Source organism: Impatiens glandulifera, chromosome 7 (assembly GCF_907164915.1).
Source record: "Impatiens glandulifera chromosome 7, dImpGla2.1, whole genome shotgun sequence".
Lineage (NCBI taxonomy): Eukaryota > Viridiplantae > Streptophyta > Magnoliopsida > Ericales > Balsaminaceae > Impatiens > Impatiens glandulifera.
Window position 1 is genome coordinate 50,017,024 of NC_061868.1, and position 121,896 is coordinate 50,138,919.

General features: G+C 30.2%; 19 protein-coding genes and 1 non-coding gene across 25 annotated transcripts; 14 read left to right on the top strand and 6 right to left on the bottom strand.

Moving 5' to 3' along the window:
• The first annotated feature begins 7,534 nt into the window (after nucleotides 1-7,534).
• Nucleotides 7,535-8,848, top strand: LOC124910158 (probable L-cysteine desulfhydrase, chloroplastic). Its single transcript, XM_047450774.1, has one exon. It carries the CDS (start codon nucleotides 7,535-7,537, stop codon nucleotides 8,840-8,842), a length of 1,308 nt encoding a protein of 435 aa, XP_047306730.1. The 3' UTR covers nucleotides 8,843-8,848.
• A 24,333-nt stretch (nucleotides 8,849-33,181) lies between these two features.
• Nucleotides 33,182-35,809, top strand: LOC124910203 (sesquiterpene synthase 2-like). Its single transcript, XM_047450814.1, has 8 exons — nucleotides 33,182-33,331; nucleotides 33,442-33,606; nucleotides 33,760-34,045; nucleotides 34,149-34,548; nucleotides 34,628-34,848; nucleotides 34,940-35,078; nucleotides 35,166-35,417; nucleotides 35,495-35,809. The coding sequence occupies exons 5-8, from the start codon at nucleotides 34,628-34,630 to the stop codon at nucleotides 35,780-35,782; spliced, it is 900 nt and encodes a 299-aa protein (XP_047306770.1). The 5' UTR covers nucleotides 33,182-33,331; nucleotides 33,442-33,606; nucleotides 33,760-34,045; nucleotides 34,149-34,548; the 3' UTR covers nucleotides 35,783-35,809.
• LOC124910159 ((-)-germacrene D synthase-like) lies at nucleotides 33,215-34,555 on the top strand. Its single transcript, XM_047450775.1, has 4 exons — nucleotides 33,215-33,331; nucleotides 33,442-33,606; nucleotides 33,760-34,045; nucleotides 34,149-34,555. Exons 1-4 carry the CDS (start codon nucleotides 33,215-33,217, stop codon nucleotides 34,553-34,555), a joined length of 975 nt encoding a protein of 324 aa, XP_047306731.1.
• Nucleotides 35,810-43,691: 7,882 nt separating the features above from the next.
• LOC124910160 (probable L-cysteine desulfhydrase, chloroplastic) lies at nucleotides 43,692-45,096 on the top strand. The gene has a single exon (XM_047450776.1). The coding sequence runs from the start codon at nucleotides 43,692-43,694 to the stop codon at nucleotides 45,030-45,032; it is 1,341 nt and encodes a 446-aa protein (XP_047306732.1). The 3' UTR covers nucleotides 45,033-45,096.
• LOC124945802 (putative RNA polymerase II subunit B1 CTD phosphatase RPAP2 homolog) lies at nucleotides 45,000-48,282 on the bottom strand. Its single transcript, XM_047486300.1, has 7 exons — nucleotides 48,181-48,282; nucleotides 47,443-48,038; nucleotides 46,632-47,351; nucleotides 46,377-46,534; nucleotides 46,014-46,277; nucleotides 45,464-45,622; nucleotides 45,000-45,297 (listed from the first exon to the last, which is right to left on the bottom strand). The coding sequence occupies exons 2-7, from the start codon at nucleotides 48,032-48,034 to the stop codon at nucleotides 45,193-45,195; spliced, it is 1,998 nt and encodes a 665-aa protein (XP_047342256.1). The 5' UTR covers nucleotides 48,035-48,038; nucleotides 48,181-48,282; the 3' UTR covers nucleotides 45,000-45,192.
• Nucleotides 48,283-61,036: 12,754 nt separating this feature from the next.
• LOC124946021 (WAT1-related protein At1g09380-like) lies at nucleotides 61,037-63,460 on the top strand. Its single transcript, XM_047486567.1, has 7 exons — nucleotides 61,037-61,323; nucleotides 61,678-61,740; nucleotides 61,842-61,958; nucleotides 62,033-62,324; nucleotides 62,418-62,576; nucleotides 62,803-62,954; nucleotides 63,025-63,460. Exons 1-7 carry the CDS (start codon nucleotides 61,145-61,147, stop codon nucleotides 63,215-63,217), a joined length of 1,155 nt encoding a protein of 384 aa, XP_047342523.1. The 5' UTR covers nucleotides 61,037-61,144; the 3' UTR covers nucleotides 63,218-63,460.
• Nucleotides 63,461-64,620: 1,160 nt separating this feature from the next.
• LOC124946024 (ADP-ribosylation factor-like) lies at nucleotides 64,621-67,200 on the top strand. 2 transcript variants are annotated; one of them, XM_047486572.1, is made up of 7 exons: nucleotides 64,621-64,755; nucleotides 65,338-65,492; nucleotides 65,851-65,921; nucleotides 66,380-66,499; nucleotides 66,612-66,730; nucleotides 66,817-66,898; nucleotides 66,983-67,200. In XM_047486572.1, the coding sequence occupies exons 2-7, from the start codon at nucleotides 65,345-65,347 to the stop codon at nucleotides 66,986-66,988; spliced, it is 546 nt and encodes a 181-aa protein (XP_047342528.1). In that variant the 5' UTR covers nucleotides 64,621-64,755; nucleotides 65,338-65,344; the 3' UTR covers nucleotides 66,989-67,200. The 2 variants fall into 2 exon arrangements, with proteins under 2 accessions (XP_047342528.1, XP_047342527.1); XM_047486571.1 differs by having other exon boundaries at nucleotides 64,669-64,820.
• Nucleotides 67,201-67,251: 51 nt separating this feature from the next.
• LOC124946022 (ABC transporter I family member 20) lies at nucleotides 67,252-68,945 on the bottom strand. Its single transcript, XM_047486568.1, has 7 exons — nucleotides 68,664-68,945; nucleotides 68,452-68,585; nucleotides 68,223-68,342; nucleotides 68,058-68,153; nucleotides 67,826-67,978; nucleotides 67,669-67,746; nucleotides 67,252-67,596 (listed from the first exon to the last, which is right to left on the bottom strand). Exons 1-7 carry the CDS (start codon nucleotides 68,830-68,832, stop codon nucleotides 67,360-67,362), a joined length of 987 nt encoding a protein of 328 aa, XP_047342524.1. The 5' UTR covers nucleotides 68,833-68,945; the 3' UTR covers nucleotides 67,252-67,359.
• Nucleotides 68,946-69,181: 236 nt separating this feature from the next.
• LOC124946025 (trafficking protein particle complex subunit 4) lies at nucleotides 69,182-73,757 on the top strand. Of its 3 annotated transcripts, none has more exons than XM_047486574.1 (4): nucleotides 69,182-69,254; nucleotides 69,325-69,493; nucleotides 69,616-69,816; nucleotides 73,541-73,757. In XM_047486574.1, exons 1-3 carry the CDS (start codon nucleotides 69,195-69,197, stop codon nucleotides 69,810-69,812), a joined length of 426 nt encoding a protein of 141 aa, XP_047342530.1. In that variant the 5' UTR covers nucleotides 69,182-69,194; the 3' UTR covers nucleotides 69,813-69,816; nucleotides 73,541-73,757. The 3 variants fall into 3 exon arrangements, with proteins under 3 accessions (XP_047342530.1, XP_047342531.1, XP_047342529.1); XM_047486575.1 differs by having other exon boundaries at nucleotides 73,526-73,548; XM_047486573.1 differs by lacking the exon at nucleotides 73,541-73,757 and having other exon boundaries at nucleotides 69,616-70,014.
• On the bottom strand, nucleotides 70,124-71,332 carry LOC124910162 (galactinol synthase 2-like). Its single transcript, XM_047450777.1, has 3 exons — nucleotides 70,994-71,332; nucleotides 70,482-70,904; nucleotides 70,124-70,369 (listed from the first exon to the last, which is right to left on the bottom strand). The coding sequence occupies exons 1-3, from the start codon at nucleotides 71,315-71,317 to the stop codon at nucleotides 70,124-70,126; spliced, it is 993 nt and encodes a 330-aa protein (XP_047306733.1). The 5' UTR covers nucleotides 71,318-71,332.
• Nucleotides 73,758-77,431: 3,674 nt separating the features above from the next.
• Nucleotides 77,432-78,787, top strand: LOC124946023 (protein AGENET DOMAIN (AGD)-CONTAINING P1). Its single transcript, XM_047486569.1, has 3 exons — nucleotides 77,432-77,897; nucleotides 78,037-78,462; nucleotides 78,554-78,787. Exons 1-3 carry the CDS (start codon nucleotides 77,442-77,444, stop codon nucleotides 78,572-78,574), a joined length of 903 nt encoding a protein of 300 aa, XP_047342525.1. The 5' UTR covers nucleotides 77,432-77,441; the 3' UTR covers nucleotides 78,575-78,787.
• A 217-nt stretch (nucleotides 78,788-79,004) lies between these two features.
• On the bottom strand, nucleotides 79,005-82,750 carry LOC124944513 (importin subunit alpha-4-like). Its single transcript, XM_047484780.1, has 10 exons — nucleotides 82,294-82,750; nucleotides 81,718-81,814; nucleotides 81,525-81,616; nucleotides 81,179-81,310; nucleotides 80,766-80,951; nucleotides 80,525-80,688; nucleotides 80,350-80,428; nucleotides 80,130-80,258; nucleotides 79,786-79,913; nucleotides 79,005-79,699 (listed from the first exon to the last, which is right to left on the bottom strand). Exons 1-10 carry the CDS (start codon nucleotides 82,510-82,512, stop codon nucleotides 79,297-79,299), a joined length of 1,629 nt encoding a protein of 542 aa, XP_047340736.1. The 5' UTR covers nucleotides 82,513-82,750; the 3' UTR covers nucleotides 79,005-79,296.
• Nucleotides 82,751-82,926: 176 nt separating this feature from the next.
• Nucleotides 82,927-83,984, top strand: LOC124944514. Its single transcript, XM_047484781.1, has 3 exons — nucleotides 82,927-83,164; nucleotides 83,237-83,385; nucleotides 83,733-83,984. The coding sequence occupies exons 1-3, from the start codon at nucleotides 83,053-83,055 to the stop codon at nucleotides 83,811-83,813; spliced, it is 342 nt and encodes a 113-aa protein (XP_047340737.1). The 5' UTR covers nucleotides 82,927-83,052; the 3' UTR covers nucleotides 83,814-83,984.
• A 2,329-nt stretch (nucleotides 83,985-86,313) lies between these two features.
• Nucleotides 86,314-87,237, bottom strand: LOC124910491 (transcription factor bHLH149-like). The gene is made up of 2 exons (XM_047451136.1): nucleotides 87,187-87,237; nucleotides 86,314-87,124 (listed from the first exon to the last, which is right to left on the bottom strand). The coding sequence occupies exon 2, from the start codon at nucleotides 87,085-87,087 to the stop codon at nucleotides 86,443-86,445; it is 645 nt and encodes a 214-aa protein (XP_047307092.1). The 5' UTR covers nucleotides 87,088-87,124; nucleotides 87,187-87,237; the 3' UTR covers nucleotides 86,314-86,442.
• A 3,108-nt stretch (nucleotides 87,238-90,345) lies between these two features.
• Nucleotides 90,346-91,141, top strand: LOC124910504 (40S ribosomal protein S17-like). 2 transcript variants are annotated; one of them, XM_047451148.1, is made up of 2 exons: nucleotides 90,346-90,445; nucleotides 90,526-91,141. In XM_047451148.1, the coding sequence occupies exon 2, from the start codon at nucleotides 90,546-90,548 to the stop codon at nucleotides 90,996-90,998; it is 453 nt and encodes a 150-aa protein (XP_047307104.1). In that variant the 5' UTR covers nucleotides 90,346-90,445; nucleotides 90,526-90,545; the 3' UTR covers nucleotides 90,999-91,141. The 2 variants fall into 2 exon arrangements, with proteins under 2 accessions (XP_047307104.1, XP_047307105.1); XM_047451149.1 differs by having other exon boundaries at nucleotides 90,353-90,445; nucleotides 90,531-91,141.
• A 1,142-nt stretch (nucleotides 91,142-92,283) lies between these two features.
• On the top strand, nucleotides 92,284-94,971 carry LOC124945763. The gene is made up of 8 exons (XM_047486256.1): nucleotides 92,284-92,555; nucleotides 92,689-92,790; nucleotides 92,891-93,038; nucleotides 93,311-93,490; nucleotides 93,642-93,776; nucleotides 93,941-94,023; nucleotides 94,589-94,685; nucleotides 94,774-94,971. The coding sequence occupies exons 1-8, from the start codon at nucleotides 92,284-92,286 to the stop codon at nucleotides 94,885-94,887; spliced, it is 1,131 nt and encodes a 376-aa protein (XP_047342212.1). The 3' UTR covers nucleotides 94,888-94,971.
• Nucleotides 94,972-97,570: 2,599 nt separating this feature from the next.
• Nucleotides 97,571-112,090, bottom strand: LOC124910535 (protein SUPPRESSOR OF QUENCHING 1, chloroplastic). The gene is made up of 28 exons (XM_047451195.1): nucleotides 111,655-112,090; nucleotides 111,462-111,562; nucleotides 111,325-111,381; nucleotides 111,143-111,237; nucleotides 109,794-109,893; nucleotides 109,114-109,172; nucleotides 108,862-108,986; nucleotides 108,384-108,513; nucleotides 107,574-107,661; nucleotides 107,371-107,449; nucleotides 106,765-106,825; nucleotides 106,555-106,630; nucleotides 106,189-106,299; nucleotides 103,982-104,077; nucleotides 102,974-103,096; nucleotides 101,934-102,131; nucleotides 101,715-101,819; nucleotides 101,510-101,574; nucleotides 101,143-101,236; nucleotides 100,818-100,975; nucleotides 99,978-100,027; nucleotides 99,753-99,874; nucleotides 99,451-99,558; nucleotides 99,082-99,174; nucleotides 98,594-98,630; nucleotides 98,253-98,506; nucleotides 98,017-98,166; nucleotides 97,571-97,934 (listed from the first exon to the last, which is right to left on the bottom strand). The coding sequence occupies exons 1-28, from the start codon at nucleotides 112,010-112,012 to the stop codon at nucleotides 97,764-97,766; spliced, it is 3,264 nt and encodes a 1,087-aa protein (XP_047307151.1). The 5' UTR covers nucleotides 112,013-112,090; the 3' UTR covers nucleotides 97,571-97,763.
• TRNAR-ACG lies at nucleotides 97,578-97,650 on the top strand. Its single transcript has one exon. It is a non-coding gene; the product is annotated as a tRNA-Arg (tRNA).
• A 2,534-nt stretch (nucleotides 112,091-114,624) lies between the features above and the next one.
• Nucleotides 114,625-117,046, top strand: LOC124944903 (flagellar radial spoke protein 5). The gene is given in 10 exon segments (XM_047485253.1): nucleotides 114,625-114,809; nucleotides 114,811-114,889; nucleotides 115,225-115,309; nucleotides 115,488-115,604; nucleotides 115,687-115,751; nucleotides 115,829-115,917; nucleotides 116,007-116,086; nucleotides 116,201-116,312; nucleotides 116,427-116,546; nucleotides 116,647-117,046. Coding segments are annotated over 10 exon segments (981 nt in total). The 5' UTR covers nucleotides 114,625-114,761; the 3' UTR covers nucleotides 116,833-117,046.
• A 488-nt stretch (nucleotides 117,047-117,534) lies between these two features.
• On the top strand, nucleotides 117,535-121,384 carry LOC124945407 (solute carrier family 40 member 3, chloroplastic). 2 transcript variants are annotated; one of them, XM_047485837.1, is made up of 15 exons: nucleotides 117,535-117,936; nucleotides 118,005-118,203; nucleotides 118,278-118,341; nucleotides 118,433-118,557; nucleotides 118,627-118,716; nucleotides 118,794-118,973; nucleotides 119,061-119,135; nucleotides 119,226-119,327; nucleotides 119,589-119,697; nucleotides 119,792-119,938; nucleotides 120,051-120,157; nucleotides 120,225-120,338; nucleotides 120,416-120,754; nucleotides 120,839-120,949; nucleotides 121,061-121,384. In XM_047485837.1, the coding sequence occupies exons 1-13, from the start codon at nucleotides 117,815-117,817 to the stop codon at nucleotides 120,728-120,730; spliced, it is 1,749 nt and encodes a 582-aa protein (XP_047341793.1). In that variant the 5' UTR covers nucleotides 117,535-117,814; the 3' UTR covers nucleotides 120,731-120,754; nucleotides 120,839-120,949; nucleotides 121,061-121,384. The 2 variants fall into 2 exon arrangements, with proteins under 2 accessions (XP_047341793.1, XP_047341792.1); XM_047485836.1 differs by having other exon boundaries at nucleotides 120,416-120,722.
• Nucleotides 121,385-121,896: the final 512 nt, after the last annotated feature.

Below are 121,896 nucleotides of genomic sequence, written 5' to 3' on the forward strand. Positions count from 1 at the left end.
AATTTAAAATATATTTAATGTTTTTGTTATTTTTTTTTTTGAAAAACACATAATAGTTAATAAAGATAGATCCATTAGTCAACTTTTGGACATTCACATCTACATTCTTCATTATTAATGTTGTGGATTCACCCTCAGTTTTTTTTTATTCATTGATCTGTTGTGCAACGAATTAACTATGATTATTTTTTTTAACTATTAATATATATGATTGGGTTATAAATATTTATTTGTTAAAATTGTTCATTATCAATTGACTTTTAATAAGGAAACAAAAAACTTTGTGATGTAATTCAAGTAAAATATCAACTAACTTCTTCATTTATAAAGAAAGAAAAGAGAGACCACATGATATTATATATTTTGACTTAATTATAAATAAATAAAAATTGCCTAATAAAATTATGCTCGTGCATAAACGTTTATATTCTATTCGGACAAGTCGTGTTAAACTTCCAATCGTGTCGTGTTGTGTCGTGTGTCGTATCGTGTCTTGACTTACTCAAATTATTATGATTCACAGACTCTTTCGTGTCCACGAGTTTATTCATGTCGTGTTATCTCGTATTTCAATTCGTGTTTCGTGTTATTCTGACTCGATTTTGTTATCGTGTCTTGACACACTCATATTAATTATTTATTATTTACATATATTAAATTATATTGTTAGTAAAATTATAAAATTGAATGATTAATTTATTTTAGTTTAGAAAATTTAAATTAATTTAATAAGTTAAATGTATTAAATTTATTTAAAAAGTTATTTAATGTGTAAAATGTGTAAATATAAATTTTAACATATAATTTTATAAATAATAATTTGAATGTCAATTATTTAAAATGGGTTAAAACATGTAAATAATTAATCAAATAAAATTAGTTAAATTTGTTGTTATAAAGTTATTAATTTTTTTAAAATAATATATTAAGTTAGTTAAATATTATAAATGTAAAATTTTATAATTTTTAAAATATTAGATAAGAATTTATGTCGAATTATTTTATTATCTATATATGATATTTATTATTATATATAATGAAAAGTAAAGAATATTTTTATTATAAAATATAATTTTTTTTAAATGTTTTATTAACTTTTAAAATTTTAGAGTGTTTTAATATATTTTAAATGATTTATTGATACACAAATATTATTTGTAATCAATGTTACTGACAATAGATATTTTTTATAGAAAAAATTATTAAAATTGATATATTATTAAAATTTTATTTAATATAATTAAAAATAGTTTGAGATTTTTTAGGTTATAATGTATTTCTATAATTATTCACGATATTTTTTTAATTAATATTATTTTTATAAATTAGATTTTTATTTAATTAATAAAATTAATTTAATCCTTTTATTTTATAAATTATAGTTTTTTGTTTTATAAAGTTTCTAATTAATTTGTTGAATTTTGGAGTGATTTAATATTTTTTAAAATGATATGATGATAACAATTAAATATGTGATTAATTACTAAGAGACCGAGAGAGACGTGATAATTTGATATTATTAATGTAAATGTAAGTAGTTTAAATTAATGTAAAGAAAATGAGAAATGTTGATAGAAATTATAAATATATATTATTATATTATTAAAATTAAAATTATTATTTTATATTTATTATTTAATGTATTAATAATAATTTAAATTATAAATAATTTAAATTTTAATTAAAAATATCGAAAAGAATTATTAATAAACTCAAATTTCTATTAATATAATTTATTTTTTTATTTTTTTATATATATTATTTTAATTTATATTATTTAAGTTTATATTTTATTTTAATATTATATTTAGTATATTTAATTTTAATTATAAATATTATATTTATGAAATTAAATAATTTATTAATTGAATAAAAATGTAATAAGTGTAAAGAATGTTAATGTGAGTAGCTTAAGTTATATAACTAATTGTGTTTACGTCGTTTCGTATGTATACTCAGTGTTGTGTCTAGGGTGCTAAATAAATCAAATACTTTTGATTCGATTCGGTATTCGTATTCGAATTTTGATATTCGTATTTGTAATTTTGTGATTCGAATTCGAATAAAAATATTCGATTCGATTCGACTAATAAACGAATACGAATACAAAATCAAGATATTCGATTTGGTATTCGCTAATATTCGATAATATAATATAATATAATATAATATAATATAATATAATATAATATAATATAATATAATATAATATAATATAATATAATATAATATAATATAATATAATATAATATATATATACCATTTTATTAATTTTAATTTTATAAATACTATTTATTCTAAAACCCTATTATATATATATATTTTCTTCGGTTGAAAACTTGAAACCCACATTTAGTCATTCTGCTGTTAATCATTTAAAACCTACCACCGCCTCCATCTCATCTGTTCTCTTCTCCAGTCGACGTTACTTCGGTCGCCGCCGCCACCTCCATGTAGTTCTCTTCTCTGCTCGTCGTCTTCTCTACTCGACACTACTCTAGTGATTTCTCCGGTGAGTCCTTTTCTTCTCCGGCCATGTATTTCTTGACCAGCTGTAACCAATATCTAATATGACTATTAAATATTGCATATCATTTAGAATAAAGATATATTTTTTTAACATTTTAAGCTCTAATTACATATTTGTTATGAAAGGGGGAGAAAACTATGATCGAGATAAATGATGATGAATGTGATGGTGCCTTGCGAATTGAGAATGTGAATGTTGATGGAGAGAAAGATAAGAAAGAAGGTAAAGATGATGAAGTTGAGGAAGAAGGTAAAATTGTGGAAGATGGTAAAGTTGATGAAGTTGAGGAAGATAAGGGGTATTTTGAAAGGAAAAGGAGAAAGAAAGTTTCCAAAACTCATACCGAATTCATTGAAGTGATCCGAAATGATGGAAATTTTAAGTACCGATGTATATATTGCAAAAGTCTTCTTTCTAGGTCAACTACCGGTATAACAAGTCATCTTTGGAATCACTTGAAGAGGTGCGTGTAAAAGAAAATGCACACTGAAAAACAAAAAAAGACATTGCAATTTCAGTTTATCAAATCCAAGTTTGAGATGAATCCTTTGTCAGATGGTAAATATGATCATGTGAAGCAAAGAGAGGTCATTGCCTTCTGGTTTGTCTTTAGACGTGGAGTTCGCACACGTATGAAATTCATGGACACACTTTAGACGTGGAGTTCGCACACGTAGAAGAACATTCTCAATTCGCAAGGCACCATCACATTTATCATCTGACAAAGGATTCATCTCAAACTTGGATTTGATAGGCTGAAATTGCAATGTCTTTTGCTTTTCAGTGTGCATTTTCTTTTGCACGCACCTCTTCAAGTGATTCCAAAGATGACTTGTTGTACCGGTAGTTGGCCTAGAAAGAAGACTTTTGCAATATATATACATTGGTACTTAAAATTTTCATCATTTTCGATCACTTCAATGAATTCGGTATGAGCTTTGGAAACCGTCTGTCTCTTTTTCCTTTCAAAATGCCCCTTATCTTCATCATCTTTACCATCTTCCACAATTTTACCTTATTCCTCAACTTCATCATCTTTACATATTTTTTTATCTTTCTCCCCATCAACATTCACATTCTCAATTCGAAAGGCACCATCACATTCATTATCATTTATCTCGATCATAGTTTTCTCCCCCTTTCATAACAAATATGTAATTAGAGCTTAAAATGTTAAAAAATATATTTATATTCTAAATGATATACAATATTTAATAGTCATATTAGATATGAGTTACAGCTGGTCAAGAAATACATGGCCGGAGAAGAAAAGGACTCACCGGAGAAATCACTGGAGTAGTGTCGAGTAGAGAAGACGACGAGCGGAGAAGAGAACTACATGGAGGTGGCGGCGGCGACCGAAGTAATGTCGACTGGAGAAGAGAAGAGATGAGATGGAGGCGGTGGTAGGTTTTGAGTGATTAACAGCAGAATGACTAGATGTGGGTTTCAAGTTTTCAACCGAAAAAATATATATATGTACTAGGGTTTTAGAATAAATAATGTTTATAAAATTAAAATTAATAAAATGGTAATATATATATATAATCGAATATTAGCGAATACCGAATCGAATATTTTGATTCTTGATTTTGTATTCGTATTCGTTTATTAGTCGAATCGAATTGAATATTTTTATTCGAATTCGAATGACAAAATTACGAATACTAATATCAAAATTCGAATACGAATACCGAATCGAATTGATTCATTTACGACCCTAATTATATATATATATATATATATATATATAATATTTATTTTTAAATTAATATAATACTTTAACCTGTCAAATTTAAAATATATTAGATTCTAATAAAAAGAGAAAAAAAAAAGAAACTATAATATGGAAGGGCTGTAGATTATTTTCATGATTAAATATAAAAATATAATCAGGGGATTCCTCTATTTTAACATCAAAGAGATCATGAATTTGAAATTGATTTTTCCTTGTTTTTGCAATGCGGTACTATACAAGACTCAGTTGTATGTTAATTGAAAGTGTAAGGGCGGATTTTAAAATCCTCCCATACTTTAATTAATAATCCTAACTGTCTTCAATATCAATAGATCGAACACATCCTCCCTCATTCATCACTGTCCTTCTTGGCAATACTCACCAAATTTCTGTTCAGGAAATAAATTTCGGATTTATATTTAGTCGTCAATAGTACTTAAAATCTGGTTGGGAATTGCGTAAAAAGACAATACTTATTTACATGCTTTTGATGTGTATCGATGAATACCCAGTATTCGAGATGTGTTTGGTATGTATCGATTAATATTCACATAACTATGTTTGGTGTTTATTATTTAATAAACAAAATGTGTTTAGTATTTATTGATTAATATTCACCAAAATATGTTTGGTGTGTACGGATCATATTGACTAATATTCAAAGACATCAAATCAGTGAGTATTTCCTACTTTGTAAGAATAAAATTAATATTTTAGTTTAAAATTACAATCAAACTTGTTACTAAACAAGTTTTTAAATTAACTAATATCAACATTTCATTTACAAAATAATAATTGATAAATAACATAATTCAAAATTTTAAATATTTTAACATTTCAAAGAGGTTTCAAATTTTACAAAAATATATTTACGACCCATTCTATCTTTCTATTTCATTTTTAACTTACCCTTAAGTTGAATCATTGTAGGAAATGAATGGATAAATTTTTTTTTTATTATTATAAAACAAGTAATAAATATATAATAGGTGACTTTCCCAAAGTTTTTTATTTTAATGATTTAAACCATGGCTTTTTTTTCTTTTTTTTTTTACTCTCTCCAACATTATTAAATATATAACATTAATAATATATTTATTTTATAATAATATGAATTATTAATATATTATATAACATATATATTAAACATCCTGTTATATAATTTTATCAATTTATTTTTATTTTTTAAAAGAATATAATATAAACGGTACTATCAGAAATTCACTTAACCCGATCTAGACGTGAATCATTATAAAAATACTATAAAAATTTTATTTTTATAGTATTTTATAGGAGATGATGAATTTGTTTGTTTGGTAACTTTATTACTCCAATTTATTTTAAATTTATTTATATAATTAAAGAAATTATTATACAAAATCAGCAAAACAATTTAAGGGAATTACAAATTTACCATCCTTAAAAAGAAATCTAAATATGTTTTTTCCAACTCTATGATCTTTTTTATAAATAAATAAATAAATAAATAACAAATTTATCATCACAGTCAAGTCACGATATACATTTAATATTTATATTACAAATTAATATCATCAATGAACAAATTAATTACAAGCAATTTGTATAGAGAGTAATGATAGTAAATTAACCTTTTAATTCGCATTTCTTATTGATAAGATAATAACAAAATTTACTAACTATTTTAGCAACACTTTCTACAGTGTATGAATTTATTTTTCCAACATCACTTGGTTGAAAAATTTATTGTAATGTTTCCACTGTTTATAATTTTAAGTTGTAATTTAAAATTGCAATTCTTCAAATTTTTCATTAGTTATTTTTCAGTTGCTTAATTGACCTTATTTTATGAAATATTAAACAATTCACAGTTACTGTACAAGATCTTATTTTATGAAATGTTGAACAAAGGTATTTTTTTTAAACTGCTTCTTCAATATTAGACATGTTCTGAATATTATTTTAAATATAATTTATATTTATTAATTAAGGTTTTTAATTTTCAACTGATATGTTTATTTTAATATAAATATATAAATTATTTAAATCAAATATAGTTAGTATGTTCCTGAGTGTGAAGAAAGATTTTAGTGTGTTGAGATTCTCTTTTTGACTGTATTATTATTATTATTATTATTATTATTATTATTATTATTATTATTACATAGAGCTCCCAAGTGTCTTAGCTGCTTGAGTTTTTTTTGCTTGAGCTGATTAGATTTAATGTCTTGAATTAATCTCATAATTAAATCTTGAAAGTATTCAATTGAAAAAAAAAAAACTAGATTGATTTGAATTCTAATATAATGAGATATATCTTATTGTTGATAACATTTAAATATTTGTTAGTTATCCAGTCGGCAGCCCCACTATATACAATTAATTTATTGATATTTGAGTTGATGTATATAAATCTTTTCATTTCATATTTCCCATTTTTGTTTATATAATACACATAATTTATGTAATTTAAGATAACACTCAATATATAATTTATCAGGGATAAAGTTTCGTTTTTAAATTACCAAATTTAGTTTTTCGTTGCTTCCATCAATGATTATTTTAGTCATTAAATAAAATGTATTATTTATTATTATATTTTTCTTTCAAATAATTCTGTTAATGTTCTTATATTTCTCGGTTATCATATTCTTTGAGTTTTGTTTTCAGTTGTTTTATCCTAATAGTCATGTTTATCTTTTTTATTGGTCTTAATTCAATTATATGTATTTTATTTATTTATTATTTAGTTAATCTAATTTAAAGCTTGAGAAAGGATATTAAAATATAAGATAATATATATATATAAGATATTATTATACTATTATAAATTTTAAATTATGATATTTAATATAATGTATATATAATAGACTTAAAATGTAACTCAAATAACTTTTGATACAATTTTCTTTGTGATTTTAGAACCAACAATGGGCTCTCATCACCTTGTCAATGAGTTTTTATCGTTTTGTTGGTTTATTAGTTAACACTGTCATTATTTAGCTGAACGAAGCTTACGAGTTTCTGAAGCCGAAAGAATACATCATCAATATTTCAATATCTCGTTTCCAACCTCAAATGGTTCAAATCCTTTTAATAATCTTGAATTTGTAAAAAATGTTAAAATATAAAATAATATATTGGAAAGATATTATTAGATTATTATTATAAATTATGATAATATTAATATATTAATTTTCTTATCAATTTAATTAATGTCTATATATATATATATAATGGAGCTAATATATTTAGCTCATTATAATATTCTATACAATTCTAACAACATGGGCTCTCCTCACCAAAACAAGTTTGACCTCATAACCGATGCCGAAATACGCTCCGAGTTCTCGCACCATCGCCAGGACGTTGCCCGCATCAACAATGGAAGCTTCGGTTCCTGCCCCGCCTCCGTGATCGCCGCTCAGAAGAAATGGCAGCATCAATTCCTCCAATATCCCGACAATTTCTACTTCAAGCAGCTCAAACCCTCGATTCTCCGTAGCCGTCAGGCGATCAAGGAACTGATCAACGCCGAAGATGTCGACGAGGTGTCCATCGTCGATAACGCCACCACCGCTGCTGCTATTGTCCTTCAACAGACAAGTCGGGCTTTCATCAAAGGTATGTACAACAAAGGTGATGCAGTAATCATGCTTCATTACGCCTATGGCGCCATCAAGAAATCCGTTCAGGCATACGTTACTGATGTCGGCGGCAGAGTCATCGAGGTTCACCTTCCTTTCCCTATAAGCTCCAACGACGAAATTATTAACGAATTTAGGAAAGCCCTTGAAGAGGGTAGGTCAAATGGTCAAAACAAAGTTAGGTTAGCTATGATCGATCACATAACATCCATGCCTTGCTTTGTTATTCCCGTCAAAGAACTTGTTCAGATTTGCAGAGAGGAGGGCGTTGATCAAATCTTCGTAGATGCAGCCCAGGCGGTTGGTTGCGTGAAAGTTGACATGAAAGAAATCGGAGCTGATTTCTACACAAGTAGTCTTTACAAATGGTTTTTTTGCCCGCCTGCGTCTGCTCTACTGTACTGTCGACGTGGAAAGTCGGATTGGGACTTGCACCATCCAGTTGTTTCACACGAATACGGGAATGGGTTAGCGAATGAGAGTGCATGGATTGGGACGAGGGACTACAGTCCACAGCTCGTGGTCCCAGATGTGATTGAATTTGTGAATAGATTTGAAGGCGGGATTGAAGGTATAAGGAAGAGGAATCATACCAAGGTTTTTGAGATGGCTGAGATACTGACTAATGCATGGGGTACTAATCTCGGCGCCCCACCTGAAATGTGTGCAAGTATGGCCATGGTTGGGCTTCCGGCTTGTTTGGAAATTGAGAGTGATTCTGATTGTTTCAAGTTAAGGGCACATTTGATGACTCACTTTGGTGTTGATGTGCTTATATATTACCAGGTGCCTCCTCCAACTAAGGATGATGGTAATTCTGTCATAACAGGGTATGCTCGGATATCTTATCAAATCTACAACATTGTTGAAGATTACTATAAATTTCGAGATGCAATTAACAAACTGGTCAAAGATGGAATCACATGTGAGCAGCTCTCAAAAGAATAAAGACAATCATCATTTGTGATGTTTATGAATAAAATTGACATGTATAAATAATCTTACTATAATAATAAGAAAATTAAATAATTTAAATAAATATACATTACATAAACTTAAAATAAAATTAAATTACAGATAAAATATACATTTTATTTTAATGTTTATTGTAATTTATTTTATTTTAATTTATAATATTTATTTAAATTATTTAATTTAGAGTATATCTATCGTTCTTAATTGATTAGTTGAAAATTTTATAATTATATTTTTAATTTTAATTATGTGTATTATATTTATAAAATTAAATATATATTATATAAATATTAAAATAAAACGTATAAATAAATTATATTATATAATAAAATTAAATTATATCCTATCTAGCTAACAAAATTCATGTCTTATAATAAAATTAAATATAATAATATTAATTTATAAATTTAATTAATAAAATTACTTTAATTTTGTTAGTTTATAAATAAGACATTTGTATAATTTATAAAATTCATATTTAATTTTGTATTTTATTCAGAATATTTATAAATAGAATTGAATTTTATTTTATAAGAATAATATTATTTATTTATTAAGTTTAAATAGGTTAAAGTTAGTTAATATATTAAACAAGAATAAAATGTAATTGTTTATTTGATTAAATTAATTTATGAGAAAAAAAATAACATAAAATAAAAAATAATATACACAATTTTTACATGGAAAACCTCTTTAAATAAAAGAGTAAAAATCACAAAACTTTTTGTCCAATTAACTTCACTATGAGTAAAAATAATTTAATATTTTAAAAATAAATATGTATATTAATAAAAGTAACATGTGAGAAAATTATGATGACACTCAGACTTCTATTCATATAATTTATTTAATATTTATATTTTATTTTAATATTTTAGTATATTTAATTTTAATTATATATATTACATTTATAAAATTAAATAATTTATAAATTTAATAAAAATGTATTTATACATATGACTAATATTTATATATTTTGAGCAACTTTACTAAAGAAAAATGATCTTAGACCCTTTCTATAACTTAGTGATAAAACTTAGGACCCTGAAAAATTCATTTTCAAACTTATTTTGGTGTAAATGTCATATCAAACAGTAATTTTTTTTAACCGAAAAACTCATTCTCAAATCCAAAAAATTATTCTTATAATATTCTTTTTTACATCAACTTTTATAACTTTTTAATATTACCCCATATATTTTACAAATTTATAAATTACACCATAATATTATATTATCATCCAATTATTTTAAAATAACACCACAGTATTTAGTAATTTTTATAATTATATTTATTTTAATATATATATATATATATATATTAAAGTAAATTGTTTTCTAATATTATTATAAAAAAAAATTTAAACATTATTATAAAAAATATTATATAAACGAATTAAATTATATAAATTAATTAAATTAATAATTATATAAATAAGCTCAACGTAAAATATAGAATAAAAATAAAAATATAAACAAATTAAACATATAAACAAATTAAAATATAAATAACTTATATAAATTAATTATATAAGTAAGTTTAATATATAAAATTAATTAAGTAAAAGTTAAAGGGCTAAAATGTAAAAATATAAAAATATATGCGATTGTGTAAAGTAGCAACGCATATTTGCATTTTTTAAGAGGGAAAATGAGAAATCTCATTTTGGGTTTCCATTTGCAGTACCATTGGAGTTGCTCTAAGAAGAGAAAAAAAAAATCAAATGCTCTTAATTAATTTAATAAAACGATTTATAAAAACTTGAGAGAATCATTAATATTAAAAAATTTGATTGCAAATCAAATTTTTTTTGGTTATAGCAATCTTTATATTCAAAACTGAAAGTCATATACAAAATGGCTAAATCAGTTGTAAGTGTTTAATAATGAAACATAAAATATATTTATGAGAAGAATTTCTTAATAATGAAATCTGTACTTTTTTTTATTCAGGTAAAAGAGTAAGAAAAAAAAGACAAAATGTCATTACAAATTTAATAATAATAATAGTTTCACCATTGTTTACTTTATACAACAATCTACTACTATACCACTTTATGATTCAAAGTACATAATTTTTCATTCTAAAAATGTACATATGTAATGATACAATTATTTGCAAAAAACAAATCTAATAAAATCTGTAAGGGGATAGTGAGAAAGTATATTTAAAAGATTATTTACTGATGTAGAATAATAAAAAAAATATTATATTGATTAACTTAATGATAAGCAAGTATAAATGAATTAAATAAACTATGCAATTGCATAGAACCTCCAATCTAAGTATCCCAATTTTTTTAAAATTTTTAAAACTATAATTTTATTATTTATTTATTTAATAAATAAATAAATATACATTATAAATCAATTAATATATATTTTTATATAGTAAATATTATAATTATATATTTTTTATTTTTATTTTCTAAGCCACAAATTCGTTTTTGAATGGCCCATAATTCTTGGACCGGTCATAAGATGGAACCCAATAAAACCGGTCATAAGATGGAACCCAATAAAAAAAAGTTTTAATATAGCCATTATTCTTTTATTTTCACAGTATAAATTATATCCCGAATTTGGAGTAGTATTTTAAAATGATATTGTTGAACTTTCCAAACTAATTACTTTATTTATTAATCGTTTACAATTCAAATTTAGCATTTCTTATTTTTTTTATTTCCATTAAAACACATCATTATATATTTATATATAAATTATTATTATTATTATTTATATTAAAATATTAAAATTAATATTTTTATAAATTTGTTTATTTATATTTTGATACATATATTTAAATTATTTTGTATAAATTTAATTATTTATATTTTAATATACATATATTTATACATTTTAATTATTATTTTATATAATTATTTTTAAAATGTTAATACAATATTATATAAATGAAAATATTTAAACTTAACCGACAAAAATATTACAAAAATACAAATTATCACAGTATCACCAAATAAATAAAATGAGATTTAAAATTTGAGAAACAATTAATAAATAATAAAAAATAAGCAAAAAGTTGTCCACTAAGCAATAATCATAACATAAAATATAACGTTAGCAATTTCAGAGATGCTAAACAAAATTAACGAGTTTACCGATTATTTTCACCGATTTTTCTGAAGAGACCTCATTTTTTCGTCACAATAATAACGTGTGGAGTAAATAAAATATATATTAGATTGTATAAATATTTATATATTAAAATATAAATAATTAATTTCATATAAAATAATTTAAAATACAAATAATATAAATAATTAATTTATAAAATTAATAATTTAAATATATATCAAAATATAAACAATCAAATTTATAAAAATAATAATTAAATATATATATATATATATATATATATTTATGAGTTTATATTAAGAAGTTGAATTCAAATATTAGAAACACTCCAATTCAAATGTTGAACCTTAAAACACTAGGGATTTGTTTATTAACTAATAATTGGTTGTTTCAGTCCAAACAGTTTATAAAAATTAACCTTAATAGTTTTAAACAATTATTACAAATATTACTTCTGAACTCTCAATTTTCATCCTAAAAAAATATCCATCTTGAAAAATTTAGATCAAATAAAATTTTATTTTTACTTAATTAAGACTCATTTATTTTGTTGTCAGTGTAAGAATTATTTTTGTAATCTCACGAACATGTATTTTATTTTTATTAATTAAATTTTATTAATTTATTAATCAATATAAGAATATGGTTTACAAATATAATCTATATTGGGCCCGTTAAATAGAGTTTGGCGGTGGGCATGCATATGCCTTAGTTAGGCCCATACTTCAATTTAATGTGTATGGTCCAAACTCCAACCACACACAGAAGAACAATATACTTTATATATTTGAAAAAATGGAATTAAATTAAATTAATGTGTAGTTATTCACCCCTAAAGGAAAGTTATAAGCTGAAATTTTATTTAATAAAATCACAGCTTTTCTTGATTGTGTCATCTATTGAATGATTTTTACCTTTCCAAAAATATAAATTATTCTAAAAAATTTAAACAACAAACAACCCTTATATTTTAAATTCTAAATCAAAATTAGTAATGAAACAATTAATTTATAGTGTAAAAAAAAAGTAAAGAAAGTAAAAAAAAGCAATATGGTAGTATAAAAACTATAAACTAGCCAGAGGTTAGGCTATGACATCTAGAAAGATTCTGAAGACAAAAGAGTACTTATATAATATATATTACATAGTTTTTTTTGGATGACCAACATTAATAAGATTATAAGATAATTAATACAACAGCTATCCATGGATAAAGCGATCGAACAAAAAATGCTAGCTCTTGGATTTAGCCAAGAATAGTTAGTTACTTCTATAATCCACCATCAATATTGTACACTACTGTTTAAAGAAGTCTTAAGTCTGAACTAATATTCGCTTTTTTAGAAAAAGTAAACAATCATGACAATCCACAAAGTTTTCTTCATCTTTTAGCATTTCTTATCATACAATTTTGTCCACCCTAACTAGGGTTTCTTCATAAGTTTTGGTTGCTCACAGCTGGCCTAGCTAGCTAACAGTATATTTTTGAAAAACCTACTTAACCATAATATATATAATGCAATCTCATCTCATCAATTTTTTTTTTTATTAAAACAAGACAATTTTATTTTAAACTGTGAGGACTCAAAGTTCGGTGATAGAGTGTAAGAACTAATGAGCAGGGAAGGATTATGGTGAGCCTTAAAAACAAATTGGCATGGTCTTAAGAAAATAAACAAAAATTATGAATAAAACAAGTGAAAAACGAAAATTTTGTCAATTTTTTTTTAAAAAAAAAACAAATAATAAATTAAATTGAAAAAAAACAAGGGATCATATCACCTCTATACCTTTTCGGGGTGAATTGAATCTTACATAAACATAACATAGATCCATCCATGCTCATGAGTTCTAGCCTTTACTAAATCGTGATAAAAAGAGTATATATTCAAATGATTTTATTTACTTATGTATGATAGATCATGCAACGAACCACAAACAATTACAAAATCTCCATTTTTATACTACTTTATTACAAGTTTCTACGCTTTTTTGGAAAAAAACGACTTAGCATCATTTCATTAAAAATTTTCCAAAACGGGAAAAAAAACTCATGAGTTTAAGAGATCATTCTAGACAGGCCTAAAATAATTTTGAAGTCGTAACATTCTGAATAAAAGTTAAAAAGCTAAAAACGTAAATGAATTATCTGATTACAACTTTCAATTTTAGTGAGTTTAAAAAACGATAAATTACAAGTTTTTACGTTTATCATGATAGAGGAATGATTTAGCCAACTAAAGACTTAATCGATGGGTTTCTTGGATTAATTTAAGTTGATGTACATGTAATATACCCCAAAAAAAACTTTTGAGGCTGGTCATTATTTTAAGAAATGATAAAAATCTTTTACTAGAATAATGTTTGCTTTATTTTATTTTATTTATTTAAGTAACTAATTAAGTATTTCTATACTTGTCTTTCTTTTGACCAGCAATGTATTTCTTCAATAAACAAAAAAAGGTTAAAGAATGGAGGCCACTTTAATTTGTTGAGCACTCATAGCCTAAAAGCAAAAGGTTGAAAGGGTACAATATGGATGTACAATAATGTCCAATAAACTAGGTTTTTCTAAGAAACACCCACTTTTAATTCTTTCATGGGGGAATATTTTCAGCATTCTCAATTCAAACTATATGCTTTATTTATTTAATAGAAGAAGTATATTATATCTTCTTCATATACCTTCATCCCCAATGACAATGAGAATCTGGTGCAAGGTAAAAGTCACTTAATTCATCCCTTGTCTAAAAACTTTAGTTTAATACTTCATCAACAAACAATATCCATTAATTGTGCTTAAAAACACCCTCAAATTTCACTCTTCAAATGTGAAATTTAATTTCAAAGAACATAAACAAACATTATTCCATGTACATGCATGGAGAAAAGATATAAAGCTAATCAAACATTAATTCTACTAGCTAAGTAAATAGCTCAATATTATTTCCTTAATTAAGATTCACATTATTCTTCACCCTCTACTAGATCAAGAAACCATGAAATAAATTTACATAACACACACATATATATTAGTCCAAGCATTATAATTAATCAATTAGTGATGATATGTAAGTTCTCCAACTCAACCTGTCTTGGTGTGTGATCAAACCCTTATTATGACCGATCAATTTATATTACTTAATCTTCATTTTGCTGATTATGGTGGAAACTTAGAAACCTATCAATGTAGGCCGAGGCTCTCCCGTCAATCCCTGGCTCAGCAATATAGCATCCTCTATCTTCATCACTTGTCCTATTTGTCCTAGAGATCTTCATCGGCTTGTCCTCCCACTTGTCTTTTTGATCTTCTACTTTCGACTGATTTTTGAACTTGAAGATCTTAAAGAAATTGAGAGCACTTGAACATATTTTCTTCCAAGAGACGTTGTTGTGTTTACCTCCCATGCGCAGATTGATATAACTAATTAATCAAAGAGCTAGGATGAATGGGGTTATTTTCTTTATTGTTTTTCAAATAAGGATGGAAAGATAGTTTGGGATGATATATTTTCTTCGATGATATAGTGCTCTTGGATGAAAGGTGAACACAGTTCTATTTATAGTGAATAGTAAGGATTGTTTGGATGGTCTTAATTATGGAGGAGAATCAATTGGGTAAGTAATTAAAGGGGTACTTTTAATTGGATGTTTTATTAATTATTATATATTATTAGTTTGTTCTTTTCATGACCCTCTTAATTTTTAGGTGTTTAGCTATTATTAATAAGAGATGAAAATTTGAAACTGCACCGCGGTAACCGAACTGAATTGCTCCGTTTAGGGTAAATTTTTTCCGAAATCGAACGGAGATGGAACAAGAATGGTATTTGTGTCCCCGTCCCAATCTCATCCCGAACACTATAAACTTAATTAAATATATAAAATCACTCATATATTTATTTATGATAATATAAACTCTTATTATATTTAATAAGAGTTTTAAATTGATTATGATAATAAAATTTTAATATATTATATTAAAAAATTCATTTATATAATATTATCTTATAAAATTTTAATTTTGTAAAAATTATTTTATAAACGGTGTCCCGCGGAAATTATTTGAAACTGGACGGTATGGTGATGGTATTAAAAATATTTTCAAAATAAAAACAGAACATGATGATAAATACATTCTCTGCACCTCGAACCTTCCATTACCATTCCTAACTATTACTATATATAACCTCTCATTCCTAACTATTACTATATATAACCTCTCATTGATAAAAACGGTTAATTAATCATAATCACATTCACATGTTTATTAACTCATGTAATTAATTAATAATTCAATATATGCTTTTTTATTTTGAATTTGGATATTTGTATCCATTAACTTTCCACCAAATAATCTACATAAATAATAATCATTACCACCAATTTAATTTATATATTGTAAGACAATATTGAAAATAATTAATGAACAATGCATGCAAGCTGTCTCTCTTTTGGGATTCTCTATAATAAATTAAGCACACCTAATGATGAGATGAGATCAGGCCATATCTTTTTTGTTGCATGACTAGCATTAAATTAATTGTCCACTTTCTAGCTAGTAATAAGCTAGGACCATGCATATAATTATTCCAACTCTTGCTCTTAATCTTGTTAATTAAGTTACTAATTAAATATCATTTTCTTGTTGTGTATTCACACTGATTTAATCTTTATCCCCTAGCTAATTATTAGATAATACAATTGAATCAAGGCATCTCTTGATGACTTGATGTTGAAAGAATATATAATAGGAGATGTATGGGTATGGTTTAAGCCACAAAGTAGGAATTATATCTAAATTAAATAGAGTTTTGATTTGTTTGTTTAAATCTTATAACATGAAGATAAACAATATAATTTGAGATATTTATCTTCTATTAATAAAATAGTTTTTCCACGTCTGACTTTGACAACTCCAAAAAAACATGCATGAATTTAGATATTGATTTTGGTTGTAAGGCGATTTGATTTCTACTCCATTTCACACAACGGGGTTTTCATGTAAAAGTTGATGTGATTCTCATTTCACACCAGCCTCGATGAAACTAAAAATAAATATTTAAGTTTAGTTGTGCTCTACTAGTCTCGGCTTACCCAGAACTGGCTAACTGACTCTTATTTATCTAGTAATGGAACCAAAAAAACATTACATGTTTTCACATCACAACTATTATATAATTATTTTGGAAGAATAATTTTAAGACTTTTGATTTATGATGTACCATTTGATATAGTGGATTACTAAAATTTTCATACAAGTTATGTGAGCAATTCCCACATTTTATTTTACTTTAAAGAAATAGGCAATTAAGGTTATTCTATTTCATTTTTAGATTCCATATGAAACTATTCATAGTTTTTAGACATTGATCTAGATTTCAGAATAATTAATGAAGTGTTTACATGCCCTTAATATCTTTAACCTTTGATACTAAAGTAACGCTACATTTTTCTTCATAAAGCTACTTAATATTTGCGGTGCTTTGCTTTGATGGGGACATGATTCAATCTTTTTTTAGCCATATTTTAATTCCATTCATGCATATGATTGGTTTAATTTCATTTGATTTAATAAAGGAAAAAGAAGGAATATTAACCTCTTTTTTCTAACATATATAGAATTTATGTTATTATTAAAATGATTTAATGGGGACCTCCCATCACTCGAACCATAAAATGATAATATTAGGCATCAATGTTAGGCATAAAAGTGCATAAACCACTCTTAATTTTGGTAATAATTACTAATTAAATTGTGTGTATGCGAAATTTAGCATGATTTGCTTGGATGGTTTTAACTTAATCCTCACATTAAGAACAACAAAACCATAACAAATATCAGATAATATGTTCATTGTTCAGTTGATGAAAATAATAAATTATTGTAATAACTTTTAAATCAGAATTTAATATAAAAATTTGTTTCAGATTTATAATTATTTTGTATATAGATGGATATTGATCATAATATTTACATAAATCTATTTATAATAAAAAAATGGTAAATATCGTTTATTCACAATTATACAAGTATGTAATGAGAGAAAATAAAATATAATAAAACACAACAAAAACATAGACAAGTAACTAAAATATTATTGAATTCATAGATCATCAATAATGGTGATTAACTCTTCCATCGAGTCTAATGGTTTTCCGAACGAATATTAGAATTGTCATAATAATAACATTTTTTTTCATATTTGACGACTACGTTAACTAAAATTTGAACGATTTCTTTCGAGTGAGATTAAAAAAAAAGTTTGAGTGATTACCCAAAAATCTTATAATTATTAATTGTAATAGTTAAACAAACTATTTATCACAATTATAAAATAAATAATTGTGTTAATTATCTTATTTCTTATAATTTTTGTGCATGGGCATTTGTGAATGGCAATAATTTAATTGAGTATGAATTGAATAGCATGCAAATGAGGAATCAAACAATAATGCTTGTCTAATATCTAAGGAGGAGTAATCATATGCTCACCATTATGAGTAAATAGGAGCGAATAGTTAATTTTGGGTTTTCAAAAAAAATAGCCTAAGGGTGTGTTTGATGAGGGGAATTGGAATTGGAATTGGAATTAGAATTCTAATTCCAATTACATGAGAATTGGCATTGAATTACAATTTAATTCCTATGTTTGAAAAAATGATAGAATTGTAATTCAATTCCAATTCCTATGTTTGGGAAAATGATAGAATTGTAATTCAATTCTAATTTCAATGTTTGTAAAATAAAATATCGGTTCAAAATGTTAACTTTTAAAATATGTTTTCACGTTTTGGCACGTTTAATACGTTTTGGACATTTTTTCACATTTTCACACGTTTTTCACATTTTCACACGTTTTTCACGTTTTTCACACGTTTTCACGTTTTCACACGTTTTTCACGTTTTCACGTTTTTCACACGTTTTAACACGTTTTTTACACGTTTTAACACGTTTTCACACGTTTTTCACGTTTTCACATGTTTTTCACACATTTTTCACGTTTTTCACACATTTTTCACGTTTTTCACATGTTTTTCACACGTTTTCACACGTTTTTCACGTTTTCATGTTTTTTCACACGTTTTTCACGTTTTCATGTTTTTCACACGTTTTAACACGTTTTTCACGTTTTCACACGTTTTAACACGTTTTTCACGTTTTCAAACGTTTTCACGTTTTAACACGTTTTTCACGTTTTTCACACGTTTTAACAAGTTTTTCACGTTTTCACACGTTTTTCACGTTTTCACACGTTTTTCACGTTTTTTACACGTTTTAACACGTTTTTCACGTTTTCACATGTTTTCACGTTTTTCACACGTTTTTCACATTTTTGGCACATTTAACATGTTTTTGACATTTTTAATATGTTTAACATGTTTTTCACATGTTTTGATAGGTTTAAAACGTGTTAAACATATCAAAAACGTAAATATGTGTTAAACGTATCAAAAATGTATTAAATGTGTCAAATAAGTGAAAAACTTGTTAAATGTGCCAAAACGTGAAAAACGTGTTAAACGTGTTAAACATGTTAAATGTGTTAAAAATGTGTCAAACGTGTCAAAAACGTAAAAAACATGTGAAACGTGTCAACAACGTGTTAAACGTGTAAAAAACATTTTAAACGTATTAAAAACATGAAAACGTGTCAAAAACGTGTTAAACGTTCTAAACATGTGAAAAACTTGTTAAACATGCCAAAACGTGAAAAACATATTAAACGTGTCAAAAATGTGGTAAACGTGTCAAAAACGTAAAAAAAGTGTTAAATGTGTTAAAAACATGAAAACATGTTAAACGTGTCAAAAACGTAAAAAATGTGTTAAATGTGTCAAAAACGTGTTAAATATGTGAAAAACTTGTTAAACGTGCCAAAACGTGTTAAACGTGTCAAAAATGTGGTAAACGTGTCAAAAACGTAAAAAATATGTTAAATGTGTCAAAAACGTGAAAACGCGTTAAACAGGTCAAAAACGTAAAAAAACGTGTTAAATGTGTCAAAAATGTGTTAAACGCGTCAAAAACGTGTTAAATATGTGAAAAACTTGTTAAACGTGCCAAAATATAAAAAAAAACGTGTCAAAAACGTGTTAAACGTGTTAAAAACGTGAAAATCATGTTAAACGTGTCAAAAACGTGTTAAACGTGTCAAAGACGTGAAAAACGTGTTAAATGTGTCAAAAACGTGTTAAATATGTCAAGGACGTGAAAACGTGTTAAATGTGTCAAAACGTGTTAAACGTGTCAAAAACGTGTTAAACGTGACAAAAACGTGTTAAACGTGCCAAAAACGTGTTAAACGTGTTAAAAACGTGAAAATCATGTGAAACGTGTCAAAAACGTGTTAGACGTGTCAAGGACGTGAAAAACGTGTTAGACGTGTCAAGGACGTGAAAAACGTGTTAAATGTGTCAAAACGTGTTAAACGTGCCAAAAACGTGTTAAACGTGCTAAAAACGTGTTAAACGTGCCAAAAACGTGTTAAACGTGCCAAAATATGAAAATATGTTAAACGTGTAAAAAACGTGTTAAAAACGTGTTAAAAACGTGTAAAACGTGTTTAATGTGTGAAAAACGTGTTAAACATGTCAAAAACATGAAAAACGTGTTAATTTGGAATTACAATTCCGACCTAAAAAGATAGGAATTGAGAACTATCAAATTACACTATATTGAATTCCATTGGAATTCTAATTCCAATTCCAATTCTTAATATTAAAGTGTCTAACAAACATAAGAATTAGAATTGGACCCTCCAATTTCAATTCCAATGCCAATTACAGGGTTATCAAACACACCCTAATTGTTATTTGGACCCATTTGATAAAAATAACTCAAATTCGATCCTCAAATAACAATTGAGCGAAAGAGAAAAAAAACCCAAAATCAAACCAGCTTAAGTCATAATGATTTTACAATCCGCGTGACTTTCTCTTCTCATCTAGATGGCTAGGATCTTTTGTCAAAGCTTCTATCCATTTGTTAATTTTAATATGAATAATTACTATTCATTAACTTCCTTAATAAAAAAATAAAATATATCATATATTAAAATATATATTTTATAATTATATATTAATAATCCTTATGTTTTTTACCAAAAATAAATTCTTACACTAACTCAAGTTATTGAATAACCTGCATCCCAACAAGACCTTACATTCTAATAGCTAGTGAAACTTCAAGTTCTTACAATATGAACACTTACAAAATAAAAAATAAAACTATTCATTATTTCAAAAAGAAACTCACTTATATTATAATGTTATCATTTATTATATAATGCTTAAACATTTTTTTTATTTTAGTGTACTTATTTATTGATCAATACCGAATTTTAAAAGAAACAAATCAACATAGTTAACAAATTATATCTTACTCAATTTATTTTTCTTTTTTTTATCATTAAACACTTTGGGATTCTTATGGAACTACGGAAGTGAGTTATGTTGAAAATCACCTCACTAGTTAATAAAGTTGCTCTGATATCTCAATTAGACTTCTTCTTGATCTTAACAAAATAACATTTTTTCATAATTTTTCCATATTGTCTTACTCTAGGACTTAATGATGATCTCTATTTTTATAACACTAATACATTTTGGAATCAAATTCAAGAACATTGTGTATGTTGTCATGGGAGATAGCAGTGTTTTTTTTTCATGTATCCCACTAAAAAAAGTCTACATTAACATCACCACTCCATTTTGAGCCCACATAAACTAGGCCTAATTAATTAACAAATCCTAGTGCACAATGGGCCAGGCCTTTATCTACCCATAATGGACTCTCTATCCTTCTCTGTTTGCGGAGCTGAGAATATGTTTCTTTTAACACTTATTTTTAGTGATTTATGTAAAGAAATCAATACAATATTCGGTTATAATATGAGAATTAAACTTTATTTTATAATAATAAAAAACTTAAACACATTAAATCCTCAAAATAAGAATGATGATACACTAGGGTAATGATTTGTGTGTGTAAGAAACATGTCATTTTATAGTATTGAACTTTTAAATTTTATTATTCACATGGTGACCATTATCAATTAACATGTTTTTAATGAAAATACAATTTAGAATAATAATGATAAATTAACCTCTTAATTCAATTTTTTTTCTAAATGTATAAGATAATAACATAGTGGTATATTTTATATAGGTCTCTGGTCACTTGAGTTAAATATAAGTAATCTTGTATTATATGCCCCAAAGTTGGATATCAATGAAGAGCTCTAAGCAATTTTTATTTTTAAATTTATTTTAATACTGTTTTTAAAATAATATAAAGATATATAACAATTTAATGTTAAAATTAATAAAAAAAATATATTTAAATTTAATTGGCACGCTCCGTAATTTTTAATAACAATGGGGACTTAAATGTCTCAAAACTCATTCTACCCAAATAAACTTATTCATATTTCATACAATTTTTTTTTGTTACTTTAGCCAAAATAAACCAAAACACATAATTTAGGTGAGATAAAGACTATAAACTAACTAGGTTAGACTGTTATATCTAAAAAGATTCTAAATACAAAAAGTACTTATATAATATATAATACATGTTTTTTTTTAATGACCAACATTAATAAGATAATCAATACAGCTACTATCCATGGAAAAATCGAACAAAAAATGCTATTAGCCAAGAATAGTTAGTTACTTCGATCCTCCACCATCAATATATATTGTACACTACTGTTTAAAGAAGTCTTAAGTCTGAACTAATATTGACTTTTTTAGGAAAAAGTAAGTAGTCATGACAATCCACAAAGTTTTCTTCATCTTTTAGCATTTCTTATCATACAATTTTGTCCACCCTAACTAGGGTTTGTTTGAAAGTTTGGTTGCTCACAGCTGGCCTAGCTAGCTAACAGTATATTTTTGAAACCCTACTTAACCACAATAATAATGCAATCTCATTTCATCAATTTTTTAATTTTTTTTTTATAAAAGTAGGACAATTTTATTTTAATATGTGAGGACTCAAAGTGCGGTGGTAGAGCGTAAAACTAATGAGTAGGGAAGGATTATGGTGAGCCTTAAAAACAAATTGGCATGGTCTTATAAAAATGAACAAAAATTATGAATAAAACGAGGGAAAAATGAAAAATTTTGTCATTTTTATAAAATTAGAAAAACAAATAATAAATTATTTTAGGAAATGATAAATCTTTTATTAAAATAATGTTTGCTTTATTTTATTTATTTATTTAAGTTACTAATTAAGCATTTCTATACTTGTCTTTTTTTTTGACAAGCAATGTATTTCTTCAATAAAAAAAAGGTTAAAGAAATGGAGGCCACTTTAATATGTTGAGCACTCATAGCCTAAAAGCAAAAGGTTGAAAGGGTACAATATGGATGTACAATAATGTCCAATAAGCTAGGTTTTTCTAAGAAACACCCACTTTTAATTCTTTCATGGGGAATATTTTCAGCATTCTCAATTCAAACTATATGCTTTATTTATTTAATAGAAGAAGTATATTATGTCTTCTTCATATGCCTCCATCCCCAATGACAATGAGAATCTGGTGCAAGGTAAAAGTCACTTAATTTTCATCCCTTCTAAAAACTTTAGTTTAATACTTCATCAACACACAATATCCATTAAAAATTTAAATATGATTATTACTTTATCTTAAAAATTATATGTTTATTTTAATACAAATATATAAACTATAAAGTTGTTTAAATCAAATATAAGAGGTATGTAAGAAGAAAGATCACAAAACAATCATGCTACTTGAAAGTTCCAACAATGAACTTGAATTAATTGGATAAATATAGGTGGGGTTTAAATAAAAATATATATGTAAAAACTATTTTAAAATATAAAAAAAAAATATTATGTATCAACACACCCTGTTTTAACCTATTGATTCTACTAATGTAGAGGAACACTTTGTTAAATTATTGAAGGATGAAAGAGTAAAATATGTAACAATTTTATTTTATGGGAAGGCTCAAGTACAAATATACATACAAGATTTATTTAATAAACAATTTTCTTACCAGCTCTTTTAGTTGTCTAATTATAGCTAGTCAACGTCATTTATATATTACTAATGTAAAATATAACTAGTAACTAGCTAGTACCCAAAAGTTAGTAAAAATATACAAGAACAATAATAAAAGACTTGATAATTTTGAAAATTAAAGTCTCATACATTCTTGGTTTTATATCAAGAAAAAATGCTTTCTTTTTATATCATATTAAATGTTCATATTTAGGTGTAAGAATTATTTATATAATTTTAGCTAACAAAAATTGCAACACTCTATTATTATTATTTTTAATTTATTATAGTTATATATTTTTTTATATAAAATATTATGTTATTATTTTAAATAAAAATAATAATTAATATTATTTTTATTAAGAAAATAATTATATTACTTTAATAATTTTAAAGTTGAAAAACAAAATAATAATAAATATTTAAATTTATTTAACTAATTAATTGAGTTAACCTCTTTTTTAATTAGTGTGCAATGTTGTTCCTATATTTTGTTTTTTATATAAAAAATAAATAAAGTTTAAAACTTAAAATTGTAAATTTGATATATATCGTTTACCATATTCATTGTCTCTCCTAAATCTATTATTAATTATTATTATTTTTAATTTTAATTTTCTCTCTTATCATATCGTATAAGTAGTAGGCGCGAAGAAACAACTGTTTGGGTCAACTTGTTAATAACGGTTCCTGTCGAAACTAAATCGTTTGAATTTCAAACATTGGAGGTGTGCTTTGGAGTTGTGTCTATTTCGGAAATTAAGAACGGAAAAAGAGAGCAATTGTGGTTGATTTGTTTCAATTAAAGTTGTTACGTCGGACTCTTCATACGTCGACTTAGAACCAAAGGCGTTTGGGGCTCGAACCTAATGATGGTGTCTTTTGATATGGATTCAATTCTCATGGAATATATGTTGCTTTATGAAAAGATTTTAAAACAATATTTATCATGCCAATTGATAAACGTATTAGTCCTTTAGTCGATAAAGGAATATGATGACTTGTTGATGGTCGATAAGCTAATATTGTAAACCAACATGTCAGTGTTCCCACACGTAACATAAAACCGCCCTTAGATCAAGAGGGTACATAGATTCTTTTGTTTGGAATGACAACGGATATGTGGAATCATGATATTCTTAGTCAGGTCGGTAATAATTTTGAGGGATTTATTGAACTCGGTGAGGGAACTCAAAGAGCACAAGAGAATGATTATGTTATAATTAGGGTGTGTAAATTTGATCCACATAGACGTTACCCTGAATTTCTTTGTGTTGATAATGGAGTACAAGTATATAAAGTGATGGTATGACATGAATGTCCTATTGTCGTATCTCCTTCACCGAGATCAAATTTGCATGTATCGGAAGCATTGACTTCGTCTGGGCTAACGAGAGAGTCAGTGTTAACCCCATTTTATGTCAATCGGATTCGTATGACTAGCCTTGCAGATGTTGAAAGACCTATTGTTAAGATGACCAATTCATTGGTTTGATATGGTCGGGAGTGTGGTTAAGTATGATGAGGCTGGTTTAAATGAGTCAATAGACTCTCGTGAGACTGAGATAGAGTATCCGTCTCCACACCTCTCGAGTTCTCTCGAGTTCTGATGTTTCTCAGTATGGCTAAAAAAAGGAGAGTAAGCAAATGGTGTATAAAAAAAAGTAAGTATATATGTAGAATGTTAAATCATGTCAATTCTGTAAAACTTTAATAAATAATGATCAACATAAATTTAAAGTTAAAAAAGAAATATCTGGACACAATTCTTTATGTCATTTTTATGATTAGATTATCTTGTAATTTTAAATAATTGAAAATTACCTACTTATTTTAACAAATAAGCTAAAATATATGAATATATATTGGTGATTCCGTAAATAAACTAAAACGATTAAACTATTGAATACATCTAACATTAATTAACAATTTTTAATATTTACCAAGTATATCATTTAATTTAATTCAACAAATTTGTAATGGATCTTGAGCTCGCTTTCTTATAATTTGAAAATGATCCATGCTGTTTTTATCTTATCATTATTATTTTGAAAAAAAAGTTCATTCATCTTATCATTATTATTTTGAAAAAAAGTTCATTCATCTTATCATCATTATTATTAAATTAATTAATTATTAATTAAAATATCAAAATATGATATGTATAAAATTGTGAATTATTTAAATAACTCTTATGAACAAAGTTTTGATTGATGAATGGAATTAGTAACAATAGATTTTTTAAAATCCAAATAAACATGCCCAGATTATTTTATCTCTTCTGCATGTGCTTTCACATTTCACAAGATGGTAAGATTTGTCTTCTTTGTAAAGAACAGTGACAATTTTGGAATATTTTGAGTTTTCATAAGAAACAAGGGGCTAATGGGAATGGACCCAAAGGTCTCACATGTTGAAGTTTGAGATTTCACTTTATCTTACATTTTAAACAAGGGCTCGGGCTCCGGCTCCGGGACACGTTGTTTAAACCGAGTTTGGGATAGCGCATGGAGCTGCTAAACGTATAAAAATATTTTTGAATATTTTTGAATATTACAATGAGAAATAAAGAAAATATATTAATATAAATTAGAATATAAGATAATATATATGTAAGATATTATCATAATATTATAAATTGTGATAATATATTATTATATTAGTTTCTTTATAAATTTAATATAATCTATATATATATATATATTACATAATTTATAATTTATGTAACCAAATATAACATCCAATCTCTTTTTTCTAACACTGTATATGTTGATTTGAGATATGAACAAATCTTTATTATTAATGACTGACATATTGCTCTAAAATAAAAGAAAATATATATATGATAACGACGGATCATTTATATATAACGACAAGAAAAAGAAAGAAAGATTTAACCTCATCCACTCCATTCACTTACACTTAAAAAAGTGGGGGTAGAACTCAGATCTATCCTAAACATAGAAGGGCATGTTTGGATCGAAGTTTTTTTAATTAAATAACAAGAAAGAAAGTAATGATTTTAAAGAATGGAGATTGTTTTGAGAAAATTGTAAATGGTATTAATATATAATAATAAATTGAAAAATAAAGTATTTTAATATTTTGAATAATAAAATAATAGAAAGAGAATTAAATAATATTAAATATTTTAAATAACTTTAATAGTACCAGACAAATTCATTTATCGTGGTCCTATTTTTGCATTATTAAAAAATATGAGTAATGATATATTAGTCAATGTTGTCAGAATGAACAGCTCAGTGTAAGAGTTTTTTATTTTTATTTTGTTTTTTTAAAGATTTAGTTATTTAAAAGTTATTATTGTAGATAATTTTGAGAAGTGATATATTTTTTTTAAAAATTATTTAAATTTTTTTTTAATATATAATAATAAAATAATAAATAATAATTTAAAATATAAGGTATCTAATATTTTTAATTAATAAATTGAATAATTAGATAAATAAGAAGGAATAAAATAAAGTATTTTTTATTTTATTATTTAAATAACTCAAATAAACCCAACCTAACCTAGACTATAATTTCTCCGTCTTTAAGAAAAATAGTTGTATAATTTTGTACTACAATTATTTAATGTGCTTCTAATTGTAACACATTTTAATCTAATTAAATATTTTGTTTTAGCAATTAATTCTTTAATAATTTTTTGATGATTACAAATATATGTTGATAAATTAATTGTATAAGCTTTTTAATCCCAAGAAGATGTTAAGTTCTATAATACATCATCTTGCTTTCATTATTCATAGTAACCTATTTCAATTAAAATATTTTCAACAAAGCTTTATTTTTTTAAAAATTAAAATAAATCAACATAATCAAATATTTGTTTACCCGTCACTCTTATCAATCACATTAATTAGATTATTAATAAGATAGTACTCTACAATTTAATATATATATATATATATATATATATATATATATATCACTGTATATTTATACGTTTTTATGTTTTTTCACCAAAAAAAAAAAATATAACTTTTTCAAAATGACCGTCAATCAAGATTTTTAAACAATGCTTAATATTTGAATTTATAAATTTTAACTTTCAAATTAAAAGTACATGAGATTGACTTAAAATTAATGTTGAGTGTGTAACAACAACTAACTTTTATCCTTGGAGTAGTAAAGGCTTGTTTGGATTCGGGTTTAACAGGTGTTAAAAAGTAATGTGTAGGGATGATTTTGAGAAGATATTTTAATATTTTAATAAGAACGGGAGCGAGATTATTAGTATATTGTATATATCTTGTTACCTTGTTTAGATTCCTCGATTAGTGGGTTACCTTGTTTAGATTCCTAGATTAGTGGTTTACCTTATTAAGAGTCTTTTGACTAGTATATATTGTAACATTATTTATCAATAATGACCACGGGATTAATCTCTATCATGGTATCAGAGTAAAGATCCTCTCAAGATCATCAATCGAATTTTTTTTTTTTTTTCTCTTCCTCCCACCTTGCTGCCTCACGCACAAACTTCTAATGTCTGTCCCACCTACTAATTCAGACTCCTCCTCCAATCAAAGTCAGACGCCCACCACCATGTCTGTTTCTCAATACCACTCTGCTTTCTCTGTTAACAATCTCCGCTCCATAATTCCTATCACCCTAGAGATGGGTAGCGAGGAATATCTCTCTTGGGCAGACCTTCTCGAAAACCACTGCTTGATTCACAATGTTTACGAACATCTCAAACCAAAAACTCCCAACGCCTCCGAAACACCTTCAACATCTTCCGAGACCGACTCTCTTCTGTGGAAACGCCTTGACGCCCTTGTCAAGCAATGGATATTTGGAACAATATCCAAGGATCTACTAAACACGATCCAAAAACCTGGTATGACGGCTGCTCAGGCTTGGGAACGTTTAGCGAATATATTTCAAGATAACACAGGTTCTCGCGCTATGTATCTTGAAAATAGGTTTTCTCAAATTCGTCTCAATGATTTCCCAAACATGAGTGCTTATTGCACTGAATTGAAGATGATTGCGGATCAACTTGCTAATGTTGATTGCCCCGTTTCTGAAAATCGACTGGTGTTGCGTCTACTTGGGGGTTTGAATGAAAACTACGAAACAATCGCCACCATAATAGGTCAAAAGAAGCCTCTCCCATCTTTCTACGATGCTAGATCTGATTTGCTCCTTGTTGAAACAAGGAAGGATGAATTCGTCCACACAAACACCTCTTTTATTGCCTCGGACGATCGTAGCCAAGGCCGCGGAAACAACTCTAGCCAATCAGCCCGTGCTACCGGCCAGCAGCAGCAGCAGGGCACCTCTAGCGCGCAGGAACAGGCCGGCCAGGGCCGAGGACGCAGCCAGCGCGGCAGAGGACGCGGTCGCAACACCAGCCGCACATACCACCAGCAGCAGCAATTCTGGGCACCTCCTGGCCAACAGCAATGGGCACAGTGGGCGCCTGCGGGCTGGACAGCACCCCCTTGTCCCTACCCGACACAACAGATCTGGCCGCAGCAGCAAAGCGCCCCCTGGCACGCATCTGGTCAACAGCAACAAGGCGCCTCCTGGCGCGGTTCTGGCTATCAGCAGCAACACACTCGGACAGCAGGAGCAGGCGTACTCGGTTCTCGGCCACAGCAGGCCTACATGGCTGAGACGAGCCAGCAGCAGCCCCAAAGTTACGTTGCAACCGATATCAATCAGGCGATGCACACTTTATCCCTTACTCCGCCTGACGATACTTGGTACATGGATTCGGGAGCAACTTCACACATGACACCCAACTCAGGTAGTCTCTCGCCTTATTCTAATTTAAATTGTGTTAAAAATATCATTGTTGGGAGTGGACAGGAAATCCCGATTCGCGGTATTGGTAAAACTAACTTAAAACCACCCTTACCACCCTTACTTCTGAACAATGTTCTACATGCTCCCAAACTCATTAAAAATCTTATATCTATTCGTCGGTTTACTCGTGATAACAACGTCTCTGTAGAATTTGACTCACTTGGTTTTTCTGTAAAGGATTTCCAGACGGGGAAGGTTATCATGAGGAACAATAGCTCGGGGGATCTCTACCCACTCTCTCTGTCGAGCCAAAGCCAAAAACCCCCAACTAATTCTTCGTTTACTGCAATTTCGTCAAATTTATGGCATAATAGATTAGGACACCCCGGTGTCGATATTTTGCATTCTCTCAATAAATCAAATTCTATTTCTTGTAAGCCCGTTTTAGGGTCTAAACTCTGTGAGTCTTGCATCTTTGGTAAACAAGTTAAGTTACCATTTACCAATTCTGTCTCTTATACTACTTCCCCATTCGATATTATTCATAGTGATTTGTGGACGTCGCCTGTGCTAAGTACAAATGGACATAAATACTATATTCTGTTTCTTGATGATTACACAAATTTCCTTTGGACTTTTCCAATTGGAAACAAATCCCAAGTATTCTCCGTCTTCTCTACACTTCAAAATCAAATTCAAACACAATTTCAAAAGCCCATTAAAACAATCCAATGTGACAACGGAACTGAATATAACAACAGTCAATTTCGTACATTTTGTGACAAAAATGGTCTACAATTTCGCCTCTCTTGCCCCTATACTTCTCCTCAAAATGGTAAAGCAGAAAGAAAAATACGCACCATAAATAACATGATTCGAACATTGCTTACTCATGCTTCTCTCCCGTTAAATTTTTGGCATCACGCCCTCGAAATGACCACTTATCTCCTAAATATTCTTCCAAATAAACAAATTCGAAATTTCTCACCCACTCAACTTCTATATAACCGAACTCCTTCTTACTCTCACCTAAAAATTTTCGGTTGTCTTTGCTATCCTCTTCTTCCTCCAACCACTATTCACAAACTTCATAAACGCTCTACCCCTTGTGTCTTTTTAGGATACCCCTCTAATCATCGCGGCTACAAATGCTACGACCCAGCCTCAAAAAGATTTATCATCTCTCGTCACGTCATTTTTGACGAAACAAAATTTCCCTTTTCTCTTGTCCAAAACCCAAACTCAACTCACCCATCTCAATCCGAACCAATAACCATCCCAATACACATCCAAACCCCGCCCATCAACGAGTCCATTTCCCCACCAAACAACACTCCATTACCGAGCCCATTATCAACTCAACACACTCCACCAAACCCACCATCACCCATCACCACTTCACCAGGCCCAAACCCAAACACGACCAGCCCGTCCACAAGACCAAACCGTCCAAATCATTCACCAACCATCATCAATCCAACACGGACAATACGAACCCGCGCAATGGATGGGATTGTCTGTCCAAAACGCATTTTCAATCTAAACACACTCACATCTCCATCGCCTATTCCCAAAAACCCAAAGTTAGCTTTATCAGACCCGAATTGGAAAGCCGCCATGGACGATGAGTTTAACGCTTTAATTAGTAATAAGACTTGGGACTTGGTTCCGCGTCCTCAGGGTGTTGATATTATACGATGCATGTGGATTTTTAAGCATAAAACTAACTCTGACGGCTCTTTTGAGAGGCATAAAGCCCGTCTTGTTGGTGATGGCAGGTCTCAGCAGATTGGAATCAATTGTGAAGAAACCTTTAGTCCTGTTGTCAAACCAGCCACCATACGAACTGTTCTGAGCATTGCTTTATCGAAGTCTTGGTCCATTCACCAAATGGACGTCAAGAATGCATTTTTACATGGTAATCTCAACGAAACAGTTTACATGCATCAGCCTTTCGGTTTTAGAGACAAAATCTTTCCCGACCATGTTTGTTTATTGCGCAAATCTTTATACGGCTTAAAACAAGCTCCTCGTGCTTGGTATCAAAGGTTTGCAGATTTTGTCTCTACAATCGGTTTTACACACAGCACGACTGATCATTCGCTTTTTATCTATCAACATGGGTCCGAAATTGCCTATCTACTCTTGTATGTTGATGACATTATCATTACGGCTTCGTCTGATCAGTTACGTCAGACTCTCATGAAAAGCTTAGGCGCAGAATTTGCTATGAAGGATTTAGGTAAATTAAGCTATTTCTTGGGAGTTGCTGTATCGTATACTAAGGATGGACTTTGTCTTAGTCAGAAGAAATATGCTGAAGAAATTATTGATCGTGCTGGAATGTCTACTTGCAAATCAACACAAACGCCGGTCGATACAAATGGCAAACTTGGAAAATCAACTAGTCCACCAGTCTCTGACCCCACTCATTACAGAAGTTTAGCCGGAGCACTACAGTATCTTACTTTCACACGTCCTGATATTTCATATGCAGTCCAGCAAATTTGCCTCCACATGCATGATCCGAAAGAGGCTCACTTGGCTGCCTTACACAGAATCATTCGATACTTACAGGGTACAAAGCACTATGGCCTTCATCTTTACAAATCCTCACTGTCTACACTCGTTTCATATACTGATGCAGACTGGGGAGGATGTCCAGATACCCGTCGCTCTACATCTGGCTATTGCGTCTTCCTAGGCGATAATCTTCTGTCTTGGTCGTCAAAACGGCAATCCACACTTTCTCGTTCTAGTGCTGAAGCTGAATATAGAGGAGTTGCCAATGTTGTCTCCGAATCCTGTTGGCTTCGCAATTTATTGTTAGAACTTCGTATCTCATTGGACAAAGCCACACTGGTCTACTGCGACAACATAAGTGCGATTTATCTCTCCCAAAATCCGGTCCAACATCAACGTACCAAACACATCGAAATGGACATACACTTTGTAAGGGAAAAAGTAGATAGAGGTAAAGTTCGCATTCTTCATATGCCTTCTCGTTTTCAAATCGCTGACATATTCACCAAAGGACTTCCGCGCATACTATTTGAAGATTTCAGAGACAGTCTCAGCGTCCGAGAATCTCCCGTTTCGACTGCGGGGGTGTATTAGTATATTGTATATATCTTGTTACCTTGTTTAGATTCCTCGATTAGTGGGTTACCTTGTTTAGATTCCTAGATTAGTGGTTTACCTTATTAAGAGTCTTTTGACTAGTATATATTGTAACATTATTTATCAATAATGACCACGGGATTAATCTCTATCAGAGATAATGTTTGATTACGTACATGGAGAGTTATTTAAATAATTCAACCAAACAAACAGCCTAGCTATATAAAACACACATGTTTCAACCTAGCTAGCTATATAAGAACAAACAATGTGACAAGACCTTGCATGCATTTTAGTGTGAGAGAGAGAAATGTCGACTAATATAGTGAATGTGATGAACGGGGTTGTTCGTCCCACAGCCAAATTTCAGGCGTCTATTTGGGGAGATCATTTTCTTAAATATGCTTCTTCTACTCATGATTCATCTGTAAGTACCTAATTAGCCAATGCATAGATTATATTAGTTAACTAACTATTGTTAATTCTTTGGAACTCTTCTTCTCATTTTCTTAAGTTTTATATATTATTATATAATAGGACAATCATACAAGACACCAAGTTTACATTGAATTGAAAGAAAGAACAAGGAAAAAACTCACGTCCAATAAGATGAACGGGGTTGTTCGTCCCACAGCCAAATTTAAGGCGTCTATTTGGGGAGATCATTTTCTTAAATATGCTTCTTCTACTCATGATTTATCTGTAAGTACCTAATTAGCCAATACATAGATTAATAATTAATTGATTGATTTATGTAATTAGTTAATGAATTATACATCATCTCAAATTCCAAAATATAATAGATTTGAACCATTATCCTCATTATTTTAGTTTTTATATATTATTGTATAATAGGATAATAAGATACAAAACCAAGTGTACAATGAATTGAAAGAAAGAATAAGGGAAAAACTCACCTCTCCACATTTGAGCATGATGACCTCCAAAGAAAAGTTAAACTTTATTGATGTGATTCAACAACTCGGTGTAAATTACCTTTTTGAAACTGAGATCGAACAATTACTTCGATGCATTTACATTGATGGTCAACACATTAACCATGACTACAACGACGATGATCTTCACAGTTGCGCTCTTCGTTTTCGATTACTAAGACAACAAGGATATAATGTTTCTTCAGGTTCTTCTTTATTTATTATTTTTCTTTATCTTTGTAATGAAAAGTGCCCAATGGACTAAAACTTTGTTCAAACTTCAAACTAACAGTTTGCTAAATTTTATAGTGGATATGTTCAAGAAATTCTTGGACAATGAAAGCGGTGAATTCAAAACATGTATAAGAAATGACATAATAGGGATGTTAAGCTTACAAGAGGCTTCCCATTTGAGGTTCCGAGGAGAAGATGTAATGGAGAAAGCCTTCAATTTCACGACAAAGCAATTTGAGACAATGTTATTGCATGATCATGATCTCCTAGATCACATTAATCCCCACCTTGCACAACAAGTAACTAATGCTCTCAACCAATCCTTGTTTAAGGGTTTTATAAGGATGGATGCAAGAAGTTATTTCTCCTTCTACGAGAATTGCAATACTCACGATGAGAAATTATTAAAGTTCGCAAAACTTGATTTCAACATCTTGCAGAGGATGCACCAAAAGGAACTCGCAGAACTCACTAGGTTCTAAGAACTATATGTAATACATATATATGTAAGTGAAAACATTAAAATATACCTAACATCACACATTTTGTTGCAGATGGTGGAAGAATTTAGACTTTACAAACAAATGTCCCTTTGCAAGAGATATAGACTAGTGGAGTGTTACTTTTGTGCTTTGACAGTCTACTTTGAACCTAAATATGCATACGGTAGGGAAGTGTTTACTAAGGTGTTATCATTTATATCGGTGTTGGATGATATATACGATGCTTATGGTACTTGGGAAGAACTTGTCATCTTGACTGATGCGATTAACAGGTATATTGAATATATTCATTAATAATATTATTAATGAGATAGAAGATGAACAATTAAATGAATCATCCTATTTCTTTTGCATTATTGTCAGGTGGGAGAGAACCGACTCACAAGAATTATCAGAATATATAAGATATTTTAATGATGCATTTCATGATTATATTGAAATTATAAAGAATGAATGTATTGAACGAGAAACTGTGGATGGTTTTCAATATTTCAAACAAATGGTAAATTTTTCCAGAATTATTGAAAATAAACATATAAAAATAAAAGAGAGAGAATGAATTAATATATGTGGTACTCATAATATATAGGTGAAGGCTATGGCAAATGCATATATGGAAGAGGCAAGATGGCTTCATAACAAATATATTCCCACATTAGAAGAATACATGAGCGTGGCATTGATTACAATTTCTAATCGATTCTTGGCTATCACTTCATTTATTGGAATGGATCCTATTTTAGCAACTAAAGAGGTTTTTAATTGGGCATTCGAAGATCCTCCCCTCTTGAAAGCTGCTGCTTTCACTGCAAGACTCCTTAATGACATTGTTGGTTTCAAGGTAAGTAAGTCAAATAATAACTAGATGTTAGAATTTCAAAAATATTAATGGTAGAGTAAACTCATAATGTACAACAGTTTGAACAAGAAAGAGATCATGTGGTGTCGTCGATACAATGTTACATGAATCAACACGGCATGCCAGAAGATACAACGACATTTGAGCTTAAAAGGCAAATAATTGATGGATGGAAAGATATTAACTATGAGTTGCTTCAATCATCTAAAGTTCCAAGATCGCTACTTAGTCGGGTGGTTGGTCTTGCCGCATTTGTTGCGATTTATAGAGAAGAAGATGGATATACAAATCCTCATTCTAAGGCAAAATATCTTGCCGATTTGTTTGTGAATCCTATTGATGTGTAATAATATCTTTACGTTCATTGTATTGTTGAATCGGTTGGACTATCTTTTTATGTACTAGAATATGCAAAATTCTCAATTTTCTTTTTAATATTTCTATAAATAATGTTTTAAAAAAAATTGTGTATTAATTTTAGAACCGTCAATTTAGGTTAGGTCTTTGAGTTCGCCCACCAAACAATTTGCACGGGTTTGGTTTTAAATATTATAGCTTACATCAACTTATCTCTATTTTGAGCCGAACTTTGTCAAAGAAAATTAATTTAATTATTTATTTATCTTATTTCCAACTAAAATTAAAGGTCCAATATTCACTTAAAATTAAAGGTGTGGTAGACAATATCTCACCCCAAATCACAACCTTTATTATGATTGACAAACGTCTTGGAAGAGAGACTGATCATTTATTTATTTATTTATTTATTTATTTATTTATTTATTTATTGTGGGAAGGAAATCACAAATATAAATATAAACTTATCCATATATTATGTGAATTTTGAATTATCACTAAAATATAAATCTCTCTCTTGAAATATAATAATAAGATATTTTCAAATGAACACTTTTATAAATGATAACACAGTTAAAAAAACAGAAAATTGTAAAATTAATTGTAAATTTTGTTCTACAACTATTCTAATGTGTTTCTAATTGTAGTTGTAAATTTGCAAAAAAAAAGAAAAAAATCTAATTAAATATTTGGTTTTATCAATTAATTCTTTAATATATTTTTGATACTTGCAAATATATGTTAATAAATTAATTGTAGTTATTGAATTTGTTAAGATAAAAAAAGTAGGTTATATTAGGTTACTTAAATTTTTAGTAGTTGTAATATATGTTATATTTAAATTTTAAATAATATAAAAATAAAATAAAGATATTTTGACTAATCAATTAAATAATTGAACACTTGAAAATATTAATAAAATGTGATAAATGAATTTATAAAAAAAAAACAAGCATATTTATAGAAAGTTAGATAGACAATTAGATTAATTTGTCTCTCTAATCATAGATAGACAATTAGGATTAACAAGTTATATATAAACAAGTAAGTATATTTAGAATGTTAAATCATGTCAATTCTTTAAATCGGTAATAAATAAGGATCAACATGTTTGTGCCTTTTTAGTAAGTATATTTATAGAAAGTTAAATTATGTCAAACTCTGTAAAACTTTAATAAATAAGTATTAACATGTTTTTAAACTGGACAAAATTTGTTGGGTCAATTTTATGATTAAATTTATCTTATAATTTTAAATACTTGACAGCTGCCTACTTATATTAATAAATAAGTTAAAATATAATCAAATATATATTGGTGTTTTCTAAATAAATTAAAAACGTTTAAACTTATCAAAGACATGCAAGTCAGGCCTACTTATATTAATAAATAAGTTAAAATATAATCAAATATATACTGGTGTTTTCTAAATAAATTAAAAACGTTTAAACTTATCAAAGACATGCAAGTCAGGCCTACTTATATTAATAAATAAGTTAAAATATAATTAAATATATACTGGTGTTTTCTAAATAAATTAAAAACGTTTAAACTTATCAAAGACATGCAAGTCAGGGGTGGAGCACACTCGGGCTAGGGTCCAGTACCGCCTAAATTAAAAAAAAAATGCTTAGGTTGTAGCCAAGGTAAAGTTTTAAATATATGTATATTAAGTTTAAACAAGTAATCTTTGTTCTGATGACTTTGAATTTAACCTGATTAAGGGAAGGTTAGGTGATCAAACTCTGCCCTCCCACTTAATTTTATTAATATTAATATTTTATAATCATCATCATTTTATTAATATTAATTTTTTTTAAATTCTTACCAAATATGCGAAAATCCATTAAATTAGATTTTCTTTATTTATATATTTAGTTTTCACTTATTTAAAATCTAATTAATTTAATTTTTCACACTTTTTTAATTTAATTTTTCTTTAACATGTATAATTTTGTTTTTTAAATCGAGTATTCTAATCACTTTTAAAATTCCGTTTATTTATTTTATTTTAGGAAGGATTGGCCGAAGATCTATTTAGTAAGAGTATTTGTAGAAAAATTCGATTAATATGTTCACGTATTACACGTAATAGTATAATACTAAAAATCTTACAGTGCTAGTGAAAAAAAATCTTAAATTCGCTCTATGGTTAGAGTGTTGGTTCCAGCCCCACCTAAATTTAAAAAAAAAATGGGGCAAATTAAGTGAATAAACCGGGCAAATGAGTCAGCCCCATGTAATTTTTCATCTTTGCTCCGCCCTAATGCAAGTAATATTAAAACTTTTACCCTTAAAATATGATGTATTTTAATTCAACAATTTATTTAATGGACCTAAGCTTGTTTGATATTGAGTTTTAATTTATTTTAAAAATTGATTTTATCTCATTATTATTATTATTATTATTATTATTATAACTATTAAATCAATCAATTATTATTTAAAATATCAAAATATGATATGGGTAGGGATGGTTGATTATTTAAATAACTCTGATGTAACCAAGTTTAGATTGATGAATTGAATTAGTAACAAATAAATATTTGTAAATCCAAATTAACATGCCCTTATTATGTTATCTCTTCCGCATATGCTTTCACATGTTCATTCTCCACCCTTAATAAGAAGGGTAAGATTGCTTAAGTTTTCGTTTTCAGTTTTTCCATTTTTTTTGTCTTCCTTTAAAGACAGTGACAGTAAGGGAGCATTTGGAGTTTACATAAGAAACAAGGGCTAATTAATAGGCATGGACTCAAAGGTCTCACGTGTCTCACTTTGAGAGGGCCTCAAATCTGGTACTTACGAAAGACTCGGGACAGGTTTCAAATTTCGACTTGCCCACGTTGGCTTGGACCGAGCCTGGGATCGATAACACATGGATTTGCTAAACGTATACAAATATTATTACAAAGAGAAATACAGATATTACATTTTAAGGAAAATATATCTTCATAAAATGTCAACAAATTAATCCATATTTTTATGAGATGTGATACAATGAAGATGGGTCGGTTGCTGAATGAACAAATTGTATGCAAAATTTTAGATCTTCTGGACTTGTCTAATTTCTGTTTTGAATTGAGCCTGACTCTTGGCTAGAGTGGCATTTGTTTGAACCACAAAAGAGAGAGTTTCGCCGTGTCAGAGTAAAATTCACAGTGAGTTTCGATTTTAGTATGAATAATATCTTCTTTTTTTCTATATTAAGACAAGTTGTTATTATTTAAAGATGAATTTTCGATGTTTTCGATTCAAATTGTCTCGTTTGGTCAGTTTTTTCCTTATATTTTCTGATGGAATGAAACTTGTGCTCTCTTCCCTAAATATTATTAAACATAATTAAATAGATAACAACACTAATATATATTATATATATATTTATATTTTATATAGTTTATTTTTAATATATTGTATTATAGATATCATATAAAAATATCATTATATATAACTTTATCATAATTTATGTAGAAAAAATATAATATAAATGGTGCTTCTCAATAATTCTCTAATACGAACAAGATGGAGATTTTATAAAGATATGATATATTTGACTTAAAATATTGGTAGATTTTAAAGTTTTGAATTTTTAACATTTATGGTTAGTTTGATTTAGTGCAGCGTATTTGTTTCAACTTATTTAGTTTGTTTTTATTAATTTTATAGTATTCAAATTATTTTAAACTCTAAGTATGTTTAATTAAGTTTAAATGTTTTATATATTTAAAATTTAAATTATATACAAGTAAAATAAAGATATTTTAATTAATAAATTAAATAATTGATTTTTTTTTAATAAAATGTGAAATTAGTTTATAAGAAAAAAAACATTAGAGTATAAAAGATAAAGAATAGATTTGTCTCTCTAATCTTAGATAGACAATTAGGATTGTCCACTGTATATAAAAATAAATAAATATATTTATAGAATGTTAAAGCTTGTCAATTCTGTAAAACTTTAATAAATAAGGATCAACATTCAACATGTTTGTATAAACTTTAGTTAAAAAAATTATATCTGGACAAAATTCTTTGTGTCATTTTTATGATTAGATTATCTTGTAATTTTAAATAATTGGCAATTGCATATTTATTTCTAAAGTATATAAATATAATCAAATATATATTGGTAAATTAGTGAATAAATTGAAATGATAAAACATATCAAACACATTCAAGATTAATTAACAATTTTTAATATTTACCCTTTAAAGTATATAATGTATTTTTATTCAACCATTTTTAATGGATCTAAAGTAATTGGTTTGATATTGAGTTTTAACTTATTTAAAAAATAGTTTTTATATCATCGTTATTATTATATTTATTAAATCACTCAGATATAAAGTAATTGGTTCTCTTTATATTTTTAAAAATTAAATTAAAATCAATTTTTTAATTAATAATCTCTCAACAATTACCTCACTCATTTCATTTAATTAAAATACTAAAATAATCTCTATTTTAAATTATTAATTTTTATTTTATTCAAATATATTAATACATTTAAGTCTTTTTACCCAAAATAATCATCACCTATTCAAAATCATCACCAATCATTATTTTTTTCCCTCTCTAGGTTTTTTCAAAAACCCAAATCGAAGCCTTGATTTTTTTTAAAATTTAACAAAAATTAATTTTTCAATCAATCACTCATCAACAATCACATCATTTATTTTATAAATCAAAATACTAAAATACAATTTATTTTAAATTATTATTTTTATTATATTCATATATATCTATATATATTTTAAGAAGAGTGATAGAGAGAATTTGGTGAGGGAATGACTTGGCATCACCTTCATTGGTTGGAAAATGTAAAAGTCGGAGGAAAGAGAAAAAAGAAAAAGAAATACAAGTCATTCTCTCACCAAATTTCTTCACCTAATCATTTCTCATATTTTAAGTCTTTCTATTAAAAAATAATAATTATTAACTCTTCAAAATCATCAATAATTATTAATATTTATTATTATTTTTTCTCTCTAGGTTTTAAAAAAATTCGAACAAAACTTTAATTATTAATTAAAATATCAAAATTGTAAAGATCGTCAATTATTTAAATAACTATTATACAATCAAGTTTTGATTGATAAATTGAATTATGAACAAATAAATTGTTGTGAATCCAAACAAACACGCCATTATTTTATCTCTTCCACATGTGGTTTCACATGTTCATTCTCTACGTTGTCGTCATCTGCCCATTAATAAGAACGATAAGACTCCTAAGATTTCGTTTTACCTTTTCCAAATTTAATATTTTGAGATTTCATTAAAAACAAAAACAGGGGCTAATAGCATGAACAGAAAGGTAACACGTGTCGCAGTTTAAGAGGGCCTTGCATTTGACACTTATCAAAGGCTCGAGACACGTTTCGAATTTTGAGTACAGTTTCTTGAAAATTATAAGGATGAATGAAAGAAGTGAAATTATGCAGAAAAAAAAAAATTTCTTTTTGAGTTTTCACATATCCAATATTTTGATTTTTTTTGTTAGGAGTGTTCACATATTCATTTTCATTTTTATTAAATATGATTAGAGGAGATTTTTCAGGTTAATCAAATCACAATTAATAAATTAATCATTCTTGAAATTTTAGAATATTTAGCTTTTATGCCAAAATCTGAGATTAGTTGAAGAACTGAGTAATGAAATAACTAAGGCCTTGTTTTTGTTAGATTTTTATTTTACTCTCCACTGAAACATTTTTCAAATTAATCACTTTTTATCTATTCTATTATTAAAAATAATTTTTAATTGACTAAAATACCCTTTTAATTAAAAAAAAAAGAAAAACTGTATAATTAATAAATGTAAGGAAGATATAAAAGAAAGAGAAAGGATAATATTGAAAAAAAAAGAATTTATTATTTTAATATTAAATTTTCAAAAAAAAAAATGTTACCCTAAGTTTCTTCTTCTATTATAAATAGAACTGAATTGATATTTATATTTTAATAAGATTTAAAGATACTTGTAAAGCTTTACCCAAAAAATCAATTTTTGCAAATTGAAATTTTTGGGGAAATAATATTATTTTCGAAAAATGTAAAATTTGAGTTGCCAATCTAATATGTTTTTGGTTCAAGTTAAGAATTTAATATTTTGAGAGAAATTAAGGCAACTAATTTGAATTAAATAAATTAACTTTTATGAATGTTATTTGACCTGTAGGTGTTGATAAATTCGAATTTGATTCTCTGAAATATTTTATAATGAAATTGAGGTATATATAGTAACTAATTTTTTTTTTTAATTTGTTAGGAAATCTGAGAGAAGATAACCTAATTTATTTGTATTCCATTATGTGGAATTTAGAGAGAGAAGAGTTATGAAAGTTAGAATTTTTTAGTAAATTGAAATGAATTGGGAACATATGAATTTTGGTTTAGGATCACTTGAGTTTATTTTTATATAACCTGTTTGTTTTATTTAAAATCAATTAAGTATATTTATTTTTAATTTTGGAATAAGATTGACGTTTACATTTTTAATATTATTCAAATTATAATATTAAATATTTTAATTATTTTAAAACAAAAATATTGTATTATAATTAGCATTACATAAAAGTAAATATTTATCATCACAATATATTTATATATATATATAATATATATATATATATTGATTTAGATTGTTAATACAACCCACAATTATCTTATTTCAAATTATGAGGTTATATTGAAATTGAATTCAAAATGTTTTGTTCTTTTTTTCTTTTTTTTAAATGGTTCATCAAATGATATTCATTTAAGCTCAACGACAAAAATATTACAAAATTGAAATAAAAACATTTTAAAAAAGCACAACACAAAATAGTTCATAATTATCAAACAAAAAGAACAAATTTTAACGAACACCTCCATCTTTAAGAAAATAAATGAGTTCTCCAATTTCCTGAACTGGTTTACCTAATGAAACCTCCTCGATTGTCATAATAATAGAATTATGAATTAAACGCATTGGTCGATAACGATTAGTGAACGTTCTACGGTTTCTTTCAAACCAAATGGTCCATCAGAAGATAAACGAGATAGGGGCCCAACGACTCAGACCAACTGAACTCACCGTCTCTTTCCACACTTTTCAACAACTAACGATGGATTCTAGTACAACCCACTAAATATCATTCATGTTTCATAATAAGCTTCAAATCACAATCACTTCATCACGGTGTAAGAGCAAGTGAAGCGTCGACTCCACCTCTTTATGACACATTCTACACCAACTTGCCATAATACACCATTTTTTCATACATTTATCATCTGTCAAAATCCCTCCATGCATGACACTCCATCCAAAGAACGAGATCTTCGATGGGAACTTAGAGTCCCACAACTTTTCTCATATGAGATCGTAAAGAGCATTCTCCGTAATTAAAGTCATCAGTATCTTGCCAACGCAAAATATCACATAAAGAAGTATTCACCTCTTTACGCCCTACCAAGTTCAACACTCGATCATGTGAAGTTAACTCTTCAACATTTAGTCTTCTCATATATCTGATTTTTCTTGCAAACCATTAAAACTCGCGTCACATATCTTTGATTGTAGCATTTCTACATATAACAATCGAGGCAAGGGCCGGGTACGATAAGGAAAAACTTATGACACTACACATGGGTGGATCCATGTACAAGGCTGCCCGGGCTATAGCCCGGGTAGTCCAAAATATTTTTTTATGTATTTTGACAATAACGACGGGAAAATGTCGTCTTTATTGATAATTTTCCGTCGCTAAAGATTAATAGCGACATTAAACTTGGTTTATTTTGTTTGTTTATTTGATATTACAATAATAATAATATAAGTCAATAAACTCTCCTTTTCAATTGTGAGAATTGCAAATAAATCTTCTCATTTCATTTCAGATTATTGTCTTTACCAACAATGGGCTCTCATCACCAAAACAAGTTTGACCTCAACGGCAGCGATGAATCTGCCAACAAAAAGCTCATAACCGATGCAGAAATTTGTTTTGAATTCTCCCACCATCGCCAGGACGTTGCCCGCATCAACAATGGAAGCTTCGGTTCCTGCCCCGCCTCCGTGATTGCCGCTCAGAAGAAATGGCAGCGTCAATACCTCCAACATCCCGACAATTTCTACTTCAAGCAGCTCAAACCCTCGATTCTCCGTAGCCGTCAAGCGATCAAGGAACTGATCAACGCCGAATATGTCGACGAGGTGTCAATCGTCGATAACGCCACCACCGCTGCTGCTATTGTCCTTCAACAGACAAGCCGGGCTTTCATCAAAGGCATGTACAGCAAAGGTGATGCAGTAGTCATGCTTCATTACGCCTACGGCTCCGTCAAGAAATCCGTTCAGGCATACGTTACTGATGTCGGCGGAAGAGTCATCGAGGTTCACCTTCCTTTCCCTGTAAGCTCCAACGACGAAATTATTAATGAATTTAGGAAAGCCCTTGAAGAGGGTAGGTCAAATGGTCTAAACAAAGTTAGGTTAGCTGTGATCGATCACATAACATCCATGCCTTGCGTTGTTATTCCCGTCAAAGAACTGGTTCAGATTTGCAGAGAGGAGGGCGTTGATCAAATCTTCGTAGATGCAGCCCACGCGATTGGTTGCGTGAATGTTGATATGAAAGAAATCGGAGCTGATTTCTACACAAGTAATCTTTACAAATGGTTTTTCTGCCCACCAGCAGCTGCTCTACTGTACAGTCGACGGAAGTCAGATTGGGACTTGCACCATCCGGTTGTTTCACACGAATACGGGAATGGGTTAGCGAATGAGAGTGCATGGATTGGGACGAGGGACTACAGTCCACAGCTTGTGATCCCAGATGTGATTGAATTTGTGAATAGATTTGAAGGCGGGATTGAAGGTATTAGGAAGAGGAATCATACCAAGGTTTTTGAGATGGCTGAGATATTGACTAATGCATGGGGTACTAATCTCGGCGCCCCACCTGAAATGTGTGCAAGCATGGCCATGGTTGGGCTTCCGGCTTGCTTGGAAATTAAGAGTGATTCTGATTGTTTCAAGTTAAGGGCGCATTTGCGGACTCACTTTGGTGTTGAGGTGCCTATATATTACCAGGTGCCTCCTCTTACTAAGGATGATAATGAAGAGGATAATTCTATCATAACAGGGTATGCGAGAATATCTTACCAAGTCTACAACATTGTTGAAGATTACTATAAATTTCGAGATGTAATTAACAAACTGGTCAAAGATGGAATCACATGTGAGCAGCTCTTATAATAATAAAGACAATCATCATTTGTGTAACATCGATGTTTATGAATAAAATTGACATGTAACAAATAATACATCTTAATATAGTAATAATAATAATAATGTATTAAAGCTCTCTCCATATACAAACAATCAAGATGAAACATGATCTAACCGTTCTTTTTCATCAACCACCACTCTGCATAGAAAACTCGGGCACTCGGCCAAGTGGAATCATGAGCTCTTTCATGGTCTCGTATTCTTCCACACTAATTTGTGCACCCTCCAAAACCTATTCAGTAGGCCATACAGGTAAGGGTGAATAAGATTTTGAAACACATGAACAGGTTTAAAAGTATATGGTGAATGTTACTCTAAATCAGCATAAGATAATATTTTCTTTACTCCATTCATTATTAACTCAAGATAAATCACAGCTTATATTAAGAATATCAAACCTTGTTAAGAAAAATTCTCCGGTTTGTCATGTGGGCTGTGAGTGCAGGAATTCTGGAAACTGAGAGAACTTCAATGAACAAAAAGACAATCACTCGCCATTGCTTCATTCGGAATCCCGGAAGTGGGTCAACAAACGACATGGTTTCCAGTAATAGGCCCTGTCACATAGAAAAAACACTTTTGAGAGATTTCCCAAAACGAACATTAAAAGAAACACATGGAAGGACAAAATAGTACACCACAATGTCATACTTTCACTTATGGAAAGCATTAAAGCAATAACAAATCACATGTTGGGACAATAGTGTAAATGCTTAATAACTAGAGATAGCAAATCCATACAAAACCAGCTCTAAGAACTTTTAGATGCTGAATGTGGATCAAATCAATCATGACAGATTTCAATTAGAAGCCATCCTGGAAAACTAGATCTAACAGGCTAAAATAAGTTGATCTTGGAAGGGATATTTAGGCAAAATACCAAAAATTAAAAATCTTACAAGGCAGAAGAAAAAACAATAATTAAATTTGCTAGTCCAGAACAAGTACCAGTTCCTTCTCAAGAGTGGATACAGGTGTGGAAAGTCTAAGATCTGTGATAACTCCTGGCAGTGCACGAGCAAGACATCCAGAAAAAGTCTGTTTAATTTCAGAAGAACGGCCCTCAGACAATACAATTTTCTGGGGATACTCTCTTCCGTTGACAGTTACAAAATCTTCATGATCATCTTCATTCCGGCCATAAATGAAGGCCAAAGAGGATGATGATGTCCATGCAAAAAGTGCCATCCACATAGTTGCAAACGACGATAACTGAAGCCAAAAAGAAAGAGCAAAAACAGATGCATCAGAAGAAGATAAACAAACAACCCACCAAAAAGTGGAAAGGCAATTTGACAAGAGCACGCTTACAGTCAAGCTAAACCCTTCAGGTGTACTGTCGTACCAGGAATCCTCAGATTCAAATAAATTATAATTGGGAACCCCAGGTTTTTTAAGCAACTTTGTAGGTTCTTGTTCAGGTTCAATCGTGTCAGGATACGGAAGCACAATAATCCCAGCTTCGGATACTATAGACAAAACGAAATACAGAAGTTATGGATAATCAAATGAAATTCAAATAAAAGTTGTGTAAAAACAATCACAGTGCAAAAGAGGCTGACTCACGGGCATCAGAGACATCAATCTCCCCCGAAGAAATGGCTGTTGCTGCTTCAGTCAATGCTCTCGCACATGCTTCTGCTGATGCACGTCGGAGTTCGTCATCATTGACTTCTCCACTAGAGGACATGACATTTTCAGAAGATTCTTTCACATTTTGGAATTCTTGGACCTTGGGTTGGTTACTGTTCCCTATGCTCTCGTCCCATCTAACAGATTGACTCGCCTTATTAACTCCAGCAGATTTTAAACAAGATTTCAGTGCAGCAACACTTGAACTAGTAGCTTTTACATCGTCATATTCTTCCTTCACCCCAGAAATATTAGCACTAACAATTTCTAATTGAGGGTCGCTAGTGAAATGTTTCTCTTGCTTAGGCTCTTTCGAAAAGGTCTCCCTACCATCCAACATAGACCCAGATTGATTATCCAGTAAAGTGAATTCGTTTTCCATTTCCTTTTTAGCTGTTTTCCCTTTTCTTCCCCCCTTCAACTTTGCTTTTTGCTCAATCATCTGAGAGCTTGATGATGGGGAAAGTTTTGAAATGGTATACTCATCCGAACTAATAGGGGCAGTGACAAAGTCTAATTCATTGAACAGTTGACTTGATGTTCGGGTTGGCTTCGACATGGTGGATTCTTCAGAAGTGATTATAGTACTCCTGAATTCCGTTTCATTGAAAGTCACTCTCTTTTGCTTATTATTCGCCTTAGTCTTTTTAGACACTGCATCGTGCATAGACGGTTCAGCTATATTCAGTAAACAATACCATATGCCTAGAGAACAAAGTGTTGAAATCAATATAATTCATTTTACCTCCTTTTTGCTGATCATGTTGTGAAGATTTCAACATTTGATCACTCTGAGGAACGTATCCCTCAATTGCATTAGATGGACCAATCCATTCTTCCAAAGAAACCAGTCCAGCAACACTTGAAACATCATTTTCCTGTATTTTCAGCTTTGACATTCCAAAATCTCCCTCTGTCTCTAACCCTTTCTCAGTCTCCAAGCTCTTTCTTTCAAACAATTTCAAAACATTATTTAGCTTTTTGGAGTTCAAAACATTACACCTCTCATTAGGAAAATTTGTAGCGAATGCTCTGCTATTAATGGCGCAACCCGTTGAACAATACAAGTAGGTTTCATGAAGATCATAAACTTTATGTTCCTTCACCGAAATCATGTACCGTCCCTTACGAGAACGCTCAGCTGGTAACGATTGATCGCATAATGGATATCCACAGGCTTTCGCGATTGTTCTCTCAGTCACAACATCCAGATAATCACTTCTGGACATTATAGAGCTAGCAGCAAACAACTTGTCTTCGTTGTCAATGCCTTCTAGTAGTATTAGCTGGATTCTATGAATGGCATCATTAATAGTGATTCGTCTGTTTTCCTCCATCGAACTGCCGAAAATAAACGGTACGGCTAGGGTTAAAGTCAGACTAGTACAAAACTTAAACCTAGAACTGATGATTGAAAATGAAAGAAGATAATAGCGAGATTTGTAAATAAATTGAATAGAGGAAGGGAAAGCATGGGAGATACTTTTACTTATGGAAGTTCGCCTTCGCCTTCGTCTTCGTCGTTGTTAGCTGCTCGAAGAAGGATTGAAGAGAACGGGAATGAAATGGAGGAGGAATTAGAAAGTGGACATGGGCTTCACATAATTGTCCTAGGCCTAACTGAAATAGTGGTCGATGGGCCTATTTTACATAAATCCTAGTATGGTCCGAATATTAAGCAGACTAATTACCTGGGCCTAGCCACAAATAATCTGAATATAATGAAATAAAATAATTTATTAAAAAAAATAGTTTTTATATAATAAATAATGATGGCAATGAAGCGGACAGGGACAGGGAATGCATTTATCATTTTCGTCCCATTTTTATTTCGGGAACTTTTTTAATACCATCTCTGTCCCGTTCAGTTTCGATCGGTTTTGGAGAATCCCGCGGGCACCATTAATAAAATATTTTAAAAAATTATACAATAAAACAGATTTTTTTAAATAATATATATTATAATATATTAAAATTTTATATTATTATAAAGAAATAAACTTATTACTCTTATAAAATATAATGAATAAATAAATATATTAGTAAATTAATATATTTAATTATATTTATAGTATTCGGGTAAGAATCGGGGTGAGATCGGGGCAGGTCGAGGCGGGACACAAATACCATCTCCGCCTCATCCTCATTCGGTTTCTAAGAAAAACTGTCACAAACGGGATAATTCGGTTTGATTTTATTGGGACGGTTTCAAATTACAATCCTTAAGTGACAGGGTAGGGAATGATCATACATCATTGATTGAAAAATAAAATAAAAAGTTCCTAAAAAAAATGAGATAAAAATTAATATATTTTTTAACCAATCGAAATACGTTAAGTCATTTACTTCCTCAATCTCTTACTCAAATTGTCTTCTCAATCATTAATCGAATAAATAATATAAGACTGAAGAATGAAGATAAGCTCCCATATTTAATCCACACTAATTGTTAAACTTTTTTTAAAAATAAAAGAATATGTTGTTAATAATATAAGATGGAATCAGAAACATTTTAAGCACTAAAAAACAAAATTTGTGTTTGTTAAATGATTGAACTTTTTAGGTGTTATTTTATTTACTTTTTAAATTTAAAAATAAAATTTATAACAGAATCATTATTATAAATTTTAATCATTAAATCACTTAATTCATTAATTAAAATATTTTAATAATTAATTATACACAAACCCATATTAACCTACTTTTAATTAAAAAAGATGAGAAGAACCTAAATAAACTCAAAATCAATTCAACTCAAACTCAATAGTATAATATATATACATATATATATATACATATATATATATACATATATATATATATACATATATATATATATACATATATATATACATATATATATATACATATATATATATACATATATATATATACATATATATATATACATATATATATATATATATATAATTAGTATGATTTAGTATTCCATTTTATGTGAACTAGTCAAAAATAACTATTTTTTTAATAAAACTTTTATATCACATCAATATCATTACGAAAGTATTCATTTTATCATTTAAAATACATTTACTTTATTCTTATAAATTTAATATAAAATATATTTATATTAATTTAATAAATTCAAATAACCTATTTTTTCATTAGAAAATATTTTTTTTTACAAAATTCTAATAACTCTCAAATAAGAACTAGCCTTGGACTCGGCCCAATTTGGTTGGCTATATTGACTAAGAAATGTATATGGTCTTTTTTAATTAAGTAAGCAAAAGTCAAAAGTCCTCTCAATAATTGAGCAAATAACTACTACCCTTCTTAACTAGTGGTCTTAAATCAATTCCCTATTCCTATCAATGATATATTTTTCATTTTGTGCCTATAAAAGTTATAGATTCACTCAATTTGAAGGATGCAGTTTATGTCTCTCTACTTTAGATTAATATTATTCAATTTAGGGGGAGGTTGATGTACTAAAGCAACGAAGAATTAAGGTTATTTCAATCTTAATAAGGCCAATCCGGTTTCTCTATAAATTTTCTTCTCCAATATCCTTGCTTCTTCTCTTTATAATAGTTTTTTTCAATCTACGTTAATTGACAAGAATTAGACTAAAGAAGAAGCAAATGATGGAAGAAATCGGGTTGGCTTTATTTAGATTAAGTTAAACCTTAGAGATTGTGATGACATGAGAGATTATGATTATATCAAGGGAATCCACTTTAGTTATAGCGAAAGAGTTTGATATTTTGCATATTGTTAGTGAGATTAAAGTTAAACAAATGCAAATTATATATTATAGTTATTAGGGTAGATCATATATGTCACAAAGATGTGAAATTGACGACTCATTTACTTTGCATTGTCGAAGGGTGGGTAATATTTGAAATCTTTTGTGGAGCAAGACTATAATTCACTAGGTGATGCTCGAGTTCCTGAATAGTTGTTGGAAAATTTAGATTGAGTTGAATTTGGGTTATCATATCAATTATTTTATGATGGAACTATCTAGTTGGAGAGAAATTATTGAATCTTCAATGATCGTAGTTGACTGATTATATTATTAATAAAATTTATTATTATGACGTTTTTTAGATTCGTTCTAAAAAATCGTTAGAGACGGTCAGAGAGAGTTAATCGTTCTTCTAAAGGACTTAGAATCTCAATAATTTATTGGGCAGCGTGTTTGCATTTTTTTCTTCTTATTATTTTCATGTTTTTTGATTTTTTTTCTAATGTCAGTCTTTGTATTTAAAATCATTTTAGTTTTTTTATAGTATAATGGACAGTTTTCAAAAAGATATTACGGTCTATTTGGAAAATCGGTACTAAAATTTTAATTTCAATTTTACAATAATTGACATTGAATTACAAATTCAATTGATATGTTTGAAAAAATTATATAATTATAATTTAATTCAAATTTTTATATTTAAATAAAATATAATAAAAATATTTTAAATATATATTATTTATATGATTAAAATATTAGTCTGACACATCTTATTAAGATAGTTAATTAAGTGCCAATGTTTTGTTTAGAGTTAAGAACAAAATATTTGTTAGTTTTCTAAATTTAAAAAAAAAAATAGTTTTGTTTGACATGTTAATTCTTAAATTCAAAAAAATAAAATATTGATTTAAAATATTAAATTCATAAATTAAAAAAATCAATTTAAAATGATAACTTAATAAATTAAAAAAGAATATAGGTTCGATATTTTAACTTCCTAAATTAAAAAAAAAAAAAATTATCCTTTTAACGTTATTCGTGTTGTAAATGATAAAATAATAGAATATTTTATTTTAAAAATATAGAAAAAAATAAATATTAAAATTACAATTTTGAATTAAAAAAAAGTAGAATTATTGATAATTATAAAATCACATTAATTTAAATTTATAATTCTAATTTTAATTCTTAATCTTAAATGGTTCCATGATTACCAAACACACATGGTTATTTGCATTTTATAATTTTGGTGTAATTTATAGGAACAAAATTGCTTTTTAATAAGCATTGCCCCATATGTGCCACTTTTTAAAATAGAAAAAAACTTCACATTAATTGTTAACGTGAGATCTACATTAATTATAAAATTAACCATGAAAGAGTAGATCTGCTCCAAATTTATAGAAAGGTAATTAGAAATAATTCGATCTATTACATTTCTATTTAAAGGTCACTTTCATTAGTCCTAATCTATTTGGCTATGTCGATGTCATTGAACCTATATACTGTGCCATGGTCCAACCGTCCAATCGACCAGTGCATGTGGATTGTGAGTGTTAGTCATTGATCAAATTGGTTTTTCAAAAAGAAAAGGAAAAAAATTGGTTTAGCTCTATATACTTTCCATTACTCAAAATGAGTGGATGACACTTTCTTATCACTTGCTTTTTGACCATAGTCTCTAGCTCTTACAAATATTATACTCATTTTTTTTATCAAATAATTGATTGTAATCATTACTCAAAGATTATGATTTTGTTTTATTTATTTTTAATTGTTCATTTTTTAATATATTTTTAGTAATGATATGTTAAACTAAGTTAGATTAAATTACATTATGTCTATATTATGTTATTTAAAAAAAAATAACATAATTGTGTCTCACCTACATAGATGGTAGAAAATGTATAAAATATTTATAGCATAAACCAACTGAAAACTCGTTATTTGATTTTTTATTTTTAAAAGTTAATACAATATGATATAAACGAGAATCATTTAAGTCTAACGACAAAAACAATATAAAAATCTGTGTTTAAAATATCACAAAAATACTCGAAACAAAACACTATTACTAATTTTGGAAAGGGTTTTCATTATTTTGTTAAACAAAAGGGTTTATATATGATCTTAGTGATAAGTTAAAACATACTTAAAAAAGAAAAGGGGGACAAAAATGGGTTGGTGACTTGGTGTATGTCTCACCCTGAAATCTGTGACTAGCTACGTTGGGACGCACTAAAATCCATGATCAGATCAGATCTATTATATATATATATATAAAAATAAAAGTTCAACCCTAGTTAGTGCCATTCTATGTCAATTTCACTATAAGGCTTTTGACCCAAATTCAATTTTAGACCTGACATCTTTAAGTGGACATTGCTATATATATAGAGAGAGTTTAACCATTTTTACAACATTAATCTTTTTCAAAAAGATAAATGGCCGGGCACCATCACAACATACCATATTATATTCATTATAAACATGTAAAGTTGTTAGTCTAGATGAAAACTTTTGCATTGTTTATCATAGTTTTAGTGAATTTATATTTCTAAATAATGAAAATAATAATTTACAACTTATTAACGAATAAAATAGTGACAAACGCTTACAAGTTATTTTGTTACTTTGATAAAAGTTTACAATGATAAAAAAAATATATATATGGTCATGATCAAGAAAACAATATTCAAAATTATAATCTAAATCATAATTTAAAAAATAATTTGTATATTAATAGAATAAAATCTTACTGTAATTTGAATGATGAAGTAAGAAACTAATATCCAAAACTATTTTATATCAAACCAAAAGCTTCACTTACTTTAATTTTGACTATAATAATTTAAACAGGCTTTTCTATTCTTACACTTGCAACAATATTCAAATTAATTAGTATTGGTGTGTTTCTTGCACCTTTCAACTTGGATTTCCTTTTTGTCAATTTCTTGGAAGTTTTTTTCAGTAAATACTTGCCATTATTTTATTTTTAATGAAAAATATTAAACTGTCACAAGTAAAATAAACTAGTAATAAGGAGCATATGAATGACCATATATACTTGAAGAAAAAAATGAAATTTTATACTTATAATTTAATAACTTTTCTTTTTCTAAAATGAATGACAAAGATAATGAATGACAACAACAGAAAATAAAATAAAAAAGAATTCAAAATAAAAGTATAAAAAGATCACAAACACATTTTTCTTTAAATCTTTTTTAAAAACATCTCATTCTACACATCCAAACAAATTTATAAAGTTTACGAGGTCTTTAAAAACGTTTTAAATTAAAATGAGGTCGTATTAACTTTTTAAATTAAAAACTGAAATTTATTTTTATCTTTAAATGGACACATCTTGCAAGTTGAGATCCATTTTTATATGAATGTAAATAGAATGACTAATTTTAATCTCACAAAATTAAAAGACGACAAAATATGTACTATAAAATAAAATACATAAAGAGAATAATAAGCTCTCTTCCCAAATTAATATGGAAAATTTGATTCACAAATAAAAATAGCATCCAAGATAGCTTTATCAACTATAGAAAAACAAAATTATCAATTTTTTATTTCTTAGTTTAGAAGAACCCTTATTTTACTCATGCATACCATTCATAGCCATCCCAATTCTCCAACCCAAAAAGCTTAGAATATTCCATTTTAAATTTGTTGACAGTGATGTATATTGATGGAGTTAATGTGATTTTAGAAAGAAAAAAACAAGTTGTCAATCAATAACAAATATAGAAAATTAAATGCTATTGTTATATATGAAATAGGTTGATACAAAAAAACAACAATTTTATCATTTTGTATGTATCAAAATTCAAAATTATGTTATGTAATAAGATATCCAAATGAGTTTTTCATCTTATTTATTTAAAGAATAGTTATTAAAGTCCAATTATTGACCAGCAAAAGCAGTAAAAAAATGAGAATGAAACCTACTTTTGAGATTAATCTAATTTTTTGGATTATGCATAAATCTATTGAACACCGATGCAAGACATGTACTTCGGATCGTAAAAGGGTTGACTTAAGAGTATTTGAGAAACTCTTTTGTTATTTAGTTGGAAAAAAATCGTTTAAATTTTTAAGGAGTATCAAATTGAATTTAATGTATTAGCCGATAATCTAATCACTATTTTAGAAGATTTAAGAGTCTTAAAATGTAATTGTTTGAATTTTATTGGTTCATACCTGTTTTACAAACTAAATTAACCAAGAGAATGCAATTTAAAAAATTATAAATATTTCACATCTGAAATGTGCATTAATTAAATTAAGTGACCATCTTTTATTTCTCTTTTAGATATATACACACATATAATCAAATAACAAAATCTTCCATAAATGTTAATTTGTTTGTTTGTTATTGATTAACATGATCAATCTTTGTCTTCTTCTATGATTAATTTTTGTCTCAACCTTAAGCTAAAATAGGTTTGATTTTTGTCTCATTCTAACATCATTATCACAATGTCAAATTGCCACCATTCACTTAGAATGTGATCATCTCCCCAACCTCATCTTCGCACCATTATTTTTCTTCAAATTTCTTTCTTTTTTTCTTAGAAACAAGCTCTTCATTGGACTCAGAAATTATATGTTTCTTAAATTGAGACTAAGATGTGATCAATTACATTGCTTGAATTGATGGTTTATGTGTTGGTGAGATTTAAAAAAATAGTTTCAGTTTGCCCTCTACTTTAAATTGAATGCCATGAATGTTGAAATGAAAGAAAAAAAAAAGTAAAAATGGAAAATAGTTGAATGCCATTAAGGCTGATCAGGCAATTTAAGGCTGGTTCATTTATTCATTTGTTCCGTTGGCAAAGAATTGGAAAAGAGAATTAAATGACATTAAGATCATTGATTCCCTTTCATAGATTGGAGAGAAGAAAAATTATAGTTGAATGTCATTTAATTTTTTCTTCCTTTAGTTTAAAATTTGTCTACTACTTTCTTTTTATTTAAAAAATCCATTTATTAAAATGGACAAAATATAGTCTCTTAAACACAACAATCAAAACATGCAACAAAAATGAGGGAAAATAAATGATTAACAAACATGAACAATTTTAAAACTCATCAAAGATATGATTAAGTTCATTAACCGTCTCTATATCTGATTGAAGAATATCGCTTTAACATCATAAAAAATTCATTGTGAATTATAACGTAATGAGCGACCAAATGTTTTACAGTTAGTCCACTATTAAATTATCATAATAGAGATGCAGTGATTTATATTAATTGTGCTAGTTTTCTCAATCAAAACATCATAGTAACTATCAATGGACTTGACATCATTTACTATATCTCAATCACGCTCCAAAGAGGCTTGAAATACCAACTACCAATTTACAAGGTAAAACATGTAAGATGTCGATTTTGCCTCCAAAAGACACAAAGGATGACGGCCGACCATAATTTTACAATACAAGGTTTGTATATACAATTTTATGCAATTTTGAGTCAAAATGTTAGACTATCCCTTTCCATTGATGAGGCCTGAAATGATTATTCAATTAGAATGCAATTCTTGGATTAATCTGGCACAAAATCACACTTTTTATAAGAATGTTTCTTTTTTTTTTTTGGAAAAACGGTTTATAAGAATGCATTATCATGGTGGTAGATGTATGTTACATGGGAATGTGCATGAAGGAATATGGAATAGCAGAATAATGTCCATTATAAAAAAAAAAAAAAAATAGAAATCCCCGTAATAAGCGCCGATCCTAGTAAAATAACTTATGCAGTTGCATTGCCCCCACTTTTATAGGACGTATTTTTTTAATATTTAATAGTATTATTAATTATATATTATATTATTAGTCCTATTTTTTCTCCTTTCTCATATTAAATATATATATATATATAACTTTTTTATCATTTTTTAATCTCTTTTTTCTATATTATATTAAATTAAATATTTATATCTTATTTTATATTATTAAAATTAAAAAAAATTGCATTGAGTCTTCACGCAATAAGAATGCTACCCTTCATACAAAAATAATCGATGATGATTGTGTTTATGTTTTGATTTTCTTTACAATCACAAATATTTATGATTTCTTTCTTTCTTTTTGATGTCTTATATATTAAGTTATATCCGTGACAAATTAATCTTGGATTGTTTTTGTGTTCTGCTACACGTTGCAAGCTATATTTGTGGTAACATAACCAATAAAATTAAAATATTTCACTTTTTCATAAGATTTATTCCTACTTATTTGTAAAATATAAAGCCATTTTGATCATTTTACCAAATACCTAATTCTTAGTCTAAACCATTAAAAAAAAACACTTCATTATTCAAATAATCCTTTGTCAATCAAAAACAAGCCTATCATCCAGTTTTGATGGGAATAGAGAGATTGTGCTTATTTTGATTGATACAATTTTTCTTATTTTATAAATTAGTTACCTTTATTTAAATTTGAATATAAATCATAATTAATAAGTGTTTTAAATATGTCATATGTCATGTATTTAGAGAGAAAAGTGTTGAAAAAATGAGATATGTAATTAATTAATACTCTTTTGAGAGATTATAAAGAAAAAGAAATATAAAGAGAGAAACCTTAAATTTATTATTATGAGCTTGTTTTCTTATTGGGTTATTTATATTATTGTCAAATAACTGATTATCTTATTTATTAATTTTGTGCTCCAACCAACTCAAAATAGATAAACAATCTATCCCAAACAATCTCATTAATAATTCATTTTTATGGAATAAGATCTTGAATTAATAACTTTTTCTTTTCTTAATTAATTTTAAATTAAACAAACTTTACCCTTAAAATGCAATAAGTGTCACATTAAACATAAATATTCAAACTCAAAATAATATTTTTGAGATATTCATTTTTACACTAATTTTTTAATTTTTTCAATACTACTTATATATTTATTAATTTTACAAATTTAACTTCAATATTTTTTCAAACTCACAGCATTAGAAAAAATATGATTAAATTAATTATAAATGTTTATGTTTCATTTTATATATTTTTTTATGATAAATCCACACCAATTATTTATATTTTTTCACCTTTGTGTGTTATTTTAATAATTTTTTTTTTTTATCAATTTTGTTCATTATTATAAATTTATGTTAAGTAAAAAATATAGGATAAAAAATAAACATATAAAAAACTAAATATATAAATTTCACTTGCACTAAAAGTTAAAAAGGACTTAATTAAAAAAAATTAAAAATAAGTTTTTGAATGGTATAAATGCATATATGCATTTGTTGGAAAGAGAATATATGGTGAAATACGCACTACGTATTTGAGGATGAGTGTATGTTTCACTTCAAAAACCCATTTTGAGTTCTTGAGAATTAAAAAAAAAAATTGGTTTTGAACATCCTATTAAAAAACTTCCTTCATAGCAATTTTTTTTATATTTTTTTTCATTTGGTTCATATTCAAGATTTTAGATTATGATATTACAATATTATTGTTTAAATGTCAAGGACAAAATGGGTCTTACAAAATGAGTCTCTCGTCGCAACCGATTTTAGAAAGATACCCCTAGAATAGACAAGCCCTACCTAGTAGCTAGCATTGATCAATTTTTTATTTTTATTTTCATAAGAATTCAATGAAATATTGCATTAGTAATTAGGTGACTTCACAACATGTTTATATATAATATTCATTGTAATATAAAAATTGAACTCATTCATTTCCTTAATTTATTTTCTTTAAAAAAATGGTATAAACCAAATGAATATCAATGTAATTTTTTATATGTTTTCAGATACCATACAAAAATTGCAAGTATATAAGTATTTCATTTCGATACAATTAACATCTTTTTTTTAATTCGATACAACTAATTATCTCAAAACCAAAATACACAAATTAGTTCATTATGATACATTTTTGTAAAAAATTATTCGTAAATAACTCCAAAAAATAATCACTAACATTTCTAATTTTCAAAAAAAGAAATTAAACTCATAAACATAATAAATCATTACTCGTCACATGATGAGCTCAGAAAACCAGTAAACCAAAAATGACGAGCTCAGAAAATCAGTAAACCAAAAAAGTCAATTATTTCTTACCTGTTACGTTCTCGTTGTTTGTCGGGCATTTTCAAATGAATATCAATGTAATTTTTTATGTATTTCCAGATACATACAAAAATTGCAAGTATATAAGTACTTCATTTCGATACAATTAACATCTTTTTTTTAATTCGATACAACTAATATCTCAAAATCAATATTTTTTAAAACATAAAACATATTATTTTATTAATCAAAATCCACAAATTAGTTCATTATGATACATTTTTGTCAAAAATTATTTGTAAATAACTCCAAAAAATAATCACTAACATTTCTAATTTTCAAAAAAAGAAATTAAACTCATAAACATAATAAATCATTACTCGTCACATGATGAGCTCAGAAAACCAGTAAACCAAAAAAGTCAATTATGTCTTACCTGTTACGTTATCGTTGTTTGTCGGGCATTTTCAAATGAATATCAATGTAATTTTTTATGTGTTTCCAGATACATACAAAAATTGCAAGTATATAAGTACTTCATTTCGATACAACTAACATCTTTTTTTTAATTCGATACAACTAATATCTCAAAACCAATATTTTTTAAAGCATAAAACATATTATTTTATTAATCAAAATACACAAATTAGTTCATGATACATTTTTGTCAAAAATTATTCGTAAATAACTCCAAAAAATAATCACTAACATTTCTAATTTAAAAAAAAAAGAAATTAAACTCATAAACATAATAAATCATTACTCGTCACATGATGAGCTCAGAAAACCAGTAAACCAAAGAAGTCAATTATGTCTTACCTGTTACTGTTACGTTCTGGTTGTTTGTCGGGCATTTTCAAATGAATATCAATGTAATTTTTTTATGTGTTTCCAGATACATACAAAAATTGCAAGTATATAAGTACTTCATTTCGATACAACTAACATCTTTTTTTTAATTCGATACAACTAATATCTTAAAACCAATATTTTTTAAAGCACAAAACACATTATTTTATTAATCAAAATACACAAATTAATTCATTATGATACATTTTTGTCAAAAGTTATTCTTAAATAACTCAAAAAAAAATCACTAACATTTCTAATTTTTAAAAATAGAAATTAAACTCATAAACATAATAAATCATTACTCGTCACATGATGAGCTCAGAAAACCAGTAAATCAGAAGAAGTCAATTATGTCTTACCTGTTACATTCTCGTTGTTTGTCGGACATTTTCAAATTGTAGTTAATATTTGTGCAAAGTTTATCATTTTCTCAATCTGTTCAAGATTTACTTGTCTTATATTTTATTTCTTTTTATATTTCAGTATACTTTAACGGTTTTACATCTTTATTTTTACTTTTTTAGCCCCAAAATGTGGCATTTTACTTATTTTTTAATATACTTTTACAACTTTCGAATTTAATACCAAGATTACATTTTTTATTATAATATTTTCTCAACTTTACTAATCTCTGTTTTTTTTTTAAATAATCCGGGTTATTCGTTTATAATACATATCTATCTGATGTCGCATTTTTTTTTCTATTATTTTTGTATCATACATAGCTAGCTAGTTAATTGAGAACCTCATATTGCTCTTTTCTTTTTCAAATTTTGTATCTTTGGTATGAAGATTGTAAGTGCTGTTATTTTCATTAACTAATAATTATTACTTAATTAGCTGATGATATAGACATGTTTTCCTTAATTTCTTCATTTAATAATAATAAAAAATATTGAAAATACAATTAGTCAAAGCAGACCATGCATTAAATATTTGAATTAGGATTCTCTTTTCTCTATGCTTCTTCTCGCTGTTAATGGTGTTCATCATTCTGATCAGGCTACATTATATACACAATCATAAATATTTGTATTAGCTGGATCACCAGTTTTAGATTTAATTGAGCCCCTGAACACAGCATTGAATAATTAATTAGAAATGGAGATGAGTGACTAGTGTAAATTGGCCGCAAAAATAACATATCATTGAACGCAATTAATTTGGCAAACAGGTCAATTAAATGATCAAAAAAAGCTAGCTAGCCTTCTGCTGGCAACCAACCATTTCAAATTTATTACCTATATTTATATATATAGCTATTACTAGCTATATACATACTTTAATTTTTATTAACTTTCTTTTAATAATAATATTATGTCATTGTTTCTCTAAATATTGATACTAATTATAATATTTGCATTAATTAAAGCTTGCCCGAGAACACCATTAACTAGGTAAGTAAATAAAAGTTTAATCTTTATGTGGTAAAATTAGTAAATTGAAAACTAATAAAGTGAAAACTAACTAGTTAATAATAACGTGATGGTAAAAAAGCTTTAACCGAAAGCAAACATTTAAATTATGATGATGGTTCTTTACCCTTTTAATTTTGTCCCATCCCCAATACCATGAAACAGTATTTATTTATTAATTGTTTTTCTAAAATATAATATAATATATGTATGTAACATGATATAAACACCACCATCCATCCGTTACTACTCTTTTCCTATATATACATACATAACCCACCTAACTTTGATATCAATTCAATCTTCTAGCTATTCTCTCTCCCTCTCTCTGCATTTTCAAGTTCTTGGTCGATTCATCAGCTTATTTTGCTAGAGAGAGAGAGAAAGAGTTGTAAATCACTATCTTATTTCAATGGGAAAAGCTGGTGTCGTGCCGTTTTTGGCAATGGTGTTGGTGCAATTTGGATACGCCGGCATGAACATCTTGTCCAAGCTCGCCATGGATTCCGGCATGAACCCTTTCATCCACGTGGCTTACCGTCAAATCTTTGCATCCATTGTCATTGCCCCAGTTGCTTATATATTAGAAAGGTAAAAACCCTTTCTTGATCTTGATCTTGATCTTGTTTTAGTTCTAGTTTTGTCAAAAACCAAAAACAACCCATCAAGACTCTGTTTTCTGCAATCATTCAATGACATATGAACACAAAAATACAGTGTACGTTAGACTGTGGGTGATTATGTGTGTGTGTGTGAGAGAGAAAGAGAGTGCATGGCTGCCAAATCATACATTTCTTATATGATCAATGATCATCTTCTGATACATGCATGGTGTGACTTGTTAATCTCTCTTTCTCTCTCTTCTGTCAGTGTGTTCATCATTCATCTTTCACATTTACATTTGTTTTTTAATTGTTTTGTTTTGTTGTTCATCATCATTTGCAGAAAAATAAGGCCAAAGATGACTCTGCCTATTCTTCTCCAGATATTTTGGTCTTCCTTTTTTGGGTATATATCTCTCTCTTTCTCGATCGAAAACCGATCAAAAAAACCCGATAAGTAATATGAACAAGTATTGATTTAATTAACCCATGAATTAATTAACGCAGGGCTACGTTGAATCAAGCACTTTACTTTGTTGGTTTAAAGAACTCTACTCCAACCATAGCATGTGCATTATCCAACTTATTGCCAGCCTTTACCTTTATATTAGCAGCGATTTTCAGGTACTAATCACAAATCATCTTACTTTTTGTTATATAAAAAATCGTTTTAATTCAATGGATATGTATATATATAGGCTAGAAAAGGTGGGTCTGAAGAGGTTGGCCGGACAGGCAAAGGTGTTTGGAACGTTTACCTGCGTGGGAGGAGCGATGTTGTTGTCTTTTTATCAAGGAAAGGTCGTCATAGGTTCATCCGGTTTTCATTGGGGATCCCATCATGATATGGGGAAAAACAACAATGTTAGTCTTAGCCATAGTGATGTTCACCATAATCATCATGAACCTAGTGCATTTGTTACTTTCTTGATGGGTCCTTTAATAGTCATGGCTAGTGCTTTTGCTTGGGCTGTTTGGTTCGTCATCCAAGTAAAGATCCAATACCCACGATTTCTATTTCTTTAATTAATTAATTAATTCTTAATATTGTTCTAATTACTATTTGTTTGTTTGTTTGTTAAGGCGAGGATAAGCGAGAAGTACCCTGCACCATATTCTAGCTCGGCGATAATATGCTTCATGGCTAGCTTTCAATGTGTATTGATTGGCTTATGTTTTGATCACAAACCCTCTTCGTGGTCTTTGGCGATGCCCATTCGAGCCATCTCAAGCATTTACGCGGTAAAAATTAATGCATAAACATATATAATTAAACCAATATATTATGATGGAAAAGAGAAAGAAAAAAAGAAAAACTCCTTTAGGAGTTGTTTGTTGTTTTGGAAATGAGTAATGGAAAATTGTGTAGACTTAAGCTTTTTTCTATCTTGTAAAGTAAAAGAGAAGCATTATATTTATTTGTGTTACTTTTAATTGAAATAATTGATTGTGATGTTTTGAAATGAAGGGAGTTATATGCACTGCATTGGCGTTTTGCATAATGTCATGGTGTATACAGAAAAGAGGACCTCTTTACGTGTCGGTTTTCAGCCCTTTGTTGCTTGTCATTGTAGCTGCCCTTAGCTGGATTCTTCTTGGAGAGAAACTATACGTTGGAACGTAAGTATTTAACATAATTAATTAATTAATTTCATTAATAATTAATTAATATTTTATTTTAATTTTGCAGTCTACTAGGGTCTGTGTTGATTGTAACGGGACTGTACTCAGTTCTTTGGGGTAAAAAGAAAGAGGCTTTATTTGAAGATGAGGCAGAAGTGAACCAATTGAAAATAAGAGGGGTTAATGAGGAAGAAGAAGAATTGAGGGACTTGGAAATGCAGAATGCAATTAAGAGGCAACAACAGCAGCAACAAGGTTAAGCTCTTATGGATGATCTAAAAATGCAATGAAGTCCTTATCTTATAATATAATATATAATATGTTATCTATCTTTTTCTAATCGGTTGGTGTGTTCTTAGTTTGGTGGGCTTTCACCTTTTGTAATATTTTTTATTTTTCATTTGGAAATTATGCTGTTCTGTAATCAACTTTTTTATTTATCAGTTGGATTCGATTACACCTTTTTTTTGTTGTGGTTATAGTAAGTTAGTAACTGACTTGTTTAAACTAAATAAATTATATTTTACAATTTTAAAATATATTATAAAGTAAAGTTTAAAGTAAATAAATAAAAAGAAAAACTAGCTTCCTATAATTATAATGAGGAAAGAAAAAATATTGGACGGTCGGTGATTAGTGGTTAAAAAGTTATTTCAATTTTCAATAATGAAAATAAAAGTAGAATTAATAAAAATATAAAAATGAGTTCTCAATCCACTCCAAAAGAAATTGCAACTATCTTAAAGGCCTATTAAAAATGGTAGTAAAAGAAATTAATGTCACTATTTTTTATAAACACACTCTATCTCGATCTTAAGTTATTTGTAAAAAACATTAATTTTTATTTTATTTTATTGTTGTATCTAATATTAAAAATAGGATTGTGATATATTTAAGAAATCAAGTCAAATTTCATTCCACTTAAAAATTTTTAGTTGAAATCCAGGTCTGAATTATACTAACTTCTTACATAAATAAATAAATTTTATTTGACATTTATTATTTCATCATCTTATTATTATTATTATTATTTTAATCATGTATATTAAAAAATAATAAAATTTGTGTTTAAGTTAAAAGAAATGACATGATAAAATAAAATTTAAAAAATTACGAAAACATGAAAATAATACCCGCATTTGTTTAATATCTCATAGCTTTTCGAAAAACACAGTTCACCTTCTAACAGACGTAACAGTTTTTCGGAACAATTCTTATAAATTGTCATAATAATAATAACATTATGAATATACGAATCGAACTCATTAAATGTTCGACGATTTCTCTCAAAATAGAATGTCTATCAAACAAAATAATCGGAATTATAACTTAAATATGTAGCTATGGTCAATTCATCGTCCATTAAATCTGACTCATTCTCCACTTGGACAAAATGCAAAATAGATGATTCCACTTCCTTGTGACATCCTCCTATTATACATTATACAATTAAACAAAATATGATCGAGTATATACTTATTAGTATTCAATGTATTTGATCATATTTATTCAGACTTTATTTTATCTGATGTCATACATTATCTTTATATATTTTTTTTAAATCTAAATATTGAATAATGTTAAGAAAGATTAAATAAATAAAACTTAAAAAATAAGTTACGAAAATATATTATTATTATTATTATTAAGAAAGAAGAAAGTTATTTTAAGGCGGGTAAGTGAGTGAACTGACGGTTGAGAAGGGAACAAATTACTCTCTCTCTCTGGATCTGAATTTCCAGAAATAATTCCGAGCTTGTAGAGAGAGAATTTCCCGTCCATCTTCAAACATCTCTTGGTATGTGCTTCCTATTACGTTCAATTTTCCATGAGATCTTTTTCCATCCGAAAAAGCAATTTCTTGTAAGTATTTAATCATATTTATACGCACGATATTTTGGAATTTCAAATGATTTGATCCTGTTCATCATCCATCTAGCCTTTGATCGAACCTCGAATCATTCATATTTCTCTATGTCTTGTCTTGAACCAACTGCACGTACATTTCGTCCGATTGGAGATTGCATAATCATCCGTTAGATCTCTTTCAATTTCTTCTATACGTGTTTTGAATTTAAATCATGTTGTTGTTATTCATATATATATATATATGGAATTAGATCCTGTTATGCATCATTCAGTGATTGGCTGTAAGTAATTCATTATGCTGGAGGATTTTACTCCATATTTGCTTAGAAGGTGGCCAAAGCTCTATTAATGATAGATTTGTTCCTGTGAAAGAAACTTACTGAGCTAATAAGCAGCACTGTTAAGAGTTGAGTCTCTATATTATTTCTCCCAATGTGAAAACACATAATACTTTTGATATTGGAAAATCTGTTGATAATGTGAATGGTTTCTGAATTGTGTGTTCAACTAGTACAAAAATGGGGCTGTCTTTCACCAAGCTCTTCAGTCGGCTTTTTGCCAAGAAGGAGATGAGAATACTAATGGTGGGTCTTGATGCTGCTGGTAAGACCACCATATTGTACAAGCTCAAGCTGGGAGAAATCGTCACAACCATTCCTACAATCGGTATTATCTTAATGTTAGCAAAATCTAAAGGATATATATTTTTTATAGAGTATCTTTCCTTTTTTTTGACTGTTGTTTGTTACATATCTGACTTGTCTGTTTATTTTCTCATTCTAATAGATGATCAAAACTAGAGAATTTACTTTACATTTGATGTATGCGAATGCTTCTTAAAAGTACTTACTTTCATTGAGAATCAATTTATTGCAAATGCTATTAACATAAAATCAAAAGTAGAATTAGAAGCAGAAGCATAAACAAAATTTGGATTATGCCTGTTATCTTTATCTGGCTCTGTCAAATCACAGTTTAATTCAATTCTAATGTTTAGCTTGTGTTTGTTTTGTGCATTGACCAGGATTCAATGTTGAGACAGTTGAATACAAAAATATTAGCTTTACTGTCTGGGATGTTGGTGGCCAGGACAAGGTATGAGAAATAATTGTGATGAAGATCAGGTCCTGCCTTATGGATGCATTTTACATTGAAACTAATACTAAGAAATTGATGTTAAGTATTTGGTTCTTCAGAGCCTTTTAAGCTATATGTACCTGAATTTTCAACTTAAGCATTTCATACATGGGTAACATGAAGAGTTTGAGAAGTATGCTTCTTTTTCTTTCCTTTTTGCTGGCATATGCATCTGGTCATTTCCTTCATTATTCTCACTTTCTTATCTTTTTTGGCAATTGGGACTTTAAGAGCTCAAATGACAGAAATAATCTGAAACCGATAGTTAGTATCCCACAATGTAACTCAAGAGGGTTAGTTCAATATCAGCTCCAAGAATACAATCTTGAGATGTTTTTATTTTTACATTTTTAGATCAAGATATTTTTTGTTTGAAAAACTGAACATGACATTCTTATTTGGTGCTTCTCTTTCAGATCCGTCCTTTATGGAGACATTACTTCCAAAACACTCAAGGTCTTATTTTCGTTGTGGATAGCAATGATAGAGACCGTGTAATTGAGGCAAGGGATGAACTTCACAGGATGCTGAATGAGGTATGACAAAAATTTAGATACTTTATTGATCCATTAACATTATTCTCCATTGAAGCAGATCAACTTATAGATTTTTTTTTTAACTTTTTGTGAATAATGATCATATGTGCAGGATGAACTGAGGGATGCTGTGCTGCTTGTATTTGCCAATAAGCAAGATCTGCCTAATGCCATGAATGCTGCTGAGATTACTGACAAACTTGGTCTGCACTCTCTTCGTCAACGTCATTGGTAGGTTCAACTACAGGATAAGAAAAACATGCCAAAAATTTGATAAGAAAACACAATTCTGAAATTGAAAAGTGCATCTCTTGCAGGTATATCCAGAGCGCGTGTGCTACATCGGGAGAGGGGCTGTATGAAGGCTTGGACTGGCTTTCCAATAACATTGCCTCCAAGGTAGGATCCTATTATTAAACTAACTTATGATGTTCTTTTCTTTAGTAAATCTGGCTTAAACATAATTGTTCTTCTTTGTGGCAGGCATAACTGCCTTAGCCTGATGCTGTCCACTGTCCACATCTCCGTTCCTGCAATGTTGTTATTGATTGATTTATTAATTACCTATATTCTTCTTTATTTTTTTGCTAAAAATTAGCTATGTTTTGAATGTCTACTTATATGGTAGTAACATGGGCTTGTCCTCTTTGTATGCTTTAAATAATTAAAAATGTTACATAAATAAAAACCTCTTTACATTACTATGTATAAATTTTAATATTCAATTATTGTGTATTCAGTAGAAATATGAATGGAAAACCACCGAATCAATTACCAGGAGCAGAGGATTACAAGAATTACATTAAACCTGTTATTGTGCAAAAAAGGGAATTAAAATATTACATTAAGCATCAAGATTATTACCTAAGAACTCTATTAGAACTTAGGATAAAATTCTCTTCACCAGCAACAGTGGAATTTAATCTTCCAGCAGCCCAACCATTGTTGACTGTATAGGCACCAGCTCGGGCTGGATCTCCAATTACACGGCTACCATTCACTTGTCTCTCGAATTCAGGCAAGCCTTTCGCCTTTCTCTCGCTCCTCATCTTTCTATCCTCGTCTCTTTCCTTCCTCAGCCACTTCTCCACAGTTCTCTAAATGAATTAGACAGATTAGAAAATGAACACTTCACTGTTTGTGTAAGAAGCTGAAAAAAAAAAACTGACCATCAATGACAAGTTACTTTCTTTCTTAACTTCATCCATTGGCAAAGCCAACTGCAACTCCCCACGAGCGACGTAAACCTAACCACATGATACAAATTCAACATAAGAACACTTATCTGATTGTTAGGTGTAGAGACTAGAGAGTGAAAAAACATACAATGTGGGATGGCCAATTCTCCAGACCGTCGAATATATGAGTAGCATAAATAATCGATGCACCTCTTTCTTCACATTCCTTTTTAAGAAATTTCAGTAGATCAGCCCTTGCAAGAACATCAAGGTCGACTGTAATCTCATCCAGAAGAAGAACCTATATGAAAAGAAACAGATAATTACTTTGGATAACAAAAATGTTGATTCCGAGTTCATACAAAAGATATACATACTACCTTATATGGTTTTAACAGACCCATGCATATCTGCACTCGTCTTCTCTGTCCATCAGATACCTTGTGCATTCTCCATGACAGATCAATGCCCAATACCTACATGAATCAATTAAGAAGTTTTGAGGGGTGTTTTTCAAAGATGGGATTTGGGAAAGAGATTCTAACAGTTATCAATTCAGTTCTTCTTTCAGGATCAATTCCTGATACTCCAAATATCATCTTCTCTGCAGATATATCCATTTGTATAGCTACCCCAAAACCTGCAAAGGCAACCTCTCTTTTCCACTGAAAACAGACCAGAACCATATCAGAATTTCAAACAATCACAAGCACTATACAAACAGATTCATCAAATCTAATCTAAGCACTGAAACTGACTAATATATACATATACCTCTCCTCCAAGATAACTGAGATCACCAGAGGTCGTCAATCCAGTGTCATGGAAGGCCGATCTTCCCAAAACCCGAACCATATGAGGTTCCACCAGATGTTTCCCTCCTAATATCTTCAGAATAGTAGTTTTCCCTATTCACAATAATCAAAATTAGATCTTTGTTCACAAATACCCATCATAACTTGCTTCTAATTAACAGATGATCATACCTGCGCCATTAGAACCGACAAGGAGACAGCGATCGCCGGCTTGAAGAGAAAGCGAGAAGTTATCAATGAGAGGAGTCGAACCAGGAGGAGGATGACCGTCGATTCCAGGGTAGGTAAAGCTAAGACGGTTGATCTCTATCGTTGTATTTGAATTCCTATTCACCGCCATTTTCAGAGACCTTGATCTTGAGCTTGAGCTTCTGTAGTTGAAGAGGAGAATAAATTAGGTGGCTTTATAGCACCATCAATAACTACCGCGATGCAGATCCATGGCAGTTGTTTAGCCACCAATGCTCAAAGGATTGTTTGGTTTCCGTCTACACGTGAAGAGCGGTTAACGGAGATTAGGGATGACGATGGATGTCAATAAACGTCGGTTGTTAGTATTGGGGAAATTATATTCATTATTTAGTTGATAGACTAATATGCTATGACACAATAATTACAAGGACTGAATTATATTCATTGTTTAGCTATAGTCTGTAAGAATAGAATTCACGATCTTCAGGTCCGAAGAAGAAGAAGAAGAAGATGGCTGCTATTTACAGTCTTTACATTATCAACAAGTCTGGAGGCTTAATCTTCTACAAGGTAATCGATAATCTTGCTTAATAACTTCATCGTTGTAGTTGAACAATGAGCTTTTACGCATGTTGATTAGGATTATGGATCGGCTGGTCGAATGGATACGAACGATAGCTTACGATTGGCCAGTCTTTGGCATTCGATGCACGCGATCTCGCAGCAATTGTCTCCGATTTCCGGTTGTGCAGGGATTGAACTTCTTCAAGCCGATACATTCGATTTGCATTGCTTCCAATCACTTACAGGTTAGCCTACATTTTTGTTTAATGGAAGAACTGGCGGAATTTCCATGATCTAGACCTAGGATTTTCAAAATAGATCTTCTAGTTGTTAAATCTGATGGAGAATTTCTATATATATGATGTAGGGACGAAATTTTTCGTGGTGTGTGAACCAGGAACACAATACATGGATAATCTTCTGAAATATATCTATGAACTGTACACAGATTATGTGTTAAAGAATCCTTTCTATGAAATGGAGATGCCAATACGCTGTGAGCTCTTTGATATTAACGTATCACAAGCAGTTCAGAAGGATCGTGTTGTTTTGCTGGGAAGATGATCAGGTATGTATGCGTATTTCAATAACTTGATTGACAACATTTTTGCATTCTAGTTTTGATCGGATATATGTTGAATCCATTATGCACTAAGTTCAATTGCTTTTACCTGTAGTAGTAGACATGTATGTTGTCAATTGCAAGTTTATTAATTAATTTGCAAGTGATAATTGATAATAAGAAGAGAGTGAAACCTTAATGCTTTGATGGGAACTACTAATCAACTTCAGGTTTTTATTTGATCATATTTCATATATGACTAAAAGAAATTAGAAAAAGTTGAAGCATTGTAGACAGCTTAATCGCACTTCAATTAAGCTGCGGATGGAAGTTTGATGATGTTTTGTTGAACATCTCCAACTTCAGACAAAACTAACTGATTATTCATAGTTTTTCCATCTTCAACAACATCAGCAGCAGCATGTCCTGTTGTTGTTATCCACTTATTATAGTCCAAAGTCTCATCATTGAATATCTCCCACCATTTCTTAACAAGCATCTTCATATCCTGCCTGTTCATGTTCTCGTCATCTTCTACAAACTTCCATGGCTTAGAACCCTAGCACAGACAGACAGAGAGACAGAGTAGTAATGATGATAACATCTATCTATGTATGTGAAAGAGATGAATAATACTAATTAAAATTTCTGATCAGATTCAGCTGACTTACAGCAACACAGTAGTGAATAACTTTAGCTTTCTCTAGATCAACATATTCAGGGTGACGCCATAACATAGCCACAAGTAGATTGTAGACCGATGGAACAGGCTGATATGTGTCTTTAAAGTAATCGTTGAGCAAGTCCTGCTCAGCAAAGGCAGTGGTAGGCTTAGTTTTGAGGGTTTTAAGTAGATCGGCATAGGTAGAGAGGTTAGGCTCGAAAACGAACATGCCGGCGTTGAAATAGAGAGTAGCCCTTGTCCCAAACTCAGCCTCCCACTGCAACTTACCAGGGCAGAGGTTTCCAGTTTCCTGGCAAAGACAGTCAATGACGGCATAGAAGTAACCGTCTTGTAAGTCAAAAAGGTTGTCGATGTTTTGATAGACTTGGATGTCACCATCTAGATAGATCATCTTATCGTACTCAGCAAACTGCATGCAGCCAAGAAGCAGACAGTTTAGTTACAAAATTTTGATGGATTTATTTGAAAAGAGTTGTCAAATAAGTAAGTAATACTTGCCTCCCAGATTCGAAGCTTGGAATAGTTGATAGAGTAGTAAGGTCGAGCAAACTGTTGTTTTCCGATGTTGGTTGGTGGAAACAGTGGCTCAATTTGACGGACTATACAGCCTTGTTCCACCAGCTGACTGCGGTGTTCCTTGGGAACATCAGGCAAGACCGCAACCACAAGTGGCCATTCGGTCTTGACCTTCCTGAGTCCCTTGGCTAATCCTACAACTCCTTTTACATAGTCTCCGTTTCCAGCCAGGAATGTCACGTATGCATACTTCCTTTTAGTTCCACCATTAATGGTCGAGATCAGCTCATTTCCACCTCCAGCCATTGTTAATAGGTGACAGACAGACAGAGAGAGAAAGAGAGAAAGAGAGAGAGAGAGGGAGAGAGATGAGAGGAATAGAAGTTGATGTGTGTGTGTATATAGACAAGTGATTTGGGTATGAGGCGGTGTCATGCATGAATTTGGTGTCGTACTGTGAGAGAAGGATCGGACGGCAAGTGCTGGAAGTTTGTAATGATATTTGGAGCTTGTTTGGTTAAAAAATATTGATGGGCGATGATTTTGATGTTGTTAGTGAAGGTGTGATTGATGAGAAAGTGAATGAAGTGATATTTGATTAGAAAAAAAAGACAAACGAACAAGGCCTTGGAGATTTAATTTTTTGCTTTCTTATTGAAGGAATGGCTTATTTGTTTGTTAGCTATGATGAATAAATAAATAATAGTAAAGAAAGATGGTGGGGGTGGGGTTGAAGAAGAGACAAATGAAAGTACAAATTCGTTTTGATGTGCATTGAAGAGAGGAAGGAGGGATGGGAAGGGATGGGATAGGATGATATATCAATGTAAGGATCTGCCACGTTTATAAGTAGCACCGATTCATTCAGTCACCCCACCCACCCAAAAGATAAAATACTTTATTTATTTATTTATTGGGTCCACTTGCATGTCTCATAAATTGAGACTTGTGAGTATTAACTGCTTTGAAATTATCCAAAACCAAGTTCATTTGAGTAGTTACGAGAATATACGAATATACTTCTTCTTAGCGGTTCTTGTTCAAGTATCTTCTTCTTGACTTTGTTAGCTAAATCTTCAGGAACCTTCGTTAATCTTCTAGTTATGTCTTGTGCAAGTTGGTCTAAACTTATTAGGATTTTATTTGTCTTCTTAGATATTTAGCATAACAACCACAATTTTGAATGTAACTAAGGTGTTTGAGGCACTCTAAAAGAGAAATTTTACGAAATGACCATCATGATTCACTTATTTCACTTTTTGATCGGCGCTTAAAATAAAAAGCGCTGGTGACACCTTTTTCATTTTTTTGAGCGCGGGTGACATCTTTTTCTTTTTTTGGAAGATTTTTCCAGTCCATTTATTTTATGCGCTTAACCAAAAAGTCATACCTTATCTTTAGGGTCATTTCATCAAATTTCCCTCTAAAATAACAATTTTTTATTTTTATTTTTCTATGACATTAAGAGCTTGTTTGATGTATGATTTTATTTGAAACTTTTTTTTTTCTGAAATAACAACTTTGTTTATAAAAACATATATATTCAAATAATATTATTAAATGGTATATAATTTAGGTCTAATATATAGACACTAAATTAAGTATAAAAACATTAATATTATTATAATATTGTGATAATATTTTATAAATATATTATTTATATTATAAAGTCTCCTCTTAAAAAACTCAAAATGGAAAAAAGTTGTAACTTAATGTTAAAGATAAAATTGAGAAATAATAATGTTATGTTCTTTTAAGTTACATAAACTCGTGAGTGTTGGTATCATCCAACTACGGTATGACATACTACTAATAAATCAGTGGGAAAAAAAGTATAAGTAAATCAACATAAACTGCTGGGGATGGATGGACGACAACTGGAATAGAACTCCGATATTACTTGTGAGAATTGTAATCAATTGACGGAATGAGAGTGTTAACAAAAAAAAAAATCTAACAATGTAAAACCACATTAGCATTAACTTTTATGTTAAACGATAAACCAAAAAATAAAGAATTTGGAGTCTATAATAGCTTAAGAAAATAATCATCAATAGGAAAGTATATAAAGAAAAAAATTATTATAAAAATATAATAATAAATTTATTAGAATTCTTTATCAATGCGTAAAATAATCAATAATAAAGTCAGCAAAATACTATTACTGGGTGTGCTAACAACTATAAACAATGTTCAATGATGTTAGAATATAAAAATATTGTACTAAATCATATATATAATTTATATAGTTTATGTCTACTATATAGATTAAGTTTATAAAAAAAATATATATATAATAATAATAATATTATAATACTATTATTATAATAATAGTGTGCCATAATCTCTTATAAATATATTATTTTATATTATATTTATACAAAAAAAAAAAAGTAGTTGATATATACTTGTATTTTCAGTTTAATATAAGCGTTCTTTTAATAGGAATTGGAGAATTGTTACCACATGAACTAATATATATCCTATATTATTAAAATAAAGCTTCTTATCTAGCTTTGGATGATGAAGGGTTGTTATTGTCATGAAATTGGTGTCCTATTCGCGGCTGAGTCATGGAAGTTGGGCGGCTCAATGGTGTGTGTGTATTAGAGTCAAATGTCTTAGGCTTATTAGTATTTTATGAATAAATAAGGTTATGACTGAGTTGAGTTGGGTCAATAATGAAACAAGAAACAAAAGATGCTATATAAAAGGGCTTGGAATGAGATGGATCAAGGCGCAAATTGAGTGTCAGTATTTTTTTGTTTTTCGGTTTATCGTTGTACAGATTTTGATTGTATTTTGAATGTTTCTATAAATTTGTTTATTTCTTGGGACGAAAAAGTAGCTTACAAAATTCATTTTTATTTATCTCATTTGTAATTAATCAAATGAACTCTGAAATATAATATTAACATCGATCTTAGACTGACTGAAGTTCTGTTGCTATTACTTAACATCTACATTTATTTTACAACTTTCACTCAAACAAGGAATCCTTTCAGAATATGACAATTTAATGTTAATAATAATATATAGATGCAGTATGATAAAAATTAAAATGTTTTTGCAATCCAGATACCAATTCTATTACACAATTTATAAATATTTAATTAATTTGTTTTGGGTGTGACAACAGATTGAATCAACTGGATAAACATGTTGCCAATTCCAAGTGATTTCCCATCCCAAACCCACACACGACCAAATTAGATGACAAACACGGGAATTTTTAATATTTTCCACTTCAATAAATTCTTATTTATCTTTAAAATATATGATGCACTTGGAAAAAAATATATTTAATCTTATATAGAGTTGAATTATGTCATCAATAGAGTATTTAAAATGAAAAATAAAAAACATATTTATCTATAATTTTTAATTCTCGGTGTTGATTTTAACTTTAAAATCAATTAATATATTCCAAAAGAAAATATACATGAAAAAAATGTATATTTTTTAAAAGAATTTATTCCATCGATGTAGACTTTTTAAAACTATTAATTAATAATAATATACTAACCACCTTTAAAAAAAAATAGTTTCTTAAAAATGTGAAATTGGAAAAATTACATATATTTCATGTATATCGAAAATATCTTACGGAAAAATATTATAAATATTAATTTTTTAATATACCGAAAAGGGTAAAAGTATGATATTTTCACAACTTTAATGTATACCAAAATTTCTATTCATTGAAATATTATTTATAAATTAAAATATAGGTAATACTTTATTTTTTGAAAATGATCCATTTAATAAAAAAATCGTTTAAGCACAACAATAAAAGCATGACATGAGAAAAGTTATGTACAAATTGATTACGTTATAAAAATAATTGACTCTAAAATCTTCAAGAAGGGAAATAAGATCTCCTCACGAATCCATATTTTTCTGGATCTAATCTCCGACATCGTCATGATAATGGCATTGCGAATAATCCTTAACGGCCTACTTTCGTTGTTAAAAGTTCTCTGATTTCTTTCAACTATATAATCCACCAGAAAATTATAGGGATAGAAATCTATTTTCTAAGTCTCGCATTTTTAGTCGCCCCAATCCATGTCTCCCAATAGTCACTAACAGTTTCCGGCATAACCCATTGTATTCCAGTCAAATTTCACAAAAGACTTCATATACTTGTAACAACGTAACAATGTAAAAGTAGATGAGAAGCTGTCTCAACCATTTTATAACAAATACGATAATGACTTACCATAATCATACATTTTTTCATACATCTATCGTCAGTGAGAATTCCTTCATGAATAACACTTCAACCAAAAAATGAGATCTTAGTAGACATCTTAGACTCCCATAAATTTTCCCAACAAAGATCAATCGGGCTAACCTTATTGAACAAAACGTAACAATGTCCCACATGAAAGTTATTCAGATCATGTCACCACATAGAATCTCGAAAAGACGGGTTTAACCCCTTATTTCTAATCATTAACAAAGGTCTATCATTGGACATGTTTTCCTCACTGTTCAATCTTTTTCTATATATAATACGATTAACAAACCACTAGACCGAATGTCAATTATATCTTTGATCGATTAATCTCTACAAATAGAAATAGAAACAATCTCGGGGAAAACCTTCGCCAAACATATATACCACATCACCAAGTGTCGTCCCAAAAAACTAATCGAACTTCCATCACCCACAATAAAAATTGAATGCTCCCGATAAACCTTCACATGGCATAAATACCACCCCAAATGTTGCAACCTACGGGTCTATAAAAAAATTTGGTGAGCCAACCAGACTTATCCTGACCATATTTACATTTAATTAATTTAGCCCAAACTTATCTTGCTCAGCTGCAAATCTACTACATCATTTGGATAACAAGGCTTTATTAAAGGAAACAAGATCCCAGATTCCTAGTCACTCCTGTTATTTTATTAATTTAACTTTATCTCAACTCACTAAATGAGAAAATGAGGAATCAGACGATCCCCATAAAATTTACACATAATTCTCTCCAAGTTCACGGCCACGGATTTAGGGATGACAAATAGAGACATTATATAAGTTGGCATTGAAGAAAGAGTGATCTTGATAAGAACTAATCGACCTCCCTTATAAATTATCTTACTTTTCCATATGGGAAACTTTCTCTCTCATCTTACTTATGATCGGGTCCCAAGAAGCTTTTTGAGCTAAATTTAGCCCCTAGAGGGAGTTCGAGATACATAGACGGAAAAGTTCAAATTTTAAATCCTAAAATACAAGTCAATCTAATCTCTCTCTTAAACGAAACTGAATTAGAGAATAAGATATCAGCCCAAAATTAACACGCAGTCCTGAACATTCTCCAAATAACCAAAGAATATTACGAAGGTGCTTAACATTTCTCTTAGTAGCCTGAATCATTCAAATAGTGTCATTGCAAATAGTAAATGAGACACAGAACGGAGATCGTCTCGCACCACACTCTACCCCACGAAACAAACTCGCATCCTCAGCAAATGACATCATTTTAGAAAGGACTTCCATGACAATAACAAATAAGAAATGAGATAGATGATCCCCTTGTCTTAAACCTTTTGAACTCTCAAAAAATCATGAGAACTCTCATTCGTGATAACAGAGAATTCCACCGTCGATATGCAAAATCTAATTCATCCGATCCATTTTTTCTCATACTCATTCTACCCATAATATCAAAAAGAAACTCCCAATTATCACAATCATATACTTTCTCGATATCGAGTTTGGCAAAAGTACATTTATCGCCTCTCGAGATATATATAATACCTATAAATAATTCAATTTTCATTTTCATTTTAAGAATTAAATGAGATAAATATTACGAACATTTCAACAAAATCAAACGGTTATTAACAAATTAATAGTAAAAATAAATTAACACATTTGAGGATAACTCTTAAATTATTCGATATAAAAAAAAAATTGCGACATATCGTTACTTTACCAAAATAACAGTACAATAATAGTATTATTTTTCATATACCGAAACTTCCCAAATATATATAAAAAATGACAATATACATTATAGTTTAACTCTTATTTTGTATAAGAAAAATATGATTATTATTTAAATTGGTTAAAAGAAAAGTGATTTAACCTTTTTTTTTTTTTTTTTTTTAGATTAAACCCATTTTTTATTAAAAAGTAATTCAACTTTCTATAAAATAATATGATAAAACTTTTTGAACGAAAAGATAAAAAAAAAGTAAAAAAAAACCTTTTTTTTTTTTTAGTTCACAAATACTTGTTAAATATATGTTGTTGTTTTTTTTTTGACAAAAATAATGTTTGCTCAAGGAGTTGGACTATTCACGCGGTCTTTTGGATTCCTCCCGCCAACTGTGGTCTCTAAAGATTCCAAATTGAATATAACCCTAAAATTAATTCACCAAAAATATTCATTACTCTACCTGAAAGAAAGAAATGGACCCAAATGATTACTTTGTAAAAGGAGCGGAGGTAGAGATCAGCAGCGACGAAGAAGGATTTCGCGGCTCATGGTTCCTCGGCACCATCGTCCGTTCCCCCACATTTCATAACAGGACCATTACCGCCGACAACAAAGTCTTGGTCCAGTACAAAACTATTTTTGTTGACGAGGTTTCCGGGAATCTACTGCAGGAATATCTCAATTTGGTGCAGCTCCGACCACCGGCGCCGAGAGAGCTCGACCGGAAGTTTCACTTAAGCGAGGAAGTTGATGCCTGTCACAATGATGGGTGGTGGGAAGGTGTGATAACTGAAGTTCTTGATGGAGATAGGTACTCTGTTTTCTTTAGGGCTACGAGGGAACAGATTGAATTTGAAAAATCGAATCTTCGGCTACACAGGGAATGGAAAAACGGAAAATGGTATCCACCATTAGAAGATAAACCAAAGGTATATGCTTTTTATTTACTTTGTGTGCAATTGAAATGGATATCTGTCTGCCATGAATGCATTTACTGTTGTGATTCATATTAGGGTTTGTTTATATTTGTTAAGCAATTTCAGTCATAATGATGAACTTGTGTTATAGGAAGTGGTCAAGGAGGAGAAGTTTATCAAAGGGATGCTAGTTGAAGTTAGCAGTGATGAAGAAGGATTTGAAGGTGCTTGGTTTGTTGCTACTGTTGCTGAACTGTTAGAAGATGGGAAATTCATCATTGAGTACAAATCGCTGAGAAATGAGGATGATACTGAATTCTTGAGAGAAGAGGTTACTAAAGAGAGTCATATAAGACCTTGCCCACCTGATGTTGCAGTTGAACGTTTCAATCTGAATCAAGAAGTTGATGCTTTGCACAATGATGGATGGTGGGTCGGTATAATTTCGAAAGTTCTTGACGACGGTACATACATAGTGTATTTCTTGGAAACAGGTGAAAATATTGCTTTCAAACATTTGGATTTGAGGATACACCAAGAATGGATCAATGGGAAGTGGACTATCTCTTCTCAGATAGTAAGTATTATCTTACAAAAAAAATTCCCCAAATTTTCTTTATAATTCTAGTTGATTGACTGCTGATTATTATTATCTGTCATCTTTTTAGGGGGGTCTGAAAGAAGCCTGAAAGCTTGTGAACCTTTCTCTCTTGTAAATGATGCCATGAAGTCATCTTCTTCTTTTTTTCATGGTTAGTTTCTTGAGAATTATAAGAATGAAAATGTAAAACTTGTCTCCTTGGTTATGTCTGTCAGATAAAACTTGTTTCTTGTTTTGGTGGGATTATGCATTTTGTCTGGGAAATGACTAAAAACTATGAATTTAATGCTTGTTTTGGTCATGAATGCTTATTATTAGTTTTAGCTAAACCCCAACATTTATTGATAAGGCTGAAATACAGATTTACAAGTAATCTCTAAAGTTGATAGTGAACAGATGAAACAAACTTATGAGGAAGAAATAAAGCTAGAAGAAAATTGTTCCAAAGAGATAGTAATTTAAACAAACCAATCCAACTTTACATTACTCTGGCATTTCTTATTTAAATGGACAAAACAGAAGGGAAAGAGAAAATCTTTTTCCACTGTTGGTATTTTATCTGCTGCAAGCAAGATATATATATATATATGTCTGTCTTTGAAAATCAATAACAACTAAAAGGTACAAATAAATCACATGACAAAACAAATCACAACATTTGGCAGGACAATTTCTCCTCAACAAACATTTCAAAGATACAAATAATTTTTTTTATAAAAACTCCATATACGCGGCAGGGTTCAGGTTGGTTGGCCGATCCCTAGAATTGCATTTTGAAACAAGAAAATGGGGTTGTTTAAATTTATTTAATTACCCAAAGTTGAATCCTCCTGAGGGCATGTTTGGCTGGCCATTCCCAAAACTAAAAGCAGGTTGTTGACCAGTTGCTGCTGCATCCATTCCAACCGGAAGATTCTGATGGGCTTCCTCATCGTCGTCATCTTCAGCCCAGTATCTCTCAAGTATCTTAACTGCCTTCTCGTATATCTCGTGGTTGTCATGAGTCTGAAGATTCTCAATCTTCTCCAAACCATCGCATTCATCAATCATTTGAGCATATATGTTAATCCCATCATTCATACCCGCTTCTTTGTCAGCTTCCCCAACCTTCAAAATGTTCTCCAGCCCCTCGAGGCATACAGTCACAATCCTTGGGTCTGGACATATCAGAAGATCACAAAGCGGCTTAATGCAACCCTGGCTTGTCAGGTATCTGCAACCAAATATTTGCTACTACAAGTATTATAATCCAAATCCAATTATACCCACATAGAAATAAAACCCCCACCACCCACCCACCTTATCTGTTCAGGAGAACCTCCAGAAGTGGCATTTGAGATTGCCCAAGCAGCTTCCTTCTTGATGTCAAATTCTGCATGTTGAAGAAGGTGAACCAGAGGAAGGATGATATTTGCCTCAAAGACAGCCTGTGCAACAAATACATTAGATGCGACATTATGGTTATTTTGATTGGCATCTATTTATTTATTGGGACTAGGTTTTTGTTCCCTAAATAAGGCTAGCACAACATCCCAATGCTATAAGACCTCATCTTCTTAGTTACTCCTTAAGCAGCACTATCCACTATCCAGACATTAATGTTCCTTCAACAATGTCTAAAAACACGGGGAGTAAACACCAACCTGAATTTGATTTCTATTCCCAGCAGTGATATTTGAGATTGTCCAACAAGCTTCCTTTTTTATGCTTTTTTTGTGATTTTGAGTGAGGAGTTGATTGAGGTAGGGAAGGACACCATTCTCAATAACAAACTGGTAAAAAAAAATTAAAAAAGTTAGTGATGCATTTATCTAATAACCTGTTTCCTCATAACATGAAGAAAAATAGTGAATGATCTAATACCTGGGTCTGGGAATCATCACCAGTAACAATATTACCTATAGTCCTTAGAGCAGGTACTAGAACTGTAGGTGATGGGTGCCTTCAATAAAATTAAAAAATAAATGAATTTCAATCACTTTACCTGTTTATAAATTAAGAATTACGGATAAATGAAAAAATATAAAGAGAAACATACATTAGAAGCTCCACAAGTCGTGGGCAGACATCTGCTTCAATGACGGTTTGAATTTTGTCATTTGGGCCATCAGAAAGATAAGAGAGTGCCCAACAGGCGTCTGTTAGAACTTCTTCGTCGTTTAAGTGGATAAGAAGCCGAAGAACTGGCAATGCAGGTTTCACCTGATCAAAGAAACAGCAACAACATTGTAGAAATCACCATTTTCTTTTTTACAAGACTTTGATATTCTTTTACTAACCTGTTCAAATAAAGTTGGAGGCTTTCCACGGCAGAAGTTTGATAAAGTCCATGTTGCATTTCGCAGCATCGATAGTTTTGAGTTTTCATTCAACTGAGCAAACAATGGCAATAGCGCACCATGGCCAAGAACAAGGTCTCTACAACTTGGAGAATCACCAGCAACATTACCCAGAGCCCATACAGCCTTTTTTTGCATCAAATTAAAGCCAGTTAGAATCAATAATGATAAATAAATAAATAGAAAGTTCTGAGATTTTTCTTTAGGTTTAGCAGTTACATGAAACAAGATCACAATGCAAGATTGGAAACACTTAATGTTTTGATACAAAAATTTAAATGGAAACGGATCCAGATACAAAAATAGAAACAATAAATGATGCACAAGAAAATAAAGGCATAGTGTGTTTTTACCTGCTCCCTGACATCATCGCTAGGGGAGCTTAATAGCTCGACAAACTTGGGAACAGCGCCCTGTTCAATAACGACACGTGTGTGCTCCGATGTCCCAGATGCAACATTTGTCAAAGCCCAAGCTGCCTCAAACTGTAAAGTGAACAATATCAACATAAAAAAATTGACTTTGTTTTAGAAACACATTTTCTGTTAGATTTCTAATCCATATGTGGATCCTGATTGGGATCACATTTGGAAACTAAAAATTAGTCAAGACACGTATTTATCTCATCTTATCCGGATCTGGATAGAAACATAAGATATGTTTCTAAATAGGAAAACTCTGTATAGATGAGGATCCTACTTGTAGTTGAGGTAGATCGTGCCTTCTCAAGAACTCCACGAACCTAGGAACAACGCCTGCTTTGATCACCTCGTCAATTGGAGGACTACGCTCTGAGTAAAAAGTGAAAAAAAAAATATTACAACATATGTTGAGGAACTTCACGAGAAAATATAGGAAACAAGTTGACACATAAAAGGAAAGTAATTTGCACCAATTGAAAGTAGCTTCCGAAACTGAGTGGTTGCTTCTATTTGTGTTGCGGGATCTTCAGACCATACTCCTTGCACCATCAAAGGAATACTCTCCAACTGTTTGATCATCAATCACAACATATTCTCAATTCCAATCACTTATTCAAGCTAATTGCTATACATACTGAAAACAAAACATCTATAAAGTAAGATATCTATTCAAGATACAGGAATTGAACTTCCAATGATTTGATTAGCTAAGATAAAAAAAAAAGATCCAATGGAGAAAACAGAAAAATCCAGTCTTTAATCCAGAATCTGTAACTAGTTGCAATAAATTCTTAGTCATGGATTAGAGTTTCACAGTAAAATATAAGATTTGGTGTGCAGATCTTTATTGTTTTATCCATATTTAAAAGAACCCATTAAGAATCGGTATCAATTTAGAATTACCAATCATGTAATCAAAGGGAAAACCCGAAATTCAAGTAACAAGAGGCGTATTCCTTAGCACATTTTGTAGTGAAGCAAAATATAAAGCAAAAAATGAAGCAGGATTAGCTTGAAGAAGCAGATCTCTGAAGGGGAGAATTTACTCTTTTCTCGATGGCTGCTGGAGTCTGAGCTGCATCTGACTGCTGCTGAGACTGAAGAAGGAAACCGTCTCTGCGTTTCTTCAAAAGACTGTCTTCGCGCTTATTCTTCCTGATCTCGACCAGATTGTCCTCCCTCCTCCGGCGAGCCTCATCCGCGTCAACACCCACCTTGTACGACTTCTTCCGGACCTCTGTGCGAGAATTCGGCCGTAGAGACATTTTCTGTAGCTGGGAATTGACTTTCCCTCTTCTAAGTTGTCGAGATTTGTCTGCCAAGGCAGGAGGAGGAGGACTGAACCCAGATTTCGAAGACTATACTGAAGCTTTCTCTCTCCCTTCCTCCCTTTCTTTAGATCATTGAGAAAGTGAGGAAGAAAATGTGATGTGGGTACTCACTCTCTCTCTCTCTCTCTCTCTCCCGGCGCGAGGTTCTTAGCTCCTCGAGTGAAGTTTGGCTGGCATTGAGGGATAGTTTCGTCTTTCTCTCTGGAACAAGAATTTTTTATTTTTTTTCCATTTTTTCGTTGGGCTGATGATATGTTGACTTTCCTATCTGGAAATTGGAATGTGTCTCCCTCCCTCCCTCCTTGAACTGCGCTTGCTTGCCTGCCTGCCCTATTTGTATTTGTAGGTCAATAACTGGCCCGGCCCAATTAGCCAGTTTAGACAGGGCAATTCGAATTGTTTCCCTTCCTCCTTCTCAGTTTCCGTCACTATTCCAACTGGGGAAGTTTACTTGGGCGATTCGATCGATCTAAGATGGCGTGGAGGCAAATGATCATCAGCCCCTTCAACCGAAGAGCAATATCTTCTCCTTGGCAATTTGCTTCTGGGTTCTCAAGCTTCTCTTCCAAGGCGTGTCCTTTCGCAGGTTCTCTATGTCTGTCTATACATACAATAGAAAGTTGGGATTATTATTTCTGATTTTGGAACAAAATTGCAGTAAAGGTGGGCATACCAGAGTTTTTGAATGGAGTGGGTAAAGGGGTAGAGACTCACGTGCAGAAGCTTGAAACTGAAATTGGAGATATGCAGAAGCTGCTCGTCACTCGAACCCTTAAGCTCAAAAAGCTCGGCGTTCCTTGCAAACATGTAAACTCATTCACCTCTTCTTCTTCTTCTTCTTATATTTGCAATTATCTTCAACTTATAATAGCCAAATTGTTATCTGAGTAGATACATTCATTGATCAGGTCATCCTGTAAAAAGACCTAATTTGTTTCTATAGCCAAATATGAGAATCATTTGAAGATTAATTAATAGTATAGATGATGATCCTTGGTAGATTGAATTAGGGTTTTCCACCTGCCATGCCAATGTGTTAAAAACACCACATTGTTGTAACCTTGAAAGATTGTGGTGTTTACAATTTGACTGCTGGAAAACATGTTGTTGTTGTTGGTTTATAAACATATGATTTTGGTCTGTTGTTGTTGCAGAGGAAGCTGATACTGAAATTTGCACACAAGTATCGGCTTGGACTATGGAGGCCTCGAGCTGAATCTGTCAAGACTGCATGAAAATCAAATATCTTCTTCATCTTCAACCAACTAGTATTCTAGTTTATCTGTCTGTAACCATTATTTGAAAACATGGTGGTTATTAGTTATTACAACAACAACAACTGAGACTTATTATATAGTATTAAGTAACTTCATCCTTTTATTGTTCATCTCATTCGTGATTGAGAAGCAGGCCCTGTATCCTGCTTTTTTTAATTCTCCAAAGCCCACTTCTGCAAGGCCTATCTATCAATGGATAATTTCGTCTCCTTCTCCAACGGCCCAATTCAGTAATTATTTTCTTTACTTCTTTTTTTTAATTATTTTTCTTTTATCATTGTGTGGAAGTTATTGTTATGATGTTACAATAATGAACTAGATTTTAATAAAATAAAGAAAATAAAATAGTCAGCACCTCGAAATTGGCAATGCTGCTTAGCTTATTTGGTTGTAAAACAGCAGCCTAAACATGGTCAATTGTTTCTATGTCAAACCAAACCAAACTACTATTTACTTTTCAATTTACTAAAAAAGAACATTAATACAAAGTAGTGAAAATATAAATAGTATAAACAAGATTATGAATATAAATAATCCAAATAACCATAAACCAAACAGCCGTATTTAGTTGACCCATGAGAGAGAAAGGTGTCTTAAATGAAGTCACATGGATGCATGTGAGCCTTTTTGTTCCCGCACATGGATATGTATTAGAGAGAGAAATACTTGCTTTTCCTCATACTATCAGGGCCTTGTTTGATGTTCTTTATTATATTATATGATTATATGAGAGGTTTTATTGGATTTTTTAATATATATTATTTCAGTTTTTATTTATTTTATATTTAAATTTTATACAAATTTAATTTATTAATAAAACTATTTTTTAAGATTGATAAATTATTACAAAATTATAGTTCCTTAAACATAACCAAACAAAATATGACATATAAAACAAAACAAAATAAAAAAAACACACAAAGTTTTAGAAAATGAAATAAGATCTCATATATAAAATTTGTAGTAAAAATCAAACAACCTCAATGGTCTTCAACTACTCTCTACACACATACAACTAAAATACAAAATTTGTGGTCCTCTCTTCCTTTGTTAGCCAAACTATTTTATTTTAATTAAAATTATATTAATTATTTTACAAATATGTATAACAAATAATAATAATAATAATAAGGTAGACATTAGTGGGAGGCAATCAAGTATAGACACGTGCTAGGGCTTCATCATCATTTATGTATATAATTAACCATGTCCCTTTAGTCCCCAATAATTGTACCTTACAAACCCTCATATGGTAAATTCAGATTTCCTCTTATCCATTCTTTTCTATGCTCTCAAGATTTTCCTTGTACAACACAATCTTTATCTCCCCTTCCTTTCCTTTGACAACAATAACCTTATTTATTATTCTTCTATTAGAATACATTCAAAACTTGACCATTTATAACTTGGTTCAATAAACTAATTCTCATGATGAACAGAACAGAGATTCCTTTTCTTTGAAAAATTTGAATTTATGGGAATTGTGTGTGTGTGAAAGAGAATGGTGAATTGATGTATATATGGTTAATTTTTACCATTGGATACATCACATCTATCTTCACATGTTAAGCATTGAATTCATATGAGAATTCAGGAGGAATCATGTGGCCCTTTCAAAAAGAGAGTATTCAAATCACTAAATGACATTTTGCACCTTGTTTTGGGCGGCTTCTTCTGACCAACTTTAGACCACCTGTTAACCTGTCACTCTGTAAACCTGTGTCCCCTGTGCCCTTATCGGGGTCATCACTATTCCCCATTCATTTTCTTTATCTATCATTTATTTTTAAATTATATTTCTAAGATTTGAAACCCATCTCATATGAACATTTTCACAATCTTTTTATAAAACAGAGAGTCATTGCTGCAGATGAACCATTGTTTCTAAATATCATTAACTTTTATATTTGTTACCACAAGTTTTAAATTGGTGGGTCTTTGATGTGTATATTGGTTTGTTGTTTGGTACAGGTGGCTTGAGTTTGTGTGTCCCATTCTCAACAAGAAAATAGATGTACAAGTCAATTCATGAAGTTGTTTCAAATTATATATACTAAGTTAATAATAGTACTATAATTGATCAACAATATCTTGTTGGAGTTGGAATACAACACTAAGTAACAAATAAATAAATCAACTTTTGTAACTCATAACTATTATTCGATTTTTTCTAATAGAGCCATGAATATTTTATGAAACTATCTAACTTATAGATTATTTAATCAATGAAAGACTAAGTTTTTATTTAATTAATTATTTATTAAAAGTAAACAATGATAATATAATAATTTAAATTTAGGAACCAAAAACATGGTAATGGTGGGCTTTTGTTGGTCTAATTGTATGAAATCACAATCCACATGGTCAGCTTAATAAAATAAGTTATGGATTAGTTGGAAATTAGTATTTTTTTAATCGATCAATGAACAGTGTTTATCTAATAATAATAATTGAAAGAAAAAATAAGTGGAAGCCTTAAGAAAATCACATTAAATTAAATGGTTGATAATAATAATAAAAAAAAAACAGAAATTCTAAAGAAAAAAAACTGCAGTTTAGCATGACGAGGAGAGAGAGAAAAGCCAATCTATGATGGATTGGAAGAGTTGGGCAGAGTTCCATCGGCCCTTTGGTTTCCGTCGGCCGTTAGGATTCCGGCGATGATATTCATAGCTCGGATTTGCATCTCTAGAGCGGCGATGTAGTCTGCGGTTTCATCTAGAATGTTCGGTAACGAGAGGTTACGGCAACCAGGGACGAGATTTTCTAAGACTTTTACCTTTCTCTGAAATGGCGGCAATGGCAACTTCTTCTTCTTCTTCTTCATCGCCTCTTCCTTCTTCTTCCGCATGATTTCTCCTCCTGCAACTTTAACTTTTGGATGTCGTTTGTGTATCCTCTTCATGCTGAGTCGATTCGAGAGAATTGCTCTGCTCCATCGAGTCCTTCCTTTAGCGGATGTAGCAAGGACAGTATCGGCAGTTTCCCTGAAGCTTCGACCTCGCTTGATGGAGTTCGTCGGAGAAGGAGGATTCGTCTGAGTCCTCCGGCAGAGAGCTTCGACGAGCTTCATAGAGTAGATCTGTTGTTCGGATTCAGTCCTCCATCTTGTTCCGCATTCGGTTAGATCGCCGGCCTGATTATCGGCGTCGATTTTTCTCTTCTTTGCTTTTGAATCTCCTTCCGATCTCTCCAAATTAGGTTGGTAATTAGAAATTGAAGAGGACGCCATGAATGAATGGATGGATCCAAATCTAGGGTGAGAATACCTGCAAATTAAGGAGTAATTAGATGATGAATTAATAGAACTAGTATAGTATCAATTTCTTACTTTCGAATGCAGAGAGAAAGAGAAAGAGAGAGCGATTTGAATTCAATAGGGGAGAGAGAGAGAAAGGAAATCGTTGTATTTATTAATCTTCACATGTCTTATATATATATATATATATAATTATAATAAATCGAGAAATGGTGGATAGGTGTCAGCCGAGTGGGGCTTTTGAAGAAGAAGGAAGGTCTAATAAAATGAAGACGACTATTATCAGTGCACTGCCAACTATTATTATCAGCCCTTTTTGGAAACACAATTTTTTCTCCTTACAAAAACACACATTCTTTCAAAATTAATAAATATATTTTTTAACTTAAATTTTTAAGACGTTTTAAATAACAAATTATTTTTGTGAGGTCATAAGTTTAAATATCTTTAACAAATTAAATATTATTATTTATTAACCTACTATATTTATGTTATATTAAAAACATACCATAGTTTTGTTACTTTTGTAGTATAATTAATAAAAGTAATATTATAATTGGTTAAATATTAGTAATAACTCTGTTTGGTGACTAAAGCATTTTTGGTATATTATCAATCATTATTGAGATTTGAGATAACTTAGTGGATTTAATAAGTAAATAAAATTTAAAAATTTAATTAAAATAAAAAATCATACACAATAAATAATTATATACATTATTAATTTTCAAAAATTTAAAATGAATTGTGTAAGTTAATACAGAATAACAATTAAAAATTGGAAAATTTGTTTAAATGGAATATTAGTTATATTCTTTTTAATCTAATTATTTTTGGCTATTTATTATTTAAGTTATATAAAATCTAGTTTTTAATGTTGTTAACTTATTATATACTTTATATTTATAAATAAATGAATAAAATATTAATATTACTAATTTAACTACCGAAATTTTATTTATTTATTTATAAATTTCACGTAAATGATAAGTTAAAAGCATTTGACATCGTTAACACCAAACCATCTTATACAATTTTAATTATAAAAAGTCTTAATTTATGATATTTGAAATAAATCTGAAATTTCAATTACTTGACTTGAAAAACTAATTTCACAATATACTTTTATGATATTTTAAAAGTAAGCTTTGATTTTATTTAAATTTAAATAATTATAATCATAATATTTAATTGAATATATATCATTTTTTTTATATAAATTATCTTTAAAATGTTCAAAAATAAATACTGGAACAATATTCTACTTATTTTAGATTTCTTATTGTAATTGATTTTCATACACGACCAGACCCTAAGAGGTTAAGATCTCCAAGACAGACGAAATTATATTTTATATTTTTTCTAAATGTAAAGAAAATCTAAAATAGTAACAGTTTGATCTAAATAGTGAATTCTGAGAAATGAATAAATAATATGAATGAAAATTGGGGGTAAATTAGGAATTTGTCCGGAACAGCACTAGACCTAGATTTTAGGGATATGTACAAAATTCAATGCATGTGAATGAATGTATTAATCCTATTTTGCATCCTCGTAGTGGGGATCATCGGGCCACGCACGTGCAAGATTCTATTGTCATTTCAATTTCATTTTTGTTTTTGCTATATTTATTATTATATTTCTAATTTATTTTTTATGCAGCGTTTCAGTTTGGTAAAAATAATAAATACTTATTTATTAAAAAACAGTTCAATTTCAACATATTAGAGAGCTAACAAATTATTATTGTTATTTTATTTAATTATGTTACATTGAAAACATAAATAGTATAATACTTTTGTATTTAGATTAATAAAAAAAATTAATGTACTTAGTTAAATGTTATAATAACACATACTTTGAATATCCTTTCAACTAATATTATTTTTCTATATAAAATAAATAGATTAGTTAGAAGATTATGAAAATTTCCCAAGTTAGATGGGAAAAAATTGTGCGTATAGCATTAGCATAGCGTAAAGTGAAAACAAAGTGCAAACAGGCAACAACCATGTTAGTCTAATCATTCGATAATATTAATTAGCTTATTGTTATGACAACTATATGATAAGAAAATAAATTAAATACTTATTTTCATAATTAATAATACCTAGGACTAGTATATAAAATTTGATTTATAATTAGGGGCCTTGCAATTATTTGTTTGTTTAGTGACTAATTAATTAATTAGTTCGTGGTATTAAGTGGGTGAATAATGTTGGATTAGAATGCACGTTTCTTATATCTATCTATCTATCCACTTCTCCCTTTTAATAAATTAAAGAATATATACAAAATTATTATAAATTATACACTCAACATAATTAACCCATACTATTGACTTGGTATAAATATATATTTTGTGATGGGTATTCTCTAGATTAGATTAAATAAAACAGGTATAGGACTGACCAAACCTAAGGGCCAACACTGCATAACTTATAATTCTTTTAAAAAAAACAGTCTGAATCTGAAGAATCAAATTATATGTAATCCATAATTCTTATATGTAACATGAAGTGATTAGGAGGCTTAGAATAATGAGGTGGAATTAATCATTGATTAGTGGATAAGAAAAGAACCCTAAAAACATAAAAGGAAGCACAAACACTTGTGATTAAGACAAAAGTTTTGAAAGACAACACAATATTTGACACTTTTCTTCCTAATATGAGTTAATCCACATGAATTATTAAGAATATTTGTAAGATTTTTGTTTGGATGGTTATGAAAATTAACTTATATTAATATCCTATATTACTACATCAATAATAAAAAAAAAAACATGTTTAGTTGGAATGTTTATGCGTATAATCCATAACGTCTAATATTGATATTTGTTATATAAAGTCCGTGGAGTCAGTCAGGAGTTCATCGTCTATGAAAAAACTTCATACACATAATTTTTGTGTCTCCTGCCTACATTATTCTTAACTATATTTTAGATTTACTAATTGGATGCTTTTCTAGTTATGCTTAAGCTATTACAAAATTTTAATTTTTAAAACTTTAAAAATATGTTTAGCTGGAAATATTATTATATATTAAGGCCAATGCAATTTAATATAGATATATATATTTTCCAGATATAATTATTTAATTAGGTTTTGTTGGGCCAAGTAGAGCTGGGTTGTATTATTTATGGGCCGATTGAGTTTATTGGACTCCCAAATCAAGTAGGAAAAATATAAATCCCTAATTTGGAAGAAAAGAAAAGAAAAGAAAAGGAAGAGTATAAAGCCCTAATCCTTAATCGCTCGCCGCTGCGCATTCTTCTTCCTCGACCGACCGGTCCGAGCTCTTTCTTCTTTCTGTAGTTGGCTTTTTCCTGGTAAGTTTCACTAAATTCTTAATCTACGAGTGAGTTTCACTAAGTTGATTGATTTTATTTTGTTTGATATGATCTCTTAGAGTTGAGTTGAATAGTGAACATGGGTCGTGTGAGAACTAAGACAGTGAAGAAATCTTCAAGGCAGATTATTGAGAGATATTACTCAAAGATGACGTTGGATTTCCATGTGAACAAAAAAGTATTGGAGGAAGTTTCGATAATTCCATCAAAGCGATTGAGGAACAAGATTGCTGGGTTTTCTACCCATTTGATGAAACGTATTCAAAGAGGCCCTGTGAGGGGTATATCTCTGAAGCTGCAAGAAGAAGAGCGTGAGAGACGGATGGACTATGTGCCTGAAGAATCTGCAATCAGGACTGATGTTATTGAGGTTGATAAGGAAACTCTTGAAATGCTTTCTGTTCTTGGAATGAGTGATCTTCCTGGTGTTGTTAAGGCAGAGGTTGAACCGCAGACTTTTACAGCTTCTGGTCCTTTTGGAACAAGGGGAGGAGCTGCCGCCGCCGGTGGTGGTTTTAAGAGGAGATTTTGATGATGATGTGTAAAATTTGTGGTTTTAAGAGGAGCTTTTTTCTTTAGTTTTAATATGTTAAGAGAGATGGAGAATGATAATAATGTTGTTGTTTAGATCTTTCTCTTATTATTATTAATTGAGTTATGCCATTTTTAATTACATTTTTGTTTGATTTCCTTAATATCTCAAGTTATAGTTATTCATTATTTGTGCCATAAATAATGCATTTCTCAATTATTAATAAATTTGCTACTATTTCAAATTCACAATTAAAAATCTTACTTTCATATAAATCTCAAAGCCTATGTTATTTTTCTACCAAATTTTGATATTAAATAAATAACAATTGTAAGGCCCTAAAATTCAGAAGTGATAGAGTGTCTTTTTAGTTTTTACCATGACTATTAAAATATTTTATAAAAGTTCGGTATTTCACTACATATTTGTACAAAATTACGGTCTCGGTCCCTCCTTTCACACGTATCTCCTATACCTTGCTCCACTCCAAGTCTCCATTCACCTGTCATCTAAAAACCGTGGCTGACTACTTACACCACAAACATAGTGAGTCCATAGACCCAACAGGCGTTTAAACAATTTTTACAAAAGACATTTAACTATATTGCATCATTACGAGGGTTTTTAAGTATATCATTAGTGAAAGTACAATAACCTAAGCCCTTTAGAGCTGATACAAAAGGGGAGAAATCCATATCCGTCAATTCATCAACAATTATTATGGAATTAGACTATCGGAGCTCATGTTGGTAGCCCTCTTCCCGTATTAATTCGTCAATTCCTTTATCAATATTTTATCACTTTGATTCTATAACCCTTCTATAAAAACGTCATTCTTTAGAAATCATGGACATTCAATGAAATCATGTTTTGAAAACATTATGTATCATTTATATAAAATACATGAATAAATAGTATTGTGTGGGTTTCTAAAAAGTATAAATTTTTTTTTTGCCTTTTATTTAGAATATGCTAAAGGTTGATTTTTCTCGAACCATTCAGTCATGGGTTCCAATATCCTCGGTCCTAAGTCTTATTCATGACCAAAGATTCTCGGTCGTGAAAAGTGGATTTTTTGAATGTGACCAAAATTTTCTTTATGAAAGTTGTGATTTAGCTATTTTAATGTAAAATAAAAAGTTATAAATTTTTTTGATTGTTACAATTTTTTTTTTTTTTTGGTAAAATAGAAAAAAAAAGTAAAAAAAATCATACATGTCACTAACATAATTTTTTTTTTTTTTTTTTACTAAATTGCAGTGTTTGGTGCCTTGTTCAGAAAAAAATGTCATCTTCATCATCAGTCCGCCGCAAATGTAAGACGATCTGTAATAAACTGAGTTTGCTCCGACCAATTCAAATCGTGAATCGGGCTTTCCGATCCGACAGAGTTCTCGACGCCCTAGCAAAGGCCTCCGAAGAGAAAACCGCGAATATCGTTCTATATAATTACCCTTCTTTTTCCGGCGCATTCTCAGCTCTCTTTGCGCACCTTTTCCATCATCATCTCCGCCTTCCATGTCTTATTTTGCCTTTCTCATCCGTTGTACCACTCAGGTAAGGTTTTCACTACTTTATTCCTTTTCTTTATATAAGCTTTTACCGGTTAAGATACGCATTATGGTTTTAGCTATGTTCAGGGTTTAGGGTTTAATGTGTCCTCGAGATTATATTATTTCTATTGCTGCAGGGTTGAAGATTTATGCTTTGATGGGTTACAAAAGTGTTACTTCCTTGATTTTCTTGGACCTAGAGGATTTGCGGCAGAGCTTTCACGTCGAACATCTTGCAAGTTAGTATAACTTTTTTACCATTTTCCTAGTGGATTTGTTTGTTTGTTTGTGTGTGTCTAAGGCCATGCTTTAATTCGTCTTTCTTGATTGTTTAAATAGGGTGATTGGATTTGAACATCGAAAATCTGCACTTTCCACAGCCTCTTCCAATGATAACACCATGTTTCATGTTGATATTGAGAAGAGCAGCTCTACTGCCGTGTATGAATTCTTTTTGAATGAACTTTCTCAAGTACAATCAGTTGATGTGAGTTCAAGTTACACTTATGTTGGTTTCATTTACATTAAGACAGGGTAACTAAATTTTTATCAATTTTTTTAAAACCTTATTGAATTGTGAAGAGAGGATTATCAAAGGTGTCTCAAAAGAAAATATATATTTTTTTATCAGTAGCAGTTAAAAGAAGATCACCACATAGCAAGTAATCTAGTAGAAAAAGAAAGGACAAATTAAGAACCTAGGTGAACCTAAAAAAAGGAACTATTTTGTTAATTATTATTGCATATTTTGTTATATAGGGGGAGGCAATTAGCCTTATAAAAGATGGAGATCGCTCTCGTATTGAAGCAATGCTTAAGTACATTGAAGATGTTGATCTTCGGCGTTGGACCTCCCCTGATACCAAATCTTTCAGGATTGGAATTGGTGAATACCGCAATATGCTGAATTGCATCACTAATCCCCATATGTTTGATCAGGTTCAGATTTAAGTAAATGCTATAATTTATCATCTTTACAAGATTAATTTGGCATGTTCAGTTTGTCTGAAAAACTTAGCTGTTATTACAGTATTAGGTTTGATCTAATATTTGTTTGTGGGGTTCTCATATGCTGTCAATCTTTCATCAGTTACTGGAGATGAACTGTATGGATTTTGTTGCCAAGGGAAATTCTCACGATAACAATCGCCATGATGCTGCCAGAAAGTTGTTGAATAAGGTGTTCAAAATTCGTCTTGGCAGAGGAACCTATGGTGAATGTCTGGTAGGATGCGAGAATTAAAAGCCAGAAAATCACTATTTTATTTTCATTTTCGTTTCAAGTATATCGTAATTTAAGTAGATTCCATCAAAATGGACATTTTAAGTACAAGCTTTCTTCTCCTGCTTTAAATCTGTTGCTGATCAATTCATTTCAATTATTTTTAGGCCACTAGAGCTGATGGGAATTCTGAATTGAGTGATGAAATGTGCAAAGAACTTAGCATAAGGAGTGCTGCTGCTGGACTGAGGTAATTTGCCTTTGTGGAATAATAGTTCTATTGTAATAAGCCTCTCTTTCCTGCTTAGCCTATTGTTGTTATGCTTGAAAAAGATTTAACTTATAACATTTAAAAAAATATTGTGTTACACCAAGGAACTAGCAAATAAAAAATGGACATATCATATGCTTCTTCTCTCTTAAGAACTCAGTTTCATAACTAGATTACCATTGTTTCTGTTCATGCATGACAATAATGAAGCCCCACAAAGTCAATAAATCAAGAAATTTTGATAATAATAAAAATATATCCTTTCATGCAATTGGGACAGTCACATTGTAGAATCTAGAAGAAACATGTAATTTTTACAGGAAATTCAGAACTTCTATCCAAACTCACATAAATGGCTTAGCATTAAAAGAATAACGAAACCATGTCAAATTCCACTTTTATCCTCTCTAATTCATCCCCTGTCATTGGAGACCACTAAATCCTCATCAGCATTTTCATATCATTCTTATACAACAATCATTGCATGCTAAGACTTTATATTCTGTTTTCAAATGTGACCCTACCCTTTCTTTTATGACGGCAGGCCTATTGGAGCAGTTATCTATATGAAGAGGAATAATAATCTGAAAATGTGCTTAAGGAGCACAGACAGTTGTGCAGATACCTCAGAAGTTGCAAAGGTATTAACAATACTTAACTTATATGTTTCATTTTTCTTCTCGTGTAAGAGAAAACTATGTTAAGGCTTTATTTTGAATGTTTAATTAGGCTTATGGTGGCGGTGGGTCTCGAAGATCTAGTTCCTTTATAATAAGAATGGATGAGTACAATCACTGGACAACGATTGGTTACCATCCAATATCAATGGAAGAATCCTTGTGACATGAACAAATTGAATATGAGGAATTATTTTTTAGCATAGAAAATGTTGGCAAAGAAGTGATCTGAGTGGCTGACTATATTAAGGAGGAGCTGAACAAGAAGAAAGAAAGAAAGAAAGAAAGAAGGATGAATGGCTCAATAGAGTGGTCTAGTGTAAAGGTTCCCAAACCGAGGCCACTTCATTGATGGAAATTCTTATTTTAAAGTGGTGAATACTTACCTAATTGTTGTTTTGATTAATGTATAATAAACATTCCCTTGAGAAATGAAAAATAGATTGAAGTAAGTGATGAACAACATGTTTTGTTATTTTCAAATAATCTTTTATTACAAAACATTTTAACAATTAAATTACTTAATTTATCAGTCAAAAGGTATTTACTTTATTTTTAATATTTAACACAAAGAATCTATATTTTTATAAACAATAGTAATGTAAAGACTTAACAAACACAAATACAAAACATCTTGGTCTGATTTTTAATACTACTTGTATAGACATAAAAACAAAAATTAAAAAACACAAGAGATTCTAGTTCTTTTCATTTACATGATTCGGTTCATTAATACTTGTTGTTGCCTCATAAAATTTAATTTTTTTCATAATTGTTGTTATACAACAAAATAAAAATAAAAAGGAAAACAATTATTGTAAATTTCAGAAATTACACAAAACAGTCTTTCTATAAATATATAGACGTATAAAACAAATATAGCATTGTATAAACTAAATAGTATTAAAAAGTGACTCACTTTTTATTTACATTTTTTTACAGGATTAAGTGGAATAATAAAAAAATAAATAAATAAATTATAAATAATAAATAATAATCATTAATAATAAATATTATTAATAAATAATAATAATAATAATAAATAATAAATAATAATAATAAATAATAATTATAATAATAAATAATAAATAATAATAATAACAATAATAAATACTAATAATAAATACTAATAATCATTAATAATAAATAATAATACTATTAATAAAAAATAATAATAATAATAATAATAATGATAATAAATAATAATAATAAAAAATTATAAATTATAAATAAAAAATTAAATAATAATAATAATAATAATAAATAATAATCATTAATAATAAATATTAATAAAAAATAAAGAGGGAAGAAGAAGAAATTCACTAGCTGTGAATGAAGGAGATGATGCAAGAAAGATAACTAGTGGAACAAAACTCTAAAATTCCTCAAAGGCGTTTAGGGTTAACTTACGACTTATTTGGTATATAGGTTATTTGAATAACATGAAAAAAGAAAAATAAATAAATAAATAAAATTAAAAAATAATGATCATGCGTGATGTCTTTAGGAGGCAATATTTTTGATAAAAAAATTTAAATAACCCAAAATCGAACAAGACCTTAGTCTAAAGAGTGTGAGGCTCGTCGTTGTAAACCGAACATATCCCTATAGAAGATTCAACATGGGAAGATTAGACGTTGTTCAGATCTCAATTTCCGACTTTTGTAAACGATTTCCTGCAAGTAAGCTCCGTTCTATAATCAAATTTTTAGGAAAAGAGGAATGTCGTGACCGTCCAACAATTCTAACAAAACCACTTCAGATCTCGGAGAATATTACAAAACCTGTTTAGATAAATAAATATTGAAGTATATTGAAAATTTGTAAGAAATTAACGTGTATAGTCAAATTTGAACGATAAAAAAAAAATTGAGAGGTGGACTGAAACCATATATACCTATATAGATCTGTGCCTGCATGGGAGTATAGATTGATGTAGCATTGAGTACGCTTCTTTAATGCATGTCATTACTGATGCTGCTATTGAGAACTATTGTAGGGTTGTGAGTATTGGAGACACCAACATTGGATCTTTATAATTAAGTAGTACTGTTAGTGTTCATCGGCAATATCATTCTTGTATATATGGTTCTAACTCCATGCATCTTCTATGATAATGCCTTCTTATATATGTTGGTTAAGGGCATTACTGATATTTGACTATATATGTATATCCTTGTACAAAATCAGCGTGATATGTGTGTGTGGATATTCTTAGTTCTTTCTTACTATATTCCATATTTGCACGAGCACGAGCTTAATCAATTGCCTTCCACGTTATATGAGTCATGAATCATTTTCTATGCTTCAAATTGTTTGGACTTTGGGGTTTACATGAGGGTGAGGCCAACATGTTTTGCAGAATCAATCTAGAAATTATTCATGAGGTTATAAACGAGCTGGGCGTGTCTACCAAGCCAGACCTGATCAGTTTAATTAGTTGGGGGGCAACCTTAATTCAATGCAACAACAACAACATGCATGCATGGTTATGCTTACATGCAAACAACCAGCTGGAGGCCCATCACCACAATATACTACACATGTCTCAGTCTTCATATTCTCAACAAACATCTTATGGTGCCGACAGGCCCGGTTTGGACCAGTCATCTGCCCCTCAAAATCAGACTGGTAGTCAAGGAGACAGTTACAAACTCAACAGCATCAGCAAGTCTCAGGCGGTCCCCCGGTGGCCCTGCTGATGCTGCTGCCGGTTATGGTTATGCTGATTCTTTTTTGTAAACAATATTTTTGTCAATAATCCAAGATCAAACTAAGCTCATAATAATGTACTAAAAACATCTTGGTCTGGTTTTTAATACTAGTAGTATATTCATAAGAAAAAACTCAACAAATGACTCTGTGGCCCAATGGATAAGGCGCTGGTCTACGAAACCAGAGATTCTGGGTTCGATCCCCAGCAGAGTCGTTCAATTTTTTTTACACAGCTCAATTAGTCAGTAAATAATAATTGTAAATTTCAGAAGTTATACAAAACAGTCTCTCTAAGCATTTAATGACAGCCAAATGTTAAGAAGTGACTCACTTTTGATTTACAGGATTGAGTGGAAAGGTGTCTGTGGATGTTTTGGGCTTAACAAGATAAGGAACCCTAATTTCTGCAGGTGGAGAATCAGGAACGACCTCTGGAAATGATATTTCAAATGCAAGTGATTGATATAAGCAAACTTCGTCCTCCTTACAGTAGTAAACCTGAAAACATATTTTATACATTTCCACATTAGCCTCATCTATCCTAATAAGACAAATCTTACAACAAATCAAACTCCGGTACCTTGCAATTAATTTTACCAGTGGAGGGTAAAGGGGCTGAACGTTTGAAATGAAGTGAAGCAATGCCTTCAGTACTCAGCAATCCATCCATAGGATCAAAACTCACTGGACTTTCTGCTTCAATATCTACCATAAATTTGCTGTTTGCTTCCTGCATTTCAAATAAATGAATGAGCTTTGATCAAAGTTATGTTTCAAACAATCCAAATAGAAATGAAGGATATATAGAGAAGAAACCTTTGAAAAGTGGTAGCCTTCTGGTAGTGATATTCTAAGAGATATGTTGCCTTCTTCTGAGGGAGGACCATCGCTCTTAACTATAAGAGTATCTGCTGATGTTCTCCTTCGAAGGCGCCTCACTGATTTGGCTTTTGATATGGGAGGCTGAACTCCTTTCAGCTCCAATGTCTTTATTTGGGAGGAAGAGGAGTCACTGTTCAAATCAAGGTATCTAATTATGCTGTTGTTTGTATCAGCTATATATAGTCTTCCTGGAAAACATCAAAATAATATCAATGAAATAATAATTTGTTACTAAATTATAAATACATGAAGTGAATAATAACAATAATACATACCATTTCCTGACTCAACAATTCCTGATGGCTCTGAAAGCTGCGGAAAGTATATAACAAACAAAATGTGTTAACTCTGTAATACAACTTAATTGGACTAAGGGAGATGGACAGTTGTCCACATTACAGAGAAATAAAGCCTTCTAATAGGACTCACAAGAATGACACAAAGTGGATCTTATCGAGAGTAAAAGCAGATAGAATGTGACTAGAGAGATCAAGAACAATTGTATGAAGAACATAAATTTCACAACTTTGTATCTAGGACTATCATGCTCTATTAGATGTACATATTTCCATTCACTTCATATTGTCCTCAATCATGATCTCTTAAATGTCTACTTATAGTATATGTAGAAGATAAAACTAATACTAGATTGATATTTTCTACACACAACAAGCAAAAATATGATGCAAAGATTGTAGCACACTTTTCATATTGCAAAGCTACAAAAAAAGAAGAAGAAAGGTTCCCCGAGAGATCTTCTAACCTGCGCCTCCAGAGCTGATCCCTCTCTGAAACCAGCTTTTCCAGTACCCGCTACTGTAGACACTCTCCTACTACCCGGATCTAACTTCTTGATCTGAAAATGTAAGAAAATAAAGACATCAATTAAGACTACACGATAATACAAAACGTCATACTTTGGAAATTGGATCATACTGGATTCTCAGAAGTTCCTTTGGTATGCCTAACACTCCTTAGGGTTAAATTCTTTCAATGTGGAAGTAATTCATGCTAAATAGTATCAACTTAACATATTTGTGAAGACAAAATCATAAGCTTACTTTGGTGTCTTACTGGTCCTTAGATGCATGTATTCTAAAACTAATGGAAAGTTCTTCAGTGAAATGATTACCTTGTGATTGTACGAATCTGCAATATAGATTTGACCATTTTTCCCACATAAGACACCTAGTGGATGTTGAAGGAGCACTTCAGAACCTGTTCCGTCATGATCTCCAAACTGAAAGAATTGCATATATTTTATGAGTAGATAAACTTTGATGAACGAACTGATAAATGATAGTCATTACTATAGTTCTGTCATTAATGCATTACAAATATGGGAAACAAGTTATTTTATGAACAATAGCATTTTCAAGGTAACAAGGAAAGCAATAAAAAAATCTGGTGATTATCTTCAAGGAAAAGTTGTACCCTAAACAAATTGTCTGAGAAAACTGGATCACCGCCAACTAATAAACTAGATCCGCCCGTTTCAAGATTAAGTGCTCTAATGGAGCTACTCTCACTGTCAGCTATATAAGCCTCTTTTAAACCTACCATGGCAGAACATAAGTTTCAGTTTTCGTCAAAAGATCTTACAAACTATCAACAATGAATAGTCTTTGAGGTGTACAACTGCTGCAAACTATGAATTACCAGGAGACAAGGAAATTCCAGATGGCTGAGCAAAAGACGTGTTTGTAGAGCTATATGAACAGAGAAAAAGGAAATTATATTAGTAATTTGAAATTGAGGAAAATGCATATGAAGAAAGATTTAATCATATCTAATCAAACATGAAACAGTCAAGAATCTGATACTTGCATACCTAAAGCTAGATTGAGTAGTAAATTAAATTACAAAAGCAAGAAAATTGATTCATTGTGTTTAGCCTAACATTATTCTTGATCCTCCCTCCCCCTTTAACAGTTTAAAGCTTAAACATATTAGGTAAGTTGGTAATTTACATAGTAATAGAGCTCAAGATCATGATTGAATCCTCCAAATTTATTGATACTTAAGTTATGATGACCTAGTTTTTTTATTTCTTGCTTTGTTTTTCCCTCCCTTTTGTAACGTTTGAACGCATCTTGCGTTCTTTCTATTAAAAAATTTATATTTCAAAAAAAAAAATTACACTGACCTCGTAATTGATAGGTTCTCTCTGCAAGGGTTGCTCATGAAGGGGAGTGTTAGCTTGATACTGTTCATTTTCTAACACCTTAATCTTAAACTTCTAGGTCTCTTTTGATCATGATTAGCTACAAAATGGTGACTGGGGTTGATACTATTATGTTTAGACTTTTTGGGTTTCTCTCAACCTTTTTAATGGTTATCAACATGCTAGAGATGTTATTTTATCAAATACATGAACCTCTGATGACAAAATCAGTTTACAAGGAAAAGATAGATGAAATCAAAAAGATCCAAGTAAATAGGAAAAAGATGAAAGACAAAGAAGACTTGGTATCTTAGTGCATATTATCCATCTTTTACCTCGAACCGTTCATGTTTCTCTCATAGCCATCACCACTAAAGGTCATGGTCACTCCATCTAGTGTGTTATGTTCCCATATTTGATGCTGACCAGCCATTGCAATGTAAACAATCTCTTTTGTAGGATGAAAGCAGACATCCCACGGTGAATTGAGAAGCTGAGAGAACGCAAAGAAACCTGTCATCTTTTAGTTCTAAATGGGAAATTAGAATCCTGTTATGTAAAGTTAAATTTTTTTGTATTATGATTACATAAAGGCATCTCATCAACTAGTTATTAGCAAAAACATTCCTTTCAGATAAATAAAATGTTGTTGTTTCTTGCCTGGTAAGTACCCTTCCCTCCACCTCTGTAATCAGAACCTTTAGTTCCATTTCCAGCAAGAGTCCGAACTGTCTCACCAACAAAATCTATCACCCTGTAAGAGGAATAGATTAACCTAATTAAAAAATATGTACATAGAATAGTTCACATAACAGCTACATACTAAGTTTTCCCATTTTAACAAAATACTTCAATCAGAATGAGTTGAGGAGGGCATAGAGTGAGAATGGTGGAATGTACATAAAACTTTTCATCCTCACACTCATAGAAGAGATACAGGATGAATAACTACTCATATAAAATTGCATGCTTCATCCCCCTTTTCTTAAGAAAATACTGGATACAGAAATATTAATCAGAGAGCTACCTTAGAGCATGGTTTTCAGTGTCTGCTACATAAACGAGATTTTTCTTTGCATTGTAAGCTAACCCCTGGATAGATAATAGAAATTTAGTTCAATTAAGAGTAACTGATTTGTTTTCATGAGAAGAATGGGCTCATTGAAAGAACAATTTATGAGCAAGGTACTAAGAAGGGTTTAAAAGAAACATGAGCTTGAACTGGATCCTACCTGTGGCCTATTAAAGGTGGCTTCCTCAAAGCTACCATCAGTGAACCCTTCCTCTCCAGTGCTTCCAATTTGGATAATAAAATTCCCATCTAGGTCCGTAACAACCTTTCTCCAAGTTGAAACCAATCACATAAAATATATCTTATCAGAACCAATTCTTCATAAAATACCAACTTGAAAAGATATTGGCTTCAACATAAAAGTAAAGGGAGGACATACAATTCGATTGTGGTTACTGTCTGAAATGAAAAGGCGGCCATTGACATCATCAATTGCAAGCTTTCCAGGAAATTTTAAGGGTGATGTCAGCAAACGTGGATCATTTTCCTTCTCTAAACTCAAAGGAATTGGCTTGTCATCCAGCATTCTCCTTTCTCCATAGTAGAGAAGTGCCGCTTCCACCAGATCATCAAGATCCTGATGGGGATCAATCATTCATAGCTATTGTTGGGGGTAAGAAGGTTAAGTATGCTATAACTTTTCTAGTGCAGGAAGATAAAATTGATGACCCAGAATTGAGACAGAACTCTTTTTTGACGAGGTAAAAGTTCTCAAAAGGGAGATTGGGGACAATTGCCATTATAATGGCAAAATCAAAGGCTTCCTGGGTAGGACCTTCTAAGATATAGTAAATATTGTCATCTCCATACTAACAGGTTTTCTCAGTAAACCTTGTTTTACCACTATTTAGACCTTGCATTTAAAAATAAAAAGTTAAACAAGCAACCGAGTTATACATATTTTGCACCCTCCTCCTGGCATTCTGCTCTGTTATTTTGTCAACACAACTTTCATTAGGTATCGTCTTCTCATTTGCAGGTCAATCAAATATAGTGTTGCATAATGCCCAGCTCTTCAAAAAGTTCATGTAACATTATGCTTGTCCATACAAACTCTTAAAACCATTTCCTTAAAAATAATAAATATAAAATTACATGGTCAAAGACTCAAAGGTACTATTATTTTCATCTTGATCATCTACATTAACATATCTAAGTCAAATCTCATGAGAATCAGAATTGAGTCTGGGTAATTGCAATCCTTAAATAGAGATTGTGACTGGTCATAGATAATATTTTTTGTTATTTCAGTTTTCTTATGGACTTTATTCACCGTTTCATCGTCCAGCACACAACAGAAAAGTTTTACACTAATAAGTAGATGACAAAATAGATGGAAGAAGTGTATGCAAGAGTCGTATAGAAGTTTTATCACCAAAAAGAATTGTTACAAATTCCAAATCACTCACAGAATAATACCTTACGACGACCTTCACCTGATAATTGGGCTATGACTTTACCATTAGGCGCAACCACAACAAATGTAGGCCATGAATTTACTCCTAGCTCCCTCCATAAGTACATATCTCCATCATTAACAACCTATATTTTACATAAGGAAAAAACACCAGAATGACCGATTCATGAGGAGTATAGGATAAACAAGGAATAAAGGTCAAACAGTCCATTACACTAATATAAAGTCATAAATCATCCATTGAACTTTAAATTACCTCAATTTACCCATCAATTTGGTCCTATTGGATCAAATCCTACTGAATTTAACATCGACACAATTTGCCCATCAAACTTGTGTAATTGGCTCAAATAATTCATTGTGTCAGTCAGTCATTGTTAAGTCATCATTTCTTCTCCTTTTTTTTTCATTAATGGTCTAAGTCAAGAATGTGAACAATGTAAGAGGGACTTAGATGGAGGGGAAAGTGCAGACAGGATTCAACAGAATCGAAGAAAATTTAAGGGAATATAAATGATTAGAAGGAATTGGTAAATTGAGCTAGTTAAGAAATTTAGATGGGTGAATTGAGCTAACCTAAAATTCAGTAAGTGATTTGAGATTTCTGTTCAATTCTGATAAGATACTTGAGCTTTTCACAAGTACATTTTCTAGGTTCAACAAGGAAATTGTTCCATTAAAATGCAGAGAAATCTCTCAAGATAACAAACAACCTACTGACTGTTGGGTTCAAATAATTGCACTCACTTTTAATAATATAACAGCCTCCATTCTAAAGGTTTAATGTATGAAGCTAAACCTTAACATTTAGTGCAGAATTCAGGAATAATTAGTTTAAATTCATTGTCTTGCTATTAAAAACATGATTCATAGCATCTAAAGCAAACCATTAGAAGGTTGTACATAGCTATTTCCAGCCACTTAAAGAATAAAAAAGACACTTTCTCATGGCACCTTCTTAACAAATTCTGTAAATAGACATAATAATTTCAGAATTAAAATAAACTTACAGGGTGAATGATTCCATAGCGTAGTACTGCATTACGAATGGCATCCAAGTCTTTTTCGTTATCAAACTTAGCAGAATGCACACCAACAACAGTAAACTGCAGTGGAGTTAGATTAACGGTTAGATCATAAGCCAAGAAGTAGGTTCCAGTGAAGGCTAGTGTAATTCTTTTTGCCAGGCACAAAAGAGAGTTGTCTGATTATGAGCAAATTAATACAGATAAAATGATTATTGCAAGCATGATGGACTATGCAAGACTTCAATCAGTATGTTCTAAAACTTAAAGTTTCCAGCAAAATAGTACATTTGATAATGACACTCTGAAATAATCACTTTTTTAAAATGGGAAATTCATTAAATATTAGAATAAACACAAAGAAATAAGTAAACTCTGAAATAATCACACATTTAAGAGACCATTAGTGTGGTCTAGTTAGGGCAAAAATGTTAATAATAATAAAAAAGTGATGTTTCTCTTCTCTCTCTTATTTAAGTGGCTAATTAGTGCGCATTACTAATCAATTTCCCGAGATTGTATTTTACCTAAACACATAAAATACTAAAAGAAACCAAGCTCATTTTGAGCTCATTATATTTTCTTTATATAATTAGCTCATTTTTTTTTAATTTGAAATTTGAAAGCTTCCCAACAGAGAATTAAACCAGTTATTTTATTGAATTTTTATATAATTAGCTAATTTTAAATATATAAACTATAAAAGACTTGTCTAAACTCATTAATTATGAAAATATGACTCATTTAATCTCTTATCTAATCTATCATTTTAACATCATGAATATATATATATATATATATATATATATATATATATATATATATATATATATATATATATAATTAATTTGGTCTCCCTCCTTAAAATTAGTGTAATTCAGTTTATTTGTTGTTTATTAATTTTTTTAATCTTAGCTTAATTTTTTTTCTAAAGATTAAATTATGTTCAAGCATAATTTCATTAGATCGCTAATTAAAATACTAAAATACATAGATTTTATCATTATATATTAATACTTTTAATTTTTTTAATACAAAAATACACCCCTTAAAAATCACCACCCAATCAACTATTTTTAAATAATCTAAGATTATTTAAAAAAAAAAAAAAACTCTTAAATTTTATTTTATTTTAATATTTATAATAATATTTAATATTATATATATAATGTTATATATATTTATACAACATTTATGCCGATTAATTTTTTAAATATTAATCATTACAATTTTTTTAATATTATTTATAAATTATAAATAATTTACTGTGGATTTATATATTATTTTATTAATAATATAATTTAAATTATCAACAAATAAAATATATCAAAATATATATATATTAAACTTATTACATTCAATCCATATTTTTAAAGCAAAATGTATTTATATTTATTCTAGATAGCTTATTGACTAAAATTACATTGAAATTTTATTTTACCTTATAAATTTTTATACTTCACTATTTGTCCCATAAAAATATTATCTATTAACCTTTTCTTTCTTTTTTTTTTTGCATAACAAGGCATCAGTTCAGAAACTTTACCAAATTAATTATTTTTTTATTTTTTTTTGGTAATTTACAAGGACAGAAGAGAAATGAGAGATTAATTTTATAAATATATATATATATATATATAATGGCAAATTAAATAGAGCCCGAATAAGCTAGTTTGTTTATAGTTGATATAAAATAACTTTTTAATAGTTCATAAATATAAATGTGGCAGTTAATTTGATAGTTTTTTAATAGTTCATTTAAACAATCATACAAGTAGGTACTATAGATGAGCTTTTTTTCAAAGTAAAAAGTTGGCGAAATCGTGAAAGGTAGTCCTGTTCAAGCAGAATATCAATTAGGAACCGTAGAACCTTTCGAGGGAAAAGTTATGGTATTGGAAAAATGAAAAGCTTCATTTTTCTCCTATTAGGAAAAGAGGAAAAAGTTATGGTATTGGATAAACGAAGAGCTTCATTTTTCTCCTATTAGGAAAAGAGAGTTTTGCACAGGATGAAAATTCTTTGATCTTAATGGCATCTATGTTCTCCGATTTTTTTTTTCATCCCTCCACCCCTCTTCCTTGTATTGTACAAAATCTTTTTGCATTTTCTTTTCAATAAAAGTTGACCTCTGAAAAAAATATGTTTTCTCTGAAAAACATGTAACAAGTTGTAATAGATTAGATTTTTACCGGCATATCTTTGTATTTCTTCTCCAAAAATTCCAGGTCGGGTAAAACATGCATGCAGTTTATACAACAGTAGGTCCAAAAATCCAGAACCACCACCTTTCCTTTCAGATCCTGTTCAACCAATAAAATACATGAGCTGGGTGAAGGTGAAATCCACGCAAATAAAACAGATATCGGAAGAAATAGAATATGGAATATGTCACATATAAATGCAAGACAAATACCATTTATCTTTTCCAGTTTTTTTTAAGCATCAAGAAGGATGAAATTACAACAAGAGATTTTAATTAATGAATAGTGCAGAGGAGATAACATACAGTTCTAAACGACTTTGCTACCAGAGTTTCAGGGCTTTAATAGATTTACCCTGCGCAACATAAGTGGAGCACTATTTAGCCAGTCCAATTTTGATGGGAACTCTGGCACTGTAGAAGCAGTATTCCTTGAACAAAGAGAGAATAAATGAATTTTCATAAATAGACAGAAGAAGAAAAAAATGAAAAACACAGTTTAGCTGAGAATTTTTTTTGGGCAAGACTCCAATTTTATTTAACTACAACAACAAACTGAAGTAACCTGTTCTCTAGATCAGCTATATAGTTCACAAATTGTTGAATTTTGGAAGAGCGGGATGTGCCTGCAAGATATTAGACCATTGTAGCATAAAAGTTGAAACTGTTTAAATTGTAATCTACATACACAAAGGAAATTTTGATATTGACTCCAATCTAGAGTAGGAAACATCACTCCGTACTATTAAATGATGTTAGACTCTAAGGATCATGAGACACTCTATATGATATCGCTAGGTAATACTGTCACCAACCTATCAGATACCAATGGAATTGTCTAGGTGTTGCTCTATCATAAGGCAAACTAGGAAAAACTTGCGTAAAGGCTGGTTACTAAGATAATCTTCCCTTATGGAATTTAAATTGTATCATTTAATTAGAAGTTATCACAGAGTAAGGTTTAAAATCCAATAATTGTCCCGAAAGGCCTCTAAGTGCAACAAGGTCAAGGAGGGAAGCAAATGCGAGAAGAAATAGATATCTATAGTAAGAGAATGATAACGGAAAGGACATGTGACTCAAGTTGACGGAGGATATACCAAAACCAAACAGAAGATGTGAATACAACACTAAATTTTTAAAGTTAATTTAGTGTTGTAAATGTGAATACCTTTATCTTGCTCAAAAGAGGGATTGCTAATTTTAAACAGCAGATTCCATATTGCCTTTGGAGATGCATATTGCATTGCCTACAAAGTTTTACCCATTTCGACCAGGAACAAAAAGTGTTGAGCAATAAAACTACCCAGAGAAAGCTGAAGAAAATAATTTGAAGGAAAGGAAATACAAAAAAAATTCTTCATGTTTCAGCACCTTCCAATTTGTAATGGTGAAAGCAAGACAAGAAACAGCGATACCCAAGCTTCCATATCTTACAATCTCTCGTCGAGAACCTTGCAACCTGTCCACAAATTATTTCAGTGACTGCACTCAAAAACCGCTTGAAGTTTATGCACAGATCATAATACCAAACATACACTTCCTATGATATGTGCCCCTCGGAATGAATATACAATAAACTCAAAGAACATATGAAAAGAAATGGTGTGCTTTATTTATTTTTTCTGTACAAGGCTTCATTATATTGGTTACTCTCTGGAAGAAAGGTTTGGAAAGGAAGGAAAAATGATCTCTTTTCAGAATAGGAATAACAGATCTTGTGCATCTGTACAGAAGATTGGTTCTTGAGTCTGACTTATGGTCTCAACAACAACTATGAACTATCATTGGTGTAAAACAACCTTACAACAATTATGCTTGTCCTTTAAGACATATTCTTTTTCGCAACATCAGACTTCAGAGAATAATTATTGGAGATGAGTTAAATGTAGAGATCTTATTAAGGGTATATGTTTGCGGTTGGCAATGGAGCTAACAATAATATATGGGAAGACCCATGGGTCCCAAATCTCCCCTCATTTATAGGACATACACCAATATATGTATACCCTTCAATGTCCTTTGTTTGAGTAACTCATGACAAATAGTGCCGTGACTAGTATCTAACTTTTCCCCAAGAAAAATACGACATTCGCGTCAACTGCAGTGGTAATAAGATTTTTCATTTCTTTTCAAAATAAAAATAACATTTTCATTGGATCATCTACATGAAATCACTCTTACCTTCCAATAGAGAATATCCCAGTGTTTTCTGAACTAGTATCGGGGTAATAACTATTCTCTTTACCCTCCATGATTCCTTGTGAAATTTGTGAAGACTGACTAACATTTTTGGAATCTTGAAGTTTCTTATCTGCAACAGTAGTCAATATCAGACATCATTTTGCAAGAGAAAAACAACCTAAATGAATAACAGCCAAAATTTTACCAGGAAAACAGTGTTAATGTAATGAAACATGAGCTTCCCTGGTCATAAAGTGGGAAACCAGAATCTAGCAAGTATAACTAAAGTGATAGAATAAGAATGATTTATTTTTCCATGAAGACAAAAACAGAGTTGCAGTCCTGGAAAACAAAACAAGAATGACCAAAAACCCTAAAATCTTACAAGCAAGAACAAAACCATAGTTCTCATTGTGTACATTATTGATATTACAGATACAAAAAAAAACATTTCCTGATTACTTCTGGAGTCACATACTATGGAAACCAGGGCCACCACTGAGAATATCATCCAGTGAAACACTTCCTATGTTCTGTCTAATAAGTGATGGACCAGCTTTTGCAAGAATCTCCTCAGACAATGTTGTTGTTACAGCTATGCATCTGCATGTAGAGGTGCAAGATTAGATGATATATATATATCGCATAGAAAGGTATCTTCACAAGTTGCACCTGAATAAATGTTGCTTCATAAACCAAAAAATAATAATATAAGCTGAAAATAGGTTACCTCATATCTGCAGCTTTGGCAGCTTGAACCCCAGCTAAGGCATCTTCAATCACAATGCACTGGGCCAAAAGAAAGAAGAAAAAAATATAATAAGATTTTGACATTTGTATTGTTTTCCTTCCTTAGCTTGTAATGTCGAACGCTCTTCGTGTTCCACCTTTTCATCATTTATATAAAAAGTTGACCACTTCAAAAAATAAATATAATGTCTGCATCATTCATCTGAGTAAGATCCTAGGCGGATAGGGTTAATGGGCTACTACTTATTACAAAAGAGAAATTACATAAGAATGTCATGGTGTATCAGTATGTTTTTTTTTTAAAAGGTCAACTTTTCATTGAAAGTAAAACGCAAGATGGTGTATCAGTATGTTAATTTGAGATAACATCGAAAACTGTTTTCCATACAAAAAAAAAAAAGAAAAAGGAAAGCAATAGCCGAACAAAAAGAAAAAAATGTTAATGGAAGATGTGGTTCAAAAACCTTTTGTGACATTTTCTAAAGAATATGATCATGTAATTTTGATTGTCAAATAAAAGTACCAGTATGATTACCTATTCTTTAGCTTATCTTTGTTTCGAAGGATAGGATCTTTATATTTTGAATTGAAAGGAAATAACTCAAATAAGTTCTTTCAATTATATATAGTTTTATAAGTGATCTTGCTATACCAATATACCTCATTAATCGGCACATCAAGGGTCTTCGATGCTGCTAAAAAAATGTCAGGAGCAGGTTTCAAATTCTCAAAAGCATCTGCTGAAACAATTGCATCAAACCTGATAAAGATGCAAGACCATGATTAAAGGCAATATAATCTATATTTGCAGAAATTGCAGAATTTCTCCTATATACAAACATGAAGATTTGTTGCTTTTTCGAATTCCAAGTCTTAACTTCCAGACTGTAGTGCAAAGAATGCTAGTAACAATTATTTTTTCACACTTTCTATCAACCTCTTAAGCTCGTCACTTATTTAATCGGATAGGGGTTTTTCACTATCTTCAAGGAATGGACATAGCAAAATAGTCAAAGCATGCATAGGTATTAGCTAAAATAGTTAAGCACATTACTTGGGACATCTATTTTTCCTACTTCTGCTGATGAAAAATAGTTCAGGCAAAAATTTAGTTCCTTGAAACTACTTTACATATATTATCATAATAAGGAAATAATGGCAATCTCTTCTCTTTACATGAAAAGAGACAATTGTTAACAAGTATTAGTACTTTTATCATTTTTATTCAAAATAAACAACATAGATATGCTGAAATTCGGTTGATAAGATTTAAATTTGTTTTTATAATTAGGTTTAGGTTTATGTCATGATGATCCTTCTTAATATATGAATGAATGGGCCTTGGAATCTACTGCACACATGACCTCAGTGAATATTTTATTCTCTCAAGTCACCAAGTGCTTAGGTAGATAATACCCCCGCCTAAGCATTTGGTTCAAGCTATTATAGTAAAATGATTTTATTTTGTAGGAAAAAGTATACAAATCTCCAAAATAACCGACTAACCGAACCTATATCCGAATCGACTGACCCATTCGGATGTAGGGCCAGTTATTGTTATTAAATTTAGTATAACTGAATTCCTTTTTTGGATACACGTTTCTTTGAAGAAACCGAGCCAACCCGAAGTACAAACACCCCTAGCAGCAACCTTTACATTACAAGAAAACGAGAGAAGGATGACTTTGTTTTAACAAAGTCAACTTTACGCCTAAAACATTACATAAATAAAAAGAATGTGTGAACAAGTAGTGGCCAGCATGAGGGTCGGTATATTCCATTTTAGGTTTGATGGAACACGGTTTTAAGACTTACATGGAGTAGATTATATCACAAAATGCCACTCAAGTTAATATTTTAAAAAAAGAACTTTTATATGCAGATTGAATTAAGGATATTTGGTTTTCTCCTGCTTTTATTGCTACATCCATGACTCAGAAGACCAACCAACTTTAAGCATTAATAAAATATATTGTAGTAGTAAAACCAGCATGAGTACATTGTCTTACAGGGATATTGGTAAACCAGCTGCTGCTAAATTGGCATCAACTTTAATGCGATCTGCACTTGATGCAACAGCAACTTTGAGCCCCTTGCTCTTGCACTGGCAAGAGAATAACAACTTAATATTTCAGAATAAAAAAATCATATTACCATTAAGATTCTAATCTGAAGCCACAGCAAAACATACCTGAGTAATAAGCTCAAGTGCACCAGGAAATCCTATACCAGAATTTGGCTTTGCAAACTGCAAAATATTTGGAATTTGTAGACAATGTTAAAGTTAAAATAAGTGTGGAAATGGAATCAAACTGAAGGAGCAAACACCTTGTCCAGATATATTTCAAAAAATCTTTTCTTAGCCGCTTCAGTGTCAAACCCTTTGACCCCCTTTACAGAAGCTACACCCCCTAAGAAGTTGGCTTCACCTGTAGAAGGTGAGTTTGACAAAACAATTAAATCAAAATAACAGGACAAGAGCACCACCCAACTCTAATCAATATGAATAAGAAAACTGTACCAGTTCCCATGAAAGGGACGAAGTCGTCGACTGTTACTTCCACATCCATTTCAGCAAACAAATCCACACCGGCCAATCTTGACGGCTCTTCGCTGTTACATAGCACTCCGTCCATGTCAAACAACACTGCTGATACCTTCCCCCAATCCATACTAGTCTCCGATGGATTATTATCCTCCAATTGCACACAGGATTTGACCACAGTTGATGAATTCCGATTACTCCTCAAAACAGCTGATCTAAACCTCCATTGAAGCGAATAAGCAAATTTGGGAGCCAAACTTGAGGTGTAGAAGAAGGTTGAGAGCTTGGAACGCGAGCAAGAAAGGGATGACACTGATGAGAGTCTTAACGCCATTCTCAAACCTCTCCCTTCTACGAGTGGCGGGAGGCTTTTTGTAGATTATCTAGCAAGATGCAATCATTCCGGGAGCTTTTTTTTCAAACTAATAAAAATAACATTTTACAAATAATAATTTCTTACATATTTAAAATTACTTTTAATGAATTAATTTCTTTTCATATCATATTGTAGGACAAATTTGACATAAAAAGAATTTATTAATCATATTATTTTTTGGTGTGACTAGTTCCTTTACAAAACCACATTTATTTTTAATGGGATATACCTAATCACGGATTTATGTAGAAGCTCAAGTTAGTAGAAACAAATCTCATCCCTGAAAATAATATATATATATACAAACTACAAATGTGACGTTAGTTACTAATTTCTTTAAAAGATTAACTGAATTCAATATATGTTAATATAATTATTAAAAAAATGGTAAATTTTACCTTTGTCTATTCTTTTTATCTAAAATTTCTTGTTTTTTTTTAAATCCACCCGAACTTAGACTCTTGAATCAGTCTCTAGATACACTAACAAATGTTGACGACTTTTGGGTCAATTGTATTAAATGGTGTTTTATCAACAATATCGCTGACAGCTAAAAATCAATCTCCATGTGGTAGACGATCTGAAAATAAATAAATATAATAGTTTTCAAATAAAAAAATTATTATACAATTGTCTCATAGGATTAATGTTATGTATGTCCACTTCAATCCAAAAAATGAGAATGAATGTTTGTACGGAATTATAATTTTTCGATCTTATTAACAATTAAAATAATTAGGTTGATTTCTTATTTGTTGTTTAATTTTTCTCTTCCCTTTATAACAGCTATTTGAACATATCTAGGCACAATTTTTAATATATTCATGTACAGCTAGCTCAATTATACGTATTAACTAATAAAAGTTTATTTGAACATACTATTAAAAATTGACTCATCTAGCATAGGTTGGTAAGCATAATTTTTTTTAGAAAAATGATATAGAGCGCGACTTGGGACAGAGAATGATTCAGCTATGCCTACGGAAGTAAAATATTCTCTCTTCTCTTATTAATTATTTTATCTCTCCTCTTATTAATTATTTTCTCTCTTCTTATTAAATAATTTATATCATATAATTTCAGCGACTAACCTAGCGACAGGGTGAAATTAAGAAAAAAATAACCTTGAAAAAATATTAATAAGTCAATAGAAAAAAATAATAAAAAAAAGAAAAAAGAGGTCATAGAATAAATAAAAAAATATTTGATAAATAAAGGAATTGAAAAGTCATAAAAATAAAATAAAAGAGATAAATTCATAATTCAACTAATCAGTGATATTAATTAGGGTTTATGATTTAAAATTTAGGATTTAGGGATTAGAGTTTAGAGTTTAGGATTTAGAATTTAGAATTTAGAATTTAGGATTTAGGATTTAGGGTTTAAGGTTTAGAGTTTATTTAAACATATTATTAAAATATTTAATGTGAGAGTTTGTTGTAAATTACTGAGTTATTTTAACAGCGTTAACTTAAATGAGAGATAATAAATATGAAAGAAATAAAATAATAATCGTGAGAATAGGAATAAATGGGATAAATTAAGTTGTAGAGATAAAAGATAAATTATTTAATAAGAGAAGAGATAAATTAATTAATAAGAGGAGAGAGAATATTCTACAAGTTTGTTTTAATTATTATTATATTTTTATTTATTTATTAATTCCACATGTCAGCCCACGTAGATTATCCTGTCTCCAGTAGAGATATGTATCGTTCTTCTTTTTTTTAAGTTAATATTTATTAATTAAATATACATTTTTTCTCTTTTTTTTTTTTATATTAATTAAATACTCATTTTATCTCTTTATTTATTTTTCTTCTTTTATCCATTATATTATCTTCCTTTTTTTTATTTTTTTTCTTAAAATCAATTTTTTTCTATGGTATATTTTGTGAATGGTTTGTTCTATTGTAATATATCTTATAATTTTATAAAAAAGATTTTAATAATTTATTTGTGAATTTTATTCTACTTTAATATTTTTTGTGAAGTGTTTTATTTTTGTGTTTGTTTAATATAAACAAAATTGAGATTAATAGTCTTTCTATTTAATAGAATATTTAATAGAAGTAAATATTACAATAAATATTGAATTACTTTATACATTAATTTATAAAAATATCACATAATTTTAAAATAATTTATGCTATATAAAAAAAATAAAATAGTAGAAAAAGTTAAAATTAAAATAATCAAATATAGTAAAGGAGTTAAATTGATTAATTAAAAAAATAAGAAAGAAAAAATAAATATTTAATTAATAATTATTAGATTTTAAAAATAAAAATTAATCTTGTTAATTGATAAAAATTAGATGAATTAATTTTTAATAATATATATTTAAATGAATTTTTATTAATTTATAAATTGAAGGGAATTAAATACATACATTTTTTTTTCTTAAAATAAATTTTGGGAATTAAGCTTTGGACAAAATGTGGACCTTGCAGCAGGATGTGGATTGTGTAGGTTCTTAGACTTACATACGTGAAATCAGCCTTATATTATTTATTCACAGCCGGGAAGTAGAAGTAAGAGCCATGGCTTCCACTTTCCACCATTCTCTATCCAATTTCACTGCCTTCTCTCATGCCAAACCTAAGCATTCGTCTGTTTTCCATCGGCGGAGAGCGGTTCGCTGCGAGGTTGCCGTCGGCGAGAACCGGCTGGTCACAGTGAGCAACGACGGAGACTCGCTCCAGATATGCAGAGTCCTCAATGGTATGTGGCAGACCAGTGGCGGCTGGGGAAGGATCGACCGCGACGACGCCGTCGAGGCCATGCTCCGCTATGCTGATGCTGGACTCTCCACCTTTGACATGGCCGACCATTGTAACTCTCTTTCTCTATCGTGTTTATTTAGTAGCTAGGATGCTTCTCTTTTTTCGATTTCCTGGATAGATAGGCAGTTACTGCCCCTTAATGGAATAAGTTGGACTACAATTCAAGTCTATTTCACTTATGTGTAGAAATCCATTTGATTGCTAATTAGATAACACTTTTAAGGGGGAATTCTACTCCGATGAAAAGAAATGTATGGATTTTTTTTTTCAGAAGTTCATATTAGTATTAAGAATCTTTCTGCTTCACAATTTATTTTGTAGCAACTTTTCTTCATCTTCTGATCAAAAGGTGTTATTTCTAATTAGAACACATTTCTGTTGCAGATGGTCCTGCTGAAGACCTTTATGGCATCTTCATCAACCGTGTTCGTCGAGAACGTCCCCCAGAGCTCTTAGAGAATGTCAAAGGGTGAGTTAATAACTTAATACCACTCATTTGTATTAGTTACGATCTTCTTGCATAGCCCATTAATAGAGTGAATTCCATTACAGTATTACTTTAGCAAGAACATAGAACTAGAGTGTTAGCTATAAATCTTTTGGATGCCAATGCTTTTTTCACAATATCATTGTTCATCTGCTGCCAGACTTACCAAGTGGGTTCCGCCACCGGTTAAGATGACAGGAAGCTATGTGAGGCAGAATATCGATATATCAAGAAAGAGAATGGATGTTGCATCTCTGGACATGCTTCAGTTTCACTGGTAATGTTGTAATAAAACACACCTTAGAGAAAGATAGTCTCCAGAAAGCTCTTGATAAGATTGAGTTCTCTTAACAATACAGGTGGGATTACTCTAATACAGGTTATCTTGATGCATTAAAACACCTTACAGATCTCAAAGAGGAAGGTTGGTGTTCTTTTCAGCTTTCTTTTGACTAAAAAATTTCTTGATCAAACTGGATTACCCCAACAGTTGACATGCAGGTAAAATCAAAACTGTTGCTCTAACCAACTTTGACTCGGAGAGATTGCAGATAATTTTGGAGAACAAAATTCCTGTTGTGAGTAACCAGGTATCTGAACATAAGAGTCTCTTAGTCACAGCTGGCAGTTGTCATTTGCCTTCAAATAAGATTTACAAGGAATACTGGTTTGTTTTCAGGTACAACACTCTCTTGTGGACATGCGCCCTCAGCAGAGAATGGCAGAATTGTGCAAGCTTACAGGAGTAAAACTTATTACGTCTCTCTCTCTCCCTCACTCTCAGTCTCAGTCTCAGAGAACTATTGTCTCTATTTAGAGAAAATCAATCCATGGCTGTTTTTGTTTGTGTTTAATTCCAATTTATGTGTGCAGGTATGGGACAGTTATGGGTGGATTATTATCGGAGAAGTTTCTCGACACCAACTTATCTATACCTTTTGCTGGCCCTCCTTTAAACACTCCTTCCCTTAACAAATACAAAAGGGTATTACTTCACATCTTAAACCTTACTTTCATGCTTGTTACTTGATAGAATCATGAAGTATTGTTAAAATATAGTTCAGACTTTCCTTATGTACATTGAATATGTCAATTGCAGATGGTAGATGCCTGGGGTGGATGGAGTCTCTTCCAAACTCTGCTGCAAACCCTTAAAAGTGTGGCTTCTAAACATGGTGTTTCCATTCCAACTGTCGCTGTGAAGTACATTCTGGATCAGGTATGTATTGACTACAAAGATCAGGGATAAATAGGGGTATTGATTAAGTCTTGTTTTTCTAGTTTTATGTTGATTGTCCTATTTTGGGTGTATATTGTAGCCTGGGGTTGCGGGATCTATGATAGGGGTGAGGCTCGGCTTAGCTGAACATATCAATGACGCCAATAAAATATTTTCCCTTGTTCTCGACGAAGAGGACATCAATAGCATTCAACAAGTTCAGAAAAGAGGGAAAGATCTCCAAAGAATAATTGGAGATTGTGGAGATGAATACAGACGCCTGTGAATCATCACTTGTAGATGTTGTATCAAATATCTGATGTAAAATAAACAAAATTTATCAGGTTCAGGTCAATGAATGCTTTTGATTGTTAAAACAATTATGTAAATCTTCCATGCATGTTTAGAGTTAGGGACTTAAAATAATGTAATGAAAAATTCAGGACAAATTTAGGGAGTATTGAACCAGGTAAAATATACAGTGTTTATCTTAAAATTCAGTAGATTGTTAGTTTATTTAACTAAATTTTGGTTATTACCTAGATTATCTAATCTATCCTTCTCTTTTGAACTTATTTGAAAATTGATAACCGGATGAAAAAAATTTGGTCTTGTTATCATTTAAAAATTTTACATTTTTAATTTTATATATATATTTTTTTTTTTTTGAACGTTTGAACATTTTGAGAAAAATAGACATTTTTCAAAAAATAACCAACAATTCTAAATAAAATTTGGATTTTATTGTCTTTATTATACCCATATAATTTTGACTTTTTAAAAACAATGTTTTGTAAGTCTTATCTAGGAAAATAATGAAACCTAATTATCCTGAAATAAAACAATTATTCCAGAAATGTCAAGTAGCAGCGAATTGCTTTCTTCCACATATTTTCGTTGAATAATAAAACAAAAAAAAGGAAAGAATTGGATAAGAATCTAAACACGTCATCAAATGTGCAATCTCTTATATTTTGAAGGGTCCGCCCTCCACTTCCAGGCTCCGGCGGCCTGAGCCACAAACCAGATAAGGCAATATCCTTTTGTATCATCGGATAAATCATTCATTGGGTATTTATTATAGTGTGTTCTTCGTTCCATGATTTGGTTGATGAATGAACCCCTTTTTCACTTCACCCGTATTCGCTACATCCTTCTTCTTCTTCGTTATTATCGACTTGTGATTGCTTCTAAGGCTGCATGAGTTGTCAGGTAAGAGAGATTATAGCCAAGAGTTGCTTCAGAGACAAGTTATTGAAGCACCAAAAATGGTTTCTCTTATCATTTGCCGTCCGTCGATGCTACCCATCTCCTCTTTTCACCCTCTTCCTAGAATACGTCATCGCGTCTCTTCTCGTCGATGGTTGAATCCTCATTTTTCATCTCCCAGGTAACTTAACTAGAAACTTTGCTGCCCCCACAATTTTGATTTTGCTGTTCTAATTTGATGGATTGTAGGCTAGTAAGTTATAAATCGAGGCTTTCAATTACGAATTCACAAGTATGTGGCCATGTTTCTACCGAAGAAGTTGAAGTTGATGAAGCTACAAGTTGTTCCATCCCAGTTGTTAATCTAAAATCGGATTTACTTGAACCGGAACCTCTAAACTTACTTGCTGAGGACACATATGTTGATGCTCTTTTGACAACTCTACCGGTGCGTTTAATTAATTAGCAGTTTCCTAAACATATGCAATTGTACACTTATTATTAATTACTATGATTCTATAGGTTTTGTCGGAGGAGGAGCTAAATGCTCTGGCCGCAACCCCTGCACACCCAGCTGGATTATATGGTAAGAAGCCAGCAATTGACTAGTGAGTAGGAAATTCAAATTGGGTAGATGTTTGATTAAATGTTATATGTTTGTTTGTTTGTTTGTTCAGCCTTATATGGTAGTTGCCTAGCCGGGAATTTGGTAGAACAGCTATGGAATTTCGCTTGGCCTGCTGCTATTGCATTACTCCATCCCAGCCTTCTTCCAGTGGCAGTGATGGGCTTCTTTTCAAAGGTATTATCAATGCATAAGAATGGCTAATAAGTTTTTTTAAGTTTCTAAACGTGGGTTCATGTTCCACAGCTTGCTGTAATTATTGGTGGTCCTTTAGTTGGAAAACTTATGGATCATTTCCCTAGAGTACCTGCATATAATTTCTTAACCATTGTCCAGGTATAACCTTAATTTAGTTTTTGCTACTGGATTTCTCCTTTCTTTTTCAATTTTACTCTGACATTTCTCTTCCTTAGGCATCAGCTCAGTTGGTCTCTGTTGGAATGATTATTCGTGCACTTACTCTACATTCTTCTTCATCGTCATCATCTATGTTGCCACATCCTTGGTTCGTTGTACTTGTTTTTGCTGGAGCTATTGAGAGACTATCTGGTCTGGCACTTGGGGTTGCAATGGAGCGTGATTGGGTTGTGATGGTACTGCCTGGCAATTTTTTTATTAGTCTTTTAGTGCCACTCGTGTTTATTGAGCAATTTGTAATGGGAGAATCTTGTATCTGACAGCTAGCAGGAACCAATCGGCCAATTGCTCTCGCCCAAGCGAATGCTATTCTCAGTCGAATTGATTTTCTTTGTGAGGTTATTGCTTCTCTTTTCTTATATGACTTTTCTTGTGTAAACATTAACTCTATATCACAACGGGGAACCACAATTTTCCTAATTTTGCAGATTGCTGGAGCATCACTATTTGGAATTTTTCTAGCAAAGTATGATCATGTAACCTGCTTAAAACTCGCAGCTGGTTTGATGGTTGGAGCACTGCCTATTGTGGTAATATATTTTTCTTTTGGGGTTTTTCTATTTCATAAAGTTCACAAAGTGACATTTATGTTTCTCTCATAGAAAAGCCAAATCATCACACAGTTATTCCCCAAACAATAATGATCCTGGTTTGTATCATAGTTCAATGAGAAACAGAAGAAAAAAATACACGTTTCAAAATACTCAGTTTTTTTTTCTTTGGAATATTTTCTCATTATTATTATTGTTATCCATCACTTATTTAGTTTAGCTTCATACTGCGACATTTAGGTTGTACTGACATGGCTTACCAACAAGCTCTCTGCGGGGGTTCTTGACCGTGCTAAATGTCCCTCAGCCTGTTGCAGATATTCTGATGTGCGGAATGATGAGAATATAGGTTGGTCTGTTAGTCTTGCAATCTCGGAGTTTTTTGTTTAAGGAAGGAGTAGTCACATATAAACTTACTACCGTGTCTTATTAATAATGACTAGTGAAAATGGGTGTGGAAGCCATCAAACATGGATGGGTTGAGTACATGCAACAGCCTGTGCTTCCGGCAAGTCTAGCCTATGTGCTTCTTTATTTCAATGTGGTTCTTGCTCCTGGGGGATTAATGACAGCATTCTTGACACAACGCGGTAAACTTTCTTCTTCTTCTTTCCTTTTTCTTTTGTTCTATAAATGAAATGAGAAAAAAAAGGGAAAAAATCAACAATTAAATCCAAGATCCATTGGTGGTCGCTCTTCCAGGACTAAATCCATCAATTATTGGAGCCTTCAGTGGATTATGTGCTTTCATGGGTGTTGCTGCAACATTTGTTTCTGCAAACCTGGTCAAGCGACTTGGGGTGTTGAAGGTGGATTCCTTCTTTTGTTAGAATTTTATCTCTATTTGATCTAATAAATTTGTGATCTATCTACCAGGCTGGAGCAGCTGGACTGATTTTTCAAGCATTGATGCTAACTGGGGCTGTTGCAGTATACTGGAGTGGATCACTAAGCCAGCAGACTCCAATTTTATTTTTCTTATGCTTGGTTGTAAGTTTCTGTTCTAATTTTTTTTCATTGTGATTGGCGAATCAAAGTGATATATCATCATCATGATCCATCTGTAGGTACTCTCAAGGTTGGGTCAAATGTCTTATGATGCTGTAGGAAAGCAAATTCTTCAAACGGGTATTCCTGCATCCAAGGCAAACCTGATTGCTACAACTGAGATGTCTATTGCCAGCCTTGCAGAATCGGTTATGTTGGGAGTTGCAATAATTGCAAATGATGTTTCACATTTTGGAGTTCTTGCTGTGTTGTCCCTCCTATCCGTCGTCGTTGCATCATGGTTGTTCTGTCGCTGGTTGGTATTCCCACAGATGGACGGTAAAAAAGACACTAATTTGGCGGTCCTCGGTAGTTTTGATTACAGACGTGAGTAAATTAATAGAAATGCTTCATAACCAGTGAGTTAATACTATTATTCCATATTTTGGTCTTTCAATATTACCTTTTGTAATTTGTTCAGTTTCCATCCATGTTCCCTGCAGGTCCTTAGATCACTTTTTATAGAATTTTCTAACCAGAACACAGTCAAATGACTAGCCTTGTCCGACAGTGGTGTAATTTTATTCCAGTAGAACAAGAAGAAGAAGACCAAGGTAGAGTGTCTTGATTCAACTTATTAATTATGATCCTATTACTATTTGCATTACAGCCTCGAATTAATCCTTGTAAATTATATAAAATGTTCTATTGGGTTTTATGCGCAGGTGATGGAGGAACCTTGTACAATTATTAGAATCATCACAAAAGAGGCAAAGGTTGTTCATATCATGTGAATTAGGAAAACACTAAAGAAAGAAGAATTCAACCAACACCAACACGTGCGTGTACAGAGCATATAAATATTATATTATTGAAAGGTTTGGATTCTCTCATTCGATCTGATAGAAAGTGTGTTGCTAGATTTGTTTTGTGCATACAGAATGATCTAGTTTACTAGTAAATACCATTGATGTATTTTCTCTCCTAACATGTTAATTAAACTATTCTAGCAACTATTTAAGATCTCAGGTACCAACTATTTAAGTGAATCTATCTACCTGAAAATGAAATCAAATAATTTGGTTTTGTTGGTTGATTATGAAAAATTCAAAAGGGATGGTTTGAGTGTGTCTGGCAACTAACAACAGTTGTGGACATGCTAGCAGCTAGGTTAGCAATAATGTTTGAGTTGTTGTTTTTGTTGTTTTTGTTGTTATTGCTGCACTGATGACTTGACCATCTATTATTATTTTCCATATCTTTCCCTTGCTCAAGTAGTAGGGGTTGTTTGGGAAAGATGCATTTTATTTTATATTATAAAATCTACTATTTACATTGATATTTTAAATCAAGATGGAAAGATTTGATAGTTGTTTTGTATTCACAACTGTATGTATATTTATGTTTGCCATGGACTTATTATAGATATTATATTTAGGTCCTTATATTTTATATGACTAATAATTTTACCTTTTCTTTTATCAAACAATTGATTACAAAATCTCATCAGAATAATTCAAATAAAAATTAATTTTTTAATTAATCATTTCTCAATAATCAT

What these genes read in the sequence shown, in the direction of transcription:
- LOC124910158 (XM_047450774.1), top strand. Translation starts at nt 7,535, where the DNA reads ATGGGCTCTCCTCACCAAAACAAGTTTGACCTCATAACCGATGCCGAA.
- LOC124910159 (XM_047450775.1), top strand. Translation starts at nt 33,215, where the DNA reads ATGTCGACTAATATAGTGAATGTGATGAACGGGGTTGTTCGTCCCACA. An exon ending in CTTCTACTCATGATTTATCT is followed by an intron (nt 33,607 to 33,759) that starts GTAAGTACCTAA and finishes ATTGTATAATAG; the next exon opens with GATAATAAGATACAAAACCA. An exon ending in AGGATATAATGTTTCTTCAG is followed by an intron (nt 34,046 to 34,148) that starts GTTCTTCTTTAT and finishes TAAATTTTATAG; the next exon opens with TGGATATGTTCAAGAAATTC.
- LOC124910203 (XM_047450814.1), top strand. Translation starts at nt 34,628, where the DNA reads ATGGTGGAAGAATTTAGACTTTACAAACAAATGTCCCTTTGCAAGAGA. An exon ending in TTCAATATTTCAAACAAATG is followed by an intron (nt 35,079 to 35,165) that starts GTAAATTTTTCC and finishes CATAATATATAG; the next exon opens with GTGAAGGCTATGGCAAATGC. An exon ending in ATGACATTGTTGGTTTCAAG is followed by an intron (nt 35,418 to 35,494) that starts GTAAGTAAGTCA and finishes AATGTACAACAG; the next exon opens with TTTGAACAAGAAAGAGATCA.
- LOC124910160 (XM_047450776.1), top strand. Translation starts at nt 43,692, where the DNA reads ATGGGCTCTCATCACCAAAACAAGTTTGACCTCAACGGCAGCGATGAA.
- LOC124945802 (XM_047486300.1), bottom strand. Translation starts at nt 48,034, where the DNA reads ATGGAGGAAAACAGACGAATCACTATTAATGATGCCATTCATAGAATC. An exon ending in CCACTCTTGAGAAGGAACTG is followed by an intron (nt 45,623 to 46,013) that starts GTACTTGTTCTG and finishes TCTATGTGACAG; the next exon opens with GGCCTATTACTGGAAACCAT. An exon ending in GGAGAATTTTTCTTAACAAG is followed by an intron (nt 45,298 to 45,463) that starts GTTTGATATTCT and finishes CCTACTGAATAG; the next exon opens with GTTTTGGAGGGTGCACAAAT.
- LOC124946021 (XM_047486567.1), top strand. Translation starts at nt 61,145, where the DNA reads ATGGGAAAAGCTGGTGTCGTGCCGTTTTTGGCAATGGTGTTGGTGCAA. An exon ending in CCATCTCAAGCATTTACGCG is followed by an intron (nt 62,577 to 62,802) that starts GTAAAAATTAAT and finishes TTTGAAATGAAG; the next exon opens with GGAGTTATATGCACTGCATT. An exon ending in GAGAAACTATACGTTGGAAC is followed by an intron (nt 62,955 to 63,024) that starts GTAAGTATTTAA and finishes TTAATTTTGCAG; the next exon opens with TCTACTAGGGTCTGTGTTGA.
- LOC124946024 (XM_047486571.1), top strand. Translation starts at nt 64,786, where the DNA reads ATGAGATCTTTTTCCATCCGAAAAAGCAATTTCTT. An exon ending in CACAACCATTCCTACAATCG is followed by an intron (nt 65,493 to 65,850) that starts GTATTATCTTAA and finishes TGCATTGACCAG; the next exon opens with GATTCAATGTTGAGACAGTT. An exon ending in TTCACAGGATGCTGAATGAG is followed by an intron (nt 66,500 to 66,611) that starts GTATGACAAAAA and finishes TCATATGTGCAG; the next exon opens with GATGAACTGAGGGATGCTGT.
- LOC124946022 (XM_047486568.1), bottom strand. Translation starts at nt 68,832, where the DNA reads ATGGCGGTGAATAGGAATTCAAATACAACGATAGAGATCAACCGTCTT. An exon ending in TCAGTTATCTTGGAGGAGAG is followed by an intron (nt 68,343 to 68,451) that starts GTATATGTATAT and finishes GTCTGTTTTCAG; the next exon opens with TGGAAAAGAGAGGTTGCCTT. An exon ending in AAAGTAACTTGTCATTGATG is followed by an intron (nt 67,597 to 67,668) that starts GTCAGTTTTTTT and finishes TAATTCATTTAG; the next exon opens with AGAACTGTGGAGAAGTGGCT.
- LOC124946025 (XM_047486574.1), top strand. Translation starts at nt 69,195, where the DNA reads ATGGCTGCTATTTACAGTCTTTACATTATCAACAAGTCTGGAGGCTTA. An exon ending in GAGGCTTAATCTTCTACAAG is followed by an intron (nt 69,255 to 69,324) that starts GTAATCGATAAT and finishes CATGTTGATTAG; the next exon opens with GATTATGGATCGGCTGGTCG. An exon ending in TTGCTTCCAATCACTTACAG is followed by an intron (nt 69,494 to 69,615) that starts GTTAGCCTACAT and finishes TATATGATGTAG; the next exon opens with GGACGAAATTTTTCGTGGTG.
- LOC124910162 (XM_047450777.1), bottom strand. Translation starts at nt 71,317, where the DNA reads ATGGCTGGAGGTGGAAATGAGCTGATCTCGACCATTAATGGTGGAACT. An exon ending in CCAAGCTTCGAATCTGGGAG is followed by an intron (nt 70,905 to 70,993) that starts GCAAGTATTACT and finishes GGCTGCATGCAG; the next exon opens with TTTGCTGAGTACGATAAGAT. An exon ending in TTATTCACTACTGTGTTGCT is followed by an intron (nt 70,370 to 70,481) that starts GTAAGTCAGCTG and finishes TGTCTGTGCTAG; the next exon opens with GGTTCTAAGCCATGGAAGTT.
- LOC124946023 (XM_047486569.1), top strand. Translation starts at nt 77,442, where the DNA reads ATGGACCCAAATGATTACTTTGTAAAAGGAGCGGAGGTAGAGATCAGC. An exon ending in CATTAGAAGATAAACCAAAG is followed by an intron (nt 77,898 to 78,036) that starts GTATATGCTTTT and finishes CTTGTGTTATAG; the next exon opens with GAAGTGGTCAAGGAGGAGAA. An exon ending in GGACTATCTCTTCTCAGATA is followed by an intron (nt 78,463 to 78,553) that starts GTAAGTATTATC and finishes TCATCTTTTTAG; the next exon opens with GGGGGTCTGAAAGAAGCCTG.
- LOC124944513 (XM_047484780.1), bottom strand. Translation starts at nt 82,512, where the DNA reads ATGTCTCTACGGCCGAATTCTCGCACAGAGGTCCGGAAGAAGTCGTAC. An exon ending in GTGATGATTCCCAGACCCAG is followed by an intron (nt 80,259 to 80,349) that starts GTATTAGATCAT and finishes TTTTTTTACCAG; the next exon opens with TTTGTTATTGAGAATGGTGT. An exon ending in GGTTCTCCTGAACAGATAAG is followed by an intron (nt 79,700 to 79,785) that starts GTGGGTGGGTGG and finishes ATTTGGTTGCAG; the next exon opens with ATACCTGACAAGCCAGGGTT.
- LOC124944514 (XM_047484781.1), top strand. Translation starts at nt 83,053, where the DNA reads ATGGCGTGGAGGCAAATGATCATCAGCCCCTTCAACCGAAGAGCAATA. An exon ending in CAAGGCGTGTCCTTTCGCAG is followed by an intron (nt 83,165 to 83,236) that starts GTTCTCTATGTC and finishes ACAAAATTGCAG; the next exon opens with TAAAGGTGGGCATACCAGAG. An exon ending in TCGGCGTTCCTTGCAAACAT is followed by an intron (nt 83,386 to 83,732) that starts GTAAACTCATTC and finishes TTGTTGTTGCAG; the next exon opens with AGGAAGCTGATACTGAAATT.
- LOC124910491 (XM_047451136.1), bottom strand. Translation starts at nt 87,087, where the DNA reads ATGGCGTCCTCTTCAATTTCTAATTACCAACCTAATTTGGAGAGATCG.
- LOC124910504 (XM_047451148.1), top strand. Translation starts at nt 90,546, where the DNA reads ATGGGTCGTGTGAGAACTAAGACAGTGAAGAAATCTTCAAGGCAGATT.
- LOC124945763 (XM_047486256.1), top strand. Translation starts at nt 92,284, where the DNA reads ATGTCATCTTCATCATCAGTCCGCCGCAAATGTAAGACGATCTGTAAT. An exon ending in GAACCTATGGTGAATGTCTG is followed by an intron (nt 93,777 to 93,940) that starts GTAGGATGCGAG and finishes AATTATTTTTAG; the next exon opens with GCCACTAGAGCTGATGGGAA. An exon ending in ATACCTCAGAAGTTGCAAAG is followed by an intron (nt 94,686 to 94,773) that starts GTATTAACAATA and finishes ATGTTTAATTAG; the next exon opens with GCTTATGGTGGCGGTGGGTC.
- LOC124910535 (XM_047451195.1), bottom strand. Translation starts at nt 112,012, where the DNA reads ATGGCGTTAAGACTCTCATCAGTGTCATCCCTTTCTTGCTCGCGTTCC. An exon ending in CTCCACTTATGTTGCGCAGG is followed by an intron (nt 106,300 to 106,554) that starts GTAAATCTATTA and finishes TTGGTTGAACAG; the next exon opens with GATCTGAAAGGAAAGGTGGT. An exon ending in TCTCAGACAATTTGTTTAGG is followed by an intron (nt 99,559 to 99,752) that starts GTACAACTTTTC and finishes CAATTCTTTCAG; the next exon opens with TTTGGAGATCATGACGGAAC.
- LOC124945407 (XM_047485837.1), top strand. Translation starts at nt 117,815, where the DNA reads ATGGTTTCTCTTATCATTTGCCGTCCGTCGATGCTACCCATCTCCTCT. An exon ending in AGCATTCTTGACACAACGCG is followed by an intron (nt 119,939 to 120,050) that starts GTAAACTTTCTT and finishes TCGCTCTTCCAG; the next exon opens with GACTAAATCCATCAATTATT. An exon ending in AGCGACTTGGGGTGTTGAAG is followed by an intron (nt 120,158 to 120,224) that starts GTGGATTCCTTC and finishes TCTATCTACCAG; the next exon opens with GCTGGAGCAGCTGGACTGAT.